A 121,896-nucleotide genomic window follows, 5' to 3' on the forward strand; every position below is an offset into this window, starting at 1 on the left:
ATTAGCTGGAAAATAAGTCAAAGTAATATTAAAAGAAATGTGATATAGAAGAGACAAAAGGGAGGAAAATGGACGATGGGGAGAAATTTTTATTAGTGCTTATTTTAATTCCACAGAAAGCCTTGTCCCACATCAGAGTAATTTTATCATCATGTTATGGCTTGTTCTGAGATCAATTTGTAGGCTAAAATCTTTAAAAACAGACTTTGCAGAGTGCCTGAAATTTCTTTGGGCATACTGGCACTGGAAAGATTAATTTCAAACCTATTGGCTCTTCACCAAAGTTTTGTAAGACTCCTTATTTCTATTTCTGGTTAACAAAAATGTGAAGAAAGTCAGGAGGAAAGTGAGGACAGAAGAATCATTGAACGATGCACAGAAGAAACCAATCGGCCAACTCATTGAAAGCTCTCCAATTCGTCCCATTCCCCTCGTCTGCAGGTTTTTACCCTTTATATATTCAATAACGGGAGGAAGTAAAGACTTACATTTATGTAGCACCTATCACTTCCTTCAAATCCAACGAAGTGCAGTCATTGTTGCATTTGGAGACAGAATGGTAGGGTATAATGTACTGCTGGGGATGGGTGGTCACTCTCTCTGATTAATTGGGATGAATATGTGGAAATGTAAGAAGAGATAAAGATTGGGATTTTGTGACCCAATCGCCGCTGGTGTAAATGGTGACAGGGTAGAGTAAAGCAAAGTTTATTTATTAGTCCCAAGTAAGGCTTACATTAACACTGCCATGTGAAATTCCCCTAGTCGCCACACTCTGGTACCAGTTTGGGTTGATGCATCTAACTAGCACATCCTTCAGTCTGTGGGGACAGCAATGTGGAGGCGCAAAATCTCATGAGAGCCAAAAAGTGAGATTTGGGCCAATGTGATCTTATGATGCGACCGTCCCTCTTCCCCATCATTCACGTAATGGGCTACCCGCCATGTAAGGAGAGGAACTCCATTTATATACATTTCAATTTCATTAGCAGGCTTCCCTGTTGTATCATTTCCCCCTCATTTGGAGTACACTCCCCCCCTACCCCCCACCTCCTTGCCAATGTCACATCACTTTGGCAGGATTTACAACAGGCCTCAACCAATGTGAACCTCGAGAACCCACCGGGGGCTGCGCAGTTAAGTACAGCCCCCAGATGAGAGGTGGATATACCCGATTAAGAATGAGTGTGTTGGCCTTTCTTTGCTCCATGTGTTCAATGGGAATGATCTAGCGACCCTTCCACTGGAGGCACAAATCCCATTAAGACCATTAAATCTTGTGAGAGAGCCTAAATGGGATTGGCGCCTATAAGGTTTCAGTTTGAGATCTTCCCCATCTCCTCAAGTGACTTGATCAAGTTCGCGACAAGAAAGGGAATGAACCGGATTTCCATGAATTTAAATAAATTTTAATACAATGAAAAAACTTTATGTAGTAGTGTCCACTCAAGACATATCGATCCACATGCACACATGCACCCACCACCTCCAATCCCCCAGAGACTGGGTTCCAAAAGCAAAAATCAGTGGTCATGACCACTCAGAGAGGGGAAGGTTCCTGGAGGCCCTGAAAGATGAGATCTAAGGCTGGGCATTGTCCTCTGGACACAGCCAAGTGGGCAAATGAAGGGGGCAATGCCAAGGAGGCACATAGACAGGACAGCTTCCAGGACACTCTGGCAGGGGAGTAACCCTCCTCCATTGAGGGAGGCTCCCCTTATGTGTGGTGTGGGGGGAGAGGGGAGAGTTTGATGACTGTGAGGGAAGAGGGTGGTGCGTCGATACTTGGCAGGGGGGATTTCCGATCTCTACTGTGGGGGGGGTCCCAATCTCTGTTGGGGGGAGGTGAAGGGGCCATATACGTAACTTTGAGATCAAAAGTGCTCCAATCGCAGAATCCTGGGTTTGCCAATGAATTTGGACCCCAGCCCTCCAGCTGGCTGTCCGATCCTCACCAGCACTTTGAAGTTGCACAGGGTACTGTTCACTCAGGCGAGAAACGGCATCTCTGAAACCAGCAAGCTTCACACAGCTTTCCTCACCTGATCCAATACTGTGCAACTTTGGGAAAATTCCATCCTATGTTCTTAAATTCCGCAGTATTATTATGGGTCCTACACATGTTCTTCCCCACATTACATTTCAGGCTCATGATTAATATCCAGTGAAACAAACTAACTCAATATCATCCTATTGGTTCCAAGGCTTAGGTTGGTTTAGCTCTGAGTAAAAGATACTGGAAGGGAAGTGACGTTACCTGATAGTGATTTTGGAGATGCAGATCACCAAGGTCCAGTCTTACGGCTACAGAGCCACCAAGTGACCCACAATTCTTAGAATCATAGAAACCCTACAAAGCAGAAGGAGGCCATTCGGCCCATTGAGCCTGCACCGACCACAATCCCATCCAGGCTTTATTCCCATAACCCCACATATTTACCCTGCTAATCCCCTGACACTAGGGTCAATTTAGCATGGCCAATCCACCTAACCCGGCACATCTTTGGGCTCTGGGAGGAAACCGGGGCACTCGGAGGAAACCCACACAGACACGGGGAGAACATGCAAACTCCACACAGACAGTTACCCAAGGCTGGAATTAAAGCCGGGTCCCTGGCACCTTGAGACAGCAAAGCTAACCACTGTGCCACCATGCCACTGTGCCTCCCCTCCTTGAATGGTTCATCCCTAAATTTCATCGTCAAAGCTTTCAGAACACTTCGTGTGTTTTTTTTTACAGCAAAGCACAATTGTAGAAATCCAAAACAGAGGAAAATTGTGAGATAGAGTGCTTTATTTGCAAATTGACACAAAGAAAGGGAAACATAAAATGTGAGTCCAATGGCCTTCTGAGCCAAGAGGTTTGCAAAGGTAAGTTAAGTTGGTCACACTTTGAGGGGCAGTAATGTAACAGCCATGGACTAGTCCAAAGATGTGTGGGTTAGGTTGATTGGCCATCCTAAGTTGTCCCTTAGTGTCAGGGGAGCCTAGCAGGGTAAATATGCAGGGTTATGGGGATAGAACCTGGGTGGGATTGTTGTTGGTGCAGGCATAATGGGCCAAATGGCCTCCTTCTGCACTGTAGGGTTTCTATGATTATAATCAGAAGGTTGGCAGTCAAATGACTTGTTTTGGATGAATATCCTGTGGGAATTGTTTTCATAGCAGATGGCAGTAAGATCTCTTCATTTTGCTGGCATCTCCTGATCAGATCGGACACGTCCACCTGGAAGCTGGCAGGAGGTGCACACACATCAAACAGGAGATGAAGAGAAAGTTAAAAGAGTCACAACAGAATCTAAGAACAAACTCGGAGTAGAACTGTGAAGGGAAAGGCTGGTTGAGTGCTTGGCTGGTTTACTCATGAACTTGGAGTTGCAGTGAAACGTTGACTCACCAAACCACTCAGAAGAGGTCAGAGGTCAGCACTGTTTACCACCTTTGTTGTCACAATATTTACTGTGCGTTGTTACAGCTGCAGAAGTGGCTGACAAACCAAAAAGAAGAGTTGGCGGGTGGGGGGAATGAATCATTAGATTGGAAATCGGATCACATTGCTTCTATTTTGCTCCCAAAATGGGAGCCAAAAGGTCTTTTCACATTCAAACATATGAATTAAGAGCAGAAGTACATCATTCGAGACTGTTTCACCATCATGGCTGATCTGATTGTGGCCTCAACTCAACATTTAAAGCTTATTTATTTATTAGTGTCAGTGAAGTTACTGTGTAAATCCCCTAGTGCACACTGACGGAGAATTTAACATGGCCAATACACCTAAATAGCCTGTCTTTTGGACTGCGGGAGAAAATCAGAGCATCTGGAAGAAAACCATGCAGATACGGGGAGAACTCCGCACAGTGACCCAAGCCAGGAATTGAAGTGGCAGTACTAACCATTGTGCCACCATGCCTACCCCCTATAACCTTCGACCCCCTTGTTAGTTAAGAATCTATCCACCTCTGCCTGAAAAAATGTTCAATGATCCTGCCCCACCATTCCATGGGAAACAACATTTCAAAGATACATGACTCTCTGAGGGGAAAAAAATTTCCACTCATCTCCGTCTTAAATGGGAAAGCCCTTATTTTTTAACAGTGTTCCTTGGTTCTAGTGGGCAGGATTCTCCAGTCTCATCCAAACCAAAATTCCATTCACAGCCAGTGGCACTGGAAGTTCCCAAATATAAATGAGGATGGAAGATTTCAGCCAGTGTCTTCCAGAAGTGGAAAACATCCTTTCAGCATCAATTCTGTCAAGTTCCCTCAGGATTTTAAATGTTTCCATAGGGTCACCTCCCTAACCTCCAGTGGATACAGGCTCACCTATCTCATAAGATAAAGCCAGCATCCCAGATGTCAGTCGCATGAAATAAAAGTAAATTAGTTTGGAATCTGAAACAAAAGCGGAGAATGCTGAAAAATCTCAGCAGGTCTGATCAGTGGGCAGAGAATAGAGCCAATGTTTCGAGCCAGGATGACTCTTCATCAGTCGAGTGAACCTCCTCTGAACTGCTTCTAACACATTCATTTCCTTTCTATAATAAGAAGATCAAATCTATACATTGTACTCTAGATGTGGTCTCACCAATGCCGTGTACAAATGGTAAGTGGCTTGCATGTGCTCAGTGGAACTACCACTGGATTAGCAATCCAGGGACCCAGGCTAATGCACAGGGTTCGAATCCCACCACAGCAGATGGTGAAATTTGAATTCATTAAATATCTGAAATTAGAAGTCTAGTGATGACCATGAAATCATTGCGGATTGTCGTAAAAACCCATTTGGTTCATTAATGAACCTCGTGCTTTCAAAGGACCACTGCAACCCAGAAAGCCTGGGACCACAATTAACTGGAAATAAGGCTAGAAGACCAAGTTAGATCAGTTCTGCCACACTCCACCCCCACCCCCACCCCGCTGCCTCATTAGCCACATACACCACGCCCTGCATTGGAATCACGTTTGACCGGGGCATGATCCAAATCCTAGCCCTTTGTGTTGGGACATTTTATTTCAGAAGTTAGACTACCACGCAGTGTAGAGCTTCATTGTCACTGGATTCGCTCCAAGATGGCTTTGTCAGTGTACTGATTTCCTGAAAAAGGAAAACCTGTTTCCCAGAAGATGATATCTAGGTGCCAGAAGAGACATATTAGGAAAAACGTTCCTTTTGTACAGTTATTTACAGAATTTTACATGGCTGAAGATTTCCAAAAATAGAAATTATTTCACAATGATATCACTTCCAACATGTTTTGCACAAAGTTGCAATCATTGATTTATTTTTAGGTTATTGAAACAACATAGCCACAAAAATCCCCTGTTTCTCAATCTTTTTCAGGAATTTACTCTTTGCACCATCCTACTTTTGCTTCAACTTTCCCTCCCCCACTCTCTCTTAAATTACAATCTTTATATCCCTTTACTCTGTCTTCACCCTCTCCCCAACCCCTATGTGCCCTTTTAGACACCATCCCACAGCATCGCCCATGTGCATGGCAAACAGACTTTAAAGGACACGCTTTCCAAAATTTGAGATCAGTCTATGGGCACTGATTGCTAATCAGTGATTCACTCAAAAGATCCATCATTGTTTTTATGAGCAAGAGACGTTTGTGTGGTTTGTCCTAACCAGGAGTCAGCTGTCTCTCTTATTATGTTGCAGCTATATAAGGTGCTGGTGAAGCCACACCTGGAGTACTGTGTACAGCTTTGGTCTCCTTCCTGGAGAAAGGATATACTGGCACTGGAGGGTGTGCAGAGGAGATTCGCTAGATTGATTCCAGAGTGAGAGGGTTGGCTTATGAGGAAAGACTGAGTAGACTGGGACTATACTCATTGGACTTTAGAAGAATAAAGGGGGATCTTATAGAAACATATAAGAGTATGAAGGGAATAGATAAGATAGAGCAGGGAAGCTGTTTCCACTGGTGGGTGAAACTAGAACTAGGGGGCATGGCCTCAAAATAAGGGGGAGCAGATTTAGGACTGAGTTGAGGAGGAACTTCTTCACACAAAGGGTTGTGAATCTGTGGAATTCCCTGCCCAGTGAAGCAGTTGAGGCTACCTCATTGAATGTTTTTAAGGTATAGATAGATAGAATTTTGAACAGTAAAGAAATTAAGGGTTATGGTGAGCAGGTGGGTGAGTGGAGCTGAGTCCATGAAAAGGTCAGCCATGATCTTATTGAATGTTGGAGCAGGTTCAAGGGTCAAATTGTGCGGAGGGTGTGGAGAGTCTGCAGAAGGATCTAGATAGGCTGGGCGAATGGGCCAGGAAATGGCAAATGGAATTTAATGTTGGCAAGTGTGAGGTGGTCCACTTTGGTAGGAAAAATGGTAGAAAGGACTATTACTTACGAGGCGAAAAACTGCAGCAGGCGACGGTGCAGAGGGACCTCGGGGTCCTTGTGCATGAGTCGCAAAAACCCAGCTTGCAGGTGCAGCAGGTGGTCAGGAAGGCGAATGGGATTCATAGCGAGGGGTATTGAATATAAAAGTAGGGAGGTCTTGCTGCAGCTGTATAGGGCATTGGTGAGGCCGCAACTGGAGTACTGTGTGCATTTTTGGGCGCCGCACCTGCGCAAAGATATTTTGGCCTTGGAGGGAGTGCAAAGGAGGTTTACTAGGCTGATACCGGAGTTGAGGGGGTTGAGCTATGAGGAGAGGTTGAAACGTATAAGATGATGAATGGGATGGATAGGATAGAGGTGGAAAGACTCTTCCCGCTCAAAAAAGACAATAGGACTAGGGGGCACAGACCAAGATAAAAGGGGGGCGGTTTAGAACGGAGTTGAGGAGGAACTTCTTCACTCAAAGGGTGGTGAATCTCTGGAATTCTCTGCCCGTTGAAGTGGTGGAGGCTGCCTCGCTAAATATTTTTAAGACGCGGGTTGATGGGTTTTTGATAGGAGAGGGGATTAAGGGTTATGGGGAGAGGGCGGGAAAGTGGAACTGAGCAGCGACAGATCAGCCATGATCTTATTGAATGGCGGGGCAGGCTCGAAGGGCTGGATGGCCTACTCCTGCTCCTATTTCTTATGTTCTTATGTTCTTAAATGGCCCACTCCTGCTCCTAGTTCTTATATTCTTACGTTCCCTACCATAATTAAAAATAGAACTCTAACTGATTAGCACCCTTCCTTTCCCAGGGGTGCTAATCGCCCTCCCACTTTATATCTTCCATTTCTAGGCCAAGTGTTCAAGTCACTTGCTCCTTAAGGCTTTTCCATTACAACAGTGTATGATTTCATTGTTGGAAGGGAGAGCTAGGTTGATTAAAAACACCTTCACTCCTTGTTTCTCTGTGTTACATCTTCCAACCTAAGGAAAATTGTCTGTGAATGAAGCATCAACCAAGTATCTAAAGATATGAAGTGCAGGTGAATTTGCTGGGGATTCGGGGGCTGTTTCAGGTCCCCAGAGATTTTGGGTTGTCACAGTTCAGCAGCATTGTTATTCTGTTCAATGTAAAACATACTATAACTGACAAATGAAGCTGACCATGATCTCGAGCATCGTCATTAAAAGGAGAGCACAAAAGGACAATCTGCGGTGAATTTTCCCATTCAGCCCACCATGGCAATCGTAGCCGTTAGGGGCGAACTATGGAAAGGTCCATTGACCTCAGGCAGGATATTCCAGTTTCAGGGTGAGGGCAGCCAGAAAATCCCACCCAATCCCATCTTAATCTTAGCTTCTGTACAGAGTAGCAAAGGAGGACTTGTGGTGCATAGGTAGCATCTCTACCTCTGAGCCAGAAACCCCAAGTTCAAGTCCAACTTGATTGCCAAGGGAGACATGTTCATCATGTGGCCAAAGAGTTGAGAGACTCCTGGTCCGTCATGCTTGATATGGAGTGGTACCCATCAAGCTATAAGCTTCTGGTATCCTGTCCCAGAAATAACCAGCTATGGAAACAGATGCAAGTCTGTCGTAGTGCATCACTGTTGGCCACTTTAGGACTTGAACAGCAGGTTAGGTGTAAAGATTCGCATTCCAATCAGTAATCTGTAAACTGTCCATGCTTTATATGCTCTGTCTGAGGCCAGAACTCTCCATTCACCTGACGAAGGGGGTAACCTCGAAAGCTAGTGAGTTTACTATCAAATAAATCGGTCGGACTTAAACCTAGTGTTGTCAGACTTTTTACTGTGTTTACCCCAGTCCAACACCGGCATATCCACATCATTAGTGCATCACTACACATGGGAAGAGAATTGGTTGGTTTGCAAGGTGTGTCTCCAGGTGTCCCAGCCAATATTTACCATATCACTCAACCAACATCACTGAAAAAGAACAGATTGTCTGATTATTCATCAGTGGCTTTGAGATTGTGAAAGGTGCTGTAGAAGTGCTTGTCTTTATTGTATTTTTTTCCATAGATTTCATCAACGCATGGTACAGCACATTACAGTACTGTAGGACATTAGAGTGTAGAGGCATGTTTCAGCATCATTCTCTGAGTCATTCATGAGTTCATAAGTTCATAGATTCATAAGTTCATAAGATATAGGAGCAGAATTAGGCCATTCAGCCCATCAAGTCTGTTCCACCATTCCATCAAGGCTGAAATGCTCCTCATTCCCATTTTCCTGCCTTTTCCCCATAACCCTTCAACCCATTGCCAATTAAAAATCTGTACAACTCCTCCTTAAATTGAATCACCGTCCCAGCATCCACTGCAGTTTAGGGGAGCAAATTCTATAGATTCACCCTTTGGGAGAAGTAGTTTCTCCTCAACTCTGCTTTAAATTTGCTGCCCCTTATCCTAAGACTATGACCTCTCATCCCAGAATGTCCCACAAGAGAAAGCATCCACTCCATGTCTACTTTATCCATACCTTTTATCATCTTATATATCTCAACTTGATCTGCCCTCATTCTTCTAAATTCCAGAGAATGTAGACCTAAACTGTTCAATCTCTGTTCATACGACAAACCTCTCGTCTCTGAGGAACTCGTATTGTTTATATTATATACTTAAAAACTGGAAATTGCCTCTGAAAAGGTTAAATTATTATTATATGTTATAGTAGTAGGAATTATGCAATATGCCTTGTAGCTTGGTACACAAACTGAGTACAACGAGGCAAAAATGTGTTCACTCAGCAGCAACCCGCAGTTGTAAAGGATTTGCTTTAAAAATGTGGAAAATGATCTGGTGAACACTCGGCTGATCAAAACGATGATAGTTTGGTCCCCGCGTGGTCCTGAGTTGGTGACCTCAGCTCAGGGTAATGGACAAGGGGTGCCACAGCTGACATCCAGGGTGAGAGAGAGGGACAATTGGCCTCTCATAGGCTCACTGCTGACCCCCGCTGGAACGGTGTGAGTGTTGCATGAGCTGAAACCTGGGTTGTCTGTAAGCCCTTCCTCACCCTTGCACTTCCCCTCCACTTTTTCTGTGGTTGAATAGCCTGCTCACACTCACTGTCGGAACTCACTCGGGAAGATGAGATGGATGGCCAAAGCACCAAGGGGCAACCAGTGACTGTGGAACAACATTCAAATACCTTACAGAGAGGGAAAAAGAAATGATTAGAAAGGAAACGGGGATTTCTAATTCAGTGGAATGACTGTTCAGTTTTTTTTCTGATATATATTTTACAATTCAAGACACCCAATTACTTAAGGATTTCCAAACTTTTAAAAGGTGCAGGAAGTAATTGAAAAATGGGGAAGGAAAAATGAAGGGTGGCATGGTAGCACAGTGGTTAGCACTGCTGCCTCATAGTGGTAAGATCAGGGTTCAATTCTGGCCTCGGGTGATTGTCTGTGTGGAGTTTGCACATTCTCCCCGTGTCTTCATGGTTTCCTCCCATAGTCCAAAAATGTGCAGGTTAGGTAAATTGGCCATGCTAAATTAACCATTAGTGTCAGGGTGATAAGCAGGGCCAATATGTGAGATTACCAGGATAGGGTCTGGAATGGGATGATTGTCAGTGCAGGTTCGATGGGCTGAAAGGCCTCCTTCTGCACTGTAGGGATTCTAAGAAGGTGTATGGAAATTAGAAATTGTCTAAATATTTGAGGGAAGTGGAATCTTTGGATGAATTCTCACCTTAAGTTGCCCTAGCTTTATAAACTTTAACCTCCTGGAAATGGAACCAAGAAACTCGCAACCCCCTTCTTCTTCCTTCTTCCCCCTTAACCCAAGTAAATGGAAATAACAGTTCTATTGCCTCCCACTTCCTGGTTCCCAGCATTAACTCACCGTGCATCAGATGCCTGAGTTATATATGTCATCTGGCCATCAGGGAGCTTGGACACAGATCTTCTGCATCATCCAATAAATCAGATGTAGGACAAAGGGCAAACTGAATCAATTATACATTGATATAACATCAACAATAATTCATAGAAAGGAGTAACTTTGGGGTTGTGGATTGCGTGAAAATATGCTGTATAACATTGGGGGCTACATATAAAGTTTAAAAACCATTTTATCCCCCTGTTTCCTAAGATGCAGATCACAGATTTACAGTTCGTCCACTGATGAGGCTGCAAAGCTTCAGGTCCTTAAAATTCTAATTAACAAAAAAACCTGAACAACACCTTGTTCCTTGAGCTTTGGAGCTGGCTGCCCAATGTTGGGAGAGACTCGGGCTCACTGACCAAAGCTGCAGTGTTAATTTGTGTTGTACATCATGTGGACCTCATCACACATGCCTGCAGCTGCAAACTTCAGTCATGAGATAGGGTTTCGTAAGCTCCAAACACTGCAGACCTTCATAACAGTGCCCACAACAACACCAATAGGCTCTGAGGCAAACTGGGTTTCTCCTGGGCATCTATGGGCAACACACTGAGGTTTCACTCATGTTTGCTTTCGGTGCTGATTGACAATCCCAGGCTGGCAGGCCACACCATGGGCAGTATGGTGGCACAGTGGTTAGCACTGCTGCCTCACAGTGCCAGGGACCTGGGTTCGATTCCTGGCTTGGGTCACTGTCTGTGCAGAGCCTGCACATTCTCCCCGTGTCTGCGTGGGTTTCCTCTGAGTTCTCCCGTTTCCTCCCACACTTCAGAAGACGTGCTGGTTAGATGCTAAATTCTCCCTCAGTGTATCTGAACAGGCACAGGAGTGTGGCCACCTGGGGATTTTCACAGTAACTTTATTGCAATGTTGATGTAAGCCTGCTTGTGACAATAATTAAAAATAAACTAAGAGCAACTTTAACATACGAATGTATCATAAGGCTAAGATGGATCCGTTAGCATGGGGGAGGGGGGTGCATGTGTTGACCTCAAGTTTAAGGAGAGCAGAATGTGAAGGTTCGGCCGCAGAGTGCATCGGATCAGTCACATCTGGGTCTGAGGGTTTCACCTGAAGAGGAGCAGAATTGCATGTTGTTACGGTGAGGGAAGTAAGCAGCCTTAGTGATGCCGCCGATATGTGGTCAGACGCTCATCTTGAGGTCAGTTGTGACACCAGAGTGGCGAACACTGTTCAGCCAGGGAATGAGAGGGAGCGATGGAGTCAGTAATTGGGGGTGGGATTTCTAGAACTTTCCACCAATGGAATCTTCCAGTCCTGCCAAAGGCCACACCTCCCCACCCCTTCCCCACCAACCCCCTCATGGACATTGGTGGGACCAGAAAATGGCAATATGGTGGCACAGTGGTTAGCACTGCTGCCTCACAGTGCCAGGAACCTGGGTTCGATTCCCAGCTTGGGTGAGTGTCTGTCTGGAGTTTGCACATTCTCCCCATGTCTGTGTGGGTTTCCTCCAGGTGCGCCAGTTTCCACTCACAGTCCAAAGATTTGCAGGTTAGGTGGATAGGCCATGCTAAATTGCCCTTTAGTAACCCAGGATGTGTAGGTTAGGGGAATTAGCAGGGTAAATACATGGGGTTAAGGGGATAGGGCCTGGCTGGGATGCTGAGCTGGAGAATCGATAGACTGAATGACCTCCTCCTGCACTGTAGGAATTCTGTGATTCTACAATCTCAGCAATGGCAAGTATTTTCCACCACCAGAAAATGAGCCATGGGAGTGCGGAGTGGGTGGGGTGGGGGTGGAGTGCTGAATATCCCACCCTAGGGGAGGGAGTTTTGTTTACTCTTTCACGGGATGTGGGCATCGCTGGCAAATTCAGCATTTATTACCCATCCCTTGAACCAGATGGGGTTTTTTTGTAATGGTTTCACAGTCACCCTAATTTAGACCCGGGCATCAATTCCACAATGCTAATTGAATTTAAATCCCACCAGAACCCCAGTCTCAGCAATAACCCTGGGACACTGGATCACCAGTCCAAATGACTTCACCGCTACTACATACATTGGGATGGAGTATAAAAGCAGGGAGGTCTTGCTGCAATTGTACAAGGTACTGGTGATACCTCAACTAGAGTACTGTGTGCAATGCTGGTCCCCTTATTTGCGAAAGGATATATTGGCCTTAGAGGGACTACAGAGAAGGTTCACCAGGTTGACACTGGAGATGAGCTTATGAGGAGAGATTGCGTAGATTGGGTCTGTACTCGGAGTTTAGAAGGCTGAGGGATGATCTTATAGAGGCATATAAGATAGTGAAGGGGCTAGATAGGGTAGAGGCAGAGAGATTCTTTCCACTTAGAAAGGAAACAAGAACTAGAAGGCACAGCCTCAAAATAAGGGGGGGGGAGGGTCAGTTTAGAACAGTGTTGAGGAGGAACTTCTTATCTCAGAGGGTTGTGAAGCTCTGGAATTCTCTGCCCATTAAAGCGGTGGAAGCTACCTCATTGAATATGTTTAAGTCACAGGTAGATGGATTTCTGATCGATTAAGGGAATTAAGGGTTATGGGGAGCAGGCGGGTAAGTGGAACTGATCCACTTCAGATCAGCCATGATCTTATTGAATGATGGGGCAGGCTCGAAGGGCTAGATTGCCTACTCCTGCTCCTATTTCTTATGTTCTTATGTGCCTCTGGTCTACCCAATATTTAGCTGGAGGAGGTGTCCACCTACATGGATATATTAACGATTCCTGGGAAGATGCTGTCCCTTTAAACATAAACACGCCCAGTTCATGAATATGTAGTTGAGTTGTCTGAGACTGGCTCTTTGCTGTTTAACAAGCAATACAATACATGAGACACCCGGAAAACAACATTCTCTTCACTACTAAGGACTGTGTGTGTGTTTTTTAATCGCGAGAAGTTTCCAAACTTTGCGCTGATCCTAAACTTTTCAACATCCAGACGGTCACCGATGCTTGGAATTTTTCACCCAAATGGATCCAGCAATGAATCACCTACCTGTGTGTTAGTTACTGTGCTAGTAAAACACGTGTCTGCATTTCCGAAGGAAGAGAAACACTCTGAGAAGGATGAAACTTGCAGGAAATTAACTAACCATCAAGGAGCTGTGCTTTAACCTTTAGGGAGAGATTGATGGGAGGGGGAGGAGGAGGAGGAGGGGGGGGTGGTGGTTATTGAGATTTAATAAATGACCACGTTAAATCACGCAAAGCAGCGACTGAATCCTGGCTGCACTTTTAATACGACTAAATAATCACAAACTCATCGCCCTCCAGTTTCAGCAGCTGAAGATTTGAACACCACCACCCGCCTTGAGATCTGTGGTGGAGTTCTGGAATTGTCAATGTTGCAGGCGATCGATTCTGAAGATTTGAGCAGCCGCGAAGCTCCGAGATGACAGTCCACGATAGGTTCTCTGGCTAAGAGAGCAGACTATTCGGATCAAGCATGTTCCTTCTGTCTTGCTGGTATGTGCACTTTGTTTCAGCTCCCAGTGAAATCCTGTTCCATCATTGATACTGCCTATCTGTCAGAGTTAACTCCCTGAAGCCTTACAAAATAGTGCCTGCGCCCCTTTGCGTTCACACATATTTTAAACTTGGATCATCGGGTGTTGGCATTGCTGAATATTTAAAGATTGAGTGGTGCAGTTTATTTCATGGCTGATGCCCTGTGCTTTGTAATTTGATGGAGATGGCAATTTATTGTGGTCAGTTAAAGTGTTTGGGATATTGTTGTTTGCTGGGAGGGGGATTCTGAGCTCCTTGTCTTTTCTATACCTTCTTGATGTGTGTGTGTCTTTCCCTCCACACTGTCTTTAGGAGATGGCACTGCTGGAGATATTGGCTGCTGGCTGGGTTGGTACTGGGGTTTGGAGCCCTCTGCAGTGCTCAGGTACGTAACAGTGTAAACTGAATCAGTGTCATATACACATGCACACTGCACATACATCCACACACTCATATATATATATATATATATATACACACACATATTCACACACACACAAATATAGACATCCATGCATATATATCCATACATATATTCACACACACACACCCAAACAGACCCACACACATCTGTACACCGACATCCACACACAAATATACACATATATCCACATCAGACACACACACTCCTACACACAGACATCCACACATACATTCACACACACACACACACACACACACACACACAACAATGCCAGCTAAATAAAGCCTGATCATTCACCATTAGTTAATGTGTGACAGCTAATTTAGGATTTTACCTTTCATGTCCTCTTTGTCTTGTTTTGTTGCTGACTTTTGAAGTGAAACTGTTAGTAAATTTAAAAGGCATCGGCTAATGGTTAAGTTGACTACTGTTTTCAGTTCCTTCGTTCTGAGGTTGTCTTTTTGGAAGGGGAAAGTTCCTAACGTGGTATATTTATAAAGACAACCTGCTCCTGGGCTTGGCTAAACTCGCCATAAACCGATCTAGCCATCAGGAGATTGAGGGGGCTAACTGTCTGCCCCTCTACTGCAACTATATTCGAGGCTGGGTGTCCCTGGAGAGGGAGCACTCCAGCATTAATGAGTCCTTCCCTGCCTGGTGAGCACATCGGGGACTGGGATGTTTATCCACCCCTCCAATCGCATTTTGTATTAATAAATTAATAAGTTTTTAAGATATAGGAGCAGAATTAGGCCATTTGGCCCATCAAGTCTGCTCTGCCATTCAACCATGGCTGATATGTTGAAAGTGGCTAATGTTTAAAGTTTCCTTTGCAATTTGTTTCTGTTTGATGCATTATCCCAGGGGCTGCTCCTTCAATTTGCCCTTTAGTTTGTTTAAGTTAATTGGTTCAACCCAAGTATAAAGACAATGTGCAATCACTTTCATGCAAAAAAACTTTGTAGATATCAACTACATGCTCTTATGTAACTGTAAATCCCGTATGGCATGTCAGATATATATCTTTCTATATTGCCTGGTTATATGTGTGTAGACAGATAACCAACAACAAGCTGATCTATTGAATGCAGATCAGTAGTGATTGGCTACTCCCTCCAACTCTATACTCATCCCTTGCATTTGAATTTACATTTATGTCAAACTGGTACTTCCATGTGCTCCTGCTCTTCCTGTAACATTAGTCTGTGTATTACAGAGCACATTACACTATTTGTTGAGATATCCCACAGGATGAATTACTGGTGGAGCGCGGCAAATGTTGTGATTTAGGAAAACATTCAATGAGTGGCCAATGTACTAACAGAGTACAGAAGGCTGGGCAGCAGGGCAGCAAGGCAGCACAGTGGTTAGCACTGCTGCCTTACAGCAACTAGGTACACAGGTTCGATTCCCAGCTTGGGTCACTGCCTGTGCGGAGTCTGTACATTCACCCCGTGTCTGCGTGGGTTTCCACTGGGTGCTCCGGTCTCCTCCCACAATCCAAAAGACGTACATTGTCCATGCTAAATTCTCCCTCACTGCACCTGAACAGGTGCTGGAGTGTGGCAATTAGGGGATCTTCACAGTAACTTCATTGTAGTGTTAATCTACTTGTGACAACAACAAAATAAATAAATAGACAGCAGAAATCCCAGGAAGTGACCAATCTGCACATTCCGACCAAAACTAAACCACTAGCTCAGTTACTTCAATTTTCAGGTGAATCAAGCCCAAACTGGAACAATTGGGCTTGTTCAGTTCACCGTCCATTTCATTCCTCCTGGTCAGTTGCCCTTTTCAAACCTCTCTTTCTGTTTCTCCAGAGTCTCTGTTCATTGAGGGTCAGCAGTCTGTTGAAACTTGGGAGTGCCTCACAGATAAGATTAACCCTGTGATCAGCTGACTTCCACGCTTAGCAACAAGGCAGGTGGGAGGAGGCGAAGTGGGAGGCACTGGATAATAATCAGGACATTGAGGAAAGCTGTCATTCCCTGACTGCCCTGGTGGAGATTAGATAGAGTGGCAATCAAACCTGGCACTTGGTCACGCTCAGCAACTCAACCAAACTAAAGGAGAAGCTGATATTATTAACATAGATTCCCTACAGTGAAGAAACAGACCCATCAAGTCTGCACAGACTTTCCACCCAGTGCCTATCCCCGTAACCCCACTAATCCCTCCGTAACCTGGGTCACTAAGGGGCAACTTTAGCATGGCCAGTCAACCTAACCCCCACATCTTTGGAGTGTGGGAGGAAATGGGAGCTCCCAGGGGAAACCCACACAGACACGGGTAGAATGTACTCAAGTTGGAATTGAACCCAGGTTTCTGACACTGTGAGGCAGCAATGCTAACCACTATGCCACCGTGTTATATTCCTTTTAAATAAGGTTGTTTAAAAAAAATCAGTGATATTTTAAATAAAATGAGTAACTCTTTAAATTGTTCCCCCACATTAAATAATATGAATAACCATATTAACAGATGATCTTATTTGTGGTATCATGGATTTTCCTTTGTAATATCACAAGGGCTGCCTGTTTGAACATACTGGTATAGCTGGTGAGATGAAAGATCTTAAGAGAGGGAAACCATCACAAGGGGGCGTAATGGTAATGTCATTGGACTCGTAATCCAGAAGCCCGGAATAATTCCCTGGGGCACGTGGGGTCAAATCTCACCACGGCAGCTGGTGGAATTTGAATTCATTTAATAAAATCTGGAATTAAAAGCTAGTCTCAATAATAGTGACCACAAAACAATTGCCGGTTGTCACTAAAAACTTATCTCGCTCATGTCCTTTAGGGAAGGAAGTCTGCTGTCCTTACCCGGTCTGGCTTATATGTGGCTCCAGAGCCACAGCAGTGTGGTTGACTCTGAAAACCACTCAGTTCAAGGGCACGTAGGAATGGGGGGCAATAAATGCTGTCCTTGCCAGTGATGCCCACATCCCATGATAGAATTTATATTTTATTAAATTACCAAACGACGGTGCAGAGGGACCTCGGGGTCCTTGTGCATGAGTCGCAAAAACCCAGCCTGCAGGTGCAGCAGGTGGTCAGGAAGGCGAATGGGATGCTGGCCTTCATAGCGAGGGGGATTGAATATAAAAGTAGGGAGGTCTTGCTGCAGCTGTATAGGGCATTGGTGAGGCCGCAGCTGGAGTACTGTGTGCAGTTTTGGGCGCCGCACCTGCGCAAGGATATTTTGGCCTTGGAGGGAGTGCAGAGGAGGTTTACTAGGCTGATACCGGAGTTGAGGGGGTTGAGCTATGAGGAGAGGCTGAATAAACTAGGCTTGTACTCGTTAGAGTTTAGAAGAATGAGGGGAGATCTCATTGAGACGTATAAGATGATGAATGGGATGGATAGGATAGAGGTGGAAAGACTCTTCCCGCTCAAAAAAGACAGTAGGACTAGGGGGCACAGCCTCAAGATAAAGGGGGGGCGGTTCAGAACGGAGTTGAGGAGGAACTTCTTCACTCAAAGGGTGGTGAATCTCTGGAATTCTCTGCCCGTTGAAGTGGTGGAGGCTGCCTCGCTAAATATTTTTAAGAAGCGGGTTGATGGGTTTTTGATAAGAGAGGGGATTAAGGGTTATGGGGAGAGGGCGGGAAAGTGGAACTGAGCCACGACAGATCAGCCATGATCTTATTGAATGGCGGGGCAGGCTCGAAGGGCCAGATGGCCTACTCCTGCTCCTATTTCTTATGTTCTTATGTTCTTATGTTCTCTCATATTTGCTAGCTAAATTGGAGCTCGATCCACCAAATCCAGTATATCGCCATTCCTCCTCAGTCGCTGGGTCAAAATCCTGGAATTCCCACATGGACTGCAGTGATTCAGGAAGGCAGCTCACCACCACCTCCTCAAGAGCAACTAGGTGTGGGCAATAAATGCTGATGTGGAGATGCCAGTGTTGGACTGGGGTAAACACAGTAAGAAGCCTCAGAACACCAGGTTAAAGTCCAACAGGTTTATTTGATAGTAAACGTCTGGTAAGTGGAGAGTTCTGTTCAGAACCTGACGAAAGAACAACGTTCTGAAAGCTTGTGGCGTTTACTATCAAATAAACCTGTTGGACTTTAACCTCGTGTTCTGAGAGTTCTTACAATAAATGCTGACCCGCCAGTGACACCCATGTCCCACAAATAAATTTCAAAAAGCCTCAGATTTAAACATTCCATCCTTATGTTCGAATCCTTCCCTCTTTCTTTAGCCTCCTCTAACCCTACAACCCACCGAGAACTCTGTACTCCTCCAGTTCTTGATTCTTGCACATCCCTGGGTTCCTTCAGGCCATGATTGGTGACTGTCCCTCCAGATGTCTCAGCCTTCAGATACACAATTCCCTCTTCGAACCTCATTGCCTCCCGCTCCTCCTTTAAGACGCCTGCTTAAGACAAATCTTTTTGATCAAGCAGTTTGGTCATCAGTTGTCATGTCTCCTCCTTTCACTTGGTGTCAATTTTTGTCTGATTAAGCACTTTGGGAAATTATTATTCTGTTAAATGTGCTATACAAATGCAAGCTTTTTTTGTTGTTTTGGCGGGTGACCTGCAAGAGAAAAACACTCAGTTCTGGTTGAAGGCGCCAGGTGGAATGTTCCCATCCTGCCCGCCATGAGACCATGCGAAGGTCCATTCACCTCGGGCGGAATAATCCGGAATTGGGCTGAGTGCAGCCAGAATATCCCGCTTATGTGTCAACCAGGGTATTTGCTCTGGATTATGTCAAAGGTGGGATGAGACTTGCAAAATGGATTCTCATTATTAATTACACCAGTAAATATAGGTTGATTTCTTAATTATCAATTAAGTTTTGATCTTCATGAAGAGCACTTACAGTGCCCAGCTACTTAGTATTGTGGAGTCTTTATAATTCCTCTTATGTTGCACTGAGGTCTGTGCGAGGACTGTCAGTCCCTGACTCATGAATCTTGATGTGGAGATGCTGGAGTTGGACTGGGGTAAGCACACTAAGAAGTTTCACAACACCAGGTTAAAGTCTAACAGGTTTATTCAAGTCCATCAGGTAAGCCTTACCTGAATGAAGGAGCAGCGCTCCAAAAGCTAGTGGTTTTTGCTACCAAATAAACCTATTGGACTTTAACCTGGTATTGTGAAACTTCTTACCATGAATCTTGGGCAGCTGGTGCAATCTATAGTTGAGAGTCTCTTGATTGCCTAAAGGCAGCTGTGTTAGACTCATATGTAGGAATACAGATCTGACTGTGACATGATAGGCAACTTAACTTTTGTTTAGTTGGAACAGAAATGATATTCCTTGCTTTGTTTTCCTTTGTCCCAACATATCACATTAATCACCGGTTAAAAATCACAGCCACATAATAAAAGTCTCAGAACATATCAACGTTCCTGTCATTGCAGTGGGAAAAGGAGCAGGTTCAAGTTAGAACTAAAGCTGGGACTTTAGTTTCTCCAGTTCTGTTGCTTTTAGCATGGTGATAAGTTGTTTATGGCCCAGTGGTAGAAGATGCCTTTTGTCGCACTTCATAGAATCCCGTCATGCAGAAGGAGGCCATTTGGTCCATCAAGTCTGCACCGACTCTCCCTCAAAGCATTGCCCCCAGGCCCTATCCCCGTAACACCATGTATTTACCCTGGTAATTCCCCTAACCTACACATCTTGAGACAATAAGGGACAATTTATCATGGGCAATCCACCTAACCAGCACATCTTTGGACTATAGGAGGAGACCAGAGCTCCCGGAGGAAACCCAAACAAACATGGGGAGAGAACATGCAAGCTCCAACAGAAAGTCACCAAAGGTCAGAATTGAACCCGGGTCCCTGGTGGAGTGAGGCAGCAATGCTAATCATTGTGCCACCATGCCATGGAGCTCAGTTTTGCCTTTGTTCATGTGAGTAGGTTTTGAGTGAGTTAAAATCTCGTCTATCCAGTGAGCACTGAGCTCCTAAATCAGGGGACAATTGTCCTGTGCTCCCACCTCTTATCTCAGTTAGAAGTAGGCATATTTAAGGAGCTTCCTCAGCTTTGTCACCACCTGGAGTCATATTGCCTTCCGAAAACTAGGGTCAAAGCTCAAACATGAATAATGTCCTTTATGCGAAGCACTGTGACCCAAAGTAAAATGACTGGAGAGTTTCTTCACATGTCTTAGATTCCTGATGTGGAGATGCTGGCATTGGACTGGGGTAAGCCCAGTAAGAAGTCTCTGGTGTTGTGAGGCTACTGACTATGCTTAGATTCCTGACACGAGGCAGTGCTCTCATTGCTCTTCTGCAAACTTCCACCAATCAACTGTTTCTTTTACCTGGAAAAAGATCAGACGGGAGGTGTGAACAACATGTTTCCACAAGTCGACTCCTGTAGCTTCCACTTACACATGTGTAAGGATCAACACCTTAAAAGCAAATAGCCAAGGGGTAGTTTCCTGCATCGCACCACACTGCTTGGATCAGACAGCGTGCGTGAAAGGTTCAAAGTGATCTTTATTAGCATGGCACTTTACTTTCAAGCATTAACTTATCAGGTTTGCATTGTTTTAGGTCAGAGCGAGCAGCCAGTTCCCAGTTATGATGGTTTAGTGTTTATCGAAAGAGACTGCTGGAGTCACAATGCAATAAAAACTGCAGCCCACTGAGAGATTATCAGCCAATAACTGGGAGCATGATATTTCATAGAATCCCAACAGTACAGAAGGAGGCCATTCAGCCCATCAAATCTGTACTGATTACAATCCCACCCAGGCTCTATTCCCATAACGCCACACATTTACCCTGCTAATCCCCCTGACAACAGGGTCAACTTAGCATAGCCAATCAACCTAACCCACACATCTTTGGACCGTGGGGGGAAAGCTGGAGCACTGGAGGAAACCCACACAGACATGGGGAGAAACTGCAAACTCCACACAGACAGTGACCAAGGCGGGAATTGAACCTAGATCCCTGCTAACCACTGTGCTGCCCCTTGTGAACTTCTTGTGAGCTTCTACACTTGCCCAACATGCCTGTTGTCATGAGTGCCACAGCGTTGTATGAAAGAATCCACGGATAATAGAAATGGCAGTTTCTCAATGGTAACAGGCCAATGAGTCACACAGCACAGAAACATGCCCTTCAGCCCACAATGTCTATACCTACCAACTCACACCAATCTATATTAATCCCATTTATCAGCACTTGGACCATCGCCTACTATGAAGTCACTCACCTTCCCCATAGAGCTGCCACTTATTCAGTTCACTGCAGCTGTGTAACCCCAGATATACTTAGCACATGTTGTTATGCCACATACCAGGAGCTTTTCCAGACTGCATTGTTTTTGAAGTTATTTACAAGTGGCAATGTGCCCTCTCCGTGCAGTGTTGTTCTGTGGGAGACAAAGTTTGAGCTCACATAGTGGAACGCTGATGTGTGTAATGCTTTTCATTTTCCAGAACTGACCCCGAGATGTAGACCACTGCCTAAGGTTCACCGTAGCGTGTTGAGTAATTGCACTATGGTACTCAGCCACACGAGCTGAAGATGCCTTGATTTTGTGCTGAGATAGCTCTGACTTAACCATAGCAACATTTCATGAAATCATATCTTAGAATCCCTACAGTGCAGAAGAGGTCATTCAGCCCATTGAGTCTGCACCGACTCTCTGGCAGAGTATCTTACCTAGGCCTTCTTCCTGTAATCCCACAAATTTCCCATGGCTAATCCATCTAAACCACACATGTTGGGACACTAAGGGGCAATTAAGCATGGCTAATCCATTTAACTTGCACATTTTTGGAGTGCGGGAGGAAACCCACGCAGACACGGGGAGAATATGCAAACTCAACACATACGTTACCCAAGATCAGAATTGAATCCGAGTCCTTGAGCTGTGAGCAGCAGTGCTTGCCACTGTGCTGCTGCTTTGGTTGAACTCAGTGTCTCTAAACGATGGAATATGTAGTGGGGTATGAAGGGTGGAGAGGAATAGTTCAATATTTGCTGAAAAGTTCATATTGGACATGAAGGAAACACAACATCAGGCTTGATCCTGATGCTCTCCAGAATCACATAGCCTGTCATCATTCAATATCGAAACATACACAGGAAAATCTACACAAAAATTGAAAACAGAAGCAGGTAGTTTGGCCCACCCAAACTGTGTTGATGTTTATCCCACAATCTCTCATCTCAATCTCTCATGCCTGCCCTCATCCCAAATATTTTGATTTTCTCCATCTTTCAACCACATACCCCACCTATTCTCAAAGTCAGGTCTTTCTTTCTGCTCTTCAAAGTCATTGCACAACCCACTCTGTTGGAATGGTTCTCATTCTCTCAAAGCTCATCCATTTAATCTTTCATCATCACCTGCTTTGTCAGAGAGTGGACCTGGACTATTTGAAATTACTTACCTCTCCCACTTTACCACCTGTTTGAAAGGTCCTTCATCCTTTTTCACCTTCAAAAAGAACGACTGTTCATTCAAACAGACAAGTCTATCTCTGACAAAGGGTCATCTAGACTTGAAACATTGGCTTTATTCTCTCCACAGATGCTGCTGAGATTTTCCAGCATTTTCTGTTTTTGTTTAAGAAAAGTGACCTTGTTTAGAGCCAATCATTTTTGGGGGGTATGGGCAAGTGTTCAAATACTGTAACTTCCTTGAAAAAGTTGAAGATAGATTGCTGACCTCCTGAAATTAAACACAAAGAGGTATGTATCGTAAGCAAAATATTGCAGATATTGGAATTTGGGAAAAAGTAATAGAAAATACTGGGAAAACTCAGCAGCCCTGGCAGCATCTGTGGGAAGAGAAAACAGTTAAAATTTCAAGTCTGCCTGACCTCTCATCGTAACATAGAGAGAAAATGTGTTGGTTATTTTACTGTAATTGAATGATTGCAACACAGATGTAGCAAACTGAAGAACACGAGGGAGATAGCCCAGTGATGGGGGTTGGGGATGTGGTTGGAAGGAGGGGATTTTGCAAAAATTATGACTTGTATTTAGCTGTGTGTATCGATTAGTACTAGAGTTTGATAAAGTTTACCCCTTCTGAGAAACCTCAGTTCCGGAGGTGAATTTTGTGCTTTTCAATGTGCCTGCGAGTGCAGTGAGGAATGGACATTTTGCCAATTCTCAAGCACTCCCAGGGTGTAAAATACAAAGCAAAGCTCCCCACTGACTTTATTCCAACAGTCTGCCTCCATCCTGACCTCATGCCTTTTGAAATATCCGAACATGTGAAATTGCCTCTTTTAAATGTTGTGATTTCCCAAAGAGCAAATGGAGTCTTTTCTTTTAATAATGGTTCTATAGTTGGGTGAAAAATAGCAAGCAGAGTGCAGTCAGGGTCATGAATTAAAATGTCAAGAGAGACGATGTAGCAATAACCCATCAGTTAGATAATAGAGGTGAATATCAGTTCATGGGGAATTATTCCAAGGAATCTCCCCCTGTTCTATTGTTAAACGTTGTTGTTGTTGAGCAGTTGATGCCAGAGTTCTGCCAATCGCCCATTATAATAAATTAATCCCTTTAGCTACTCACTGGAAGAAACCTCCTTGAGCCTATTTGTCAGAATTCCTCACGGTTTCCAGATGGACACCTGAAGAGCCGTAAATTCAAAATTAATCCACAAAGACTATTTCCATGAGTGAGGGCACAAGTAGGCTCCTTAGCAAGATGGTGGGAACAATTCATGTTGATTCGTTCGAATGCCAATTGGGGAGATTGCTTTCAGAAATAATATTCGGGACACAGTATGAGTAACCCAAGGTGTGATATTGTAAGTCATAGAAAGTCAACGGAATAGAAAGAGACCACAACCCATCATGCCAGCCAAAAAATGAGCCACCCAGCCTAATTCCACTTTCCAGCATTTGATCCAGGCTACAATACTTGAAGGGCATGTCCCGACACCTTTTTGATGAGTTGAGAGTTTCAGTCTCTTCTGCCTGTGCAGGTAGTGAGTTCCAGACCTGTACTGCTCTCTGGGTGAAAAATCTTTCCTCATCTCTTTGCTAATCTTTGTAGCAATTGCTTTAAATCTATTCACTGATCTCTTTGCTAAAGTAAACAGGTCTTTACCATCCATTCTATCCTCACAATTTTGCACATTTCAAACAAATCTCCCTTAAATCTCCTCTGTTCCAAGGAGAACAACCGCAGTCTTTCCAACTTTTCCTCTTAGCTACAGTTCCAGTCCTGATAGCATCCCTGTACGTCCCCTCTGTACCCTCTCTAGTGCAATTACATCCTTTCTGTAATGAGTTGGCCACAGCTGCACACAATACTCAAGTTGTGGTTTGATATCGTTCCAGCTTGGCCTTCCTGCTCTCCTATTCTATATCTCTGCTAGTAAAGGAAAGAATTACACATGCTTTCTTAATCACCCTATCAACCTGTCCTAGACCCTCAGGGATCAGCAGACATTAACCCAAAGCTCCTTATCTTTCTCTACATCCCTCATCATTATTCTCCCATTAAGTGTTTAGTCCTTTACCTTATTTTGCCTCACCAAATGTGTCATCTCACTTCTCAGCGTTGAATTCCAATTGCCACCTTGCCACCCACCTAACCAATGCGTCATGTTAAAAGGAACAAGTATTGATCTTTTGGCGAAACGTCAGATCAAACCCAAGATGGGATGCAATACCTTGACTTGTCAGCTTGGATCTTGTTTGTCTCCCTTGTGGGAGACCGTGAATTGGATTCAATTGGGTTTTTAGAGTAAGCAAGGAATGAATTCAGGTTTGCCCAATCCATTCTGAGCATTGGCTTTGTCACTTTAAGGATGGAATTAAAAAAACATAAAAGGAACAGGTGACTTTGAACCTGCAGTTTCCAAAGCGATCATTGCCTCAAGTTAAAGTCTATAATGGACTATTTCACTGCTGCAACCATTACTACATCATACCAGGATGTTAGAAAGTGAACTGGATGGATTCCGCATCTGCAACCCCATCAATCTAACATCTACCCAACCTCCTTGAGGCTCACTCCACAGTCACTCCACGGTCACTCCAGACTCCTCCAAACACACTCCATGATCACTCCAGACTCCTCCAAACACACTCCACGATCCCCCCACTAACACTCCAGGCTCTCCAACTATACTCCACTAACACTCCAACCTCTTCCAGATACACTCTATCTCTCCAACCTCCTAGATACACTCCACTATCTCGCCAACTGCTTCCAGCGTTTAATTGAATACATTTAGTCCTCAGTAAATATTAATAAGTTATGGAAAATGCTTAATCATTTTCAACTATAATCATAATGAACTATCAATCTCAAATGGTAAAAGCAAAAGGAAATACACTTTGAAAGCAGAGGGAGCACACAGTCAGTGTTGGAACACAAAAGAGAAGCAGGATTAGGCCATCAAGCCCTTCAAGCCTGTCCCACCATTTAATACAATAATGGCTGATCTATGTTGGCCTCATGTTGTCTACACTCAGCAGGTGGCTCGCTTCACTTGCCCTCACTTTATGTGTGAGTGACTTCAGTCAAACCAGTTGGAAAAGAAGCTACATGGACAGAAATCAGCAGAATAGGGCAACCTTGCACATGGGCAATGGTCAATGAAACGTCCCGTGCACCAGATGGGCCACATGTGGCCCCTGAACTGCAGGTTATCCACCACTGGTTCAAAGGGGTAGGAACCCCCTGAGCCATGGGTATGTTTTCTATGGGGAAAAAGAAGAAGAATTGTTTTATTTTTGCTCAGTGGGTTGTGATTTGGAAAGCACCACTTGGAAAGGGTGATGAAAACAGATTCAACATCAACTTTCAAAAGGGAGTTGGATATGTATTCGAAAGAGAACGTTTTGTAGGATAATGAGGAGGGGAATCGGCTTAATAAGGTAGCTCTTCCTAGGAACTGACACAGGGATAATGGGCTGAATGGCCTTCCACTGTGCCCTATGATTTTATGATTCCACATCAAGGAAATCTCATTCTATCTCAAAGGCTTTGTTTTTGATGAGCTCCAAAGGGTAATTAAGAATATTCTTCCACGGAGGATGATGAGCTCATTTTACCATTTAAATTATGTAGGTATCCTGTGAGGTCCCGCGTCAGTGCCAGAAATCTTGTGTGGTCTTCTGTCACTGAACACTAACCCATGTTATCAAATGAATCAGACTTGATCAAAGCAAGGGCGAGCTCCCTGTGATCTAAATAATATCAGATGCCGTGTCGAAGGATTATGCGCAATAGTCCAAACTAAGGTTCAGCTAAAATGCTCAGAGTTCACTGATTTGTAGCTGAGCTAGATTTCTTTTCATTATAGGTTCACACCCAAATGGCCAATGTCTCCCAGTGGAATTTGGCTGCTTTTTGCTAGTACCTTCATTAGAATTCTGTGCACCTGAAGCAGGGGCATGTGGTATCGTCCAAATCCCATCATTGATCTCACATGACACCCCCTGCAGGGTGGAATGGAAATTTCCACCCGTTGGGTGGGTGTTGGGCAGGGGGATGGTATAGCATTGTCTGTTGCCAGTGATTTTCACCCAATAAATTGTAACCGGTGCCAGTCTCCAGAAGGTATCGCAGCTCCCAAACTATTTGGTAATTGCTGCTGAGGTTTTGTTTTGTCTTTTTTGTTGTTGTTATTTGTTCAACGAATGTGGGCTTCATTGGTTAGGCCAGCATTTAGTCATCCTCATAACTCATTTAAGGTAAAATTACTGTCCTGAATCCAGTGTCCCCTTCTCTGTATTCAACATCAAGAATCATCACATAATTTCCTACTCTTCAACAAGGCTAAGAATCTCTTCCACAACAAAAACAGAAAATGCCAGAAAATCTCAGCAGATCTGACAGCATCTGTGGAGAGAGAATGGAGCCAACATTCTGAGTCTGGATGACCTTCTGTAAGAAACCTCTTGCTTTTATCTGAAAAACTCTTTATCTTCTCCAGATTTCCTTTCATCCCACGAACAGATTTCTATAGCTGTTATCTCAGGATTATTACCTCATTTTCTGTCCATTCTATTCAACTTCAGTGTTCTGTATTCTGCTGCTGGATGTAAGTTTCCCAATTAAAAAGCAGAGCATAGCCATGGATACTCTGCAAAACAGCATCAGTTTTGGTGTACATGGTTCCTGACGAGACTCACCCACTCCCATCGTATGTCCTTCAAGTAAATCCTTTCGCTAAAGATTGCCTCCTCAACAATGCACTCATTGAAAATGCATGAGAGACATAAGGCCGATGTTGGATTTTATTAAAGCTATTCCCCTCCTCCACCCATGGTTTTCTTTAATGCTAAACCTCAAACAGTCACACTCGGGTAATTTAGGATTCCGGACGGCACTCCTTTTGATAGTCATTTACACTTTTCAGTTGGAGATTGAACTCTGCAACTGTGCTTTCTGTCCACCAATGCCCCTGGGCACCTGCCAATCAACTCACCATGAACCAGGGACAAGGCAGAGAGAGCAGCAGGAAACTGACAGAATTCATGTTGCAGAGCAGGGTCCCTGTGAGACCTGGAAAATTGGAATCAGACAGATTCCCACCATACTGCATTCCTTAAACAAATCGAGAGGGTGATATCTGATGGTGAAACACTTTGTTTGGTTTTTTTTTGCTCTTCCAATCACTTGATGTTTTATTGAGCCCGATCATGTGAGGGAACCTAATTAGCATTCACAGTTAAAATGGTACAATCACTGAAATATTCTGACTTAATGAATGCATCTGAGTTGACATTACGTACTCCCACATGCCGTCAGCTTCAATGTGTTTTCCAACACAGCTGTCCTAATGACACCAAGAACCCATTGTTCCTTTATAAATCATAAATAGATAGAAAGAAAACTGTTGATATTAATCCTGATTCACTCGTAATTAATTAATTGTTTTTTTTTAGAATGAAATTCCCTCTTCAGGCTTTAATATTAAAGATGTGCTATTTTAAAATATTAAGTTACTAGATCTTTTGGAACATGATATATGTAGTAGTCATTGTCCTATAGAATCTCACTCTCGATTGATTTACCGCTCTTGGGCATTGTTCTATTTGTTATTCTTGTGTCTGTGCTGTGTTAAACTAACACAGCTTGATACTGTCACTCACTCTTCTCCAAAGATGTGCAGGTTAGGTGGATTGGCAGTGCTAATTTCCCCGTTAGTGTCAGGGAGAGCAGCGAGGATAAATGCATAGGGTTGTGGGGATAGGGCCTGGGTGAGATTGTGGTCAGTGCCGACTTGATGGGCCGAATGGCTTCCTTCTGCACCAAAGGATTCAATGAAAACCTTTTGGGACTCTTTACCTCCCTTGGTTGGCCCTCCCCACCCCACTGTGGAAATTGCATTGAAAATCCAGCACTGCTAACCACTGCAAACCCAGATGGTGTGATGGGCAGCACGGCAGCACAGTGGTTAGTACTGTTGCCTCACAGCGCCAGGGACCTGGGTTCGATTCCTGACTTGGATCATTGCAGAGTCTGCATGTTCTCCCAGTGTCTGCGTGAGTTTCTTCCGGGTGCTCCACTTACCTCCCACAGTCCGAAAGACGTGCTGGTTAAGTACATTGACCATGATCAATTCTCCCACAGTGTACCCAAACAGGTATTGGAGTGGGGTGACTCAGGGATTTTCACTGTAGCTTCATTGCAGTGTTAGCTTGGGATCAACCGAGTGAACCTGTATCTACCTGTTTGTCCACATTATGTGCTTGGCCACCAAGTTTGCAATGGGGCTTGAATCCAGAGATTTTGACTCAGAGGCAGGCTTGCTACCCACTGCAGCACAATACACCATGGCTAGAATTCTCCAGCTCTTCACGTCCCACTGCCAGTGCAGGCGAGGACAAAGATTTTGGCGCTCAGACAAATCTCCATTCACTGCAGCAGAACCAGAGAATCCCATTGGCATGAACGGCTAAAGAATCCCGACCCTTATTTATTTATTTATTTAGTTAGTTATTAGTGTCACAAGTACGCTTACATTAACACTGTACTGAAGTTACTGCAAAAATCACCTAATTGCCACACTGTGGCGCCTGTTCGGGTACACGGAGGGAGAATTTTGGCATGGCCAATGCAGCAAGCCAGCGTGTCTTTCACACTGTGGGAGTAACTGGAGCACCTGGAAGAAACCCATGCAGACACGGGGAGAATGTGCAGACTCTGCACAGACAGTGACCCAAGCTGGGAATCAACCCTGGATCCCTGGCACTGAGAGTGTGCAGTGCTAACCACTGTACCACCGTGCCTTTGTCCCCATATTTGTATTACAAAATTTGTACTTTATTTGGGGGGAGAATTTGTGAAATTTACAGGCAAATGTTGATTTGGTCCTGCAGTCTCAGTGCATTGTATCAACTTTGACTGCTGACTAATTGGAATTGTCTGGCTCAATATTCTATTTTTTTAACTGAAGCGTATTTCTACTGTGCCCACAGACTACATGATACTGATGACAGCAGGTGATGTTTTTAGGAGTTCTTTGATAAGCATGGACACAGGGCTGTTAGGGTGGGTTAGTTGCCAAAAATAAAAGCAAAAAAACATGTTTGGCCTGCAGACAGGCAGCAGATTGCAGTCGGGCGTATTCACTTTTCCAATATTTATTTTAATCAGGATTATAACAGCCCACAAAGCAAAAATGGACATGCAGTGAGTTGAACTTGCCAGAGCTAATCTTTCTTTCTTGTTAATGGTACTCTGTGGCGAGGCGTGTTTGGGGGAAAGAAAAACTTAATTAAAACCAACCAAATCAACTGGAGTAAATCATTTCGCAATTATAATCCTGATCTAAATTTACCAGTACAATCCATTAATAATTGAGACACCAGATTAATTTAATGTTGGGGCTCGTTAAGGTAAATTACTGCCAAATAGGAAAGAAAATTATGTTTTGGAATTGCCACTGGGTACGAAGGAAAAATTACTCTCAAACATGCACAGTTTTAGTTACTGCATGAACCTTGCCACATATATGCTGACTATACTGTGCTTCCTAACTGTGTACTGTACAGGAGTGGTACAGTGCTAGACAGTTCAATACTGTTTTATTTATTAATGGAGATTGGGTGTAGCCGGGTAATCCAGCATTTATTCTGATGCTTTGTTGAAACACAGTGTTATTTCGCTACTGAAAGTGTATTCACTTTGATTTGACTTATTATTGTCACTTGTATTAATATAGAGTGACAAGTACTATTTCTTGCGTGCTACACAGGCAAAACATACGTAGAGAAGGAAACGAGAGGGTGCAGAATATAATGTTACAGTCATAGCTAGAGTGTAGAGAAAGAACTTAATATAAAGTAGGTCCATTCAAAAGTCTGATAGAAGCAGGGAAGAAGCTGTTGTTAAGTCAGTTGGTACATGATCTCGGACTTTTATATCTTTTCCTGAAGGAAGAATGTAGAAGAGAGTATGTCCAGGGTGCCTGGGCTCCTTGATATGCTGACTGCTTTTCCAGGGCAGTAGGAAATGTAGACAGAGTCAATGGATGGGAGGCTGATTTGAGGGATGGACTGGGCTACGTTCAGAACCCTTTATAGTTTCTTGTAGTCTTGGTCAATGCAGAAGCCTTACCAAGCTGTGATACAACCAGAAAGAATGCTTTCAATGGTTCATCTGCCGATGTTTGTGAGAGTCTTAGCATATGTGCTGAATTTCCTTAGCCTCCTGAGAAAGTAGAAGCGTTGGTGGACTTTCTTAACGATAGCGTCGGCATGGGGAGACCTAGACAGGTTGTTGGTGATTTGGACACCTAGAAACTTGAAGCTCTCAACCATTTTTAACTCCGTTGATGTAAACGGGGGCATGTTCTCCACACGTAATCTTTGTAATTAGAGCCATACATAAACTGGGACTCTCCGATCTCAGTCAACCCTGCCACTGCTGCCAGTGAGAACAGAGACTGTGTGCTCAGCCAAAGCTCCATTCACTGCAGCGGGACTGGAGAATCCCAGCTGCAAGTGTGGTCAGAGAATTCTGGCCATAGTTTCTTAATTCACACTTTGATCTGTAAAATTTACTTGACAAGTTAACAAGATGATGACATCTTGTGGTAATATCACTGGATCCAGAGAATTAGACAAACAGCTCTCGGACGCATATTTAGCTGGTGGAATTTGAATTCGATTAATAAATCTGGAAAGGAATTCTCCGCCATTCACACCGGTGAGATTTTCCGGTCCCGCTGGGAGTGTACCCCCTCCTGCGGGTTTCTCGGCAGTATGGGGTGACATGAATGGAAAATCCCATTGACAGTGGTGGGACCAGGGAACAGCACGCCACCTCCCACCGTAAAGAAACACACGGATGGGAGGCTGGAGAATTCCCCCTCTGCAGTTGAAAGCTAGTATCGGTCAGAGTGGCCATGAAAGTATCATTGATTGTTGTTGAAAACCCATCTGGTCCTTTCTTTAGGGAAGGAAATCTGCCATCCTTAGCTGGTGTGGCCTACATGTTACTCCAAACCTACAGCAATGTGGTTGATTCTTAAACCGTCCCCTGTAATGGCCTAGCAAGCCATTGAGTTAATGGGCAATTAGGGATGAGCAACAACTGCTAATCCTGCCAATGGCTCCCAGGTCTTAAGAACATAAGAACATAAGAAATAGGAGCAGGAGTAGGCCATCTAGCCCCTCGAGCCTGCCCCGCCATTCAATAAGATCATGGCTGATCTGTCATGGCTCAGTTCCACATTTCTGCCCTCTCCCCATAACCTTTAATCCCCTTGCCTATCAAAAACCTATCAACCCGCGTCTTAAAAATATTGAGCGAGACAGCCTCCACCACTTCAACGGGCAGAATCTTATGGCATAACTTTTTTTTAAATGTGCAAATTGATGTTGATACCTGTATTAAATAGTCTGGAAATCATGACTTTTGAACATACATCACAGTTCAGTGCTGCTACCCCAAGAACTACCTTTTCACTGCATTTGCCATGGCAGAACCTGCTGCGTTGGGGCTGGAAAATCCTAGCCCTGGTTTCTGTCCAAAGTACTAACCATGGAAGTGATTTCCACTGTCTCTCATTTCTGTGTAAAGAAATCTTTCCTGCCCGCTCTTCTGAATCTTATATTTAATCTGATGTCCACGGCCCCTTATTCCCATAATTACTGGCGACAGTCTACTTCGATGTACATTATCCTAGCCTTACATAATTTGATTATATTGTCTTGGAATTAGCATTGTTTAAACCAAATACCCAACCTTTCACCTTTCTTCATATTAATATTTCCACATAACAGGCAGTATCTAGATGAATCTGTCCAGTAAACAGCCCTTAATATCCTGCTGATTGTGTGGAGTCCAGTACAACACAATACCATCACTGAGGTCTTATTAATGTCTTATATTTCCCTTCATTGTCTCTTGGTCTTTATATATTATCACTTGGAATCTGTATCTCTGAAATTCCTCTGGCTTCTCCATAGGTCGGAATTCTCCAGCCGTTCACACTGGTGGGATTCTCCAGTCCTGCTGGCAGTGCCCTCTGCCCATGGGTTTCTCGCCGGCATGGGGTAATATCAATGGGAATTCACGTTGATAGTGACAGGATTAGAAAATCTCAGCACTAGCAAACAACACGCCACATCCTCCCGGTAGGAAACACGCAACTGGGAAGTCGGAGATTCTTGCCCATAAGGCAGGATTTTACAACCTTCGAGCTAGACCGGAAGTTCCTGCCCAAGGTCAATGGACTTTTCCGTTGCCCGTCCCTTGTCCAGTCTGATTCCAGGGCAGGCAGAGCGGTAGAATTCCGGCAATAGAGTCTATATTCAGAGTATAAAAAACACTGAGTTGTATATCATGAAGAGGAAGCACTTCTGATTCCAGCTATCTCCGTTCACTGGTTGTAAGAACAATGTGAGGCATTGAATTAAGAATATGCTAGAGGGGAAAAAAACATTTTTTTTCAATCACGTATTGACACTAATACACTAATTAAGCATTCCAGAAACACTGTGAACGCAGGTTTCCAGATAATGAATGGATTGATAGTTGAAAATGACTATGTCACTGGCAAACAAGACAAAACCACATTAATAAGGTTTCATTGGAAAAACTACGCAAGGACTCAGACATGTTTTGCTTTGCACCCATTCCACAACATTGCCACACAAGTTCACGTATTACATTGAAGCAAATCCAATATTGGGAAGCAACAGTGATATCAAACATAAGATCAGGCCTTAATTTCAGAATTTTATGTGTTCCAAGAAGTTGTCCTCAAATCTTCGAGCAGTAAACATACTTTGTTTTTCCATAATACAATGCCCCTGTTGTTCCCGTATGAGCTTAAAGTTTATTTATTGGTGTCACAAGTTGGGCAGCATGGTGGCACAGCAGTTAACACTGCTGCCTCACAGTTCCAGGGACCTGGGTTCAATTCCCAGCCTTGGGTCGCTGTCTATGTGGAGTTTGAAAGTTTTCCTCGTGTCTGCGTGGATTTCCTCCGGTTTCCTCCCACAGTCCAAAGATGTGAGGGTTTGAGGGATTAGCCATGGAATGTTGTGAGAAGGCTTGAGAGAGTTATTCAAAATCACGAGCATCCTGGGTAGAAAAGTCAGGAAGAAACTGTTCCCAATAGTGAAAGGATGGAGGACAAGAGAGAGATGAAGGTAGAATGTTCCCAGTCCGGTTTTTGGACAGCTGGATTTGTACCTGTAACTGACAAAAGAAGCAACGGCGGTGACATGAGAAAAAAAATCCTTTGAAGCAACAAGTGGTTAGGATCTGGAACGCGTGGCCTGAGTTTAGTGGAGGCAGGTTCAACCGAGGCATTGAAAAGGAAATTGGATCATCATCTGAAAAGGAGAATGTGCAGAGCTACGGAAAGTGGCACTCGGTGAATTCCTGCAGTGGGCCAGCATGGGCATAATGGGTCAAATGTTCTCTTTCTGTGCTGTGACCATTCATTCTGTGACTCTATACTGTAATTACAAAACACCATTGTGGGTGTATGTGCACCGAGTGGGCTGCAGCAGCCAAGAAGGCAGATCAACCACCCATTGGGCAGCACGGTGGCTCAGTGGTTAGCACTGCTGCCTCAGAGTGCCAGGGACCCAGGCTCGATTCCTGATTTGGGTCACTGTGTGGAGTTTGCACATTCTCCCCATGTCTGCATGGGTTTTCTTCGTGTGCTCCAGTTTCCTTCCACAGTCTGAAAGACGTTCTGGTTAGGTGCATTGGCCATGCTAAATTCTCCCTTAATGGATCTAAAATGAGTGTGGCGACTAGGAGATTTTTCACAGTAACTTCATTGCAGTGTTAATGTAGGCCTACTTGTGACACTAATAAATAAACTTTAACTTTTAACTTTCACCTTTTCAAGGGTAATTAGGGATGGGCCAATGGTGGCCACACCACATGAATGGATATGAAAAAATAAACTTTCTGTCGGGTATCCGGTTAACGAGAAGAGTGGGAACAATCTATTTTCTTCCTCCTCTTCTTTAGCCAGAGAGGTCATTGGAATCCATACCAATGAAGGAAAGTTGAGGTTTGGTTTGGGGTTTTTGACCTCTGACCCTCCTGATTGCACGGAGTTTAGGAACAGGACTGAATTCTAACTGTTCATCCCTGCTGAGTACACATTTCATTGTTTGCTCTGGTTATCACAGTATTGTTTGCAATTGTCTGCATGCAGACCCTGCATGACTAAGTACCCAACCATGTCCATACCACCTGGCTCAGCGATAAGAGCCTCTGTTTATTGTTTAATTTTCTGTTGATTCACATGTGTGGTAGATTAGATTTGATTAATCGGCACAGTTTGCTACAGAAGAGACAGGTTTGCACAGTGAAAAACACCAGCCCTCACTTGGGTGGCTGTAAGGTTTTTGCACAAACTCTTAACGGCACAGGGCAGCACAGTGGTTAGTGCCAGGCGTCCAGGTTTGATCTGTGCGGGGTCTACGTGCTCTCCCCGTGTCTGCGGGTGCTCTACTTTCCTCCCACACTCCGAATGACGTGCTGGTTAGGCGCATTGGCCATGTTAAATTCTCCGTCAGTGTACTCGAACAGGCACTGGAGTGTGGCGATTGGGGGATTTTCATACTAACTTCATTGCAGCGTTAATGTAAGCCTACTTTTTACACTAATAAATAAACTAAACTAACTACAAAATTACTGGCATTCCGCCAAGATGCCCCGATTGGCCTGGCATAGTCTCCGAGGAAACCAATATCTAAGTAGTTGTGCTGGGATTCCCATGGCTCTTAGTCATAGAGATATACAGCACGGAAGCAGGCCATTCGGCCCAATTAGTCCACGTCGACCAGGTTTCCTAAACTGAACCAGTCTCATTTGCCCACGTTTGGCCCATATCCCTCTCATCCATGTACCTGTCCAAATGTATTTTAAATGTTGTAATTGTACCCACCTCTACCACCTCTTCTGGCAACTCATTCCAAACACGCACCATTCTCTGTGTGAAGAAGTTGCCCCTCAGGTCCCTTTTAAATCTTTCCCCTCTCACCTTAATCCTATGCCCTCTAGTTTTGGACTCCCCCTATCCTGGGGAAAAGACCTTGGCTATTCACCTTAGCTGTGCCCCTCATGATTTTATAAACCTCTATAAGGTCACCCCTCATCTTGCTACACTCCAGGGAAGGAAGTCCGAGCCTATCCGGCCTCTCTTTATAATTCAAACCTTCCAGTCCTGGTAATATGCTTGTAAATCTTTTTTTTTAATTTGATTTATTATTGTTACATGTATTAGTACACAGTGAAAAGTATTGTTTCTTGCACACTATACAGCCAAAGCATACTGTTCATAGGGAAGGAAAGGAGAGGATGCAAAATGCAGTGCATCATAGCCAGGATCTAGAGAAAGATCAACACAATAAAACGTAGGTCCATTCAATAGTCTGACGGCAGCAGGGAAGGAGCTGTTCTTGAGCCAGTTGATAGGTGATCTCAAACTTTTGTATCTTTTCCCAAAGGAAGAAGGTGGGAGAGAGAATGCCTGGGATTTGTGGGGTCCTTAATTATGCTGGCTGCTTTTCCGAGGCAGCGGAAAGTGTAGGGAGGGAGGCTGGTTCACAATCCTTTGTAGTTTCTTGTAGTCTTCGACCAAGCCAGAGCCATTCCAAGCTGTGATACTTTCTATGGTGCATCTGTGGAATTTGGTGAGAGTCGTTGCGGGCATGCTATATTTCCTTAACCTCCGAGAAAAGTAGCGGCGTTGGCGGGCTGTTAGCATGGGGGGAGCAGGACAGGTTGTTGGTGATCTGGACACCTAGAAACCTGAAGCTCTCGACCTTTTCCACTTTGTCCCCATTGATATAGACAGGGGCATGCACTCCGCTACACTTCCTGAAGTCGATGACTATCTCCTTCATTTTGTTGACATTGAGGGAGTGATTATTGTCATTGCACCAGTTCACCAGATTCTCTATCTCTTTCCTTACTCCGTCTTGTCATTGTTTATCCATCCTTTCCAGTTTAATAACATCCTTCTTAAAGCAGGGTGACCAGCCCTCACTTGGGCTTACGTTCAAGTTGCCTTGAGGAGTCGATTGAAATCAGCAAGAAGCTGAATTATTTGGAATACCCCCCACCCCTGGCAAACTCACAGTTTGAGAGTCAACTTCTGTTTCCTGGGAATAGAGATAGGGGCGGCACTGCTGCCTCACAGCGCCAGGACCCAGGTTCGATTCCTGGTTTGGGTCACTGTCTCTGTGGAGTTTGCATATTCTCCCCATGTCTGCATGGGTTTCCACCAAGTGCTCCAGTTTCCTCCCATAGTCAGAAAGACATGCTGGTTGACTACATTGACGCCAACAGGCATCAGAGTGTGGCGACTAGGCTATTTTCACAGTAACTTCATTGTAATGTTAACTTAAGCCTTACTTATGACTAATAAATAAACTTTAAGACCATTTCAGAGCGTGGAACTGCATCCCATTCAATCTATTCTACCAGTCTGCTGGACAGTATTAAAGACAACATCATTCAAAATCAATTCAAGGTTCAAACAGTTAAGAGGCTCACTCTGTGCACCTCTGACATTTTGTAAAAAAATCTTTATAGCAACAAAACAAGCTCTTAATTTCCTTGGCAGGCGAATGGTGTTCCTACTCTCTGCACTCTGCAGCAGAGAAATGTTTCTGCAAAGCCTTAGGCAAGAACGTTCATCAACTATTAAGATTTCACAGTTCCAGCACTAACATTTCCCTCTCTGCTGTGGCTATAGTTTTCCCACAGCGGATGCAGAGATCCATTGAAATCCCCATTGACTTTGACAGGACTGGAAAATTCCGCTATCCCAAGGGAAGAAACAGTAAAATATTTAGGAATAAAAGTACTGATCTGAGCTGTATTTTTTTCCCTATTGGGTAGTGGGAGGGGTAGGACAGTCCCCACCCTAGGGCTTTCAACACAGTAATTGAAACACATTGCGTTATTTTCCAGCAATCAGTTGCAAAAATATCACTCTATTAACTCTAAAGGGATGGTGTTGCAACCACTTGCCTTTCAGTTAAATGTACATCAATATATGAATGTGTTCTGTCTGCCATTAAGAAATACCAGTCATGCCACAAGAATTTACAGGGATGTTATCAACCCACATAGGGCATGTAGGTGGCACAGTGGTTAGCACTGTTACCTCACAGTGCCAAGGACCTGGGTTTGCTTCCAGCCTTGGGTCACTGTTTGTGTGGAGTTTGCACGTTCTCCCCATGTATGCGTGGGTTTCCTTTGGATGCTCCGGTTGCTCAAACTAAATTTCCTCTTGGAGTCAGGGGGATTAGCAGGGTAAATGAGTGGGGCTACAGGAATGGGGCCTGGGTAGGATTGTGGCCAGTGCAGACTTGATGGGCTGAATGACCTCATTCTGCACTGTAGGGATTCTATGATTCTATGGATTCTCAGATCACTATCTGCGTGGAGTTTACACGTTCTCCCCGTGCTGCGTAGGTTCCTTCCCAGTGGTCCGGTTTCCTCCCACAGTCCAAAAATGTGCACATTTGATGGATTGGGCATGGTAAAATTAACCCTTAGTGTCCCAAGATGTGTAGGTTGAGGGGGTCAGTGGGGTAAATGCCCAGGGTTTCAGGGATAGGTTTGGGAGCCTGGGTAAGAGGCTTTATCAGAGAGTCAGTGCAGACCCGATGGGCCGAATGGCTTCTTTCTACACTGTAGGCATTCTACGATATCAGGACTGGTGACCATAGCTCATTTGTCAAAGAAGTAGTATGGTATTCAGGTGTTCTGAACTGAAAGGGTTAATGTGGAACTGTGGAAACAGTACTGTTCACATGATGATGTAAAGGGTGTCACTTGATAAGTAGTAGTCAGACTGGAGCTAGCTCATGGCTTGGATTGAAGGAGCCTACTGATTTGTCTACCTGTGTGTAATTATGTTCTACGTTCAGACTCTATGGGTGGGATTTTACAACCTCGCTCGGGCAAGATCGTAAAATCCTGCCCGAGGCCAACAGAGATTTCCATTCTGCGTGTCTCGTCGGCTTCGGAATCAGTAAAATTCCGGGCTATGAGCTGGATTTTCCATCCCTCACTGTAGCAGAACTTTTGGCTGGCAGTGAGATCTTCATGTGTATGGGTTTTGCATGCCTGCACACTTTGCCACCTGGGAACATGCCATTGGTAGGACCAGAAGATCCCGCAAGCTGGAAGGGATTGGAAAATTTCGGCACCTTTTTTTCAAAGCTTATTTATTAGTGTCACAAGTAGTCTTACATTAACACTGAAATGAAGTTACTGTGAAAATCCCCTGTCTATGAACCTCTTCCTTAGGCAACCACAACATGTAACAGGCAAGGTTTAAGGAGTGTCTTAAAGGAGGAGAAAGCAGAGATGTTTGAAGAGAGTATTACAAAGCTGAGGGCCAAGGTAGTGGAAAGCATATCCATCAATGCTAATGTGTTTAGCATCAAGGGTGTGCCAAAAGCCAGAAGCACAAAAATTGCAGGCTTGGAGATGTGGCAGAGAGAGGGGAAGAGGAAAGCCCATGAAGGAATTTGAAATCAAGAATGAAAATTTTAAAATCCAGGAATTGCTGGATTAGGACTCAGTAGAGGACAGGAACACAGGGATGATGGCTCAAGAACAGCTTCTCAAGACCGACTCAAGAACAGCTTCTTCCCAGCTGCTGTCAGACTTTTGAATAGACCTACCTTGCATTAATTTGATCTTTCTCTACACCCTAACTATAACTGCAACACTACATTCTTCACTCTCTCCTTTTCTTCTCTATGAACAGTGTGCTTTGTCTGTATAGTGCGCAAGAAACAATACTTTTCACTGTATGTTAATGTGACAAAATAAATCAAATCACATCAAAAGATGAGTGAATGATGCCTCATATTCCTGCCCAATCACTCTGCAATGTGGTTTTCTTTTGGTTTCAGGCTCATTTCATCTTTGGTTTGGACAACGCTCCCAAAGACACGTGCATTTCTTTCACAGCTTATATCATAACAGAAACATGGAAAATACGAGTAGCCAATTCAGCCCATTCCGCCATTCATTCACTCCAAAGATGTGCAGGTTAGGTAGATTGGCCATGCTAAATTGCCCCTTAGTGTCAGTGGGACTAACAGGATAAATATGTGGGGTTATGGGGATAGGGCCTGGGTGGGGTTGTTGTCAGTGCAGGCTCGATGGGCCAACTGGCCTCTTTCTGCAATGTAGGGATTCTATGATTCTATTCTATGATCATAATCCAAAGGCATTGTTTCTGAGTGTGTTCTCTGTCGTTAATATATATTTGAATAAATTGCAGATCAGAATAGAATTGTGGGCCGGAATTTTTTCCCAGAGTGACTCACACAATGAAGGAGCAGCGCTGCAAAAGCTCGTGATATTAAATAAACCTGTTGGACTTTAACCTGGAGTTGTGAGATTTCTTACTGTACTCACCCCAGTCCAATGCTGGCATCTCCACATTATTTGTATCTATGCAATGTTGCATCCTTTTTTGTTAAAATTATAGAATAGAATCTCTACATTGCAGAAAGAAGCCATTCGACCCATCGAGCCTGCACTGACAACAATCCCACCCTGGCCCTATCCCCGTAACCCCACATACTTACCTTCCAAATACCCTAACACTAAGGGACAATTTAACATGGCCAAGCAGCCTAACCTGCACATCTATGGAGTGTGGGAGGAAACCAGTGTAATCGGAGGAAACCCACACAGATACGAGAAGAATGTGCATATTCCACATAGACAGTGACCCGAGATCCGGGATTGAACCCTGGACCCTAGCACTGTGAGGCAGCAGTGCTGACCACTGTGCCACCATGCCGCCCTCTTTCATTTGATAACTATTTTTAAAGAATCAGTAATTCCTTCTGCAAGTTATTAGCCCTGACTTTGTGGGTATAATGACTCAAAACTGTCAGCATTTGCCATCATTGTATTGTGAAATTGATGTCAACTTTTGGTGTTTGCACTTGCACAGTTATATGTGGAAATCAAGTAGTTGGTGTCAGTGATTTTCCCCTCAGGGTTCCTCCTCGGTGAAGTGCTCCCAGATGGAATTCTATTAGAAATCATTGAGTTGATGTGAACTTGCAATTTTTACATTATTTTCTCACTGTAAAAACTTTGAAAATGTCACACTTTGTTGAGTGAGGTGTACATAGATTTTGGTTGGTTTGGATGGCCTAGTGATATTATCGCTACACTATTAATCCAGAAACCCAGTTAATGTTCTGGGAAACCTGAGTTCAAATCCCGCCAGGGCAGATGGTAGAGTTTGAATTCAATGAAAGTATTTGGAATTAAGAGTCTAAGTGATGACCATGAAACCAGTGTCGATTATCAGAAAAAAACCCATCTGGTTCACTAATATTCTTTGGGAAGGAAATCTGCCATTCTTACCTGGTCTGGCTTATATGTGACTCCAGAGCCACAGCAGTGTGGTTGACTCTCGATCGCCCTCTGAAATAGCCCAGCAAGTCACTCAATTCCAAGAGTGACTAGGGATGGGCAATAAATGCTGGCCAACCAGCAATGCCCATGTCCCACGAATGAATAAAAACATTTAAGATCCGCTCTGACTCGGAAAACTAATTTTACTTTTGTGAGATGTTGCATTTATTCATTCCATGATAAATATTCTATAGTTTTTACATAATAAACATTTTTTAATTGTTTATGGCATTTTAGCTTCCACATAGTCACAATCTTCACTTCGTGTACAATTATTAAAAACTTCATGATAAAACTTGTTCATTACTTCATACTGTCTGTGAGAATTCTCCAGTGTGATTGGCTACTGAGCCTGCTTCATTGGTGAGTGCCTAAATGAAAATGCAACTGGTGTCAGAATGAAATTGGGAAAGGTTGACACCTGCACATTGGCACAGTGGTTAGCACTGCTGCCTCACAGCATCAGGGACCTAAGTTCAATTCCTGTCTTGGTCACTGTCCATGCAGAGTCTGTACATTCTCCCTGTGTCTGCATGGGTTTCCTCCAGGTGCTCCGGTTTCCTCCCACAGTCTGAAAGACGTGCTGGTTAGGTGCATTGGCCATGCTAAATTGACCCTCAGAGTTCCCAAATAGGTGCCAGAGTGTGACGACTAGGGGATTTTCACAGTAACTTCATTGCAGTGTTAATGTAAGCCTACTTGTGACATTAATAAATAAATAATCCATAGTTAGTTCTTTGTGGGCAGCTTTCTTTAAGGTCAGTGCTGAGTTGGACTGCAAAATGGGCCTATTGATTACACCCAGCATCTTCCAGGAGATCATTCAGCAGCGATCCACTTTGAAAGACTACACATAATCCAGAAAAGTGGCCAAACTTAAACTGTTTCAGGCACCTCGAGACTTTTAAAACCACCTGAAATGCCTTTATGCACTCTAGTCCAATCACAGACCTGCAACCCACGGATGGATCGATTTTTGAGTTTAAGAGCACCTTTTGCGATGGTTTCTTTTTTTTAAAAGAAAATGTGACTTCAGAGCTGCTTATCACAGGGTTTAACAGCTAATTCCTTCTGTGCAGAATGCAACTCTACTGCAAAAAGAAACAGATGAACAAATCTTATCCATAGTGCTTGCAATCGAGGCAAAGGTTTCATTATACCTGATAATACCGAAACCCATTTGTTACCAATTAAAGGACTTGCTTTAATTTTAGACAGTTGCATAAAACCCAATTCCTGGCTCCTTCCTGTGGGATTTATAGAGCCATCATTTTCCAGATAATGATATTTATCTGCTAACAGCAATTCCCAGAATCTCTCTACGAGCCATGTTGATAGTCCTCCTGACTGCCTTCTCCCTAATGCCAGCAACACTTCTCTGAACACAGGTGCGACCAAACTTGGAAGAAGCAAAGCTTTTAAACTGTGTCAGAGTTTGGCGAGCTGTCAGGCCGAGCTGTGACCTGAGTACTTGTGTATGTAATTATCGAGCGGAGTAACTTGTCTAAAAAGGACACAGTCGCTCACTGTGGTTGTTGGGTGTCGTATTTCATTAACCCCTTGTTGCAATGTTAATTTTTACAAATCAGTGCTTTGGTGGGAAGTTAAGCCAAGATGCAGTTTTAACGGTACGCCTGCATATCGGTGTGAATGTGGGACAAGCATTTGATCAGATCGTGCAGCGTTGCCCTTTGAGATAGGTTAGACTGTTGATACCCAAAGGGGCAATTCTAATCCAACCCATCCATCAAAAAACTGGCAGAATCAAGAACATTGCTTGTTGATCATAGAACCCTACAGTGCAGAAAGATGCCCTTCAGCCCATCGAGTCTGCACTGACCACAATCCCACTCAAGCCCTACCCCCATATCCCTACACATTTACCCGCTAATCCTTCTAATCTACGCATCTCAGGACACTAAGGGGCAATTTTAGCATGGCCAATCAACATAACCTGTACATCTTTGGACTGGTTTTGGACTTCTCCCAATTTTTATTTGATTTGATTTATTATTGTCGCACAGAATGATAGAATCTATACAGTGTAGAAGAGGGCCATTGGGGCCATCGAGTTTGCACTGACCACAGTCCCACTCAAGCCCTATTTCTGTAACCGCACATATAACACCCTGCTAATCCCCTGACGCTAGGATCAGTTTAGCATGGCCAATCATGTAACCCGCACATCTTTGGTCTGTGAGAGAAAACCAGAGCAGGTGGAGGAAACCCAAGCAGACACGGGGAGAATGTGCAAACTCCACACAGACAGTGGCCTGAGGCCGGAATTAAATCTGGGTCCCTGGTGTTGTAAGGCAGCAGTGCTAACCACTGTGCCACCCATATACTATACGGTAAAAAGTATTGCTTTTTCAGTGCGTTACAGAAAAGGCCCACTGATCATAGAGTACACAGGAGAGCAGGAAAGGAGAAGGTGTAGAATAGAGTTCTACAGACACAGCTAGGGTGTAGGGAAAGATCAGCTTAATATAAGGTGGATCCATTCAGAAGCTTGATGGCAGCAGGGAAGAAGCAGTTCTTCAGTCAGTTGGAATGTGTTCTCAGAATTTTTCCCAATGGAAGGAGGTGGAAGAGAGTATGTCTGGGGTGTGTGAGGTCCTTGATCATGCTGGCTGCTTTTCCAAGGCAGCAGGAAGTGTAGACGGAGTCAATGGACGGGAGGCTGCTTTGTTTGATAGACTGGACTATGTTTACAATCCTTTGTAATTTCTTACAGTCTTGGTTAGAGCAGGAGCTATACAAAGTTGTGATACATCCGGAAAGGATGCTTTCGATCTATAAAAATTTGAATTTCCTTAGCCTCCTGAGAAAGTTGAGGCATTGGTGGGCTTTAGTATCCCATGAAGTCAAGGGAGAGTGACGTTGAATGGATATAAATCCAATGTTCCAATAGATGGGATGGGTTTAAATTGCCCCTTCAATGCCTGGCTGTCACATCACAAATGGCAGCGAACTGGGGGAGCAAACAAGACTTTGAAACTATCACAGCGAGATCAAAATCCCATCTGGAGGGAAGGAAGAGAGGTAAAAAGTAAAAGCAAGGCTTGTGTCAAAGGCTAGCCCTAGGTTGAAGGATTCTTGTTAAATGACTTAATTTGGCAGAAGCCGCCGTGTCTGAAATACTTCCAACTGCTGCCATTCAAATATTCAGTAATGTGAAGTGCTCAGTACGTTTCTGTCTAATTGCAACCACACATATTTGAGGCAAACTCGGCTGCCAGGCATGTGATTTAAGATGGCAATCTCTCTTATGACATAATCGTTTCCATTCTGGAAAGGTCGAGCAGCAGAGCTGTTTTGATTTTTTTTTTCTGTTTTTAACAATCAGTTATAAGGAATTGTGATGTGTTTTGTTGGCTTCACTGGGGCTTCGCTCGTGGATTAGTTAACTTGGCCAAACAGGCCAGGAAATTCAGGGAGTGAAATAAGCCCGTCACTTTCGATTCCTCGGTCCATGACTTTTCTCACTATTTGTCCAGCAAACTGGGGCTTGGGTATTAAAATACAAAGTACAGTACAGCACAGGAGCAGCCCTTCGGATCTCCAAACCTGCGCTGCTCTTGCTTATCTAGACCAATAGCTTATATCCATCTATTCCCCATCTATTCATGTGTCTATCCAGATAAGTCTTAAATGTGGCTAACGTATCTGCCTCAACCACTGCCTCAACTTGGTAGTGCATTCCAGGCCCCCACCACCCTCTGTGTAAAAAAAACTTTCCCCACACATCTCCACTGAACCTTCACCCCACCTTATCTTGAATTTGTGCCCCCCTTACAATTGTGCCCCCCTTACAATTGTCATTTCTGCCCTGGGGAAAAAAGCTTCCAACTGTTCACCCCATCTATACCCCTCATGATTCTGTCAGCTAATTCCCCCCCCTACCTCAGCTTCTGTCTTTCCAGGGAGAACAATCCCAGTTTATTCAACCTCTCCTCATAGCTAATACCCTCCAGACCCGGCAACATCCTGGTAAACCTTTTCTGTACTCTTGCCAAAGCCTCCACGTTCTACTGGTAGTGTGGCAACCAGAATTGGACACAGTATTCCAAATGTGGCCTAACCAACGTTTTATATAAAATGGGTAAGGGGACTAAACCTTTATTCACTAATAGGTCTTTATTAACTTTTAATCAGGATTGGGTTGAGGTGAAAGAGATATAGAGCAATACAGCATGGAAACAGGCCCTTCAGTCCAACCAGTCCATGCTGACCACGATATTCTCCTAGCTAGTCCCAATTCCCTACGTTTGGCCCACATCCCTCTAATCCGTTCCTAACCACATACCTATCCAAATGCTTTGTAAATGTTGCTATTGCACCTGTCTCAACCACTTTCTCTGGCAGCCCATCCCACATACGTCTCCCATCGTTGACTCTATCTACACTTCCCACTGCCTTGTCAAAGCAGGCAGCATAATTAAGAATCCCCCGCACCCCGGACATTCTCTCTTCCACCTTCTTCCGTTGGGAAAAAGGTACAAAAGTCAGAGGTCACGTGCCAACCGACTCAAGAACAGCTTCTTCCCTGCTGCTGTCAGACTTTTGAATGAACTTACCTTGCGTTAAGTTGATCTTTCTCTACAATCTAGTATGTCTCTAACACCACATTCTGCACCCTCTCCTTTCCTTCTCTATGAACAGCATGCTTTGTACAGTGTGCAAAAAAAAATAGTTTTCACTGTATGCTAATACGTGTGACAATAATATATCAAATCAAATCTTTTTTAATATCCTGGAGGAGGTTTGGTGGTATGGATAAGATGCTATTTTGGAGACTTGATGGACTGAATGGCCTCCTTCTGCACTGTAGAGACTCAATGATTTTATGAGCTGTGTTCTGGAGATTACTCTCCATCTCCAGGAGACTCGAGGCCAATCCTGGGCAACCCTACTCACTCAAGTAACCATTCCTTAACTATGCACAAAGGGTTGGAATTTCCTTTAAGCTGTTCTCGTTCCATTGTTGTGACACTATTGGAAGTTTAGCTGTAACTCCAATTCCAAGCATGTTCCGGAAAAATAAGTGACATATGGCTGTTCAACGGGAGGCATCACCACCAAGCCTGTCCTTGGCTGAAGTTGACACACGTGACTGACTCTGGGCTGTGACCAGGAGAAGGAGCCTGGCTGTTTTCTGCCCCTCTTACGTAGCGAGAAAAACCAGAATCTAGTGGGCCTTCATGCAGTGGGAAGCTTGGCAAGTGGGGGAACTTAATTTAACCAGAAGCTGAAAATCTATTTCCCAAAAGCAGGATGAACTTTAAAACTCGATCTAACTTCCGAAAGACCAGTGTCAGGAAACTGTTTTGCATGTCATACATGCTCATTAAAAGGCTAGCTCGCCAGATTTATGAGCCCTTTCCAGATTAAGTTCTTCACCTGCGATAAATTACAACATTCACGTTCAAGATTATATACAAGTAACACTCACCAAGCAAGGTTGTTGCTTTGCATGGTTACTGGTGAGGTGTCACTGCATGGTCCTCTTTGAGAGTGTCTGGACGAAGGAAGGGGCAGGCTGTCCGACTGAGATAGAAGGCAGACTGTCTGCTGAGTGTGGACTGTCAGCAATTTTTGTATGGCTCACCCGTCTTGCCACCAGGGAACCGAACGAGGGTCAATTTCTGCCACACCGGAAGACCCCACTGCCGGAAGAGCTGGAAAATCCCACTGTTGTCTGCTCTGGGACATTCTGAACAAACCACCTTGCAGCGAGCCACAGGCTGCCTGGATGCCCTTCAAATATGGCTCCAGGGCCTTCAATTCCCCGAGGTAAGGGAAGGAAGAGTGACTACCCATCCACACTGCCGCAGGGTTTGTCATGCCCCTCACGCGAGGGTATATAATGAGCTGAATAGTGCGGGATATGGTTGGCTGTCTCTCCCCAGCAGAAATCATTCTCACTCCTGCCCCAGCCACCCACATTATTCCCCACAATGGAAGCCTTAGATATGCGGGTTAGGGAATGGGATGGAGGATGGGCGTGGGTAAGATAATCTGTTGGAAAGTTGGTGTGGACTCGATGGGCTGAATGGCTCCCTTCTACATTATCGGGATTCTATGACACTGATCCGAGTTTTAAAGTTCAACCTGTCTTTGGAAAATAGATTTTCAGCTTCCGGCTATATTAAGTTCCCCCACTTGCCAAGCTTCATACTGCACGAAGGACCACAAGATGTTGGCTTTTTTCATTGCCTAAGAGATTCAGAAAACAGCCAGGCTCCTCCTCCCCCTGGTCACAGCCCAGTGCCACTTCTGTTCAGTTGAGTGTGTATATTGATGCCATAAACCTCACCCGCATCTCCGTGGCCTACACACGCACTTAGGACTGGAATCACGGGGGGATCTGTTTTTGCTCCCTCAGTTATCGACAAATGCTCCGATTATAATATCACACTTGGCAGCGCACAGCTACCACGGGGCCATTGGCTGCGGTGAAGCTGATAAGCTGGGTGGCTGTAGAATATGACAAAGACAAACTGTCTCTTTCCAACTGGAGCCGGGGGAAGAGAGCATGACTGCCAGTGGAGTTTTATAAACAGTCTGTGGAATATTATTCTGAACCTTCTTCCACTCCTGTGTGTCACGGTGGAACGTTGGAAGCTGGCCTTGTTGCTTATTTATCTTCTGCATGCACAGTTAATGTGTTTCCTAAACCCTGATTGCAGCAAGATAATGATCATTCTAACAATACTCTTATCAAATTGAGTTATGGGTCAGTGGAACTGCACACACATTAATTCTTGTAGCAAGACTGCACAGTGAGCCTTGGTTATGGGACACAAAGTGATAATATTCTGTTACCTTAGGCTTGAGTGAAATTTGGCTTTCGGCTCCTGGAAGGAGCCAGCCCCTTCACTGTTCACGGCTGACTTTATGGTAATAAATATCCTTTTCGCTCGGAGTATAAGGAAAACTGTAAAGTCTCCAGTGACGCTTCCCCAAAAGACGATGGGCACCTGATAAGATTTGAGCAGCCTCGCTAATGAGGGAGAGTCAGTGATCAAGCAGGCATGGCACAGTGGTTAGGGTCGCTGCCTCACAGCGCCAAGGACCCGGGTTCGATTCCCGGATTAGATCACCGTCTGTGCGGAGTCTGCACGATCTCCCCGTGTCTGTGTGTGTTTCCTCTGGGTGCTCCGGTTTCTTCCTACAGTCCAAAGGATGTGCTGGTTAGATGCATTAGCCCTGCTAAATTCTCCCTCAGTGTACCTGAACAGGTGCCGGAGGGTGGCGACTAGGGGATTTTCACAATAACATCATTGCAGTGTTAATGTAAGCCTACTTAATACATAAAGTAATACTTAATATTACTTTATTAAGTAATAAATAAACTTAAAAGGTTGATCACCCAGGCTGGGGTACAGTAAAGGATAAGGGTAGCTGATGAAACTAAAACAATTCTTCAAAACCATCCTGGCTTTTTGGCTAGAATGAAGTGTCAGATCAAGCCCAGGATGGGATGCAATGTCTCATCCTGCCAGCTTGGATCTTGTTTGTCTCTCTTGTGGAGACCGTGAAATAAATTTGGTTTATTGGATGGAATAAATTAACAAATAAACAGCCTACCCCCCCCCCACCTTCCCACTCCAGCCTTCTTCATAACTCCTTCCAGTCTGATTAAACTCTGAGACCTCCTCCATATCCCCCAATTCTTTCACCCCACCATAGCTGGTGCCTTCAACCATTGAGGCTGTAAACTCCAGAAATCCTCCTTGAACCTCTCCTTGAATTCTCCCACCTCGACCAAGATTTCGTGAATTCATCCCAATGTCCATTTCTGTAAAGTACCCTGTTGTGTTCTACTTTGTTAAAGGTGCTATATAAATGCAAGTTGTTATTGATCTTTGTCGCTTCCTAACTGATGTGGAAATGATATAAAATGCTCTCTTTATTGTGCGCCACTCACCATGACACCCTCAGCTATAAAAAACAATGTAAATGGTCCCTTTAAATAGATGAACCTATTAAACAATCACTTCATTACAGTTTCTGAGAATAACACAAACCATCTGAGCCAGTCTGACATCCCATGCCAAGGTCAAAATCTGAGGATCCCACCTAAGGGAGTCCGTATAAAACACAGCCACAAATTAACCCAGCAGAGTTTAGTTGGTCCATTTCCAGGATGATCTGGAACCAGTTTATTGAGACCCAGCCCTGGCTAAAATGCAAACAACATGTGCAATTCAAGAGAACATTTTCAGATCAGCTTTTTGCAGTCAAGCAATGTATTTGCAAGACTTCTTCCCTTTCTAGTTAAACTCTTTTTATTCTTTCATTAGATGTGGGTAACACTGGCTGGACCAGCATTTGTTGCCCATCCCTAATTACCCACCTCAGAGGGCAGTTAAGAGTCAACCACATTGCTTTGGAGTCACATGTAGGCCAGACCAGGTAAGAATGGCAGCTTTCCTACCCTAAAGGACATCAGTGAACCAGATGTGTTTGTCCAACAATCGACAACGGTTTCATGGTCATCAGTAGATTCTTAATTCCAGGTTTTTTTTTATTCTATCTGAATTCCACCATCTGCCATGGTGGGATTCGAACCTGGGTCCCCAGAACATTAACCAGATTTCTGGATTAATAGCGATAATACCACTAGGCCATCACCTTCCCAACCAATGAGTAACAAAGGCCAAGAATGAGCTGAATAACAGAGGTGTCACTTGTCCTGAAAAATAAAATGCCAAAGAATTTGACAGGAACGTGTTAATTGTTTGTACAGTCAAATGTCACACAACCATTTCCAGGTTGCCTTACCCTATTTCTTCCTTCAGTCTGTGTGAACGGGTGATTTCTTATTGATGGGCCTAATTACCTCTTGGTGTCCCAGGTTGTGTAGTTTTAGGGGGGTTTGTGGAGTAAACACTTGGGTTACAGGAATAGGACTTGGGTAAGATGCTCAGTCGTAGAGTTGGTGCAGACTAGATGGGTCGAATGGCCTCCTTCTGTACTCTAGGGATTCTCTAAAAGCCAATTATCAAACAGTATTTGATGGAGGTGACAGGGGTCTCGCCTGCTGGCTGGAGACCTAATGAGAGACCAGCACTGATTCTTTTCAGAAAAGCACCTCACCCCCACCCCCACATTAGGTGCCATCAGGCAGTTAACTGGGCAGCTACGAGACTAACCCAGGAGCAAGGATAGGGCCAATGGGAGGTCGGCAGCTTTTCAATGCTCAGCAGCATCATCAGGGAGATGGTGGCTGCTGCCGGTACTGCACCCCCCCGAGGCCTAGGATTGTCATGGGCCCAGCCAGGCCAGCTGAGCAATAATAGGAGTGGGTGTTTGGGGAATGGGTGTTGCGAAGTAGGTGGGAGGGATGTCAGCAGCAAAGGCATAGGGATGGTTGTCAGGGGATCTCACCACCCCCCCCCCCCCCCCCCCAGTTCCCAATGCTGGGTGCTTCAATCTGGAAGAGGTGGGCTTGCTTTTTGGGTTTCCCGCATGCCAATTTCCCTGGACACTTTGGGTGAATACCAGCTGTGGCGGCATGAGACCCTTAAGTGAGCCTGAGGCCCACCATGAACACACTGGCCACGGGCAAATTTTACCCATTGGCCTTTCCCAATATCCATAAATGAAGACCAGAAAAGGTCATTAGGTATCAAGAAGAGCAGGATTCCTCACCAGATCTACCCCTGCAAACTAAGAGCCAACCGTGGCAGCTTCTCTTGCTATCAAGACGGAATCGATAGTTTAGTTAGGACTAGGGTCAGATCTTTGTTCCTGGTCTGTGTGATATTCCCGAGATAAATGCACTGAGCCTTTGGAAAAGAGGTCTGTACTCGATGGAGTTTAGAAGGGTGAGAGGGGGATGTCATTGAAACTTACGGAATACTGAGAGCCCTGGATAGAGTGGACGTGGGAAAAATATTTCCATTAGTAGGAGAGACGAGGATCTGAGGGCCTCAGAGTGAGGACGACCCTTTAGAGCCGAGATGAGGAGGAATTGTTCCAGCCAGAGGGCAGGGAATCGAAAGAATTCATTGCCACAGAGTGTATTTGGAACAAAGAGCAAAGAAAATTACAGCACAGGAACAGGCCCTTCAGCCCTCCAAGCCTGCACCGATCATGCTGCCCGACTGAACAAAAACCCCCTACCCTTCCAGGGACCATATCCCTCTATTCCCATCCTATTCATGTATTTGACAAGATGCCCCTAAAATTCACTACCATATCCACTTCCACAACCTCCCACCACCACCGCACCCCCCCGGCAACGAGTTCCAGGTACCAACTACTCTCTGTAAAAAATCTGCCTTGTACATCTCCTTTAAACTTGTGCCCCCTAGTAATTGACTCTTCCGCCCAGGAAAAAGCTTCTGATTTATCCACTCTGTCCGTGCCTCTCATCATCTTGTAGACTTCTATCAGGTCTCCCCTCAACCTCCGTTGTTCCTGTGAGAACAAACAAAGTTTCTCCAACCTCTCCTCATAGCTAATGCCCTCCGTACCAGGCGACATCCTGGTAAATCTTTTCTGTACTCTCTCCAAAGCCTCCACATTCTTCTGGTAGTGTGGCGACCAGAATTGAACACTATATTCCAAGTGCGGCGTAACTAAGGTCCTATAAAACTGCAACGTGACTTGTCAATTTTTAAACTCAGTGCCCTGGCTGATGAAGGCAAGCATGCCGTATGCCTTCTTGACTACCTTCTCCACCTGTATTGCCACTTTCAGTGACCTGTGTACCTGTACACCCAGGTCCCTCTGCCTATCAATACTCTTAAGGGTTCTGCCACTTACTGCATACTGTATTTAAGACAAGAGATAGTTGGTTCTTGATTGGTCAGGGAATCAAAGGTTACGAGGATGGGGTTGACAAACCTTTGGCCATGACTGAATGGAGGAGCAGACTTGATGGGCCAAATGGCCTAATTCTGCTCCTCCATCGTATGGTCTCATGAGCTAAACCAATCCAAATTTAAATAACTGGAAATTACTAATATTATGGGTGTTCAATCATTATAATCAGAATCATTTACTCGTTTCATTGGTGTATAATTATTATAATCATTTTCTTAGCAAATTGTTCACACTACAACATTTTAAAAAGCATCTATTAATGCCTGTGCATTAAAAAAAATGCGCAGTTCGAATCCCGCCACGGCAGATGGTGGAATTTGAATTCAGTAAAAATATCTGGAATTAAGAATCTACTGATGACCATGAAACCATGGTTACTTGTTGGAAAACCCATCTGGTTCAATAATGTCCTTTTAGAGAAGGAAATCTGTTGTCCTTGCCTGGTCTGATGTGGAGATGCTGGCGTTGGGCAGGGGTGAGCACAGTAAAAAGTCTCACATCATCAGGTTAAAGTCCAACAGGTTTATTAGGAATCACGAGCTTTCGGAGCGCTGCTCCTTCATCTGGTGCTCCGAAAGCTTGTGATTCCAAATATACCTGTTGGACTTTAACCTGGAATTGTGAGGCTTCTTACTCTTTCCTGGTCTAGCCTACACGTGGCTCCAGAGCTACAGCAATGTGGTTGATCCTCAACTGCTCTCTGAAATGGTCTAGCAAGACACTCAGTACAAGGCCAACCAGGGATGGGCAATAAATGCTGGCCTAACCAGTGACTCCCGTGTCCCAGGAATTAATTTTAAAGAATGTAAGGTGGTACAATTTTCTGTTCTCTTATTCTGTCAGGATTTCCTCAAGAACACCCAACACAATCACAATCAATTAATTATAGATTTAAATATAGGCTCCTGACCAACTTGAGAACAGAGAAAATACATCTTGAAGCCTTTGTTATTTTTATTGGGTGTCTGTACATTTGGAGCTGATAGTCTAACCTGCAGGATGTTATATGTGCTGGCTATTTTAACTCATGCCAGCGGTATTATTTAAGCAGGCTTTTGGTTTAGAAGTGCTTCCAACATGTCATTCGGACTTCAAGATCATTTCCTCCTGCACCCTCTAATGGGTATGTGATGACAGTGTGCCTCCTCTCAAAGGTTGATGAAGAAAGATAGACGTTACTGGGAAAGTGAGTCAGAATTCTGCATTCCAAGAGTCCGTGCCACTGGCCTCAATTTCTCCGATGAGTGCGAGATGTCATGCGTTTTTATTCTGTATTGATGGATCTATGTTAACCCGACTGTTGATTATCGGAGTTGTGGGACGGACACCAGGGTAAGACTACAAAATAAACAAGCACTCCAAATCAAAAGCACATTGTTGGGGGTGAGTTAGTTCCTGGGGCGGCGCGGTGGCCCAGTGGTTAGCACTGCTGCCTCACAGCGCCAAGGATCCGGGTTCGATTACAACCTCGGGTGATTGTCATTGAATCTCTACAGTGCAGAAAGAGACCATTCAGCCCATCGAGCCTGTACCGACAACAATCCCACCCATGCCCTATCCTCATAACCCCATGTATTTACCCTGCTAATTCCCCCTGACACAAGGGCTGGTTTCTTCCGACAGTCCAAAGGTGTGCCGGTTAGATTGATTGGCCTTGCTAAATTGCTCCTTATTATCAGAGGGTTTCACAGGGTAAAAACGTGGTGTTAAGGGAATAGGGTCTGTTTGGGATTGTTGTTAGTGCAAGCTCGATAGGTTCAATGGCCTCTTTCTGCACTGTAGGGATTCTCTGATTTGTTGCTCTCTTACATACGTGACTTAACCCATCTTATCAGACACGGACTCTGCTATCACAAAGTCACATGCACATCTGGTTGGCAAGAAGGCAGCACTATCCAGAAGCTGTGTTTTTAAAGCTAAATTAATTTTCTGACTTTTGGGAAAATATTTTTGTTCTGTATTTTGTTTTACTGAATGGGTCAACCGAGAAGTAACTGGGGATATTTTCATGGTGTCTCCATTTCAGTTTGGAGTATGAGAGATAAAGAACCTTCAATTATTCCTCCTCACTTCTGGAAGATTCCGCTCAGCTCATTTCCTGCTCGGCATGACTCGAACCAGGGTCACGGAGCCCGTGTCTTGTCCATAAACAATGGCTCGGTGCACTTGGCCGCCTCTGAACTTGTTTTCCAACAAAAGAAATGTTCTTGTTTTAAATGAGTAAATCAGCCTGACTGAATGTTATTGAGCCTGGCAGCTAGAGGTATCAGGCCTCCTGGGATCTCCATGAATCAAAGATTAATCTCTGGCAAACTGCTGTAAGAAAACACAACGTCCCAGGAGAATATTGGGCTCGATTTTATGTCCCCCCCCCTCCCCATCAGGCATGCTTTTGGTGGGGGAGGGGATGGCTTGCCCATCACCTTCCTGCCACCCCCGACTCTGTCCCCATAATACAGGTGATTGGGTAAACCACCCACTAGTCCTTAGGCCTATTGAAGCACTTAAGGGGCCAATGATGACACCCTTAAGGCCCTCAATCTCCCTTCATTGCACACAGACCAGTGGAAAGTATGTGAGAAAGAGAAGGCTGCTGTTTTTAATATTTGATGAAAAGGGAAAGAACGGAGGAAAAGAGGAAGGGGCAACATCCTTCAGGGGTGGGGTTGTCCTATGTGCATTGGTGGAACATCCCCCCTGCCCAAGATGTTATCTCCCCTCTGTTCCTCCCTGCCAGGCCTCCAAAACCCACTCCCTTTTGATGTGAATTTGATTTGATTTATTATTGTCACATGTATTAACATACAGTGAAAAGTATTGTTTCTTGCACACGATACAGACAAAGCATTACCGTTTAGTGAGAAGGAAACGAGAGAGTGCAGAATGTAGAGTTATAATTATAGCGAGGGAGTAGAGAAAGATCAACTTAATGCATGGTAGGTCCATTCAAAAGTCTGACAGCAGCCGGGAAGAAGCTGTTCTTGAGTCTGTTGGTACATGACCTCAGACTTTTGCATCTTTTTCCCAGTGGAAGAAGGTGGAGGAGAGAACGCAGTGAGAATCCAGCTCACTGTTGGTCGATATTTTTAGCATTACCCATTTTTTATTTGTGTTTGACTTTGGGTGGGATATCATAACACGAATGCCTCTTCCCTCTCAAGGAAGTAAAGAACACTCGTTCAGTAACACACGTTAATTGTTGATGAGTTCCAGTATCATTGTTGTGTTGGTTTTGCACTGTAATTTTCAATTGGCTTTTATGGGTGGCATTTTCCATTTGTGTGCACCCAAAGACTGAAAATCCCTGTCGAATCTCAGTGGACCTTTCAATGAAGTTCCTATCTTGCCTGCTACGATTCCTACAGTGGCAGATGTGACAGGATATTTTCAGCCTATATGTCTTCCCTGTGGTGTTGATGGAAATCCCTTCTGATCTTCCTTTTGCTTGCTGTTTTGCGAATGTCCAGACATTTTCTTTCTTTAACGGTGCTGTTCTGGCAGTGGTTTGAGTTTTGAAACGTTCAACTGGATTCTCTCATTTCTACACAGCACTGAACACTGTTTTCTTCAAGCCTGTCTGATAGAATCATAGAACCCTACAGTGAAGAAAAAGGCCATTCGGCCCATCGAGTCTGCACCGACTACAATCCCACCTATGCCCTACCCCCATATCCCTACACATTTACCCACTAATCCCGCTAACCTTTGCATCTCAGGACACTAAGGGGCAATTTTAGCGTGGCCAACCAACCTAACCCGCGCACATTTGGACAGTGGGATGAAACCAGGAGAAGTGTGAGGTAGGCTGTAACTACACTTTCCACTGCCTTGGCAAAGCAGCCAGCATAATTAAGGACCCCACACACCCCAGACATTCTCTCGTCTGCCTTCTTCCATCGGGAGAAAGATACAAAAGTCTGAGGTCACGTACCAACCAACTCAAGGACAGCTTCTTTCCAGCTGCTGTCAGACTTTTGAATGAACTTACCTTGCACCATGTTGTTCCTTCTCTGCACCCTAGCTATGACTGTAACACTATATTCTTCAATTTCTCATTTCCTTCTCTATGAATGGTATGCTTTATCTGCATAGTGCACTTTTCACGATGTTAATACATGTGACAATAATAAATCAAAGCAAACTTCCTCAGAGTGCCATTCAGTGGTGGATTGCTACTCCTCACTGACTTGCCTGTGTTAAAGCATTGAAACACTTGTCTCACCTGACTCAGGCTGGGTAAGACTCAAGCAGCGACGGGCAAAGTGTAAACGGAGCAGAGAGGAGGACAGAACCCTTTTTTATGGCATTACTTGCAGTATAAGCAGCTGAGTTTAAAGGTCCCATTATAAATTACAGGCCAGGCAGAAGGTAAGCATCTAAAGTAAGTGAATGGAATGTGTGGGTAAGGGTTTGGACATGGGAGTGGGCGGGTAAGGGGTCAGGAGTTGGACATCTGGGGGAGGGGGGAGTCAGATATCGAGGAGGAGAAGTTGGGGGAGAGGTGTGGGCGCATGTTCAGACTGATGAAGCGTCAAGCCCAGTCAGGTCAAACGGTCATGTCAAGGCGAAGGGATGGGGAATCCTCTGTATGTGGAAGGGGGAGGAATACTGTGGAGGTTGTGCAGTGTTGGGAGAGAGAGAGAGGTGGACATCAGGGTGTGGAGGGTGTCCCGCGTGGGGCTCAGTCTAGATCATTAAATTAATTCACTGATATTCCTTCTAACTCTTTCAGAGTAACAATGAGTATAAAACTAGCAGAACCAGCCGAAATTAATGATTTAAATTGCCTTGTCGAATGGTTCCCAGCACAATTGTCCAGGGGACGTTAACCTTCTGGACAATTGCCGGGTAAACTCTTGCGTGGAAACTTCCGGGAGGGATTCCCCAGCGCTTCTTTGGGATACCCTCATATCCAACACTGGTGAGACAGGAAGTTACATGTCATTATGTTTGCAAACACCCTGTGAAGCTCTGTGGGAGGTTTCAGTAAACTTTCTACAGAAAGGCAAGCAGTTGTTGAATTAGAAGCCAGTAAATCACTTCATTTATCTCTGGAAACAATCACAGATGTGATTTGAGTGATCACAGTACTTCAAATCCTCTCTCTTCCTAAATGATCTCCTTTGAATATCAATGCACTCCGAGGGTCTGTTTAGTCACTCCCCCCTCTTGAATCATACAGGAGTTTGACGTGACACTCTTCTTGTTCCAGGCCAACTGGTGCTTATTGTCATTCTCAACAATTTCACACCTTCAAGTCCCCCAGCAGCTTGCTGAATCTTGGTCATATTACCCTCAGCGTTTTGATGCTGTTCTGTCACTTTTTCTTTATCCAAATGGACGTCAATCATCACAACCTTTGTAACCAAATCCTCTTCATAGTGGACCACCAAGGAGCATCTTCTTGTCTCTGTTGTAAAGAATATTAATTTCCTCAAGGCTTGGAGAGATTCCAAGGTACACAGGCAGCCATCTGTATGGTCTGAACGGTGTGAGACAGCTCGTCAGAGACTTAATATGTTCCTATCTAATACAAACTGCAAAACCCATTCATTGCACTTAAAGCAATGAAGAGTTTGACTTTTGCTGGCTGAGGTTAGCATCGATGTTTAGGGGTTAAATTTAAAGGGTTTTTATTATGTGGCTTTGGATCAATACACATGTTCCAATTTATCATTCCTTTCCATTACCAACATCATTCAAGAGGCCCACACAGTCAGAATATTGATCCATGCAAGACTATTTATTGTCACTTATCTCATTAATATGCTTCTTGACAAGTCGTTTCATCAAGTTGCCATTGTCCTCGTTAACCATAGGCTGCTCTCTCCTTTTGAGGGGCAGAGGTGATGATTTAATCTGAGGATCACCACACCTCAGGCGAGGGGCAAAGTTGAAAGGCGGGGACTTCTAGCACAGTGGTTAGCACTGCTGCTTCGCAACTCCAGGGACCTGGGTTTGATTCCAGGCTTGGGTCACTGTCTGTGTGGAGTTTGTACATTTGCCTCGTGTCTGCATGGGTTTCCTCCGGGTGCTCCGGTTTCTTCCCATAGTCCAGAAATGTGTGGGTTAGGCTGATTGGCCGTTCTAAAATTGCCCCTTAGTGTCCTGAGATGTGCAGGTTAGAGGGATTAGCGGGTAAATATGTAGGAATATGGGGGTAGGAACTGGGTGGGATTGTGGTTGGTGCAGCTCGATGGGCCAAACGGCCTTTTCTGCACTGTAGGGTTTCTATGATTCTATGACTTTATGAATAACCTCAGCTGGTACGGGAATTGAACCTGCGCTGTTGGTTTCGCTCTGCATCACAATCTCTTGTTTTCTTTGTTGATAACTTTTTTCCTCATAACTTGTGGATATGAGATGTGATATCAATCTGAAGTTATCAGGATGATGAACTACCCTCAGGTATTCATTCTACAGTAGAACATTGACATCAATCCCACAGTTTATTTGAGATCTAACTTTGCCTGTTATTTATCAGCATTTTGTCTTATATTTAGTATTGCTCTCCCACACATCCAACAAGTCCATGTAACTATCAACTGAATCACAAGTAGCTTCATCATTCATGACTTGGCTTTTCCTTCCAAGTTTCAAGCGCGGAGTTGGAGATTTCCTCACTCCAGTGACCCACATTTTCTGAACCGGATTTTCACTTTAGGAAGAAGGGTGCTAACATTTGTTGGGCATGTCACTCCTGAAAACAATGTAGAGGCAACTGTAGAGATCTCTGAATGCCAAGGTGGGCCACCTTCTTCCTTCGGGAAAAAGATACAGAAGTCACGTACCAACCAACTCAAGAAGAGCTTCTTCCCTGCTGCCATTAGACATTTGAATGGACCTACCATATATTAAGTTGATCTTTCTCTGAACCCTAGCTTTGATTGTACCAGTACATTCTCCACTCTCTCTCCTTCTCTATGCATATTATGCTTTGTCTGTATAGCGCTCAAGAAACAATACTTCTCGCAGTATACTAATACATGTGACAATAATAAATCAAATTATTTTTGTTTCTTTTTTCATTATTCAGCCCATCACAGTGATCATGTTGTGCATAAGTGAGAGCATCACAAGTTACTTCCTTATATTTTGGCAAACCTCCTTGTCAAGAGAAACAATGAGTTAGAAACATTTGCCTTCCCTCCGCAAGGATCTGCTATAATATTCTAATTTCAAATCTTGGGACTGTTACAATATTATCCAGGAATATCTTCATTCAATAATGAGCCTCTGATCTTGGACCAGGGCAGTTCAATATATAGTAAATCATTCAATATCAGTGAAGCTAACTTTCCATTCTAGACACAGACAATATTTTAAGCAGGAGTTAACGTAAAATTTGCAGTATTTCTCATAAATTGCCGAGAGGTTATAAATGTAACCTTATTTTTCCAGCTAACTATTAATTGGAACGAGTGTTCAGTATTTTAACAATTTCAGTGACAATGTGTTTGACAAATGTTTTAATTTAAATTTAACTTACGGAAGGGTTAGAATATTCATCTGAACTGCCCTGAGTAAAAAGAGATTATCAGAACACTTTGCCGCTGCTTCTTGGTTCTCTTTACCTTTCGCTGTTTTGAATGGTTTAAAACTTTCAGTCAAGGCATCTTGAGAAGGGGCAGTTTGTGCGTAACCCTCCTTTTTTTTGGTGAATTTTGCACATCAAGGAATGTTAATCCTGAGGATTGGAACACTTTCCCATTGTCAGCATCAAGCAGTCTCAGGCCAAATCAAAGCTTAGATTGTTACAATAGACTCTCCAGCAACGTACCTTAGTCGGAAGAGAGTACTTATTGGATTTTCCATTTCCCAATCACTATTTTGGACTCATCTGAGAGAATTTTGGCCAATTTATTCCCAATTAGTTCCAGTTTCACAAAATCATAGGATAGAATTTTCTGGTCTTGCTCACCCCAAAACCGGAAAATCCCACCGGAGGTCAGTGGATCTTTCCATGGTCCGCCCCTCGCCTGCTCCAATCCCCGTGGCAGGTGGGGCAGTAAAATTCGCCCATAGGATCCCAATTCAGCCCATTGAGTCTGCACCAACTCTCCGACAAGGTGCCTTACCCAAAATCACATTCCTGTCCTCTCCCCGTAACTCTATTCATTTTCCTATGGCTAATCCACCTAACCTACATTTCATGCTGTGAGATCTTACCGAAGGTGCAAACCAACTCATTTCTTTCCAATACGTATGTCACTCACTACATTTATAATTACAGTTAATATTTACAAGATTCATTGCAAGGCAAAATCTACACCCGAGGTATTTTACTCAGTTTTCAGTTCCTGGGTATAAAGTTTATTTATTTATTAGTCACAAGTAAAGCTTACTTTAACACTGCAATGAAGTTACTGTGAAATTCCCCTAGTTGCCACTCTCCGGCACCTGTTCAGATCAATACACCTAACCAGTACGTTTTTCAGACTGTGGGAGGAAACCGGAGCACCCATAGGAAACCCATGCGGACACGGGGAGAACGTGCGGACACGGGGAGAACGTGCAGACACGGGAGAACATGTAAACTCCGCACAGACAGTGACCCAAGCTGGAAATTGAACCTGGGTCCCTGGTGCTCTAAGACAGCAGTACTAACCACTGTGCTACCGTGCCACCCTATAGCTACTATCCTATATACTATAGCTATACTACAGTATGCTGTGGCTGAATGGTCTTTAGATAGTTACTAGACCTTGGAATGTGTCAGTCCACAACACACGGGCATGGGCAACTCCAGTGGGTTTCAGACTGGCCAAAGGGTGTCTTTCACGAGTTGCTTCACTGGCAGAAGTGTTGCTCTTTGCTTGAAACATTAAAGTATGCCACTATTTCAAAAGAGAACAGGGTTATTCTCCCCAGTATCTTGGCCAATATTTATTTCTTGATGAACAAAAGAAAAAAGGCCAAAACAAATTACCTAATCAAAAGTTTCTTTATTTGTCACAAGTACATTAACACTGCAGTGAAGTTACGGTGAAAATCCCCTAGTTGCCACACTCCGACGCCTGTTTGGATACACTGAGGGAGAATTTAGCACAGCCAATGCACCTAACCAGCACGTCTTTTGGACTGTGGGAGGAAACCGGAGCACCCAGAGGAAACCCGCACAGACACGGGGAGAATATGCAGACGCCACGCAGTGACCCAAGCCGAGAATTGAACCCAGGTCCCTGGCACTGTGAGGCAGCAGTGCTAACCACTGCGCCACCCTATTGCTCTACATTACCATGTTGCTGTTTGTGGGATCTTCCTGTGCACAAATTGGCCATCATCGTTCCTCGGTGGTAACAAAAATTCAGTAACATTTCACTGGTTGTAAAGCACTTTGGAATGCACTGAGGAGATGTAAGGTGCTATACAAATCAAGTCTCCTTCACAACCCTGCACACAACTTGTGTGAGCTTTTAACTGGTGTCCAGAGGCTGGTACCCGTGAGCGGTTACACATTCCAGAATCCTGAAGCAGCAATGAAGTTTTTCCACCTGCACCCCTCCCAAGATCAGAAGCAATGCCCTCTTTTCTAACTGTATGGTGGTAAATGGTTCCAGGACGAGAAACTTGAGTGATGAGATAGATTGGAGAGATTGGCACTCTTCTCCCTGGGCAAAAAAAAACTAAAAGGAGATTTGACAGAAAAACGGTCAGAAATGGGAGAATTCATAACTGGGAATAAAGAAATGGCCGAATTGAATTGAATTTCTCAAAGGAAGACGTGAATAATGTACCAGAAGTGTTGAGAGAAATAGCTTTTAGTGAAGAACTGAAGGAAATCAGCATTTGTAGAGAAATGATTTTGGGGAAATTGATGGGATTGAAGGTGGATAAATCTCCAGATCCTGATAATCTTCATCCCAGAATACTAAAGGAAGTAGCTCTGGAAATAGTAGATCCATTGATGGTTATTTTCCAAAATTCTGTGGACTCTGGACTGGTTCTAAGAGACTGGAGGGTTGTTAATGTAAGCCCGCTATTCGTAAAGGGAGGTAGAGAGAAATCAGTGAACCGCAGACTCGTGATCCTAACTTCGGTACGAGAGAAGTTGCTAGATCCGTTATCAAGGATTTCATAACTCGACATTTAGAAGGCAGTGGGATAATCAGACATTGACAGCATGGATTTACAAAAGGGAAATCGCGCTTGTTGAATCTATTAGAATTGTTTGAGGATGTAACAAGTAGAGTTGACCAAGGAGAACCAGTGGATATGGTTTATTTACACTTTCAGAAGGCTTTTGACAAAGTGTCATCTAACATGTGCTTAACCATGTAAAGTTAAAGCACATGGGATTGCAGGTAATGTCTTGAGATAGATAGAAAACTGATTAGCAGATAGGAAGCAAAAAGTTAGCATAAATGGGTCTTTTTCCGATTGGTGACTAGAGTGGTTCCGCAGGGATCTGTGCTAGGACCCCAACTGTTCACATTACATGTTAATGATTTGGAAGAGGGAACTGAATGTATTATCTCCAAATTTGCAGATGATACAAAATTGGGTGGGAAGGTGAGCTGTGAGGAGGATGCAGAGATGCTTCAGTGTGGACAGACTGACTGAGTGGGCACGTACATGGCAGGTGCAGTGTAATGTAGATAAATGTGAGGTTATCCACTTTGGTAGCAATAATAGGAAGACAGATTATTACTTGAATGGGTGTAAATTGAGAGAGGTGTCCCAATCCTACAACCTCCCGTCCAATTTATGTCAGCCTCAGAACTCAGCATTGTGAAAGTAGGGAAAGCAGGGTGGTGGGGGAGAGTGTGCAATACATTCTATCCTATACTTCAAGCTCATTTAATCAGCTATAAGGCGTCCTGAGCCTGTGAAAGGTGCAACAATGTGACACCACTCACATAGGGAAAAACATGACTCATGAGCTTTTTGTCTGGAGAGAGTTCGTAATGCAGTAAGATCTAAGGAATCTAATGATACGCCCTGAGCTTATCTATTTCACTTTCTTTCTTTAAAGATATTAACAAACAAAAATACATCAAATAACACCTGGTAGTTTCAGAACTGTTCATTGCACGTTCACACACCCAGTGAGCCTGACTTAATCAGTTAGCAATAATAAAAAAAACATATCCTTCTGGCATTATGGGTAGCACAATGGTTAGCACTGCTGACTCACAGCACCTGGGACCTGGGTTCAATTCCAGCCTCAGGTCACTGTCTGTGTGGAGTCTGCATGTTCTCTCCGTGTCTGTGTGGGTTTCCTCCGGGTGCTCCAGTTTCCTCCCACACTCCAAAGATATGAGGGTTAGGTTGATTGGCCATGCTAAATTGCCCCCTAGTGTCAGGGGGATTAACAGGGTAAATACATAGGGTTACAGGGATAGGGCCTGGGTGGGATTGTTGTCAGTGCAGACATGATAAGGATTTATAATTACATGAATAAGAAATCAGGAATTTTATATATGCAATCCCTTATCCGAAATTGCATTCCTACGGCCAATTTGCAAACTGTTTCCTGTTACCACCTGCAGAAAACAAAACTTGGCTTTTACACTTGTCTTGTTAACCGAATTGACTAAGCAAGGTTTGCAAAAACAAAGGTACGCAACCATTTTGAAGTAAGGAAAAAAAGTCACCTGCTTTAAGGACTTGTTTGAAAGGATACTATCGATGCATTTTACACACACTTACATAAATTTGGCACAAACGTCGTGATTTATAATACCAGTGGTTAGCACTGCTGTCTCACAGCGCCGGGGATCGGGTTCAATTCCAGCCTCGGGTGACAGTGTGTGGAGTTTGCACATTCTCCCCATGTCTGCATGGATTTCCTCCGGGTGTCCTGGCTTAGAAACATAGCAATGTAGAAAATAGGAGCAGGAGGAGGCCATTTGGCCCTTCAAACCTGCTCCGTCATTCATTACAATCATGGCTGATCATCGAACTCAATAGCCTAATCCTGCTTTTACCCCACAACCTTTGATCCCGTTCACCTCAAGTGCTATATCTAGACGCCTCTTAATACATTCAATGTTTTGGCATCAGCTACTTCCTGTGGTAATGAACTCTACAGGCTCACGACTCTCTGGGTGAAGAAATGTCTCCTCATCTCCATCCCAAATGGTCAACCCTGAACCCTCGGACTGTGCCCCTGGTTCTGCACTCCTCCACCATTGGGAACATCCTCCTCTTCCACACTCCACTGATGTTAGATTGATTGGCCATGCTAAATAGCCTTTTATTGGAAGGGAGGCTAGCAGGGTAAGTATGTGGTATTAAGGGGATAGGGCCTGGGTGGGATTGTTGTCAGTGCAGGCTCAATGGGCTGAGTGGCCTCCTTCTATTCTGTAGGGATTCTATGATTCTTCCTCTGGATAGGTTGCCCAATAAGGTCATTGGCAGCCATGGATTGGTCTCTGATAATGCTTGGCAAAATACTGCAGTGGTTTGTCATTAGTTACGTATAAAAACTCCACGGAGGCAAAGGTTCCATCACAAAGTTACTTTATTTACACCATACATGTGCACACAGCTAGCTCTTCAGTTGCTCCCTGCTGAATGCAGGCTGGGAGTCTGACACACCTGCTTTAAATAGGGAGCATGAGGCTCCCTGATTTAACCATCAATTAGGACCCAGCAGAATCCATACTCCAGCAAGTCAATCTCATTAGCCCGACTGACGTCATCACACTACTGTAGTGTGGTTGACCAGAAAACGCTCCAACTCTTAGCATCTACCATCAGGTGTACTGACAGGATTTACAGGCTGATAATCAGCCTGATAACCATGTTACGAACTTATCTTCTGTGGCTCAATTGAACCTAGAATTTCTTCCCCAGAACTAATGATTTCTATGGTGCATCTGTAAAAGTTGGTGAGAGTCGTAGCTGACATGCCAAATTTCCTTAGTCTTCTGAGAAAGTAGAGGCATTACTGGGCTTTCTTAATTATAGTGTCTGCCACATTACAAGACTACACCAGAAAACTATCTCATTGGCTGTGAAGCACTTTGACAGGAATGGTAGGCCTAAAAGGGGCTATATAAATGCAGCACTTTCCTATGTACTGCCAGCAAGGAATCAAGTGAATGTTGTGGCCAAATATTGTGGTGATCAAACTTCCAGTACATTGGTTGGAATTTTCCAACCTCACCCGCAGCTGGGATTCTCCAGTCCCGCTGCAGTGAATGGAGATTTGGCTGAGTGTCCAATCCTCTATCCTCGCTGGCAGCAGTCACGGGGCATGTGAGACTGGAGAATTCTGGCTATCGTGTTGGTCCTTTGAACTGAGGTGAAGGGAGGAAAATTGCCTGGTACAAATCGGATAGCATCAGAATTGTGAGTACAATGACTGCCAATTTTTAAACATTATTACTTTGTACATTGGCTCCATCAGCAAAAAAAGGAAGGGAATGTTCTCCACATTTCTACTGCCCTGACAGAACTCACTTCTCTACACTCTCTCCTGGCAAAACTCTAGTCCACTGTTGACGAGACCAAAAAATCCTCTTGGCTACAAGGTGATTAGCACAATTTATTCAGCAATGTTGAACTGAAGTTATGGGCAAGGAGAAAGCTGCAATGTGTTCCTCTTGACGCAGAGTTCCTGCTACTGTTCACAACTGCAGGCCTGTGGATTTTAAACAGGGCCATTGCTGGGAGATTTGAAATGGAATAAATGTTCACTGCAGTCCACATGTAAATCCACACTTCATTTCAATGTTAAAATATAGATTTCTCATGTCACTTGTGTGCTGCCTGATATATGATCTGAGTCCCCCATCGAGTAGCAATCGCATTAAACGTGCATCTTTACAGAAAGTAAAACAAGAAGTAGTGCTGTAAATAATGATTTAATTGACGAAAGGATTGGATTGAGTGGCACTGGTACAAAGTACTTCAGCCTCCTGCAGTCTGTGAAGGATATGTCAGGATAAACTACACGTTCCTGGATCAGAGCAGGTAGATTAATTCTCTGTCATTTCTACCTGTCAGCGTGTCCATTGTGCTATTGTACTCGCAATGTCATGCACCCATTGTCCACTGTTACAAACGGCCTCCTCATCTCCTTGCTCCACTAATCCTTGGCACGCTGCCGTCTGTCTTCCATGCATGTAAACAATTGAGAAAATGAAACTCAAACATTTTATAGAGAGTGGCTGAATATAGACGTCTGTGAGCTGCTTCTTAGCTCGGGGCTTCTGTTTGCCTTCTGACCATTCACCTGCTCACTGGGCCAGAGTCAATTATGAATACACACATTCACACAGACATACACACATACATATACACACACACATACACAGATATATTTGCGCACACACACATGCATACATACACATGCATACACACATACATATATGCACACTACACACATGCATGCACACACACTTATGCACATTCACACATGTACATACAGACACACATATAGATTACACACACATCCACATACATACATAAACACACACATTCACATACACACACACACCTTTACATACTACACGTGCACACATGTACACATTTCCACACATACATATATACATACATACACATGCAAACATATACTCACACATGCACACTACACATATACATGCATATATGTATACACACATACACATACTACATACGTATACATACTAGACATACACATATACACATATGCATATATATATATATACATGCACACCACACACAGCTTTATGTCTGCATTTACAATATGCTGGGATGTGCTCTTCCTCCCTCCTTAGGTTCAAACCTTGGCTTTGCAATAATAACATCCTTGCAAAAGTTATTTGTAAATTGCTGCAGTGCTTATAGCTAAACTAAGTCCACGATTTCAGGCCACTGAGAATACATTCCTTCAAACCAGAGATAAATTCTGTTCCCATAGCAGTTATTATCAACAGTATGGAACTATTTATAAAAACTTTACCCTGGAAGTGAGCGAAACTGGGAGAATTTATGCACATAATGAAAATACCCTTGCTGGACTACCCTCCCTCACACTCAAGGAGTCTGTTACTGGCTGTTCCTTAAGAACATAAGAACATAAGTTATAGTTTCTTACCACCTTATAGTTTCCTTATAGTTTCCTACCACCGTAAAATTCTTTCAGCCACCAAAACCCTAAAGGGAAAAGCAATTTCAATAACTGCTAATCTGTCATTGACTGTAAGGTCACTCACTGCTCAGTGTAGTCACTCCTTTCTATCATTGCCCATGTGGTTACTCTTTTCCATACATCACACACTGTGTGGTCACTCTGTCTTGTCTGTTACTCTCTCTGTGGTCACTGTCTCTATTGATGGCTCACTGTAGGATCATTTTCTCCACTCCATCATTCTCCCTGTGGTCTACCTCTCTTTTATATCATCATTCTCCATTTGAATGGGCTTTTCTCCGAGTATGACCCTCTTTTTTAAAAATACCAGTACAGAACTCCAATTGCAACCATCAAATGGTTAACGAAGCCTCTTTTTAATTCTGTCAAACATCAATGTCTCCCACAGCTGCATGAATGTGGCTTGGTAAAGTAATCCTCCTGAGCATTAGATAAAAGCAAAGCAAATGTTTCTTCATTAAACATTTCAGATCAGAGTTTACCCTCCCCTGCATTTTTACACATGGTCCTTGGAAAACTCCCGATATGTTTGTGCTGAATAATTTCTATGGTTGTCACTGTGGACTGAAGCTTTAGACTTCTCCAGCGAGTACAATTTCCTGATTAGAAATGGGTAGAAGATTATTCATGGTGATACGATGCAGCAAACTTGTGTTAAATAATTATTGTATTCATGGAAAATCTGTTTGGAAACCCTTCTTTTGTCAAATATATATTGCATTGGTCGGGGTGGCACAGTGGTTAGCACTGCTGTCTCACAGCGTCAGGTACCTGGGTTCAATTCCAAAATTGGGTGACTGGCTTTGTGGAGTTTGCACGTTCTTCCCATGTCTGTGTGAGCTTCCTTCGGGTGCTCCAGTTTTCTCCCACACTCCAAAGATGTGCTGGGTAGATTGATTGGCTATGCTAAATTGCCACTTAGTGTCAAGGGGACTAGAGGGTAAATGTATGGGGTTACATGGATAGGCCCTGGTCAGGATTGTTGTCTGTGCAGGCTTCATGGGCCGAACAGCTTCATTCTGCATTGTAGAAATTCTACGATCTTCTGATCTAAAATCTTTTGCAGGAAATTGTGAAGTCACCTACATGAGATGTTATTATGATTAAAGTGACAGGGTGAAACATTGGCACAGTGGTTAGCGTTGCTGCCTCACAGCACCAGGGACCGGGGTTCAATTCCAGCTTCAGGTGGCTCTCTGTGTGGAGTTTGCACATTCTCCCCGTGTAGAAATTCAGGGCTGTGGTGATCTTGACCATCATTGGCAATGCATGTCCACTGGTTTACTTGCAAGGTGACCTTGTCCTGGAGACTGCAACTATCAGCAATAACATACTGTCAAAGTCTGCCTTCTGTCACCTAGCCAATTCTGGATCCAATTTGCTAAATTGCTCTGGATCCCATGAGTTCTTTACCTTCTTGACCAGTCTCCCATGCAGGACCTTGTCAAAAGCCTTACTGAAGTCCATTTAGATTACATCAACTGCACTGCCCTCTTCTCCAAACCTAGCTGCCTCCTCGGAAAATTCAACGAAGTTTATTAGACATGGGCCAGGATTCTCTGATCTCGCATGCCCCCCCCATCGCTGCCAGTCAGAATGGAGAATTTGACACTCAGCCAACTCTCCATTCACTGCAGCAGATCTGGAGAATCCCAGCCACGGGCAAGGTCAGAGAGTTCCGGTCATGATCTCGGAGTGAGAGCGCGCTCACAGAACAAGTCCTTTGGGCGTAAGACCTTTCACTGAGATGAAGAAGCAGCTCTGAATTTAAATACTTTCCAGCCTGTCGGCTATCCCAAGGTACTCTCACTTTGCCAGAACTGACAAGTTTCCTACTGCCAGGGAAAGTTGTGTACTGGCAGTTAAAGTTAGAATCCAGGGTTAAAACTGCAGTCAGTTGGCTTTTTGCAAGTTTAATTCTCAGATCCACTTGTCCATATGTATGTAGCAACATTGAAAACAAGCTCCACTCTCGGTACTGTACTATCCTTCCCCACCTGTGCTGTGTCCTCACTCAGGTTGTTCCCCATAGCAACTGTTTCCCATCCCAAGTGGGTCACCTCACTGAGCATACCTTGTGGTTTATTTATGTCCTGCTCGGCACGTTCAGTGCCCTGAGCCAGCTCCATGGCTTTTACTAAGGAGATCTTAATCTCAGCCAGCAACTTTCCTCAGTTTTGTAAAGCTCTTTATCCTGCAGATCTAACGGTCTCTTAACATCTCTCCTAACGCTGGTCTGAATTCACCGTGCTCTGCTAACCCTCTCAATCTGGCCACAGAACTGGAGACAGTCTCCCCTGGCTCCCAGCCTGTGAAATGAAATTTGTACCTCAACATGATCGTAGAATCCCTACAGTAGAGAAGGAGGCCATTTGGCCCATTGAGTCTGTACCAATCACAATCCCATCCAGGCCCTATTCCTGTAATCCCATACATTTACCCTGCTGATTCCCCTGACATTAGGGTCAAGTTAGCACAGCCAATCATCCTAACCCCACATCTTTGGACTGTGGGAGGAAACCGGAGCATCCGGAGGAAACCCGTGCAGACACGGGGAGAATGTGCAAACCCCACACGGACAGTGACCTGAGGCTGGAATTGAACCCGGGTCCCCGGCGCTGTGAGGCAGCAGTGCTAACCATTGTGCCACCGTGCCACTCCAATGCTGATTGAAGGTCATTGGGTTAAAATGATTTTTGGCCATTTCAACTGGTCAAAAGACTTGTGTCTGGCTAATCAGGCACTGTTAGACTCCTCATTAGGTTGTAAGTTTGTGGGTTACAGATGTGAGTAGTATCACCTTTTGTTTTACCTTTGCTGCAATCTCATTCGCTTTAGCCTTTTGGTATATTGTTTCCAGTTTTCCACTTCTGGGTCAAACATCTCAATCTTTCCAATGAAAGGTATATTTATGTGGTGTACGTACTGTCTCTTCACAGCTTCAATGCTCACTCTCCTCCCCACTAACTGCACTCTGATCTCCTGACGACTAATAAATATTTTCCTCAGTGCCAGTGTAATAACGTAGAAGATGATTCATTTAAGTAATTACTGATTTATTAACAACAATATTTATATATGTGTAAATCCAATCAAAGATCTGGCAGAACTCTAATGCACACCTGCTCTTTTCTCTGTCCTTGTTCCAAATGAGGTTCTTCCCCAACCAGGGTGCGTTCAATTGGCCCAATTTCTAGTGCAGCCTCTCCATAGCGTCTGGCTGGATTACATGATCCTCAAGGATCACCCCCTTAAAGGGGCCATGTTATCACTGTAATAATCGCTGCTACTCCTGAATTTGAGAGTTACATATTGAAATTGGAAAGTCCCAGTCACATTCTCAATAAATCTTTGCTTTTTTAAGCCTCCCTATAAACAATGAAACCTGAAGGTTTAAATTTCCCCCTTATACGCTCAGCCACAGGGGTACAGAGGAACAGTAGCTCCCTTTGTTCCAGCACTTGTCCAGAAGAATGGCATCGACAGGAATCCCACCGTTACAGCAGCACGCTGGCACTGAGGCAGCACAGTGGCACAGTGGTTAGCGCTGCTGCCTCACAATGCCAGGGAGGTTTGTTCGATTCCCAGCTTGGATCACCGTCTGTGCGGAGTCTGCATGTTCTCCCCTGTGTCTGCGTGGGTTTCCTCCCACAGTCCAAAAGACATGCGCATTAGGTGCATTGGCCAAGTTAAATTCTCCCTCAGTGTACCCGAGTGCGGCGACTAGGGGATTTTCGCAGTAACTTCATTGCAGTGTTAATGTAAGCCTACTTGTGACACTAATAAGTTTGAAACTTTGAAGCACTACACCACGGATGCCGAAAATCAGAAATAAAAACAGAAAATGCTGAACGGGTCTGGCAGTGTCTGTGGAGAGAGAAACCACATCATCATTTAAGATCTGTGATCTTACATAGAGTAAAAATTCATCAACCTCAAACCTTGAGCCTGTTTCTCTCATTACAAATGCTGCCAGACTGGCTGAGAACCTTCCTATTGTTCTACCGGCTGTAAAAAAAATACACTCAAAGGAGCGAACCAAGAACAGGCATAAATTTAATTAAAATATGCGATATGTTGCAAAGAAGAAGGTCATAGGGAAACATAATGAGAAATTAATATTTAATATAACCTTGGTCCATTTAAATGTCAGAGGGTAGCAGTGATTATTACACTCAATGAATTGCCTTGCGATTGGGAGTTCAAATCCCACCATGGCCAATTCTGAAATTGAATTTAATAAATCTAATATCTTATGAGCTAGCGTGACCATGGAAAATGCATGCAACCTAATTAAAGTGACAGGCAGGGTAAAAGCAGCTGGTGCATCGAGTGTCAGCTGCAATGCAGTGGGTGGCACTCTTTCCACTGAGATGTTGGGTTCTGAGTTCAAGATCTCCCTCAGAAACTCAAACAGAAGAATCTTAGGTAGCGTTCCAGGGCTGTACTGAGGGAACTACTGTGTGACTGGAGCTGTTACCCCTCTGGTGGGGAAAATCTATGAGTATCTTAGCATTGCTACTGTTTAGAAGGAGGCCATTCGGCCATCAAATCCACATCAGCTCTCTGACAGACTATCTTACCCAGACCCTCTCCCATACATTTACCATGGCTAATCCATCCAATCTACACATCTTGAGAAACTAAGGGACAATTTGACATGAACCAGATGGGCTTGTTACGAAATCTATACGGTATCGGCCAGAGAGAATCAAAATAATTTAGCCTGAAGTTGATTCCTTTGTTCTCTGGGAGGGTTTGGTGGTGTTTTATACAGACTTGATGAATCCAACCAGAATCCCTAGAGGGTTGATTATTTCCTGGCTAATCCATCTAACCTACACATCTTGAGATTGTGGGGGCGTGGGGTGGGGGGACACATACAGACACAGAGAGAACATGCGGACTCCACATGGATAGTGACTTAAGCTGGGAATGAAAGCCGGGCCCCGGTGTTGTGAGCGGCAGTGCTAACCACTGTGCCACTGTGAATGACATTATAAATGCAAGCTCTTTCTTTCTTCACCACATCTACCACCACCCCAAATCCTCCACCCCAGCCCCCCGCCTTCTCCCAGCCCCATTCATGGTGGTTGGGACATTAGGACATGACACTTCCTACTCTTTCCCCCTGTAATCTTCTGAAAGACACAAAATAGCGGAGAAAACCCTTGAGATAATGAAGAAATTTAAAAGACTACCTTCATCTATGTGTACGTGCCGTATAGCCTGACTCAAACTGCCCCTTCATGATTTAGTGAGCCACTCCATTGTTCAAAGTAATTGCTTTAAGTAGGAGAAAGCCATTCTCTGTAGAAGGGAGGCGCATTACATACAGTTGTGCCAATGCTGCCCACATCCTGAATAGAAATGAAAAGGAATGTATCAGATAAGATTGTTTCAATCAGACAGAACCATGCTTGCATCCTGAAGATTCCTGCGCCCCCACCACCGCACCCCCCCCCCCCAAGCCCCCTTTGTTTATCCTGCAATAGAAACCACATCAGTTGTAAAAGAATTGGCTTCATAATTGAGACCATCTCGGTTCAGAGCGAGTTCCCATTAATATGGTTGTTGCCGTTCTTTAAAGTGCCAGTTGGACTGCCCCCATTTAGGTCTGGTGTCACAACCAGCTCTCTTCTCCCAGCACACCAGCTCCACTCTGAAATTATTGGCAAACCACAGACTGCAACGCAAAGAGTAAATAATCAACCCTCTAGGGATTCTGGTTGGATTCATCAAGTCTGTATAAAATACCACCAAACCCTCCCAGACAACACAGGAATCAGCTTCAGGCTAAATTATTTTGATTCTCTCTGGCCGTTACCCAATAGATTTCGTAGCAAGCCCATCTGGTTCATTAATGTCCTTTAGTGAAGGAAATCTGCCATTGTTACCTGATCTGGCCTGTGTGTGATTCCAGAGCCACAGCAATCATAGAATTCCTACAATACAGAAGGAGGCCACCTCCTAACTCCCCAAAGCCTATCCAGCATCTACAAGGCACAAGTCAGGAGTGTGATGGAAGATTCCCCTCTTGCCTGGATGGGTGCAGCTCCAATAACACTCAAGAAGTTCAACGCCATCCAGGACAAAGCAGCCCCGTTTGATTGGCACCCCATCCACTCCCTCCACCACCGACGCTCAGTAGCAGCAGTGCGTACTATCTACCGGATGCGCTGCAGCAATTTACCAAAGATCCTTAGACAGCACCTTCCAAACCCATGACCACTTCCATCTAGAGCAGTAGATACACAGGAACTCCACCAGCTTATTAAAGAGGAAACTGCAACGGGTGAAAATCTGAAATAAAAACAGAAAACTACTGGAAACATACAGCAGACACATTGGGTGGATTTTCCCATCCCGCCCACCATGGGAATCTAAGCGGCCGGGGGTTGTGGGGGGGCCTATGCAAAGGTCTGTTAAGCTCGGGTGGGATTTTCTTGTTGCAGGCCAAGCGTGGCTGGAAGCTCCCGCTTCTGTGGGGCGGCACACTGGCACCGCTGCCTCACAGCGCCAGGGGACCCGGGGACAATTCCCAGGTGCAGAGTTTGTACATCCTCCCTGTGTCTGCATGGCTTTCCTCCGGGTGCTCCGGTTTCCTCCCACAGTCCAAAGATATAGTGGATCAGCTGTGCTAAATTTTCCCTCAGTGGACCCAAACAGGTGCTGGAGTGTGGCAACTGAGGGAATTTTCACAGTAACTTCATTGCAGTGCTAATGTAAGCCTTCTTGTGACACTAATAAACAAAAATAAATAAATAAACACAGCAATGAACGTAATTTCCACCTTCACCCCTTAAGTGGTAGTCTACCAGTGAAATTGCCAGCCCATTATAGAACCTGCCTGATTTTCAGTTCAATGCAAATAACGTAGAACATTACAGCGCAGTACAGGCCCTTCGGCCTTCGATGTTGCGCCGACCAGTGGAACCAATCCAATGACCCTCTAACCTAAACTATTCCAATGTTATCCATATGCCTATCCACTGACCATCTGAACGCCCTTAAAGTTGGCGAGTCCACAACTGCTGCAGGCAGGGCATTCCATGCCCTTACTACCCTCTGAGTAAAGAACCTACCTCTGACATCCGTCCTATAATTACCACCCCTTAATTTAAAGCTACGTCCCCTCATGTTAGCCATCACCATCCGAGGAAAAAGGCTCTCACTATCTGCCCTATCTAACCTTCTGATCATCTTGTATGCCTCAATTAGGTCACCTCTTAACCTTCTTCTTTCTAACGAAAATAACCTCAAGTCCCTCAGCCTTTCCTCATAAGGCCTTCCCACCATACCAGGCAACATCCTGGTAAACCGCCTCTGCACCCTTTCCAATGCCTCCACATCCTCCTTATAATGCGGCGACCAGAACTGTACACAATACTCCAAGTGCGGCCACACCAGAGTTTTGTACAGTTGCAACATGACCTCACGGCTCTGAAATTCAATCCCTCCACCAATAAAAGCTAACACACCGTATGCCTTTGGATGGTATTGAACAAGAGTATGATCCTATCCCAACTGTGGAGATCAAAAATGCCACCACCTCCGTGTCCTGCATCTCACCATCTTTCAACACTGAGCTCTTTGTTTCAATAAAGGGTTTATTAAACTAACCACATCCCCACCTGCAATCAGTTGATGAACATGAGGATATTCAGTAAGTATAGAAGATGGTGGCAATGTTGGAAGACTGATTTCAGAATCTTGTTCCAAATAGCCGCTTATTGACCAGGTTGTTATGGTTGACACAGCAAAATGGAATGAAAATGTTTACATAGGAAGTTTGATGGAAAAACATGACCAAAAGTTACGACAAACGGGAAGTTGTCCAAGAACAGCAAGTGCATGTCATTGAAGATTTTTAATAACATAATTAATGGTATTTATTTAATAATGTCACAGGTAGGCTTACATTAACACTGCAATAAGTTACTGTGAATATCCCCCATCATCACACTCCGACGCCTGTTCGGTTACACTGAGGGAGAATTTAGCATGGCCAGCGCACCTGAACAGCACATATTTCAGACTGTTGGAGGAAACCCACACAGACACAGGGGTAACATACAAACTCCACACACACAGTGACCCAAGCCAGGAATTGATTTGATTTGATTTATTACTGTCACGTGTATTAACATACAGTGAAAAGTATTGTTTCTTGCACACTATACAGGCAAAGCATACCATTCATAGAGAAGGAAACGAGAGGGTATAGAATGTAGCGTTACAACCATTAGCTAGAGTGTAGAGAAAGATCAACTTAATGCAAGGTAGGTCCATTCAGACGTCCGACAGCAGCAGGGAAGAAGTGTTCTTGAGTTGGTTGGTACGTGACCTGAGACTTTTGCATCTTTTTCCTGACGGTAAAAAGGTGGAAGAGAGAATGTCCAGGGTGCGGGAATCCTTTTTTTTTGTTTTTATTCCAATTCAATCGAATCAAGTCTCATTCTCTCACCTCCTGTCTTGGGCGTGATCTACATGATCCAAGCTGATTGGAGCAGGCATAGCCCCCCCTCCAAGGCTTGATCTCATTCGCATCTTAACCAAAAGGCCAAGATGCCGCTTTTAAAAAAATTGCTTCAAATGAAGCTGAAATGTAACCTAATGACTTCAGCCAAGCACAGCGTGTCGATGCTACACTTGATCTTATGCTGGCTGCTTTGCCGAGGCAGCGGGAAGTGTAGACGGTGTCAATGAATAGGAGGCTGGTTTGCGTGATTGAACTTGGGTCGCTGGTGCTTTGAGGCAGCAGTGCTAACTACTGGGCCACCGTATATAAATTGTATATAAGTCGTTAAGAGATCAAGGATGGAGAGCATGCTGCATGCCTGTTCTGTCCATGACAAGGTTGGGCAGCCAAAAGGCTGGGGGTGGAATTTTCCCATTCCACCTGCCACAGAAATTGAAACAGGTGATGGGTAGACCATGCAAAGGTCCATTGACCTCAGGTTGGGTTTTCCAATCTTCTTTGATTTGATTTATTATTGTCATGTGTATGCAGCAAAAGGTATTGTTTCATGAGCGCTATACAGACAAGGCATACCATTCATAGAAAAGGAAACGAGAGAGTACAGAATGAAGTGTTACAGTCATAGCTAGGGTGTAGAGAAAGATCAACTTAATGCAAGGTAGATCCAGGTGCAGCCTCACCAACGCCCTATATTATTGTGGCAAAACATCCCTATCCCTATACTCAAATCCTCTCGCTATGAAGGCCAACATACCATTTGCCTTCTTTACTGCCTGCTGTACCTGTGCACCTACTTTCAGTGACTGATGCATGAGACATGGCAAAACTGCATCTGATCTACTGGTTGCTGGATCATCTTGCCCTGTCTCTCACCTGCTTCTTCAGCTTTTTGGTGGGCATGTCATGGTTTCACCAGATCGGCACCTCATTTTTAGGGTGAAAGGGAAGATTAAGGTGAATTTATCTGAGATATAACCAGATCAATCGGAGGCATGAAATGATGCATTGATGATGTTGTTGAATGAGTAGTTTCTGCATCTCAGCAAGATTCGAATGACTAAACCTGTCTGAGACACTTAGTTTTTCAAGTTTATTTATTATTGTCGCAAGTAGGCTTACATTAACACTGCAATGAAGTTTACTATGAAAATTCCCTTATTCTGCCTTATTGCCTTATTCTGGCATCTGTTTGGGTACACTGAGGGAGACTTTAGCATGGCTAATGCACCTAAATAACATATTTTTCGGACAGTCGGAGGAAACCAGAGGAAACCCACGCCGACATGGGGAGAATATACAGATTCCACAAGGACAGCAACCCAAACCGGGAATGAAACCCAGGCCCCTGTGAGGCAGCAGTGCTATCCACTGTGTCACCGTGATTAAATGGCATTTTGTCTGTGTTATAAGGAATGCGATTAGAGGGATGATTGTAAACCACAGTGAATCCGATATTTCTATTTCACCCCCTTTCCTGTGGATGTGGTAGATGCTGAAGTATCATACTTTATTGATGTCTTGTGTTAAAAGTTTGTTATCAGCTTACTCAATCACAGTGTGCAATGTTAATGGTCCATTACATATAACGTAAAGTAAAACATTATAGGGGAACTCTAGGGGACTCACCCATCTCATTTCATGACAAACCCGAGTGCCAAGTATTTATAATGCTGATTCCACAATCCTGAAGGCTAGCAGAGCTTTCATACAACAGCGAGGTGCAGGATCGCAGGATACCACAGCCTGAAGACATGGGAGAAGGGAAAAGTAAGGTAGACACTCCCAATCTAAACTAAACCTGTTTTCCCATCGAGCAATAAGCCTCAACTCCAACACTTCCCAAACTCTGGGAGTTTGGAAACAGCAAGACAGGTTTTGTCGATGGGCCAAATTGCCTCTTTCTGTACTGTAGGGATTCTATGAAGTAAGAAATCTCACAACACCAGGTTGAAGTCCAACCAGTTTAGTTGATAGTAAACCCACCAGCTTTCGGGGTTTGCCCCTTTGTCAGGTGAGTGGAGAGTTCTGATCTCACTCACCTGATGAAGGGGCAAACCCCAAAAACTTGTGGGTTTAACTATCAAATAAACTGGCTGGACTTTAAATCTGGTGTTGTGAGACTTCTTACAGTGTTTACCCCAGTCCAGTGCCGACATCTCCACATCGGGATTCAATGATGCCAGGTGGATGATTACTTGATTCCTTGCTTCCAATTCCATTTCCTCTCCATCTTCAAGGCCACCTATTTCCACCTTTGTAATGTTGTCCCTACCATCTTTGTCTGGGACTTCTGCCTAGATCCTTGTCACCTTCAGACTCAACTATTCCAACACTCTCCTTGTTGGCCTCCTGTTGTCCATCTTTCATAAACCTGAGCTCCTCCACCTGTATCCTAACTTACACCCAGCTCTGGCCTCCACCAATCCTCAGCTTCTTGACTTACATTTGCTTCCAATCCATTAATGCCTCATATTGTAAACATTCTCATCCTTGCATTCAAATCTGACTGAGGTTCGAACTTCATGTGGCAACATAGTGACACAGTGGTTAGCAGTGCTGCCTCAAATCACCAGGGACCTGGGTTCAATTCCCGGCTTGGGTGTCTGTCTGTGTGGAATTTGCACATTCTCCCCGTGTCTGCGTGGGTTTCCTCCAGGTGCTCCGGTTTCCTCCCACATTCCAAAGACGTGCTGGTTAGGTGCATTGGCCGTGCTAAATTCTCCCTCAGTGTACCCGAACAGGCGCTGGAGTGTGGCGACTAGGGGATTTTCACAGTAACTTCATGATAGCGACATTACTAAATAAACTTCAAAGAAAATGTTCCAAAACTGAGGTGTGGAAACATGATACAGGTGTCCTCCACTTTACAACATTAGAATCACAATGAACATGCCATTTCATAATTGACATCCTGGATGTGATCTTACTGGCCGTTCATGGCACATTCCCACTGCAGTGAAGTTGGAGAAATTGGTGACCAGCCAAATCTCCATTCACTGCAGCGGGATGGGGAAAATCCCACCAGTGTGAACGGTGATAAGCAACCGGTCTCTGTTTCAAATTTATGACGCCAGTTTTGATTTTGCCACGCCAGCCCATCTTTTATATCTTTATAAACGTGATTTATAAGTGTTGATATGTTTTGAACAAGCTCAGGGAAATTGTGAAACCTCCCTCCGAAACACTGGGCCCCCTGCACCCTTCACTCACCAGGCCATTACTCCAGGTTCAGAAGATGGTTATGGAGAACAGTCACTGTGGCTCTCCAGCAGCGCCTTGCCTGGGCTGAGCTAGGGTCAGAAACCCCAAAACCGTTCTCACAAACCGGGAAATGTGCCTGCAATTTACTACTGAAGAAACCTGCCTTGCCCCCATTGGTGGTCTCCCATTGATGACATTGGGATCTTTCACACTTGTGATCTGAAGCTGTTTACCAGCCGCACAGAATGATTGCTGTGGCCCACTGACTGAGTGTTAAATGTCTAAAACTCGCAGTTCATGTGTCCTTTGAAAGTTATACAGTTGTGTTTGTTGAGGCGGCAGTGGGCATTAGTCAAGCCTTTACACATCTGCATTCTGTGACTGCAGCCAGGCCGAGTACAGCAGCAATAATGAAGGGTAAATCACTGAATCCTACAGCACGGAAGGAGACCATTCAGCCCATTGTGTTTGTGCTGGCTCTTTGAAAGAACTATTCAATTGGTTCCCACTCTCCTGTTCTTTCATTATAGCTCTGCAAATATTCCTGTGGATTTTAGACATTTGTTCCAGTGAGGTCTGATTGGGGACAAATGTCTAAAACACATGGAAAATAAGGTTGCAATTTGCCGGAAAATTGCTGCCTTGCCCCACGGATAGAATCAGTGTCCTAGTTTTAAGATTGCCCCTGTGGAGAAATCTGACTCACGACATTTTGACCTACAGCGCAGTTTCCAGGAATTATGTTGTAAGTCTGAGGGACTAACATGATGTTAACCTTAGCTTCAAGCACCCCTGGTATTTATTACTTGCATTGGGTGGTGTGGGCAAATCCCAGAACATAATGTCCCAGTGCTTTATCCTCAGAAACAGCACAAAGCCGGTAACTCTGGCCATGGAGGTAGCTGTTGTGTGGTAAAATATGGCTTGCATCACCACCTGGCTCAGAAACTGCAAAAAGATGGTTGTTTTGATTGAAATGAGCAAAGATAAAGGGCTTCAGTTATTTGGAGAGACAAGAAAAGCTGGGCTTGTTTTCCTTAGAACAGCGCAGGTTAAGGGTAGTTCAACATTGTGAAGTGTTTTGCTAAGAGTGAATGAGATAATCTTTCCATTAGCAATCAGAAGATACAGATGTAGGGGCAGTTGGCAAAATTACAGGGAAAATGAAGAGATTGTTTTGTACACAGTGAATTAGAATCATAGAATCCTACAGTGCAGAAGGGGGTCATTCAGTCCATCAAACCTGCACCAGCCACAATCCCACCCAGGCCCTCACGCATTTATCGCAGCTAACGCCCCTCTCACTAAGGGGCAATTTACCATGACCAGTCCACCTAACCTGCACATCTTTGGACCATGAGAGGAAACCGGGAAACCCAGAGGAAATCCACACAGGCATGGGGAGAACGTGTAAACTCCACACAGACAATGACCCAAGCCAGGAATCGAACTGGGGTTTCTGGCACTGTAAGATAGCTGTATTAGCCACTGTGCCACTGTGCTACCCAAAACAATTGTTAGGACTTGGAATACACTTCCTGAAAGGGCCGGTTCAATAGTAAATTTGAATTGACTATGTCATTGAAAAACAAGTATTTGCAGAGCTATAGTGAAGGAATAGAAGAGGGGGACCAACTGAATAGCTGTTTCAAAGAACCAGCACAGACACGATGGGCTGAATGGTCCCCCTCTGTGCTGTAGATTTCAGTGGTTTGCCCTTCATTACTCCTCCTGTATCTGACCTGAATGCAGTCACAAGAGGCAGATGTGTAAAGGCTTGGCTAATACCCACTGCCACCTCAACAAACACAAGCTTTATAACTTTCAGAGGGCACATGAACTGTGGTGGATCGATTGCTCCCAATGCCACAGATTTGAAAGCTTCATCTCAGGTATATGGACTGACTCAGTGATTTTACTTGTGGCTGTTTTCTCAAGAAGGCTGTGAATCAGAAGCTAAGAAGGCCTCAATGGGTGAACAGAGTCCGTCAGCGGCGCCAGGTTTGGTCCAATGAGTGGTCGCCATGGGGAAGCTGGAGTGCTTGTTCCAGCACGTGTGGCGGAGGAGCTTCATTCCGGAGCAGGCGCTGTTTGAGGTACGTGGCCGGAGCTTTTGTCTGTACCCAATTTCACTCCTTCATGAGACGTGGCTGAAGGGCAAAGCTCACATTTGTTGCCCATCCCTAGTTGCCCTTGAACTGAGTGGTTTGTTAGGCCAAGTCAGAGGGCAGTTGAGAGTCAACCACATTGTTGTGACTCTGGAGGTCACATGTAGGCCAGACCAGGTAAGGACAGCAGATTTCCTTCCCGAAAGGGGCATTCGTGAACTACATGGGTTTTGGATGATGGTTTCATGGTCACCATGACTGAGACTAGCATTCAAATATCCATTTTATGAATTGAATTTATGATATTGTGGTGTAATTTGATCCCATATCTCCAGATCATTAGCTTGGAGCTCTTTATTATGAGCACAGTGATATTATTTAATAGATTTTTGTGTTGCTGAGCTACCCTCACCCACTCCCACCATTCGAAACTGACTGGAGTAGTTACAGAGCCCTCCGGTGGTAGAGATTTCACACTGCAATAATCTGAAACTGAGTGAGAATGTGAACAAGTTTGCCCAATAGCAGCAGAGAGCTGCATATTACAGGGGTGTGTGCAGTTCAACCCACTCACATCACCCAGCATTAGCAGCAGTTGGAGTGGAACCAACTTGCTCCAAACCAGCCCACCCCAAAGCCGTAACGCACTGCGGGCCGTCCAAATTGCCTGCCAATAGGACTATAGGCAGCACGGTGACACGGTGGTTAGCACTGCTGCCTCACAGCGCCAGGGACATGGGTTCACTTCCCGGCTTGGGTCACTGTCTGAGCGGAGTCTACACGTTCTCCCCATGTCTGCATGGGTTTCCTCTGGATGCTCCCATTTCCTCCCACAGTCGGAAAGATGTGCTAGTTAGGGTGCATTGGCCATGCTAAATTCTCCCTCAGTGTACCCAAACAGGTGCTGGAGTGTGGCAACTAGGGGATTTTTCACAGAAACTTCATTGCAATGTTAATGTAAACTTACTTGTGACTAATAAATAAATATAATAAATAAGTAATAGTAAATCAGAGACCTCGGTTAATGTTCTGGGGAGCAGAGTTCAAATCCCACCACCAGCAGCTGGAGTTTAGTTAGGAATCTGAAATATAAAGCTCGTCTCATCAATGGCGACCATGAAAATATCGATTGTTGCAAAAACCCATCTGGCGACTGGGGGATTTTCACAGTAACTTCATTGCAGTGTTAATGTAAGCTTATTTGTGATACTAATAAATAAAACTAAGAAAACTAAACTTTCACCTTTCACTGGCGAGGAAGTCCCACCCTGGGGAGCTGTTGGCCAATTAGGTTGCAGTCCCAGCAGCATTAATGTCATCAGGACTGGAACCTGTTCTAACAAGAGCAAGGTAACTCCTGGGTATTAGGTGGGGAGCGTTTGGGCAGCTTTGGGAAGGGTGGGTTATTGTTTCTTGAAAATAGGCGGGTTGGAAGAGCGAGGGCAGACCGTTTTAGAGGGATTACCTCCTGATGACATCCCCTGAAGATAGGAGATTCCTTCACACCCTTTTTGCAATTTTTTTTACATGACCTGCCCACTCCCCCTGACTGCCCATGCCAACTGTGATATGGCATGGGGAGCACATTATCTGGATTAATTGGCCTATTAACAGGTTCAATTGATTATTTAAATATAACTGTGGGGTGAGGTTTGTGGGGGGGGGTTGCTGATTTAGGCGTCCGCCCACTATGCTGTAAGGGTGACCTCAGCAGCAGGAGGCATTAGGGTGGGGCACCCACCTTATTTTATGTGCCCCCGCCCACCCTTCTTCCCCCCCGCTTAAAACACACCTGGCAGGGACACATAAAATACAGCCTGAAGCCTCAATGTGTTGTATCATGTCCTGTACGTTAGTTCAATTAACTGGGAATTTGAGGCCTGTCAGAGTGTGTGGACCCTGCAAACCCTTCGACAATGCAGCAACCAACTTCCTGCCCCCCCTCCCAAAATTTTCAGAGCTTGTGTGTCTCGCGGTGAGGGAACATATAGCAACGCAGGAACAAAAGGGAAGAGGCTGTTAAGTTGTTTGACAGATACCCACTCCTCTGTGTCATCCTGGGTCAATGGAGTGGCACATTCCTTCTGCCAGGGCAAAGCCATTTCCAAGTGTTTCAATACCTGTGACTGGAACCTAAAAAAAAATTGCAAAACTAAAAAGGAGCAGATTTTGCAATCAGCATTTTGAATTAATTGCAACGCAAGACAAAAAATAGGTTCCTGGTTTTGTTAAAGATAACATAAAAATTAAACAATTGAGGCAGCCTGTCTAGGTGAGACTACAAGCAAATGTATCATTATTGTACCGCCTGCATCCACAATTTTTCATCATGGAGGTGGAGGGGGTGGTGTAGGTTTCCACATTCCTGCTGTATTTTGTGTGACAATGTACTGAACGATCTACCCTAGGGTTTGAGATTGCACCCCTTTATTCTGGAACCTTTCACCTTCAGAGAAATCTTTTTATCTCCCTTATCGAGTTGTTCCATCGTTTTAAGTTAGATCACTCCTCAACGTTTAACACTCAAGCAAGTTGTCTCTGATTTAGCAGGAGCAGACTGTAAATAAGGAAGTTATTCTGATCTTTGCCGGAGCTTCCATTCCCATGGGAAGTACCTGTTCTAATCCCTAGTCAGTGTCGTTTATCTCATTCCATTCAATATTTACTGTCTTCCTAATCTGTGTTCTCAAATCTTTCCCCTTTGAAATGTCCTCCATAGACTCACAGGATCCCTGCAGTGTAGAGGGAGGCCATTCAGTCCATCGAGCCTGCACTGACTCTCTGATAGAAATATCCAGGTCCTCTCCCCAACATTTACCATGGCCAATCCATCTAACCTAGACATCTTTGGACATGAAGGGACAATCGACCAATCCAGCTAACCCTCTGAGATATCTGCACACCTCTAATTCTGACCTCTTAAGCATCCCCAGTGCTAATCACTCCACCACTGGCAGCCACAGCTTCATTTGTTGAGGCCCCAAGCTCTGGAATATATTTCTGGGGGTGGGTGGGTGGATTGGGAGGGGCGGCTTTGGGGTGGGGGGAGACCACTGTCCCTGGCCTGCTAATCCTATGGAAATATTAATTTCCATATGATAATCAGTTCTGTGCCAATTTCCAGCGCAGAACCGATTACACTAAAAAAAGAGGGCCTCAGAGACTCATGGGCCGGAATATCACAAAAGGCTCGCACTATTGTTGAGCAGTGCAGTGGGCCGGGAGAATGCGGCCTATGTGTAATTCAATGTCATCAGCTTCATAGTCAGACAACCCTTTGTATGAAAATGTCCTTTGCTCCCCTTAACTTTCTAATTCTAACCATGGCTGGGATTCTCCAATCACATTCGCCATGTGGTGCGCACTGCTGCCCCGGTGTGCCACTGGTGGAGGGCATGGACATTTAAAGTGGTGGTTAACATGTTATAATTGACTTCAGTGCCGTAGAACAGGGAAGGAAAATCAGCCAGGGTTCCTGTTCCTGATCCTTAGTTGCTTGAGCCAAAAACAGACAATGCTGGAAAATCTCAGCAGGTCTGGCAGCATCTGTGTGGAGAGAATAGAGCCAATGTTGCTTGAGGGCATTTAAGAGTCAACTACATTGCTTTGGTCATGGAGTCACATGTAGGCCAGACGAGGTAAGGACAGCAGATTTCCTTCCCTCAGGAACATGAGTGAACCACCAGTATTTCAATTGAATTGAGTCGGAACAGTGGCTGGTGACTTTTGGGTTAATTCGGGTTTGAATTGCTTTACAGCACGGATATTTCAGATCAGGAATAAACCTAAATTGCCGACTTTGTTGTTTTCCAGAGGAAATACTGGCGATTTCAGTGATTAATGAGCTGATTAATATCCCTTTGGAAAAGTATTTTAAGAATTCAAACTGAGGCACATAATTTCCTTCAAACAACATCTGCAAAAATAATTATCTGTAACTTTTTTATGAATGTAATGGAGAGAAAGTTATCACCAGAGGGATAATTTTCAATTACAGCGTTCACGGAATGAGTAAACAGTTCTTAAAGGGGGAATGTCACCAGAGCTTTTCAGTAGATTCTGTTTCAGGAACAAGAGGGAATGTTTCTCTGAAGTCCCTGAGTTTGTTACCTGGTGCCGTTCTATCCTGGGGCATGTGGTCCATCTGCTTTGGAACAAAGTTTGCATATGGAATTTTAATTTGGGATTTTGAAACAACAGTGTGAGTGAGCTCCCTCCACAATGGCTCATTTGGGAAATGGACCAGCCAGCGTTCATTCTACAATCTGATGATATTCGAGTCACGGGGGAGGCTACCTTACCAGCTAGTCACGCTGGTCGATGAGGAGGCAAGCCAGTAAAATCACACAGGAGGCGAAAAATAGGATTTGTGTCCAATTTTTTTTATTCATTTGTGGGACATAGGCGTTGCTAGGTAGCCAGCATTTATTGCCCATCCCTAGTTGGCTTTGAGAAGGTGGTGGTGAACTGCCTTCTTAAATCGCTGCAGTCCATGTTCTGTGGGTTGGCCCACAATGCCGTTCGGGAGGGAATTCCAGGATTTTGACCCAGCGACTACGAAGGAACGGCAATATATTTCTAAGTCAGGATGTTGAGTGGCTTGGAGGGGAACTTGCAGGTGGTGGCATTTCCATGTATCTGCTGCCCTTGTTTTTCAAGATGGAAGTGGTCGTGGGTTTGGAAGGCGCTGTCTCAGGATCTTTGGTGAATTGCTGCAATGCATCTTGGAGATAGTACACACATTATTCACCCCTCACGATCTTACCAGCCCCAGATATGTGGCAGGATCAGGCGTGAGGCTGATTATGATATTTAAATCTATTTTATATAGCATTTAAATATTGCTAGTGAGTCCGGGATGCTATCGGCTGAGCTCAGTTGCCTTAGCGGCTTCTCCGGTGAAGGTCCTCACCAGTGAGGTTCATGTATGGAACCCCTCTACTTTGAGCAGCTGGCTTTCAGGTGAGCTAAGGTCCTGCCCCTCCTACTACTGGCGGGAAGCAGATCATTCGTCATCTTTTGCACAAAGTGGCAAAAGATTGCATTTTCTAACTCGTCCAAAAAATGGATCTGAAATTCTCCTATCTTTACACTCATTTGGCACTAGGAATCTTTTTGGTAAGATCACCCCCACAGAGTCAGAGAAAGCACAGAAAAAGGCCATTTAGCCCATCATATTCAGTCCATCGAGTCTGCACCAACAACAATCCCACCTAAAACCTTATCCCCGTAGCCCCATATTTACCCCACTAATCCCCCTAACCTATGCATCCCAGGACACTAAGGGCAATTTAGCATTGCCAATGCACCTAACCCACACATCTTTGGACTTTGGTTTTGCTATAGCTCCTTGAGGCTACATGGTCAAATCCTTCCTTGACTTCAAGGGCAATCACTCTTGAGTTCAGTTCTTTTGTCCATGCTTGCACTACAGCTGTGGTGAGATCAGGAACTTTTTGGTCCTGGTGCAACCCATTTCCTTTAGTGGCTTTAGTGAATGATGTGAAGTGCCTTGGGACATTGTTAAAGATGCTATGTAAATGCAAATAATCATTGTTGTTGTGATCTCATTCTACATCCCTGCCCCAGTTTGAGTCTGATGAGAGAACATCATTGTGACAAGCCAATGGTTTGCTGCAATGAATCTATCATTAACAATCATTGGATGCAGAATGTGAATTTGTTGCCACTGCCCACAGCCTCCATTTTCTAGTCATGTTGCTGTTGCTTTTCTTGGTGTGAATCACTCGGAAGATTATCATGGTTCACGATACGTTGGATTTTCCTGTTTCTGCAAGTCAATCCACAAACGAGATTATTAATGCGTTGGTTCCAGTCCAGATTTCTCCAAGGAGATAAATGTTTTACTGGAAGTTTAATTTTGATATAGAAATGTGACTGTTTGAAGCAATGAAATAGATCCTCAGTTTGTGTGTATTTCCTTGTCAGGTTCTCTAATACAGAAGGTTGTCCAGGGGATCAGCGGCAGTACAGTGTGTGTAACCTGCTGGTGAGTACATTACCGACGGAACATTGGCAGTATTGAACACTCTTTACATCTTTCAAAAGGATTTCTCCCCAATTTAGTCACCCAGCGTCCATTAAAACTCCAAGCAAGGATCTTAAGCCTACCCTCCATCAGAATCACTGCCTACTTCCACCTCGGAAACATTTCTCTCCATCTCAGGCCCAGCCAACCTGCCACTGAAACCATCATCCATATGTCAGCCTCATACTCAACTGTTCCAATGCCATTCAAGCTTCAACTCTCGGTGATCTTTAGCTTATCCTAGGCTCTGTTGTCATTAAATCTCTACGGTACAAAAGGAGACCATTCAGCCCATCAAGCCTGTACTAACCACAGTCATACCCAGGCTCTAGTCCCATAACCCCATACATTTACCCTGCTAAACCCCCTGACACTGCATGGGCAGTCAATCTTTGGACTGTGGGAGGAAACTGGAACAGCCAGAGGAAACCCACACAGACACAGGGAAAACTCAGACAGTGACCCAAGGTTGGGATTGAACCCGGGCCCCGGCACTGTGAGGCAGCAGTGCTAACCACTGTGCCACCATGCCACCCTGTCTTTACCCTCTCCCCCACCAAATCCCATTCATTCACTCTGACCTTGCTGCCCTGTATCGTTCCCCAGTCTGCTGGCATTTTAAATTTAAAATTCTCATCTTCAGGTTTAAACCTCTCTCTAGGTTCAGCCCTCCATGTCTCAGAAACTTATTCCAACAACTATCAATGGGAAAAGGAAAACAGAAAATGCTGGAAAGGCTGAGTAGGTTATGGCAGCATCTGCAGAGAGAGAAACACAGAGTTAATGGGCAGGATTTTCTGCCTACCCGTCCCCCACAGTGTGTTTGGTGGTGGGATCCTCATCCAGCCCCACTGCTGTCAGCAGAGTTTCCAATTATTCATACCATCCGCCAGGAACTTGTGGCAGGGAGTTGCCGTTGGTGGGATCAGAAGGTCCACTGGTGGGAACAATTGGAAAATCCTACCCAGCATTTCAGATCTGCACTCTTCCATCGGAATTGGAAAAGTTAGAGATGCAAAGCAGGATTCTCTGGCGGCACGCTGCTCCAAGACTGGAGGTTCCTGCCCAAGCTCAAGAGGCCTTTACATGGTCCACCAAATTCTGTGTCCTGCCCGCTACAATTCCTGTGGCAGACGGGCCAGGAAGATCCCATCCGTAATAGGTTTTGACAAAGGGGTGAGTGGGATGAGGACAGAAGGAAGGATAGGGTGAAAGACAGAACAGTTTAAGCAACACGGGTTAGTATGGAGGATCGAAGGAAATGGCGATGGAGTAAGAGAAAAGCAATGGGTACAAGTGCGACGGAAAGAAAACACGAGGCAGCGCAGTGGTTAGCAATGCTGACTCACAGCCTCAGGGACCAGGTTCAATCCCAGCCTCGGTGACTGTGTGGAGTTTGTACATTCTTCCTGTGTCTCTACAAACCCACGCAGACATGGGGAGAATGTCCGGGTGCTCTGCTTTCCTCCCACAGTGCAAGGATGTGCAGGTTAGGTGGATTGGCCACGCTAAATTGACCTTTAGAGTCAGGGGACTAGCTTGGGTAAATATGTGGATTATCAGGGTAAATATATGGGGTTATGGGGATAGGATGTGGTTAGGATTATTGTGTGTGCAGGCTCGATGGGCCAAATGGCCTCTTCCTGCACTGTAGGGATTCTATGATTATATTCTATGAAAACCAGTAAAGGAAATGGAGAAGACATTATGGTCTGAAATTGTTGGCTCTCTGCTGTGTCCGGAAGGATGGATTGACTTTCACTCTATCACATACTTTGTGCTTTTGTTTAATTCATTAATGGGACATGGGCTGGCCGGCATTTATTGCCCATCTCTAGTTGCCCTTGGAGGGCAGTTGAGCATCAACCACATTGCTTCATTTTTTATGTCAGATTTCCAGCATCCACAGTGTTCTGCCCTCCAAATCATAAAAGTTCCCCTTCCCATCACCAAATTCTCAGTTTCTCTTTAACAAAGGATCATCTGAACTTGAAATGTCAGCTCTTTTTTCTCTCCTTACAGATGCTGACGGACCTGCTGAGATTTTCCAGCGTTTTTTCTTTTGGTTTCAGATCCCAGCTTCCGATGTAATTTACTTTTATCTCAGTTACTCTGATGGTGACTGCTAATGCATCTGCCTCCCTTTGTCCCACCATTGCTGGCTATGCCTTGCGTGATCTAGACCCCGAAACCTGGAATGTCTTCCCTCATCACCTCCTCCCCGACTTCTTTGTCTTCTCTTTCCATTAAGAACTCCCTGATAATCCATCTCATCACCCCAGCTTTTGGTCGACCTTCTCAATGTTTCCTTCTTTGGTTCCTTGTCAATTTTGATTCTTGCAAAGCTACTTTGCAAATAGCATTGGGACATTTTTCCACAGTTTGTGAAGTGCTTTATAAAATCCAAATGGTGTTGTGCGGTTTGCGAGCAAGTTCTTGTTAGCAAATGAAACAGTAACTTGACACAATTCTCTTAGGATTGCCCTCCAGGAACCATTGATTTCCGAAAGATGCAGTGTTCTGTCTATAACAACAAGCCAATCAAAGGCAATTTGATGAGTCACGAGTGGCTGCCATTCTATGGGGGTAAGTCTAGAATGTTCTCCCTAATCACAATACAGTTGAATCATTGGGATCCAAGTGATATGGACACAAGAGATAATTCAATTGACGCTGACTCGATTTATCTTGTTAAAAACGACAGGGAATTTGAGAACCAGGATAAGACTTACACAGTAAATGTTGGGCCTTGGAGTGTTGAGGAACAGAGGGACCTAGGAGTACAAGTGCATAATTCATTGAAAGTGGCATCACAGGCAGAGAGAGTAGTGAAGAAAGCATTTAACACACTGACCTTCATTGGCCAGGGCATTGAGTATAGGAGTTGGGACACTTTGTTACAGTTGTATAAGTTGTCGGTGAGGCCACACTTGGAGCATTGTGTACAGTTTTGGTCACCCTGTTATAGGAAAGACATTGATAAACTGGAAAGAGTCCAGAGAAGATTTAGAGGATGTTGCCAGGATTAGTGGGCCTGAGTTACAGGGAGAGATTGGCCAGGTTAGGGCTTTATTCCTTGGATTGTAGGAGAATGAGGGGTGACCTTAAAGAGATGTATGAGGGGCATAGATAGGACAAACACACACATGCCCAAATTCTACCACTCTGCCCACCACGGGATCAGAGTGGGCAAGAGGCGGACAATGGAAATGTCCGTTGAGCGAGGCTGTAAAATCCCGCCTGTAGTCTTTTTTCCAGGGAAGGTGAATTAAAAACTGGAGGTTCAAGGTGAGAGGGGAGAGATTTAAAAGCGACCTGAGGGGCAACTTCTTCACACAGAGGGTGCTGCGTATGTGGAATGAGCTGCCAGAGAGAGTGGTTGAGGCAGGTACAGGAGCAACATGTAAAAAGCATTTGAATAAATACATGGTTGGGAAAGGATTAGAGGGATAGGGGCCAAACGCAGGGAACTGGGACTAGCTGGGAGAGCACCCTGGTCAGCATGGACCAGTAGGGCTGAACTCTGGCCAATATGTTTAGAAAGAGCAGAATAGCCCTGGAAGGAGCAGAATGCAGATTCACTGGAATAGAATCCAGGCTCCAAGTCTCCTGACCTGCTGGTGGTATCATCCCCCCCTCCCCTGCTTCCCTCTGCCAGAGTGGTTCACTCCAGTGAGGATTTCACCAGCTCCGCACATTCGGGGAGCTAGGGGCCCGACCTTGCCGGAGTGAAGCGCGGGCAATCGAGGCCCCCCTGGAGGGTTGGGTAACGGGGTGGGGGTTGGTGGGGGTGGTTCCCACTGGGCATTGGCACCTTACTAGTGCCAGCCTGTGCCCAAGGAGCAAAGTGCCAATGCCAGGGGCATTGCCAAGGTGGTGGGGCCTACAGAGGGAGGGGTGAGGTGAGGCCTGATGGGGCAGAACTGGTGGTGCAATCAGTGGGGGTTAGATGGGGGGGGGGGTCTTTCTGCCAGTCTGCATTGGGGGAGGGGGAGTGGGGACTGTCAGCAGCGGGGGTGTGCGGGGGGAGGATTGGGAGTGGAGGGCCAACTTTGTGGAGGCCACAGGGCTGGCCAGCAATCGAGAGGCGGCAGTGCGGGGCCACTGCGCATGGGACGATCTCGGTGCTGACCAATCAGCGCAGTGGCCCACTCAACACTATGCTGCCAGTCTCTCAAGCGGGAAAAGGCCCCACCCATTAATTTCTAGATTGAAACATGCTCGTGCACCCTGCAGTGTATGGGAGATTGATTCTGAAACTCCCACTGAATAAACTAACGTGATTTACTCCAGTTTTCACGTCAATTCAACAATTCAAATTTTTTAGGGAGAATTCTGGTCGTTATGTGAAGAGATTACATAAATTGGGTTTGAATTCCCTAAAATGTAAATGATTAAGGGGTAATTAATTAAGGATTTTAAGACCTTGAAAACAATTTGTAGGGTAGATAGAATCATTTCCTCCAGTTTGCCTAGGATAAGGAGACTTAGCCTGAAAATTAGAGACCAGTATCTGGAATTTTCCTGCCCTGCCCACCTCGGGAATCGGAGTGGGCGAGGGAGGGGTGGGCAGTGGAAAGGTCCATTGACCTTGGGCAAGATTTTACAGTTTTGGGATGAGCAAGGATGTAAAATCTCACCCAGGCTGTCCAGAAGATAAGTTAAGGAACATTTTTTCTCACAAAGGATGGAGTAAGTGTGGAATTTTCTTCCCACAAAAGACACAGCAGATGTTAGCTCAACTTTAAATTCGAGGTCAATGGATTTTTGCTGGCTAAGGGATTGAGGGATACATGGGAGTTAAGATCTCGATGAGAACATGTGTACAAACATACAAATTAGAAGCAGGTCATTGGCTCCTCGAGCTGCTTCGACATTCAATTAGACTATGGCTGATCTGATTGTAACCTCAACCCCACGTTCTTGCTTACCCCCAATAACCTTTCACCCCTTTGTTTATCAACAGTCTGATACTATACCGTGATATCATGGAATGGCAGAACAGGTTTGAAGGGCTGAATGGCCGACTCCTGCTTCTGTGTACCGGACTCCTGTGCACCTAATCGTGTGTGCAACTAACAATGATGTAACACTTGGTTTCGTGTACATGTAGTAATGATATGAATCCTGTGCACGGTCATTAAGAAGTTCCTACCAAAATATGGCTCAAATGCATTGAGATTAATGTTTTCAGAGTGGAGAAAGTAGCAGATTAATTGATTTGGCTTAATTTAACTTATTGTCACATGTATGTGGGGATACAGTGAGAAGTATTATTTCTTGCGTGCTTGACAGACAAAGCATACCATTCATAGAGTAGAGGAAATGGAGAGAGTACAAAATGTAGTGTTATAGTCATAGCTAGGCTGTAAAGAAAGACCAACTTAATATAAGGTAGGTTCATTCAAAAGTCTGATGACAGCAGGGAAGACGCTGTTCTTAAGTCGTTTGGTACGTGACCTCAGACTTTTGTATCCTTGATTGTGCCAGCTGCTTTTCTGAGGCTGCAGGACATGCAGACAGAGTCGATGGATGAGAGGGTGGTTAGTGTGATGGACTGGGCTTGTTCACGATCCTTTGCAGTTTCTTGCGGTCTTGGAATTGCCCGAGTGGTCTTGTACATTAAAACTTATCTAAATTCCAGCTGTATCGTTTGGGGTAACAACTCCCTCCCCGGCACGATCGTAAATGCATCAGTGAAGTTTTCCTCTGGTCATTATCTCCAGCAAGATTGTAAACTCATTACGAAGAAAAAAACAGGTTTACAATTTTGACAGCAACACGGAGCACAGGAAATCTTTACAGACACATTTACGATGTTGCGAAGTGCAGTGACCAGAGGAATTGTGACCCCATGAGAAGAGAACATAAGGAGCAGCAAATGATGAGCATAGCCTGCGTCTTTGACATTCCAACTCCCACAGCCAAATTCATCTTAAACTATTTTAATGTCTGATCCTCATACCCTATCCAGGCTTTCTTGTATTCTGAACCCTACAGGCAAGACTAAAGAGTGCAAAGCTTGGATCAGATAGTTTTAACCCTCTTAGTACCAGCACTTTCAAAGTCTAAGAGTAGTATTTGTTTTGTGCCTATCATTGATCTATCTGTTATACTGAAGTTTGCTTGGGTTTGGTTTAGCGCATCGCTGTTGGAAACTTACATGGGCTTGAACCTTGAACCTTACTCTCTTAATCTTCTGTTTAACAGCACCCAATCAATGTGACCTCAACTGCCTAGCCAAAGGGAAGAATTTCTACTACATGTTTGGTCGCGTTCTGGATGGGACCAAGTGTAGTCCTGACTCACCGGATATGTGTATCAATGGGCAATGCCTGGTGAGCAATTTCCCAGAAAATGATATAAACAGAAAACTGACTTTGCGAACACGATGAATAAACAGCTGCTGACCAGACTGAGGGCAAACGGTTACGTTCTTGTCGGTGGTGAGGGACGCTCGACAATACAGGGACGGTGCTCCCAGATTACACAGCCATTCCCTAAGCTCATTGCAATCACCGTTTAAAACTGGCATTGTCACCCGTGTTCGGGTGTGCAATTTATCTGCCTTTTATTTTGTGTCTCCTGCAATGAGATCAGCCCCCCTACTGCAGCTAACTTTACGTCAATGTTTTCAGAGCTTGACCCTGCCTTACCAGGAAATCCCCAACAGAATAACATGTCAAAAACTCTCAAGAGAAACAGGACTTGTAAATATTTTATTGCTCGCTAAAATCCTTTAATACATGTGATCAAAAAGATTTAAACAACTAATCCTTTTTTTTAAGGAACTGTCAATTGATGTTCCAGTTACTCTCCTATCCCTAATACCTCCCCTTAAAGTCCTGGATTATGTTGAGTTCAGTGTTCCCCATTCATTAATTCCAACAGTACCACATTGGCTGCTTTAAAGTAGCATATCCTTTTTAAGGTAGCATTTGATTTGACTTGATTTGATTTATTGTCATGTACTGAGATACATTGAAAAGTATTGTTTCTTGCACGCTGTATAGACAAAGCATACCATTCATAGAGTGCACAGGGGAGAAGGAAAGGAAGGGATGAGATCATAGTGTTACAGGTACAAATAAGTTGTAGAGAAAGATCAGCCTAATATAAGGGAGGTCCATTCAGAAGTCTGATGGCAGCAGGGAAGAAGCTGTTCTTGAGTCGGTTGGTACGTGACCTCAGACTTTTGTATCTTTTTCTCAATGGAAGAAGGTGGAAGAGAGAATGCCCGGGTTGCATGGGGTCCTTGATTATGCTGGCTGCTTTTCCGAGGCAGCGGGAAATGTAGACGGAGTCAGCGGGTGGGAGATTGGTCTGCATGGGCTATGTTCACGGCTCTTTGTAGTTTCTTGCAGCCTTGGTCAGAGCAGGAGCCATACCAAGCTGTGATACAATCGAATAGAAGTATATCCCCTTTAAGGTAGCACGTACTTTTAAGTTACTATGTCCCCTTTAAGATAGCATGTGTGCACAGCTGCATAAAATAATTTTGAGGTGCTTTGCATTCAAAATGAACAGGTTGGAAAATTAAGTTTTTGGGAACATTGATTGAGGTGCTGTTCCACCCCTCCTGTATTGTGCTTAGGTGCACTATGCAAGCTGTGGCAGTGAGTGTCCACAGCTATTCAACTGCCAAGGCAGCACAAACCAAAGCATATCCTGTCTTCATCAGGAATAACTGGACACTAAGGCAGGAAGCAAAACTGTTTCTTAATGTAGTGAGGCCAATAGAGAGTTCTGCCCACTGCTGGACTGGCTCAGAACAGCTAATAATCCAGAGATGAGAGATGGGGCTGGGTGACTTGAATTCCATGCAAGGCAACAAATTTCCAGTTTAACCCAATTGGGGGCAACCCTAAATTAAATTGAATCTGGAGCTCTTCCTACAGTGTGGATCCAGCGATCCCAATGCTTCTAATAGCGGGGGTAACAGATTCCAAGCAAATACAGGTCAGAGTTAGAGCTACAACATGTTGGGTCCAGTTCACTCCCCTGCATGCCCTGTAAGTGTAGCTCTCTGCTGAAATTGCAGAATTAGCCCTTACGTGTGTGTTTTGCACACTTTGAGCAATACTGAGCACTGCATGAAAGATAAACAGAATCCTTTACACTGAGACAAACGAGGGGGAAACCAATTCTTTACAAGTCAGTCTTGTGCACAGAAAGTGAAGCAGGCCCTTCAGAGAGTAACTGAGCCATGGAAATATCCTTCCCATTTGACTGACCTTTCCCTTAAGACTCTTTCACTGTCGAGTGACTGTAACCGTACTGATTTACTGGAAGTATATGTTTTCCCTCTCACTTTTTGCTTTTCAGAATGTAGGTTGTGACAGGATCCTCGGCTCAAAGGTCAGAACGGACGTCTGCGGCGTTTGCGGAGGACGGAATGACTCGTGTATCCTGGTCCGGAGACTGTACCGATCAGCGTTCCCCTCTTCTGGTGATTGCCCTGACATTCTCGATGGGTGAATGCCTTGAATGACTAACACATGAATTGCCTTGAGTGTAGCGGTCTGCGGCGCACCTCAGTGCCATGAGCATCACGCAATAGCTTGTGGGACGTGGGAGTAACAGTGTGGACACTCTCTGCCAGAGTAAAAATCTGAAGTTAAAAACAAACTAAACTATAAAAGAAACTGCAGGAAATGTACAGCAGTCCCACCAACATTCACAGAGAGTATAATGTAGGGTATTTGCATAACATGAGAACATAAGAACTAGGAGCAGAAGTAGGCCATCTGTCCCCTCGAGCCTGCTCCGCCATTCAATAAGATCATGGCTGGTCTTTTTGTGGACTCAGCTCCACTTACCCACCCACTCATCATAACTCTCAATTCCTTTACTGTTCAAAAATGTATCTATCCTTGCCTTAAAAACATTCAATGAAGTAGCCTCAACTGCTTCACTGGGCAGGGAATTCCACAGATTCACAAACTTTTGTGTGAAGGAGTTCCTTCTCAATTCAGTCCTAACTCTGCTACCCCATGTTTTGTTCTAGTTTCACCCGCCAGTGGAAATAACTTCCCTGCTTCTATCTTATCTATTCCCTTCATAATTTTACATGTTTCTATAAGAGCTCCCCTCATTCTTCTGAATTCCAATGAGTATAGCCCCAGTCTACTCAGTCTCTCCTCATAATCCAACCCTCTCAACTCCAGAATCAACCTAGTGAATCTCCTCTGCACCCCCTCCAGTGCCAGTATATCCTTTCTCAAGTAAGGAGACCAAAACTGTACACAGTACTCCAGGTGTGACCTCACCAGCACCTTATACAGCTGCAACATAACCTCACTGTTTTTAAACTCCATCTCTCTAGCAATGAAAGACAAAATTCCATTTGCCTTCTTAATTTCTTGCTGCATCTGCAAACCAAATCCTTGTGATTCTTGCACAAGGACACCCAAGTCCCTTTACACTGCAGTCTAAATCTTTTCTCTTTACAACCGCTGACTGACTTGCTGAGTTTTCAATATTATCTTTCTTTCCAGAACCATATTATTCTGACACTCACCTTCCATTGATTATCACAACTGATTAGCCATTATTACCCATGACCACTCATGCAGTTCTAGATCACAAAAGATGGGGAGATGATGACCGAGTATTGCTAGACTATTAATTCAGAAACTCAGCTAACGTTCTGGGGACCCTGGTTCAAATCCCGCCACAGCGGATGGTGGAACTTGAATTCGGTAAAAAATATCTGGAGTTAAGAATCTGTTGATGACCATGAAACCATTGCTGGTCGTGGGAATGGTCTATCTGGTTCCTCAATGTCTTTTAGGGAAGGAAATCTGCCATCCTTACGTGGTCTGGCCTACATGTGACTCCAGACCTGCAGCAATGTGATTGACTTCCAATTGACCATGGGCAAGTATGGATAAGCAATAAATGCTGGCCAGCTGGTGATACCCATGTCCCCATGAATGAATAAACAAAAATATGCTTTAAAGGATTCCTTCAAATCACCACACAAATCCTACTTGTTAGGCAAACAGCACAGATGACATAAAAAGCACATTTAAGACAGAGATAGATAGGTTCTTGATTGGTAAGGGGATTAAAGGTTATGAGGAAAAACTGGGAGAATGGGATTGAGAAACTTATCAGCCATGATTGAATGGCAAAGTCATCTGGTTGGGCCGAATGGCCTACTTCTGCTCTGATAACTTATCATCTTATGCCATTTGAAAATTGGAAATATTGGCTAGAATTCTCCAACCTCACCCCCAGCCGGGTTTCTCCATTTCTGCTGCAGTGAATGAAGACTTGGCTGAGTGCCAAATTCTCTGTTCTTGCTGGAAGTGGTAGAGGGGCGTGTGAGACCAGAAAACTTTGGCCATGTACCTTTAAATAACCAAACTGTGGCTTCTTTTTGTATAATCTCACTACTCTTGCAAATTTTACCTCTGAGATCCACAATTTAAAAGTTTGTCTCCCAGCGGTTTTGGACTCTGGTCTTCAGCTGATGCCAGTGATATTTTCAACTGTACATTTAATTTCAAACAGCTCACTTTGTCATCTGAGCAAAAACTTCACATTTTTAAATTTAAAATCAAACCATTGCACCATTGCTGTTTTGTGTCCCTTGATAGGAAAGTTATGAGGCTATTGTGAATGCTCAGAGTAGAATCGAGGAGTGTATGAGGAGCCTTTTGAGGCACTGGAATTAGTTCCACTGGGGCAAAGAAGACTATGAGGAGATTTAATAATGATCCTTAAAATTAGGAAAGGTTTTGATAAGGTTTTTTGATAAAGAAGGAGGCCATTTGGCCCATTGAGTCTGCACCAACCTCAGTTCCACCCAGATCCTATTCCCATAACCCCACATGTTAATCTTGCTAATCCCCCTGACATTAGGGTCAATTTAGTATGGCCAATCAACCTAACCCGCACATCTTTGGACTGTGGGAGGAAACCGGAGCACCCAGAGGAAATCCACGCAGACACGGGAGAAAGTGCAGACTCCGCATAGACAGTGACCAAGGCTGGAATTGAACCCAGATCCCCAGCACTGTGAGGCAGCAGTGCTAACCATTGTGCCACATACCACCCGATTGGCAAAAAGGAGTAAAAATGATGCAGAAATTATTTCTCACCCAGAGGATAGTTGGAGTCTGGAACAAACTTTCAGAGAGGCCGGTGGAGGCAGGTTCAATCAAGGCATTCAAAAGGAAATTGGATTGCTATCTGAAAAGAGAGTATGTGTAAGGTAACGGGGATAAGGCAGGGGAGTGGGATTAGGTAGAACGCTCTTGCAGCAAGCCAGTATAGACATGATGGGCTGAATGGCCTCCTTCTGCACTATAAGGATTCTGTGATAGTATGAGTAGATTAAGGTGATTGCCAATGATGGGGGCATTCCTAAGAGGCCATCAATTTAAAATTGCTGCAGTAGAGTGGGGATTTGCAAGTTTGACACAATTCTCTGCGCAGATACTCGTTGGAACATTCTGTGCTGGAGGGAACAGTGGAGGCAAAGATCTTACAAAGCAAAATTGAACCAATATTAGAAGCAGAGTAAATGTAGGGTTATAGGGAGAGGTTGGAGCAGTGGGATTAGTTTTAGATTGCTCTTGCTAAGAGCCAGCAGCACAAACAGGATAGGCAGCACGGTGGCACAGTGGCTCGTACTGATGCGTCACAGCGCCAGGACCCAGGTTCAAGTCCGACCTCGGGTCACTGTCTGTGTGGAGTTTGCATGTTCTCCCCGTGTCTGCATGAGTTTCCTTCAGGTGCTCTGGTTTCCTCCATAGTCCGAAGATGTCCAGGTTGGGTTGTGTCAGGGGGATTAGCGGGGTAAATAAGTGGGTTTATGGGATAAGGGCCTGGGTGGGATTGTGGTCGGTGCAAATCTGATGGGCCAGATGGCCTCCTTCTGCACTGTAGGGATTCTATGATTCTATGACTAGCTTCTCTCTTTGTTATATAAGCTTCTATATAGTATTTTATATTTTATAGTCCTAGTCTATGGCTCTTTGATTATATTCTATGATGTCCACAACAGAAATGTATGCATTTATTTTTACATATTTTGCCCCGTTTTGTAAAATGTACGTTTAATATCTGTGTAATAAATCATTATTTACTGCGATTTCTGGACATCAAAATGTGGTAACTGGGAGCAGAGAATAATTAGTGTTTTTTTCTAACTAATCCTAGGTTACCATGGTTACAATAATGTAACAGTAATCCCAGCGGGAGCTACTAACATCAAAGTTACAGATAACAGCAAGAACTTCCTGGGTAAGTCCAAGCTCTCAGTTACAAGGGTTCAGACGTTACTGTAGAAGTACATGCCAAGTTAGCTACTATTTCCCTTGAGCTGAGTTAAGTTGGTTTCAGCCAGGACTAAATTCCCGATGTTGCACTTAGCTCTAGTAGCCTTCAGTTAGGTCATGAAGAATCAGTCAGGGTGTCCGCACCCCCCACCCCCTCCTTTTAGCCCCTGTCTAGTGCAATGTTATATCTATGTTAGGGTTTGTGGGTTTTAACAAAAAGAAAAGAACATGGTTTGCCCACGTATATTCAAATTAACACACAACAGGCTTTAGTGAAAGAGATGTTCTCTGCACAGAATACAAACTGAAGGTAAAACAGCAGCTTGTGGCAACACCCTAAAGACATCACCATCAAATCATGTGATCTGGTTTTAAAGCAACCTGCAACCCTTTTAAATATATAACATCTGCCTAACCCTGACAGGTAGGTTAACTTGATGTCAAAGGCCTTCCCTCATCCGCTCCTACTTTGAGCTCCAAGAGTTGCAGCCAGTCAGATTATCAGCAGCTGTGTGGTCCCAGCAGCGCCACCAGGAGTGATGGCCATTCCTGGGACTGCATGAAGTCCCAGTGAAAAGAGCCAAAAGTTTGTTGGTGAGGGAGATTGAGTGAGGGGAGGTGGGGGGGGGGGGGGTAGGTGGGGGTGGTGAGTCTCAGCCAGGGTAGGTAGCTTCCATAAAAGGAATGAAAGAGATGAGGACCTGGGCAGCGGAGACCAGGGTGGGAAGGGGGCACCTGGAAGAAGTGCAGACATGAGGGGTGGTCTCTGATCGTAAAAGGAGACCCATGAAAGAGGCACCCTTTCCCAACCAAGAGCCTAGTAGACGTATCTGCCGGACTTCCTGCTCCTCCTCCTGCTAGCTGAAAGTAGGAAGTGGCCATTCATTAGCAACTTAAGGGCCTCGCCCACCACTTACTAAATTACAGCAAGCATCGGGGCCAGTGGGTAGATGACAGGAAAAATGCACAAGACGGAACAGTATAAAGTCCTGTCTCTACTGTAGGTTCTGGCCAATATTAATCTCTTAGTCAACAACATCAACAATAAATTTCCTGTCTATGGAACCTTGCTGTCTGCTTATTGGCTGCAGAACATCAGTGACTACACTTAAAAATAAATCATCGGCTCTAAAGTTCTTTAGGATATCGCAAAGAAATATAGGATGTTATGTAAATCTGTGTCCTTTCAATAGAAAAACACTTTGTAGCGTGGGGTTTACAATAATCAGTGAAACAAAATCAATGGACAAGATTTGAATTCAATCAAGATCCATTCAGTTACAGAGAGTTAAATTTAGGCCCAGTCTCTTCAGCACATGCAGAATCTACTGTTTGCCTCTTGCCCCACACTAACGTTCATCCACTTATCTCCCCAACCTTCTCAAGGGCAACAAGAGGATGGACAATGAATGCTGTCCTGGCCAATGATGCCCATGTCCCCTAAATGAACAAAAAAGCAATCTCGCCCTTATCCAATCACATTGATTCCAAAATCCTCATCCTCATTTACAATACCTTCAATGTTTCACTTCATTCTGCCTTTGCAATGTACACAGCAGCCCTGTGGAGTTCTAAGCACTATCATGTCCCTACATTTGAATACCCAAAGTTCTTCCTTTCATCTTTAAAAGCCTCATCAGAATCCACCTCTTCAGCCACTTGTCAACTGATGGAGTCCCTTTTAAAGGGTCAATTCATTCTGATGAGGGTGCTCTTTCAGGCATAGGGGCATTTGATCAGTCATTAATGTTGACTGAGATGGCTCAGTGAGGAGTGCTCTTATCTCTAAGATCTGGACTCACTGCAGACTTGAGCACAAAAATCAAGGCTGATACTGCAGTCCTGAGGGTATGCTACATTGTCGGAAGTGCCGTCTTTTGGTTTCAGTGTTGAGCTGTGGCCCATCTACCTGCTCCCAGGTAGAGGTTAAAGGTCCCGTGGCCTCTATTTTGAAAAGGAGCAAGAGAGATTTCCCTGATGTTTTAGCCAAGATTTATCCCTCAGTTAAGCTTAAAAATAGATGATCTGTTTATTAAACATTGCTGTTTGAGAGAGCTGGCTGTGAGCAAATTGACAGCTGCATTTCCTACATTACAACAGTGAATCATAGAACCCCTACAGTACAGAAGGAGGCCATTCAATCCATCGTGTCTGCATTCACCACCAACCCACACAGGCTTTTTTTCCCATAACCCACATATTTACCCTGCTAATCCCTTGATACTAGTGTTAATTTAATATGGCCAATCAACTTAACCCGTACATCATTGTGGAAGGAAGCCCACACAGGCACAGGGAGAACATGCAAACTAGATGCAGACAGTGAGCCAAGGCCAGAATTGAACCTGGGTCCCTGGCGCTGTGAAGCAGCAATGCTAACCACTGTGCCACCATGTCTCCCTGTAGCCGGAACACCCTGTAATTTCTGGCTACACAGAAAGCACCTCCTTGTCTGTCAAGCGCTTTAAGACAGGAAGTGGTGGTGAAAAGTACTACATAAATGTGAGTCTTCCTTTTTCCGTTGGTTAATACATCAGCTGAAATTCTCCAGCCATTCATGCCAGTGGGATTTTCCAGTCCCGCCAGCAATGCCCTCATCGTGGTGGTGTGGGTGACACCAATGGGAGATCCCATTGACAGCAGCCAGACTGGAAAATCCCGCTGCTAGCAAACAGCACGCCACCTTCCACTGCCAGAGAAACACGAGGGTTGGGAGTTTGGAGAATCGCGCCTGACATTTCAAAGTATACATCACAGTTCATCTAATTATAGAGTACATTGTGTACGAAGGTTGGTACGTGGTAAATAATTAGCAGCTGGGGAAAATGTGATAAAGAAAGTGATAGAGTGTCCACCGCGGAGGAGCAAAATACTTGACTTCCCTTTACTACAAACTGATAATGTTAACACAAACAAGACTGCAAATTCGAGAAATCCTTGGGTTTGAACTAATGACCTTTATGGCTATGAGTGTAACCTTCAGCTACATGAGCTATCAGACCACCAGCTACAGATTGTGCTTTTCTAGGAAGTAGTAATTAGTGGTTTTGAAATACGTATGATTAATAAGTCAAATTACTTGCCGCATGAACAAAAGGGACTGTTGCGAATCTATTGCGGGGCTGTCACTAAAATAACTGATCATGTATTGTGAATCTCAGGGTCCAGCTCTGCATTTCCACCAAAGTTCAGCAAATGCTTTGGTGGTTTGGGGGGATTCTTCTGCTGTTTAGATTCAAGAGAAACCTTTTACTACTCCTGGAGTTTAAAGCTGCCTGGAGCCTACATTGTGGAGTGTACTCTCTAAACCTTTCTGCTTCTAACTCTCTCCTGTCTTTTCCATTAAGATGGTGTTTAAAACCAACATTTTTGACTGATGTGGTGGCCCGGTGGTTAACAATGCTGCCTCACAGCACCTGTGGCCCAGGTTCAATTCCCAACTTGGGTGACTGTGTGGCATCTGCATGTTATTCCTGTATCTGCATGGGTTTCCTCTGGGTGCTCCGGTTTCCTCCCACAGTCCGAAAGATGTGCTGGTTCAATGCATTGGCCGTGCTAAATTCTCCCTCAGTGTACCCAAACAGGCGCTGGAGTGTGGCGACTGGGAGATTTTCACAGTAACTTCATTGCAGTGTTAATGTAAGCCTACTCAAGACATAAATAAAATAATGTCTTAAAATTTGTTTGATGACCTTCCAGTGAAGCACCTTGGAGCATTTACTACATTAATGGCGCTTTATAAGTACAAGCTGTTTTACCCATGATTGTATTCACTAGTTTGTAAGTTATTTTCACATTGAAGAGGAATTGTTTCTCTCTTTAATGCTGAAACAGGCGAAAGACCCATAATATAGGACACACTCCCAAGGTTCCAGAGAAGAGAAAAGATGAAATAATTCATTAATGCAGTCAACAAATTAATATATTTTAGGCATGAGGTTGGTTGAAAGATAGAAATGTTGAGGAAGGTATGGAGTTCCATAGTTTGGAGAGCATGATTCAAGTAGGAGGCCTTTGTCATGACTTTAGATTTCACTGGAGGTAAGAATTCAAAGGACACTCTTGTGGTGCAGTGAGTAGAGGCCCTACCTCTGAACCATAATCACCAGGAGGCAATGGCAGTGGTATTATCACTCAGAAACTCAGCTGATACTCTGGGGACCTAGGTTCAAATCCCACCATGGCAGATGATGGAATTTGAATTCAATAAAAGAAATCTGGAATTAAGAATCTACTAATGACCACAAAGTTATTGTTGATTCTCAGAAAAACTCATCTGGTTCACTAGTGTTCCTTAGGAAAGGAAACCTGCCATCCTTACCCAGTCTGGCCTACATGTGACTCCAGAGTCACAACAATGTGGTTAACTCTCAACTGCCTTTGGGAAACTAGGGATGGCCAGCCAGTGACAGCAATGTCCCATGAACAAATAAAAAATAGTTCCTAGGACTTGATGGCCAAGGAAGAGCTAAATGCTCATAACTTGGCTAAGCAGGCTGGTACCAGTCTACAAATCCTTCCAACACAATAGCAGGCTATAAGAGGGCGAGACATCAGCCAAGTGATGGAGTCTCGATCATCAGTCTCCATAGGCAATTACAACATGCATGTGTTGCTACAGCAACCTGGAGTCCCTGAGTGAACTGCACACACCACCAATAAATATTCAAAACTACTTTAAGGCTGATAGTTCTAAAGTCTTTGAAGTTCAGTTCTGGAATTGGCAAAGACATAATTTGGTGAATTTACAACCTGGAGTTCCCAGGTTGAATTGAATCAAGCCTCCATTCCAATGTCCAGGGATGGTGTTTGCCGGGGAGCATTTCCTGTAGATATATTCTGGATTGTACGATTGGTTGAATGAAGTTTTTAGATGAGCTGGATTAGCCATGATAAATATGCAGGATTATAAGGATAGGGTGGGGGAGAGGGCCTGGGTTAGATACTCTGTCAGAGAGTCAGTGCAGATTCGATGGGCTGAATGGCCTCTCTGCGCTGTCGAGATCCTATTCAATGACTCCCTGATCCCCCTGGCTGATTTATCACAGAAGCCAATGCTGGTTCTCATACGCTGCTGCCTTGAAACAAACAGTCCAACTAAGCATTTGTACACAGTGATAAAATGTTACTTGTTTTTATTATTGGTCTCTGGTCCCTGTGCCTCCTGGGCAATCTCATTAGCTCTGATCCCCATTTCTGAAATTAAACTGACAAAGCTTCCAGTGTATTATTAGTTAAAAGAAATTGCAAAAAAATCACAAAGCAACCACAAATGATTCCAGCAGGGGTGCTGGGGTTGGTGGAGGTGGGGGCAGAGGGGATTGATGGCTCAGTGGCAGGGTGGGGGGGACGGAATGCTGCCTGTGGAGTAGTGCATTCGGCCCACATTGTTCGCCCTTCAGAACTATCTCACCCTTCAAATGTCTTTCAATAATGGAGAATTCTCTTTCAACTGCTAATTAATTCTCCTGCACCTATATCACCATGCCATCGTGCCACCCTGGTCATCCAGGAACCATCTAATGTTATGTGCTACCGATGGGGGTTATATCACCCCGATGATTACCTCATTGGCCCTGAAAATGTGGGTGCACGAGTGTGCTGCCAATTTAAGAAGGGCATTGATCTTCACCTTTCTTGGTAAAGGGCAAACTGTCATACCATTGCCAAGTGGCATTGGGAACCATAATCATCCAAAAATTCTCATCGTGACAAGTGCAGAAGACCTCGTTGTTGGAGTTCTGGTTAGGTCAGTCTTCAATAGTATCGAGCTGCTTCCTTCATCATCAGCGTCCTGATCTTTTTCTTAGGCATTTCAACTCTTCTGCACAAGATAATGGTGATGGTTTCAGAATGGGATTGGTATCCTTGAATTAACATTGGGTCTATTGTAAAAGGGGTCAACAGGCAGGGTCCACCTGTGAGTTTTTTTTCGATAATGAAACCGGGGTGCTATGCTGTAAATAGGACCCTATTTACAATTTTAGGCAGTGAAAGGGCCAATTCTGAAGGGTCATCTAGACTTAAAATGTTGGCTCTGTTCTCTTCCCACAGATGTTCATAGAATTCTACAGTGCAGAAGGAGGCCATTCGGCCCATCAAGTATGCACCGAGCACAATCCCACCCAGGCCCTGTCCCCATAACCCTATGCACTTACTCTAACTAGTCCCCCTGACACTCAGGGACAATTTAGCATGGCCAATCCATCTAATCTGCACATCTTTGGGTTGTGGGAGGAAACCGGATCACCTGGTGGAAACCCACGCAGACACGGGGAGAACGTGCAAACTCCACACAGACAGTGACCCAAGCCGGGAATTGAACCCAGGTCCCTGGCACTGTTAGGCAGAATGCTAACCATTGTACCACTATGTTGCCCTTTGTTGTCAGACTGCTGAGATTTTCCAGCATTTTCTGTTTTTGTTTCAGATTCCAGTGTCTACAATATTTTGCTTTTAGTCTATTTCACTGCCCCATCCCATGCTGCATTATATCAATGATCGATCTGCAGCCGCTATGGATAATTGTATTTTTGATGGCACTGATTATGAGCGATTACATATTTTCACTGCGATGATTCTATTTTCTGTCCATAGCCTTAATAAATGGCAAAAATCACTACGTGATTAACGGGAACTGGGTTATAGACTGGCCTGGGGAGTTTGACGTCGCTGGAACCAAAGTGCTGTACAAGCGTTCTGCTGGCAACCATGAGACAATTGAGGCAGCAGGACCAACAGCGGAAGATCTTCATGTGATGGTATAAACCTTGTCTAAAAAGTGCAGTGATTATTTTTCCTGGCAGAATGATTTGTTATGTGTCTGTCAAGATTTGCACAATTCCTATCAGTGGAACATTCGCAGCAGTGATACTAACAGTGTAAAGAAAGTTTGCACAGTAAAAATAATCACCAGGTTAAAGTCCAACAGTTTTATTTGGAACCACGATCTTTTGGAGCACTGCTCCTTCATCAGGTGAGCGGACAGCTGGGTTCACAGATATGGCACATTTCAGCAATGACACATCGCAAGATAATGGTTGCAATGCGAGTCTTTACAGGTAATCAAGTCTTTACAGGTAGGGGGTTAGTGTAGTGTGTCATGAACCCAAGTAGCCAAGCTCTGGCCGCAGGAGGATGGCCTCAACCGGGATCTTGGGTTCATATCACGTACGTGTAACCCCCACCATTTGGCTTGCAATTGCAAAATCCTACTAACTGGCTTATGACAATTCACACCTCTACAACCTGAGATGCTGTCTCCACTCACATTGTCTGTACCTGTAAAGATTTGGTTACCTGTAAAGACTCGAATTCCAACCATTATCTTGCAATTGTGTCTCTGTCGATATGTGTCATGTTTGTGAACTCAGCTCTCCACTCATCTGATGAAGGAGCAGCACTCCAAAAGTTCATGATAAACATATGGGACTTTAAACTGGTGTTGTGAGACTTCTTACTGTGCCCACCCCAGTCCAACACCTCCGATTAAAGAAAGTGTGGCAGGCTCTCCCAGCCTGAAGTGGTGTTTCTGCAGGACTGTCGAACTATCTGACTCTGCTGGCGATGCTTTCCTCAGCCAGCTAAAACATCTAAAATTATCCACTGCTGTTGTCCTTGGCAATTTACAGTAAGAAATAACCATTAACGCCACATGTTTATCTGAAGTCGATTTTCTCTCAGTTTAAGGATTTGGAAAGAACCCAGTGCTGGTTCAATGGGTGAAAGACAGAAAACTTCTTAAACAAATGTCACCCATTAAACCATATTTAGTCATTCAATTCCTAAGTAGTTTCTTGGAGTATTGAATCCTGCTCAATTATTTATAACAAGATCATAAACACCTGTTTAAAGAATGTATGCGTGATCTTATTCTAAATATTGAACATATTAAATGCGTTCTTGTCCGGTTTATCACCATCCAGGCACCTATCCTTTTCGAGTCATAGAACGAGGCCATTTACTGAGAGCCCTGGAAAGAGTGGACGTGGGGAAGATGTTTTCATTGGTAGGAGAGATTAGGATCCAAGGGCACAGCCTCAGAGTAAAGGCACATTCCTTTAGAACCGGGATGAGGAGGAATTTCTTCAGCCAGAGAGTGGTGAATCTGTGGAATTCATGGCCAGGTCATTGAGTGATTTAAGACAGAGATAGATAGGTTCTGGATTGGTAAGGAGATCATAGGTCATGGGGAAAAGGCAGGAGAATGGGGTTAAGAAACATATTGGCCATGATCGAATGATGAAGCAGACTAATGGGCCAAATGTCCTAATTAGAGCCCTAGAGGTTTACAGCATGGAAACAGGCCCTTCACCCAACTTGTCCATCCAACTTGTCCCAACTGATCACTAAGCTAGTCACAATTGGGCATGTTTGGCCCATATCTCTCTTTACCCATCTTATCCATGTAACTGTCTAAATGCTTTTTAAAAAACAAAATTGTACCTGCTTCTACTACTACCTCTGGCAGCTTGTTCCAGACACTCACCATCCTCTGTGTGAAAATTTGCCCCCCCCGGACCCTTTTGTATCTCTCCCCTCTCACCTTAAACTATGCCCTCTAGTTTTAAACTTCCCTACCTTTGGGAAAAGATGTTGACAATGTAACTGATCTACGTCCCCTCATTATTTTATAGACCTCTATCAGATTACCCCGACGCTCCTATATCTTACGGTCTTATGACCATTTGGCCCATTGCGCCAGAGCTGGCTTTTTGAAAATGATCTCAGATTAATTATTTCTCCCCAAACTATGGGATGTGGGAATCACTGACGAGTCCAGCATTTGTTGACATCCTTCTTTGCCATTGAGAAGATTTTAGTGAGTCTCTACAGCCCATATGGCGTAGGTACGTCCACAGTGCTCTTAGGAGGGAGTTCCAGGATTTTGATCCAGTGACAGTAAAGGAACAGCGATATAGTTCCAAGGTAGTATGGTGTGTGGCTTGGAGGCGAACTTGCATATATCTAAATCCTTTTCAGAAACTGTCTCTTCCACTATCTTGTCAAGGCAATGCATTTAGATTATAGCAACTTACTACACAAAAAAAACTTCTCATCCTTCCAATGAATCCTTTGATTTATTAGTCTAAGTATAGAATATAACAGGAGGGAGGTTACGCTGGAACTATATAAAACATTAATTGGGTCACAACTTCAGTACTGCGTGCTCGGACTGGAAAATTGCAGCTACAGTGAAAGGTTAGATAGGCTGGAGTTATTCTCCTTGGAACAGAAGGGGCTGAGGGGAGATTGTGAGGGGTCTGAATAGAATGGATGCACTTAAAGAGGACATTTGGCTCATCGTGTCTGCATTGATCGAGAAGCTAGCCACCCAGCCTAATCCCACTTTCCAGCATTTGTCCCGTAGCCCTGCAGGTTACAGCAGATCAGGTGCCCATCCAGCCACCTTTTAAATGAGTTGGGTTTCTGCATCCATTACCCTTTCAGGCAGTGAGTTCCAGACCCTCACAACCCTCTGGGTGAAAATATTTTTCCTCGTCTCCCCTCTAATCTTTCAACCAATCACTGTAAACCCACACCCCTCACCATTAACATCTTTGCAGCACAGTGGCACAATGGTTAGCACTGCTGCCTCACAGCGCCGGGGACCTGAGTTCGATTCATGACTTGGGTCACTGTCTGTGTGAAGTTTGCACATTCCGTGTCTGCGTGGGTTTCCTCTGGGTGTTCCAGTTTCCTCCCAAAGTCCGAAGATGTGTGAGTTAGGTGGATTGGCCATGGTCAATTGCGCCTTAGTGTCGGGGGACTAGCTAGGGTAAGTGCATGGGGTTATGGGGATAGGGCCTAGGTAGGGATTGCGGTCGGTGCAGACTTGATGGGCCAAAAGGCCTCCTTCTGCATTGTAGGATTCTATGATATTACACACTTGAGAGATTTTCCCAAATGAATCATTCAAGGGAGAAAGCTCACCTCACATACCATGAGGAAAAGAACTAAAGTTTTCCATACTAATCTTCACAATGTACTGTTTCAAGACCAAAATCTAAACTCTGATGCTAACCCAAACTGACTGTTCAAACTGGACCTGAGTCATTCCCCAACTCTTGGCCATGACTGTACAGTCTGAACCTTATCCCTAAACCTTACTAAAGGGCCTGAAGTTATACTGTGCAAAAATTAGCAAGCATAAACAAGCAATTTATTCATTGCTGCTATGTTTTATAGACCCGTAAATAGCTGAAAGTCGCTACTAAATGAGCAACATTTAATGAGTAATCATTGGTACTGTAATGTCCCACTGTGAGACTTCATCCAACCACACAGAAGCCATGGTAAACATGCATAGAAAATAGAAGCAGGGCTAGGCCATTCGGCCCTTCAAGCCTACTCCACCATTCGTTAGGATCATGGCTGATCATCAAATTCAATATCCTCCCGCTTCCCCCCCCCATCTCTTGATCCCTTTGGCCTCAAGAGCAAGTCTTTTTTTCTTGAAATCACACAATGATTTGGCCTCAACTACCTTCTGTGGTCATGAACTCCACAGATTCAGTGTTCTCACCCTTTTTAATGCATGTAGGTCTATGATGTAACTGGTTTGCTCGACACAGTATTACAAATATTGATATGCTCACCGATACAGCAACTATAGAATCCCTACGGTGCAGAAGGAGGCCATTCGGCCCATTGAGGCTGCATTGACTACAATCCCACCCAGATCCTATTCCCATAACCCCACATATTTACCCTGCTAACTCCATGACTCTAGAGTCAATTTAGCATGGCCAATCAACCTAACCTGCATATCTTTGGAAGGAAACTGGAGCACCCAGAGGAAACTCACAAGGAGAATGTGCAAACTCCACACAGACAGAGACCCAAGGCCGGAATTGAACCTGTGTCCCTGGCGCTGTGAGACAGCAGTGCTAACCACTGTGCCACCATGTCATTCTCACATTCACAACTGAAAGCAGGAAATGTATTGCATAAGGCTTGCTTGGTATATGGTTGTATTCCTAGATCAGTTGCATTTTGCAGTTTTATATCAAAGCAAACTCACCATTCACTCTCTGGGTGAAGAAGTCTCTCCTCACCTCTATCCTAAAAGGTTTACTTCTTATCCTCAAACTATGAACCCGAATTCTGGACTCCCTCACCATTGGGAACATTCTTTCTGACTTTACCCTGTTGAACCCTGTTAGAAGTTATAAGTTTCTTTGAGATCCCCTTCACCTTTCTAAACTCCATGTTGTATGCAAATTAGCTTATGTGTTTTCAACATTACAAGAGTGATTGCACTTTAAAGGATTTAATTGTCTGTAAATCACTTTGGGGATGTCCTGAGCTTGTGAACTGTGCTATAAAAATGAAAATTCTAATTCCCATAAAATATTTTGGGCAATAATTTAATTGAGGACTTAATTTATTAATGAACTTTCACCAAAATGAGCTGCATGGTAGCACAGTGGGTTAGCACTGCTGCCTCACAGTGCCGTGATTCAATTCTAGCCTCACGTCACTGTCTGTGTGGAGTTTGCACATTCTCCCCGTGTCTGTGTGGGTTTCCTCCGGGTGCTCTGGTTTCCTCCCACAGCCCAAAGATGTGCGGGTTCGGTTGACTGGCCATTCTAAATTGATCCTAGTGTCAGGGGAATTAGCAGGGTAAATGCATGAGGTTAGGGGAATAGGGCCTGGGAGGGATTGAGGTCGGTACAAGCTTGATGGGGGCTGAATGGCCTCCTTCTGTACTGTAGGAATTCTATCAGGCAAAGGAAATAAACACAATAAAATAACTCTTAATATTGTCATTTCACACAATGCAAAGAGAAAATCAAGTGAGCATTATTACAGTGCCCTCCATAAACAATATAGAATGCAGTTGTTGCAGTAAGATTCAGCACTGGAGCATGAAAAACTCAACTTGTGTTACAGGTTCTTCTACAAGAGGAAAACTCGGGTATCGAATATGAGTTCTGGCTTCCTAATGAACACTACCGTCATTACCAGGGGGGCCACAGTCCACTGAGGCAGCCTGAGATTGCTGTGATAGAGGCTGACAATCCTTTCAGTTACCTGCCCTGGACACAGACCACAACAGCCTCCACCACTACCGTCAGAACGACCAGGAAGCCACCTGTCCACCCAGGTATGTCGCAGCCATTTATTTGAACCCCTCCATTCGCTGGAGTTTTTGATTTCATCAGTAACCATTTTCCAATGCCATTCTTGCTGCAGATTTCAGTTGCGCCACCTCAAATATTTTTGGTTCCACGCCTCAAATCTGAGTGGTCGGCCTGCTGCCTGATCCCTACCACTGCTGATCTTGAGGTTATCCTCAGCAGGGACAGCAAAACAGCCCAAGGTGACTCATCCAACCTTTGGTGGCTGTGTGAGTTTCCTCTGGATGCTCTGTTTTCCTCCCACACTCCAAAGATGCGCAGGTTAAGTTAATTGGCTGTGGTGAATTGCCCCTTAATGTCAGGGGGATTAACTTGAGGCTACGGGGATAGGTCTGGGTGGGATTGTGGTCAGTGTAGCCTCAACAGGTCAAATGGCCTTCTTCTGCACTATTCTATCCAGCAAATGGTATTCTATGTCTTCTCCTGTAGCAGGTTTGGAGGCAGCGAGGGCATTTAATTGGCTGGTACATTGCTGGGTAGAGTCTCTGCCACTTCCCACCTGACAGCCAATTAAGACTTTGGCAGGAGATGGCCCCTCCCACCCCATCACTAATTAGGAGGAAATTAGCTGGGCAGAATAGGGGATGTTCCCAGAAATGTCACTGATCTCGACACAAGGGTAAGAGAGAGTGGTGGGGGTGGTGGAGGGTGAGTCAGGGATTCATAGAATTCTAAAGTGCAGCCCATCGAGTCTGCACCGACTACAATCCCACCCTGGCCCTATCCCCATAACCCCATGCATTTACCCTATCTAGCCTCCCTGACACCAAGGGGCAATTTAGCATGGCCAATCCACCTAACATCTTTGGACTGTGGGAGGGAACCGGAGCACCCGGAGGAAACCCACGCAGACACAGGGAGAATGTTTAAACTCCACACAGACAGCGACCCAAGCTGGGAATCGAACTCAGGTCCCTGGCTCTGTGAGGCAGCAGTGCTAACCATTGTGCCACCGTGCCACCCAAATGGCACAAATGGTTAAAATGGTTAAAATTAAACAGACAAATGGCCTGTCTCTTGTGCTGATAATTCAGTGTCATATAATAACCTTCAGGTGAAGCAGAATTGGAGGAAAATTTGAAATTGTGATGCATAGTGTTAGATTTTTAATAAAATATGCATTACAACAGGGACTAGACATATCCAATTGTATGAAAGGGGGGTGGGGGCGGTCAGTGGGGTAGTGGCATTGTTACTGCACTAGTAACCCAGAGACCCAGAGTACTGCCCTGGCAATCCAGGTTCAATTCCCAACATGGAATTAAAAGTCAAATGATGACCACAAAACTATTGTAGTAAAAACTCTTATAGCTCACTAACCTACTTTAGGAAATCAGCTGTCCTTACTTGGTCTGACTACACGTGACTCCAGATCCACAGCAATGTGGCTGACTCTTAAAGACCGCTCAATTCAAGGGCCATTAGGGATGGGCAGTGAACACTAACCCTGCCAGCAGTGCCCACATCCCATGAATGAATAAGAAAATACCCTGGAAATCAATAAAGATATAAAGTAGGTTTAAAGTTTATTTATTAGTGTCACAAGTAGGCTTACGTTAAAGCTGCAATGAAGTTACTGTGAAAATCCCCTAGTTGCCACACTCCGGTGCCTGTTCGGGTACACAGAGGGAGGATTTAGCACGGCCGATGCACCCTAACCAGCACGCTTTCGGACTGTGGGAGGAAACTGAAGCACCCGGAGAAAACCCATGTAGACACGGGGAGAGCGTGCGCACTCTGCACAGACAGTGACCCAAGTCAGGAATCGAACCCCGGTCCCTGGTGCTGTGAGGCAGCCCTGCTAACCACTGTGCCAAAAGAACAGAAGGTTTTCCCATTGCCTCTGGCCTATTAGGCACACTAACAATGGCTGATTCATTCACTTTCTATGCTCATGAGGGAGAATCCCAGGCAAAGGCACATTTAGGGGAGCGTGACAAATAGGAGGGTTAGAGGAAAAATCTTCACCATCTGCATTCCTTTCAGATAGAGGCAAGTTTTTAAAGTTCTGGTTTGGACTGACTCGTTTTGCTCCTCTCTGTTTCTCCTCAGGCTGGGTTCACCCTGCTCAGCATCCACCAGTGCATTCCCATCAAGATAATCATTTTCAAAATGTATTACCAAGCGATCCCATCCAGTCCACCAATCTGCAGCCCGGTGAGTGCGAAACGTCAAAAGCACTGCAAAACACAGGCTTTCGTGTTTCTTTATTATCTGTTTTATTTGCCTCTCCCAGAAAAAGACATGACTGCCAGTGGATGCCTGGGGGGGGCTGGTGAGATACTGGGTGTTGGGAGTCGTGATGTGGAAGGCATCGTGATGTGACAAAATCTCAAAGGACCAGCTGGTCTTTTCTTCTCCAACATTTAAGTATATTTTATATGTAAAGCCGAAAGGTACGCTTTTCCTCTGAGTGTCGGTTTAGCTCAGTTGGCTAGACTGCTGGTTAATGATATAGAGCTGTGTGGGTTCAATTCCCGAAATGGCTGAGGTTATTCACAAAGGCCTTGTTTTCTCAACCTTGCCGGAGGTGTGGTGGGCCTCAGGTTAAATCATCACCATTCAGCTGTCCCCCTCAAAGTGGATGATCATCTAGGACTGTGGTGACTTTGCACATTTTTTATCAGGTTGGGGTGTCCAAAAGGCTTGCGCAGCCAATGCCTCAATGAATCCAAAGCATATCTTGACTAAGAAGGGGTATGAATTATGATTTTTTTTTACTCCATTCTTAAACTTATAAGACCAAGGCTCAGAATGGACTGGACAAACCCAAATCCATCTTTACTTGCTCCCAAAACCAAATTCAAATTCCAATTGAATCCAATTCAAGGTCCCCACAAGAGAGGCAAATGAGATCCTAGCTGACAAGATAAAGGACTGCACCCCATCTTTTTAAAGTTTTTTTCATTAGTATCACAAGAAGGCTTACATTAACACTGCAATGGAGTTATGTGAAAATCCCCCAGTCGCCACACTCCGGCGCCTGTTCGATACACTGAGGGAGAATTTGGCTAATGCACCTAACCAGCACACCTTTTGGACTGTGGGACAAAATCAGATCACCCGGAAGAAACCCACGCCGACTTGGGGAGAACATGCAGACTCTGCTCAGACAGTGACCCAAGCCGGGAATCAAACCCAAGTCCCGGGCATTGTGAGGCAGCAGTGCTAATTGTGCCACCACACTGCCCCAGCTTGATTTGACACTTGATCTTGCCAAAAGGCCGAAAATTGGGATCGAAAAGTTAGTAGCTATCTTGACCATGGCACTGCAGTCTTGAAGGTCCGAATGACCTTCTCATGTTGCTATGAACACATTAAGGCATTTGTTCCTAATATGCGATGGTACGACTCCAATCCACTGAAATATTTCAGTGAATCCTACAAAATAAATTTTCGATGACTAAAGAAGAATTCCAATATTCATTAGTTGTCTTTAATGGTGTATGCTTACCGAATTGCTTAAATGTTGAGAAGATTGACAACACACAGAGCCTCTTATTTGCTCTCCGTAGCCAAATCCAACAAGTTCTTTATTCATAGTTTCACTACAAATAGCGGTTACACACTATCCCCACCAATGTTAAAACAACCATGTTGATTTCTCTCAAAGCTTGCTCTTGAGTTGCTTGAATGTTAAGAGTGACAAGACCACAAATGCCATTGAGCGCAAGACCCATGTTTGTGTTCGTAGAGAGGAAAATAATGTAACAACATCACTGGCTTTCCATTCCCAGCGTGGAACTATGTACCATGGAAATTCCTACAATGGCTGTGTTAATGGTACAGTAAACCTGATAAAATCTCATCAGCAGAAACATGTCTACACAAAACTACTTGCAACAGTCAAAACACATTCCTTAGGCTGTCGTCTTCAACACTGAGAGATCAGTATCCCAGTGAGCAAGCTTTCTGTCAGCTGCTGAACTGTTAACATCTAGAAAGAAATAATGAATATTAAACCTCCTGTCATCTCCCTGCTGTGTCTCAGAATCTGTCTCACTCCCGGCACAATGTGCTCCTACTTGCTACTTTGTCAAACCCTAGGGTCTCCACAATGCCTAGGCGCAAACGCCAAAGGAACGAGAAAGATTTACATTTTATTTAGGTGCTTTCCATAACCCGCAGGACATCTTACAGCCAATGAAGTACTGTAGAAATGTAGAAAACATAGAAACCAGTTTGCAAACAGCAAACCTTCCCCAAGCAGCGATGTGATAATGACCCGACACTGTTCATTGAAATTGAGTGAGGGACAAATATTGGCCAGCACACCACCAGCGAGAGCTTTCCTGCTCTTACTCAAATTTCACATCTAATCCAGAGAGCAAAAGGGATCATCAACAGAAAATGCTGGAAAATCTCAACTGGCCAGACAGCATCTGTGAAGAGAAAATAGAGCCAATGTTTCAAGTCTGGATTTTTCCAGCAATTTCTATTTTTGTCTCAGATTCTGCAGTATTTTGCCTTTATCTGAGAGCAAATGGGACCTCAGTTTACAAAGAACAAAGAACAGTACAGGAACAGGACTTTCAGCCCACCAAGCCTGGGCCAATCATGTTGTCCTATCTAGACCAACCGCCTGTATCCCCCTATTTCCTGCCTGTCCATGTATCTATCCAGATAAGTCTTAAATGTTACTAATGTGCCTGCCTCAACCACCTCACTTGGCAGTGCATTTGAGGCCTCCACCATCCCTGTGTAAAAAAACCTCCTCCGCACATCTCAACTGAACCTTTTCCCCCTTTCTTTGACCTTGTGCCCCCTTGTAATTGTCATTTCTACCCTCAGAAAAAGCTTGCAACAATTCACCTTATTTATGCCCCTCATAATTTTATAAGCTTCTATCAGGTTCCCCCTCAGCCTCTGTCTTTCCAGAAAGAACAATGCTACTAAAAGAGCCACAGCTGTTACTCTAATCAGAAGAGGGTGGAGGTGAAGGAATATATGCAATCCATAAATCTGTGATGAGGGAAGGGGGTGTGGGGGGCAGAGGTGTGGGGGGGATGGTGCACAAACAAGGTGGAGAGATGTACACTGCAGAGGAGAGGGGTGGGGATGGACAAACATATCCCTTTGTTCTTTAACTCCTGTCCCAATCAACCCATCCCACTGAGAAGATTCCGTGGAGCTGCACTGGTCGGTAGATTCTTTCTTTTAAATTGGATCTCAATCTTCCTCCATCTCCTAACTGCAGTCAGGGAGAGCTGAATGTCCCTTCTGAACAATATCCCTTCACTGACAGTCTTAATAAATCTACCGTCCTCCTTTCAGCAGGGTGAGCTTTAATTACTTGCTGCCTGAGCAGAACCTTCAAATAGATAGTATTCATTAACTGACACGTTATCGAGCATTACGATAAACTAGACTGATGCGTTTAACTAACTGCTATCTATCTCTGATCTAGGTTACTGTAGAAAGTGTAAGAAGTCAAAAGGAAAATCTCAAAGGATTAAACAGTACTGCCAGAAAGACTTTGGTAAGATATCAATCAATATATAACCATTACTATAACAATAATAGGAACGAATTGCAAGGTATGTTATTTTATTTCTTGGACCCATTGTGAACATTGGCTCCAACTTGCAATGACATCCTTGTTCTACAAATGTTCTTATGTTTGTTTGTTTCTGTTGATTCTAAGAGGTTGACTCTAGAATATATTCACTAATCTCAGTGTGAAGCTAGGCTCAACGGGGACACAGGTTGCTGAATTGGCACTACTCACTTTAGTTTTATGTGTGCCCCCTTTCCGGAGAGGCCCCCCAGTGGAAAGCGTGATCAGTGAATTTGCGTCTCTGTGTCAGAGGAAATACAAATAAAGCAAAATGAAATCTCCCTGCTAGATACGCACACTGCCCAATGTGCAGAGAAACCACACAAAGAAAGTCCCAGGATTGGCCTTGGTCTCAGGAGGGTTGCAATTAGTTTCAGGGCATTGAAGCTAGTTAGAGAAAGAAAACCAACCAGAGTTATCACTTGCTCAGTATTCAATGTAAGTGCGCATGTTGGACTCAGTTACCAATCATGATGGCAAGCATGGTTAAATTCTCAACTGCAACTCACTGATCTTTTATTGTGAACCGTAGAAAAGTTACAGCACAAGAGGCCATTTGGCCCTTCTTGACTATGCCAGCCAGAGGACACCCAGGTGCCCCTTCTAATCCCACCTTCCTACACCTGAGCCATAGCCCTGTAACTTACAGCACTTAAGGTGAAGATCCAGGTACTTTTTAAAAGAGTTTAGGGTCTCTGCCTCCACCACCGACTTGGGTAGCAAATTCTAGACACCCAAAACTCTTTATTTACAAAAGTCCTTGTATCCCCTCTACACCTACTGTCGCTTATCTTGAATTTATGCCTTCTGGTTTTAGAATGCTCCACCAAGGGAAACAATTCTATCTCCTAAGTTAAAGTTTATTTATTAGTCACAAGTAGGCTTACAATAACACTGCAATGAAGTTACTGCGAAGTCCCCTAGTTGCCACAGTTCGGCGCCTGTTTGGGTCAATGCACCTAACTAACACATCTTTCGGATTGTGGGAGGAAACTGGAGTACCCGGAGGAAACCAACACAGACACGGAGAGAATGTGCAAATGCCACATAAACAGTGACCCTAACTGGGAATTGAACCCGGGTCCCTAGTGTTGTGAAACAGCAGTGCTAACCACTATACAAGAGCTGTGCTACCATGCTGCCCCTCATAATTTTGTACACCTCTATCAAGTCACCCCTCAACCTTCTTTGTTCCAGTGAAAATAACCCCAACCTATCCAATCTCTCCTCATAGCTACACTTTTCTAGCCCCGATGACATTCTTGTAAACCTCCCCTGCACACTCTCCAGAACAATTACATCTTTCCTGTAATATGGTGACCAGAACTGCACACAATACTCCCTAATCAGTGCCCTAATCAATGTTTTCACTCCAGTGGCATCCATTGGAAAGACATTTAACTTTACACGGTGGATAAATAACATGCTGTGAGCATCATCTGCCATCTTTGATCTTCGTTCTCAGCACTGTGCTCCAAGGGGAGAGGTATAATAGGATGACACAATGGGGCTCATGGAGTTGACCCAACTATAAAAGAAATTCAAGTATTTTTATACCAGAGAAGATACCAAAAAGGCTCTTGCAGCAATTATGCAGTGTGGTTTTGAAATTTTGGTGGATTAATTCTATCCACCTAAGTTAACCCATGTAACCGACATTAGATAAAGGCCAAACCTCTCAAGCAGAAATGGAGAGAGGACTGATGTATCAGGCACCTGTCCCTTAATGTACCTCTGATTTCTCAAATTGGAAGAGTGTGACACAAGAAAGGAAATATCTGTATTCGCAAAACCCCAAATCACATCTTCCAGTCTCCCAGTAATAAATGAATGATTGGATAATCAGTTTGGTCGTGTTGGTTGCAGGAGGAATGTTACCCAGGACAACAGAAGAACCACCCGATTGTTTTGCATCATCTGTCAGGATGTCTAGCATCTCCTTCAGCAGGCACCACCTGACCTCACTTTAATATTTGGTCCAAAAGGTAGTCAAGTAGAGGCCTGTTCTCCTAAGAAAGGGAGGGTGGTCCTAGGAGACCTGAGGAAGGGAATATGGGAGAAAGTGAATCTTTCTACTTTGGTCCATTTAACATTTCTCCTTCACTCTCTCACCAGTTTTTCGTGGGAGGATCCTCAGAAAGGCAATTGTGGGGTCCGAGACTCGATACGACGTGCAAGTCAGGCAAACGTACAAGAACAAATACCCCATTGTACACAGGGAATATGTCTGGGTATCAAACACGTGCGACTGCCCGTATCTTCTGGAGAAGCGAGAGTACATTATGATGGCAAAGCGGCATGTGAACTTTGAACAGACGCTGAACCGAATCCTATTGGAGCGTAACAGTTTTGTCAGGCTCTGGCAGCCAAAGGAAGACTTGATGATGCGAGACATGGATAAATATTGTCATCGGTACTCGTAAAGGGAAGTTTGTCATGATGCTGTTATTTTACAACCCTGTCCTATATGGATTGTATTCAGGAGGTACTCATGACACTGTGTAGGAAAACTATATCATTCCATCAGTTACATACAAACTTCCTATTAAGCAACTACTCATAGCCGATATTAAGTAGTTCTTGCTAAGCTACCAATAGCAGTCAATGGAAAATGTTATTTGATGATGACTGTGTGAAATAAGGCAAAAAATGAGTGGCACTGAATTATTGGAAATGGGTTAATACGGTCCTTCTGTTGTAATGAAGCATATACTTCATGATGGAAGGAGCCCTTGGGAGCTTTCTGGAGCTTATATGTGATTGGTGTTGACTTACAGTGTTTGGTTTTGTTATGAGGAATGTTCTCTATGATGAACTAGTCAATATGTAAGATGCCAGTATGTCCAATATTGTTGATAAATGCAGAAGCTACATATTTAAACAAGCCTACCCAATATTACACTATTGTGACTGGAGCACAATGACAATATTTCTACTGCACCTCAAAGTGTAATGCACTTAATTGTTCTGTAACAGTTTCTCCCGATATATTTGGGATTTCTATTTTCTGAAGGATGCTCTGAGGTTTGGACAGTTTTACACTGCATGGATCCCATTTCTCTAAGGACTGGCAGCCTTTATCATACCTGGCATGTTCTGAAATTTGGGTGATGTATTGTACTAATGCCAATTCTTTTATATCAGCTATTAAAGTATGTATATTAAGTATCTCGCTAGTATACTGATGCTAATCACTTTGCATGGTACATGATGTATCTAAGCCTCAAAGACATCGTTAAGTATTTTATTGTACACACCCGGTCATTAAAATTGATAAATTTTAACTGTCTTGAATCATTTCACCTCTGACTTTCTAACACACACTGAACAATTTTAGACCAAAGTTGGACCAAAAGAAGACCAGGGTGGAAGCATTATAGGGGCACTGTTGGGGCAGGTAAAGAGACCCTTTGACTTGATCGTAATGCAACGATAGTACAAGTAAAGTCTTTGCATATTTCAGCCAGAGCTGGTGCCATTATTAAAGAGCTTACCTAAATGTATTCCCAACTACCTACAAACTGAGGAGGAAGATTCCCTTTGGTGGTGAACTGGGAAGGTGTATTTATGATTGTACCACAACCAACAAACCAAGGAATTCTGCTGGCTGAGCTGATTTCCCAGATTAAGCACAGTAGAATAACAGAATCAGTCCATAATTCCTTCGGGAGAAATACAAATAAAGGAATAACCATTTCCTTTATATAAACAAGGTTTATAAAACTTGGACAACTTTCGTACGGTTACAAAAAGGTATATTATATTGGAGAGCGCAAGCAAATTAAGAACTTGTGTCTGTAATGTAAAGTTAACAAGGAATAATGGCGAGGATTCAAATAAAGGAATGATTTATAGTGGTGGGGGGGAGCTGCCTCTTTAGCATATCTTCAAGCTTAAGACATTTAAACCATCACCACTTTATGCTCCAACAGATAAGCAAGATCAGATGTCACCCATATTCGTAACAAAAACATAAAATACCTCCCACCATTAGCTATCTTTTTGAACCACTGCAGTCTATGTGCTGTCAATTTATTCACAGTGCTGTTCGGCAAAAAGTTCCGGGATTTTGACCCAATAAGAGTGAAAAGACAGTGGCATATTTCCAAGTCAGGATGGTGTGTGGCTTGGAAAGAACTTGTAGGCTGTGGTGTTCCCATGCACCTACTGCCTTGGCCTTCTAGGTACAGAGATCATGGTTTAAAGTGTACTGTCAAAGTGGTGTTGCTGACATGCTACGATAGATCTTGTAGATAATACACACACTGCTGCCACTGTGCGGCTGTGGTGGAGGGAGTGAATGTTTAAGGTGATGGATGAGATGCCAGTCAAACAGGCTGTTTGGTCCTGAGTGGGCTGACGAATGGCAAATGGAGTTTAATTCAGACAAATGTGAGGTAATGCATTTACTCAGTTAATGGTAGGGCGTTGGGGAGAGTAACAGAATGAAGAGATCTAGGGCTACATGTTCATAGCTCCTTGAAAGTGGAGTCACAGGTGGACAGAGTGGTGAAGAAGGCATTCGGCATGCTTGGTTTCATCAGTCAGAACATTGAATACAGGAGTTGGGACGTCTTGTTGAAGTTGTACAAGACATTGGTAAGGTCACAGTTGGAATACTGTGTGTAATTCTGGTCACCCTATTATAGAAAGGATATTATTAAACTAGAAAGGGTGCAGAAAAGATTTACTAGGATGCTACCAAGACTTGATGGATTGAGTTAGAAGGAGAGGCTGGATAGACTGGGGCTTTTTTGTCTGGAGCATAGGAGGCTGAGGGGTGACCTTATAGAAGTCTACAAAATAACGAGGGGCATAGACAAGGTAGATAATCAACATCTTTTCCCAAAGGTAGAGGAGTCTAAAGCTAGAGGGCATAGGTTTAAGATGAGAGGGGAGAGATACGGAAGTGTCCAGAGGGGCAATTTTTTCACACAGAGGATGGTGAGTGTCTGGAACAAGCTGCCAGAGGCAGTAGTAGAGGCAGGTACAATTTTATCTTTTAAAAAGCATTTAAATTGTTACATGGGTATGACGGGTATAGAGGAATATGGGCCAGATGTGGGCAATTGGGATTAGTTTAGAGGTTTTAAAAAA

The 121,896-nt window shown here is 44.3% G+C and overlaps 1 protein-coding gene across 2 annotated transcripts; it reads left to right on the forward strand.

Moving 5' to 3' along the window:
- Window positions 1-13,078: 13,078 nt before the first annotated feature.
- Window positions 13,079-120,054, forward strand: LOC145358536 (ADAMTS-like protein 5). Of its 2 annotated transcripts, none has more exons than XM_080212675.1 (13): window positions 13,079-13,716; window positions 14,071-14,143; window positions 80,591-80,748; window positions 86,710-86,770; window positions 89,287-89,395; window positions 93,020-93,147; window positions 95,135-95,258; window positions 98,981-99,064; window positions 105,697-105,860; window positions 110,995-111,208; window positions 113,295-113,399; window positions 116,650-116,721; window positions 118,915-120,054. In XM_080212675.1, the coding sequence occupies exons 1-13, from the start codon at window positions 13,697-13,699 to the stop codon at window positions 119,220-119,222; spliced, it is 1,620 nt and encodes a 539-aa protein (XP_080068801.1). In that variant the 5' UTR covers window positions 13,079-13,696; the 3' UTR covers window positions 119,223-120,054. The 2 variants fall into 2 exon arrangements, with proteins under 2 accessions (XP_080068801.1, XP_080068802.1); XM_080212676.1 differs by having other exon boundaries at window positions 80,594-80,748.
- Window positions 120,055-121,896: the final 1,842 nt, after the last annotated feature.

Source organism: Carcharhinus amblyrhynchos, chromosome 26 (genome assembly GCF_965287045.1).
Source record: "Carcharhinus amblyrhynchos chromosome 26, sCarAmb.v2.hapA, whole genome shotgun sequence".
NCBI classification, from domain to species: Eukaryota; Metazoa; Chordata; class Chondrichthyes; order Carcharhiniformes; family Carcharhinidae; genus Carcharhinus; species Carcharhinus amblyrhynchos.

Excerpts from the sequence above, each read along its gene's own strand:
- LOC145358536 (XM_080212675.1), top strand. The coding sequence starts at position 13,697 with ATGTTCCTTCTGTCTTGCTG. Across the intron at positions 95,259-98,980 it reads ATCAGCGTTCCCCTCTTCTG|GTTACCATGGTTACAATAAT; the intron begins GTGATTGCCCTG and ends AACTAATCCTAG. Across the intron at positions 99,065-105,696 it reads TAACAGCAAGAACTTCCTGG|CCTTAATAAATGGCAAAAAT; the intron begins GTAAGTCCAAGC and ends TTCTGTCCATAG.